The sequence below is a fragment of the Malaclemys terrapin genome, chromosome 2, assembly GCF_027887155.1.
Source record: "Malaclemys terrapin pileata isolate rMalTer1 chromosome 2, rMalTer1.hap1, whole genome shotgun sequence".
Lineage (NCBI taxonomy): Eukaryota > Metazoa > Chordata > Testudines > Emydidae > Malaclemys > Malaclemys terrapin.
In genome coordinates, this window is record NC_071506.1 from 16,330,930 (window position 1) to 16,475,108 (window position 144,179).

The 144,179-nt window shown below is 45.6% G+C and overlaps 2 protein-coding genes across 7 annotated transcripts; both read left to right on the forward strand.

The window, feature by feature from the left end:
- Nucleotides 1-275: 275 nt before the first annotated feature.
- On the forward strand, nucleotides 276-24,128 carry TMEM71 (transmembrane protein 71). 2 transcript variants are annotated; one of them, XM_054018325.1, is made up of 11 exons: nucleotides 276-413; nucleotides 2,752-2,848; nucleotides 4,595-4,655; nucleotides 7,146-7,358; nucleotides 9,294-9,466; nucleotides 10,656-10,841; nucleotides 12,311-12,386; nucleotides 13,252-13,313; nucleotides 13,513-13,570; nucleotides 22,543-22,565; nucleotides 23,960-24,128. In XM_054018325.1, exons 2-10 carry the CDS (start codon nucleotides 2,803-2,805, stop codon nucleotides 22,547-22,549), a joined length of 882 nt encoding a protein of 293 aa, XP_053874300.1. In that variant the 5' UTR covers nucleotides 276-413; nucleotides 2,752-2,802; the 3' UTR covers nucleotides 22,550-22,565; nucleotides 23,960-24,128. The 2 variants fall into 2 exon arrangements, with proteins under 2 accessions (XP_053874300.1, XP_053874301.1); XM_054018326.1 differs by having other exon boundaries at nucleotides 10,740-10,841.
- An 8,021-nt stretch (nucleotides 24,129-32,149) lies between these two features.
- DNAAF11 (dynein axonemal assembly factor 11) lies at nucleotides 32,150-97,151 on the forward strand. Of its 5 annotated transcripts, none has more exons than XM_054017130.1 (13): nucleotides 32,150-32,309; nucleotides 46,041-46,151; nucleotides 48,969-49,136; nucleotides 58,195-58,272; nucleotides 62,319-62,491; nucleotides 63,704-63,936; nucleotides 70,120-70,311; nucleotides 72,865-72,942; nucleotides 75,530-75,595; nucleotides 79,061-79,130; nucleotides 80,328-80,423; nucleotides 89,026-89,111; nucleotides 96,775-97,151. In XM_054017130.1, exons 2-13 carry the CDS (start codon nucleotides 46,106-46,108, stop codon nucleotides 96,956-96,958), a joined length of 1,470 nt encoding a protein of 489 aa, XP_053873105.1. In that variant the 5' UTR covers nucleotides 32,150-32,309; nucleotides 46,041-46,105; the 3' UTR covers nucleotides 96,959-97,151. The 5 variants fall into 5 exon arrangements, with proteins under 5 accessions (XP_053873105.1, XP_053873107.1, XP_053873109.1 ...); XM_054017132.1 differs by having other exon boundaries at nucleotides 32,150-32,302; XM_054017134.1 differs by lacking the exon at nucleotides 58,195-58,272 and having other exon boundaries at nucleotides 32,151-32,309.
- The last annotated feature ends 47,028 nt before the right edge of the window (nucleotides 97,152-144,179 follow it).

A 144,179-nucleotide genomic window follows, 5' to 3' on the forward strand; every position in this document is an offset into this window, starting at 1 on the left:
AAAGTTGTATCACTTGTTTTTACAAGCATCACAGACAAGGTGCTGATTTTGTGCACCATGATATAAATAGAATAGAAAACCGTTATTTAAAGCTGGCATATCTTGCATTTTGCAACACCCTGCAGAGTTGTTCACTTGCCTAATCTTAATCTTCAGTTTACTCTTCAAAATGAATGCTTGTGATGTGAGGCTACTTAACAGGAAGAATGACCTCATTCTGCCTCTTCGCTTCTGATTGCACAGTCTGTTTTCGAAAGGAAACAAGGGGCTTTATAGACCTGCCTTTTCGAAGACTTCAGAGTTATTCTGTTCCAGGAAGCAGCATAAGGAGCACCCTACAGTTGTATTCCAGAGTCTCTTTTTGATGAAAAACTTCTTGCATACGTTTGTTAATAGTGAAATGGCTTTTCCAGGTTTGGAAGATTTTACATATGTTGATGTTTTATTACTTTGATCAACAGAGGAATAACTGAGCCCTGGATTTTTCCATCCACAGTCAGCTCTTCAAGAAGCTTTACATTTCTATGAATGCTTTCATCACTTCCAGTAAAGAGAATAGAGTAAAATACCCTTCAAAAAGTGACATGTATGAACAAATACAATTATTCCTCATAGACATTATTGTATTTCAAAAGATAAGAGGGTAATATTTGTTATCTGAATAGGTTAAATACTTGGACTTAAATAATTTTAATTATGTGTGTTGATACATATTGATGTAAATATTTACAGTGTAGAGTGCAACATGCGCAAGGGATTGGCTAGTTACCAACTGAGGGTATCATTGTTTTAAGGACCAGTTTGATTATCACCAAGGAAAGTGATTAAAGTAAATTGTTTTGTACATTCTGAGTAGAAAGGCAGAAGCTTTCATGTTTACATTTTAGTGATTTGAATTTCAGAATTGGGCAGTGTTGTAGACTCAATAAACTTTGATTTGAATGATTGCCATAAAACGTTGCTGTCTTGCCTTTAGCTTTGTTTCATTTTCAGTGAGGTTGTTCATATTTGGCCTTTTGCCATATGTTAGTTTAAAAGGTATTTGTTGAACTACAGAATTTTAATGTGTTGTGGGTCACAAATATTACTTAATGTTAAGTATTATTTAAAGTAATTGCAAAGTGGCAATTGATATGAATAATTGCTTGGCAGAATTAGATTTTTTTATTTTGATGCATAATATCAGTGTTTATTTTACAGACAAGGTGGGTGAGGTCGTATCTTTTATCGGACCAACTTCTGTCTGGTGAGAGAGACAAGCTTGGTCTGATAAAACAGATCAAACAGAAGTTGGTCCGAGAAAAGATACCACTTCTCCCAATTATACACATCTTCAAGAACAGTTTAAGAGCACTTGTGATTTACAAAGCAATGTTTTTCAAATTTACAGATTGACAAAGTAAGAAAAATGCTGCTTGAGAACTTTTTAGCATTTTTTTCCACACACTTTGTCTGTCTAATATCCTGGGACCAACATGGCTACAACTACACTGCATACAAATATTTATTTTAAGCATTTTTTAAATTTTTGTTTATTTACATTTTCACAGTTGTGTGAAATTATAGTTTAAGCATATTTTTTTTCTATTTTTATTTATTTAAATTTTCAGTTGTGGGAAATTATAGGGGGAATCACACAATGGGGGCAGACAATTATTTAAACGATAGTAGACATTGAGATTCTATAAGATAAAGCTTTATAACCATTACAACACAAAATATCAACATCACATTTCAAAATATACAAAGTAAATATCCTGAAATCAAATGCTAATAAGTTCTCAAGTAGCATTTTTCTCACTTTGCCTATCTATAAATTTGGATTATTATGAGTGAAAATATTTTTTCATTGGTGTGTGTGTGTACAGTGAAGTCAACGTTTACTGACATTTACAGACAAAAATCTAATCCTTTCAAGCCTAACAATAAATAAAAGTGGGACTGTGTAAAGTGCTGTCTGCAAAATGAAGTGCATATACTTTCTCCAGTGTTTTCAAGATTCTGAGAAAGCAATTCTATGTAAAATCATTGCACAGAAAAACATTGCTTTGTAAATCACAAGTGCTCTTAAACTGTTCTTGAAGATGTGTATAATTGGGAGAAATACATCACATTCCCACTAATCTGCATATGGAGATGCATTTCTCCCTCACATCTTATCCTAAACAGATTTGTAGTGTTGCTACATGCTGTTAAACAGCTGTTATGTTTCCCCTGAAGTTGTCCTGCCTCTCAGTGGCGGGTGGTGTGATCTCTACATATAAACCATAGTCACCTGAGTAACTTTAATGAGACTATTCACAGGCCTAAGTATTTGCAGGGTAGAAACCATAAATTGTATACCAGTTTGTAAAGTGCACTGTGATATTCTCTCATGCAAGGCACTAGAAACATGTAAGATATTGTATGTAAACTTTATTTCTCATTCAGTGCTTTTTATTTTACATAATAGTGATTCAAAAGCATATTATTGAGAAAATAAAGTAAAAAACTGTAGTGCACATAGGACAATTGTAAGTCTATCTATACTGTACATCATGGATTTAAATATTAGTTAAGAGATCACAGTTGCCTGAGCCTGCAGGCCCTATTTGAACAAATTTGCTCTTGAAATCAATGAGGAAGGATGGCAGGATCAGACTCACATCGAATGGAATACAGCATAATGAGTAATGTAATGACCATTCCTGATTATACCTTGCAGCTCTCTGTTTTCAATAAATACCAACTTTCCTTTAAAATCTCTTGCAGATAATCTGTGATACATGTAGCTCCAGAGAGTTTGCAACAGACCTTTTCAAGATGTATCGAATATCCCAACTAATGTCAACACCAGCAGCAAGTAAATGTATGAGCATTTCTCTGGGCTTTCTTAACAGGGATTGTCCTTACACATGAGGGATTGCCTTCTAAAGTGAATATGAATTTCTTTTTTTGAATGTAATGTTTTCTCATTGATTGAAAAGTCAAGATTTTACAGAGGTTTTTGTATAAAATTGTAAAGAAGAGAATATTTCAGCAGCCACTAATGTATATAAAATACAAATCTGTAATGTGTAAATATGGAAAACACTCACTCTTTGTGACCGTTGCATACAAACAGCTGTGTGATATTCTGACAATTGCCATTCCATGTGGTTGCACCGCTAACAGGAGCCTTGTCCGGTTGCCTTTTTCCCCAAAATGTCCCCCTCCATTCTTCACTTCACCTCATCAGTGAGCCCAGATCCCATCTCTAGACCCATCTCCTTTTGTGGATGAATGACTCTGTAGCAGGGTTATCTCTTCAGTCTGCAGGCCTATGGCTCTCGTCTCTTCCAGTTCAATGTGTCAGAGATGCCATGAATGGGATTCAGCTGGGTCAGCCTTCTTGTCTGTAACCCCCTATTCCTGCCTATCATAGGGCTAGGCATAGGGGAATCTGGGGTGATTAGGGGGACCCAAGCCCTCCTGCTCCACCAGAGCCCAGAAATGTGATAGCATGGGCTGGCCTACACTGGGCCCATCTCCTGATCACCTTTGCCTGGACCACTTCCTACCCCACCCAATGTCTCAGTTTGGGGCCTGGCTGCTATTCAATTATTGTCCATTGCTCCAAACCTCAGAGTCTCAGGACTGATGCAGGCAACTCTCTGGTGCTTCTGCACACAGTTCTCCCTATTGCTGGAGTGATGCCTCAAATGAGGGGTAGAAAGACTCACAGCCAGACCTCCTCAGTAAGCGCTCCTTCTCCTCCTCTCTCAGGACACAGCACTGCTCCTGGAAATGACTTTTCACTTCCCCACTCCCGAGCTGCTGAAACTTTTTTATACTATGCTTGGCAGTGCATGATGGGCAGAGCTTTCCTGGCTCCATACTGCTCCAGCCTTTCCCCTGCCTCGGCTGTAGAGAGGAGTTTGTAAACCCCATCATAGACTCAGATTATTTAACCATCTAATCCTTGTGACACTGAGCGTAGGACCTTGCAGGTTTGGCCTTCACATAACATCGAAATCCTACTTCCTAGATGTCTCCATAGTCCTGTGATCAATCATTATCCTCAAATCTTTGCCATTGTTGCCATAACGGCTCCTGCTGTGCCGCATCTACAGATGCCCACTTGCATGATACCTTATCATAGTAATGGTGTGACCCATTAATGCCACCACATAATTGTTATAGGAGAACCTGAGCACTGCTGGTAGAATCAATCAGTGAGTGAGTTGTTCATGATGTGAATTAGACAATACCATTAAAAGTGCTGGACCTATTCCCTTGTATGTGCCTGGATTTACTTCCCACAAGACACAAAACTGTACAGTACATTGGCAACTTGGATTTATTGACTGTAATCAGCTTTGATTCATGCTACTCTTTTTGGAATGATGCTATACAAGCCTAAATTATATGAGGTTTCATTTTATCTACCCACCATCACTCTGTTTTCTTTCCTTTAATCTCTTTTCCTTTCCTAATTTTCTTTTCCTTTTTTCTTTTCAATTTCATCAAGACATATTGTTAGTGAAAACCAGTCAGCTGGTTCAACTGTCGCTTGAAATGTCTGTGTGGTGAGCCAATGCTGGGACTTCTCCTTATCTGGTCTTTGTCTCAACAGGTTCTTCAGTGTTTGATAAACAGCCCAGGCAAAGTCTGTCCCCTGAACACATTTTGCCAAGGTATGGAGTAAAACTATCCTTTGTTTCATTTTATTTTTCCTTTGTGTTTGAAAAACATTTCTAAAATTCCTATTTAAACTATTTATGATTAGGGTGCTATTACCACACTAAAGCATGGCCGCATTGCATTTCACAGATATCACTGTGCTGCAGATCTATGGCCACTTGAAACGTCAAAGCTACAGTGGGGATAGAATTCAGATATTCCTGCTTGAAATACACAGGCCCCAACCACTTGAACTAAAGTAGAATCCCCATGAAGTGACTGTAGCATATGGTATATGACACAGTTGTTCATTTCAAATTCTGTCCAGCAGAGGGCGGTGGTGCATGCCCACCCCTAGCCCTTGCATTACAACACTCATCTCTTGTCCCTGGTAGAGATCTTTCTACAATTATCTATTACTCACGTCTTTCCAGTTTTCAAGAACTTGATGAGTTTCCCACTCTCTCTGGGACTGTTTGCTGAAAGATCTATAGCTGCTTGTACTGATACTGACAAATGTATATTGAGATTAGTGCCTGACCCTGCAAAGTGCTGAGCACTCTCAATCCCAATGAAGTCACTCAGAGTTGTGAGTACTCAGCACCTCACAGGATTGGGGCCCAATTCCAAAATCAGGACCATACATTATACCTACCTAACAGCCCCCTGGTGTTCCAGTGGGAAAAGTTACTCACTTCTGTCTTAAATACTTGTCTAGTGTTGTGTGTTATCCAACAGTTGCTACATTTCACTCCAGAGATGGTTGCATGTCAGTGGTGGGAGAAGCGATCTCTGTGCATACTTTGTATATCATTTTGTTACAGCTTGTGAGTGAGTGGCCTCCTCAATCCTTGTGGCCTCAGGGTGGCCCTACAAGCATCCCCTTGCCTCAGTTTCCCCCTTAGGGGCTTCTTAGATAAACTCCACACAGGCTTTCATGAATCCAATAACAACAGCCTACCTTAGGGTCTGATTTTATTCACAAGAAGTTCAGAAATAAACAGACATCTTCCACTCCAGTTTTAAGCTGGGAACAGCCCCTCCTCCTGAGAGCTATGTCTTTTTTCTCTCTGAGCAGCTGGAGAAGACGCAAGGCCTGGCCTGCCTTCTTTGCTTTCTTCTCATGAGAAAACAAATCTTCCAGCCAGGGCTTCCTACCCAGCCACAACTCCCAGTGTCCCCAGCTGGAGAAGGGACCACAGCCAGAGACTCACTTCCTACAGCTTCTTCCCTCTGTTTCTCTCTGAGCATTCCCACCCCCCTTCTCTGAAGCTTCCTGTTGCCCTTTATAGGGCAATCAGGTGAGCCTTGCTCCTGTGTGCCTCCTTAGTAATCAGGGCTGGCTGTCCCCAGACCTCTAGTCCATAAGGGCAAACCACCCTGTTACACAACTCTATAGTGTTCTGGGAGCTATTCAAATGAAAAGTGATGTGTACTGCTAGAAGAGGGCCTCATCCTCCCAACTGAACTAACCTTGTTATCTCTAGACCAGTGGTTCCCAAACTGGGGTTTGTGAACCCCCAGGGGTTCATGAAATGTTACACGGGGTTCTCAGGAAAAAATTCCCTAATGGCAGACAGAGCTGTCCCAGGGACTCCAGACAGCACGGGGCCAGCAGCCTGAAGCCCCTGGACTTCCAAGAGCTAAGCAGATCAAAGCAAGCATATCTATCATACTGAGGAGATTTAAACTTCAAGACTCCTTATAAGAAATGGAAAAGGGAGGTGGATATTTTTTGCTGTTTTTAAAATTAAATAGGCAGCTAGTATTGTTTTTAAAATTATTATGAAGAACAAGTTTAAGCTTTGTTGTAACGTGCGTTTGCCTGGACTACACAAGACCTGAATGCTTATGTAGGAGGAACTCTTTGAGTTGGCTTCTTAAATACCTTCATGCTGTTTCAAATCTGATACTCCTTGATGAAACATAGGAGCTTTGTCTTATAACAGGCTTATTCAAAGTGATACAAGCTACGGAAGTGAGATCTTGGAGGAGTGTTGCCATTTTCATAATGTAATAAAAATAGTGTAATTATAAATAATAATTAATAGTGTGTAATAAGCATGTCATAAAAACAAATTTTATATTTCCAAGATCACTGCTTTTATAATTTATACTCAGATAAAGGAGAAAATCCCTGGAAATATTCATTTTTAGGAGGGGGTTCGCAAGACTTGACATTTTAGTGAAAGGGGTTCACAGGTTGTTAAAGTTTGGGAACCACTGCTCTAGACTGATTCTTGCCTGCATATTTATACCTGCCTCTGGAAATTTCCACTACATGTGTCTGACAAAGTATGTATTCACCCACGAAAGCTTATGCTCCAATACGTCTGTTAGTCTATAAGGTGCCACAGGACTCTGTCGCTTTTTACAGATCCAGACTAACACGGCTACCCCTCTGATATCTAAAAACATTATCAGTCAATCGTTTTTTAACATTTATGCCCCTGTGCTAAACAGACATATACTAACTCAGAGGGTTTTATTTCTTTCCTTTTCAGTTACACTTATGCCTTTCTGGATAGTGACACCTCCTATGAATGTTGTTCCATAAACCCCTTGACAGGCTCTCTTTTCACATGTCGCCGTAGTCCTCGGCTTCTTACTAATGGCTATTACATTTTGACGGAAGACAGTTTTCTGTCTGATGAAGATGGTAACGTAACACTGACCCCGTCACAGACAAGTGTTACCTATAAGGAGAAATTAGTTAGGTAAGTGAGTCACACACATTTTACTTAATATTGGATGTTGGCGTTATAACTCTGGACTTAACTTGATTTCTGGCTGGCTGTCAGGCTATGACTATAATGCTCAGTACATCAGGGGACTGGACTAGATGACCTCTCTAGGTCCTTTCCAGTCCTATGATTCTATGTCTAGCTCCTTCCTTTATTTCTATACCTGGATTCCATTTTCTAATAACGATGGAACACACCAAGTAGTATAATTCAGAGAGACTGCAGTGGTTACAATCACTTGGTCTTCAGAGTCATGCCTTATAACATTATCTCAAAAGTTTTAAGCACACAGATGTTACTGTGATTGGCGCTCTGTGCAGTAAATATAAAGGAGAGGTACAGCTGCCCAGAAATTCATGGCTTTTCACCTGTTGCTGAAATATTTAATGTTCCAAAGAGGTGACTTCAATTCTTCCAAGCATAAAAGAAGGATGAGAGCAAATCCAAAAGTAGGCATAACAGACATTTTAAGAAGAAGAACAGGAGTACTTGTGGCACCTTAGAGACTAAGGAAATTCAAGATTTTCTTGTTTGTCTCACCTTCAAACTATCATAATTTTCAAAATATAGCAAATGTGTAATTTTCAGTGGGTCATTAGGAGGTTTCCCTGAGTGAGGACTGAGCAAAAACTGAATTGTGCTTCATGATTTCATCCAATAAATTTATGCTATATTACATATGGAAGGCTCCAAATGGTATTTGCTGTAAAACATGTTTTATTTTATATGGAAATTCCTCTGGATTCTAAATATCAACTTTTATTTTTGTAATTTCATCACTCGCCCAGAATTTAAAAAATTGAGGGTAGTCATTGATCCATTTTGTTATGGCCATAACCCAATACATTTGTGATGGGTCTCCTTCTGATGCTCATCAGCAGCTCAAAACTAACCAACACTGTTTCTGTGTGGATGCCTTTCTAGAGAGTTAATCGATGATGGGACACAGGCAGAACTGTAAACCTAAAGCTGCAGTTTTTAGAAATACAGCAAAACAAATGGTTTGCCCAAGGAAGAGGGACACTGCAGAAAAAAAAGTGTTACTGTCCTGCTCCCAAGAGGGCATTACCATGACAGAGAATAAAAAGAAAATTAAAAATACAGGTTCTGTCCTGCAATCCTTACTCAGGCAAAACTTCCACATGACTTCAATAGTGGTGTTACCTGAGGAAGGATTGTAAAATATGGCCCTATAATGTTACAGTGGAAACTATTAAACCACAGAATACCCTGGTGAAAGAAGTAAACATCGTTAGACCCATTTTACAGGTGAGGAAACAATGGCATTGAGAAATTGAATAACAAGCCCAAGAGTGAACCTGTGGCAGAGCAAGGAACAGAGTGCAAGATACCTGAGTCGTAGGCCTCTACTCTAACTTCTAGACCGTGTTCCTGTTTGTGGCAGGACGCTGGCTGAGAAGCTCTTAATCAGCTCCGGCCAGTCCAGCCCCAATCAAGGGGAATGGATTGGGAATGGGTGAATAGCCCTGTGCCTGCCTAGTAGCTGGCCACACCTGCCAGTCTTATTAGCCCAGAGCTATAAAGGCTGAGAGGAAGCCAGAGAAGGGGGGAAGGGAAAGGGTCACGGCACGGCACGGCACGGCACGGCACGGCACGGCACGGCACGGCACGGCACGGCACAGCACAGCACAGCACAGCAGGAAATGGGAGCCGCCTAGTCTGTTGTAGGCAAATTAATTGTGAAGTCTGTATATAGTTGGGAACTGGTGGTGGGAAACCTTTGGAGAATAAAGAGTATGGGTGTTGCACCATACTAAAGTGTCCCTGACTCATTGAAGGGGGAGGCCCAGTGGCTAAATACCCAGGGGTGCAGCGTGAACCCTGTTACTGTTTTATAAATAAAAGTGCCTCATCCCTTTAAAACATGGTTATTTCTTTCCCTTCTAGAATATTCAGGAGAAGGAAGAAAATCCGTCGCTCTCTTGCTAGTCTGTTCAGTCTCAGTGCTTCGGATTCATGGCTCAACAGCACTGTCCTTAGCAATATGGATTCTCCTGATGTAGAGGAGATTTGGAATGATGGAGATAATAAACTAGATGCCCATCAGCACTATGGCAATGGTAAGCCCACAGTAACATCACTAGTATGTTCTGTATTTAGTTAGGTTTGTCTGTTAATGACAGGATCACTGTAGGTGGATAACGATTTCCTTGGTTTTGCAAGGGGCCTCTGCTCAAATCAGCATTTAGAGCAGTGGTTTTCAAACTGTTTTTCTGGTGACCCAGTTGAAGAAAATGTTTGATGTCTGTGACCCAACGGAGCTGGGGATGAGGGGGGTTGGGTGTGGGAGGTACCTCAAGGTTGGGGCAGAGGGTTGGGGTGCAGGGGTGAGGGCTGCAGGGTGGAGCCAGGAATGAGGGTCGTGGGAGGGGGCTCTGGGCTGGGGCAGAGGGTTGAAGTGTGGGAGGGGGTCAGGGCTCTGGGTTGGGGCCAGGGACGAGGGGTTTGGGGTGCAGGAGGGGGCTCCGGGTTTGTGGGGGCTCAGGGCTGGGGCAGGGGATTGGGATGTGGGGTTGGGGCACAGGCTTACCTCCGGCGGCTCCCAGTCAGCGGCACAGCGGGGTGCAGAGGCAGGCTTCCCGGTTCCTAGCCAATGGGAGTGTGGAGCCAGTGTTTAGGGCAGGGGCAGCATGCAGAGCCCCGTGGCCCCCTTGCGTACAAGCCAGACCTGCTGCTGGCTGCTACCGGGGCACAGCGCAGTGTCAGAACAGATAGGGACTGCTAATTTTTAGTGGCCGGCCACCAGGGTCCCTGGGTGCTGAGGGGCGACACAGTGCCTTGCATTCTGTGACCCAGTACTGAGTTGCAACCTGAACTTTGAAAACCACTGATTTAAAGGACAGATCAGAGACAGAATTTTGCGGAGCAAATTGAGCCAGTGCATGAGACGGTAACAGTGTTTGAATCCATGGAGATCTTTATAACCTAGGAGGTCCTTTTGAAACTGACTTTGGATAGGAAGCCAGTGACAATGAGAGATACTCCAGTAGTAAGTCTAATCATTTGGCCCATTGCTGTTTTCAGTTTGAGCTTTTTATATCCTCACTGTGTTAAAATTTATGAAGTTTTGATCTGCTTCTTTCCCCCTGCATTTTCCTACATATACTGGGTCTGCTGATTCCATATCACTAACAGTTCAGAGAAATCCTTGTGATTGAGTCATTTCTTATGTTAAAAATCTATCAGCACAGATTCTCCACCCCTTTCCATTACTGTGAGCTAGGAAAGTTACAAATGTGCCTCTTGCAGATGACTTTGAGTTTTCTTCTGAATGCAAAACCTGGATGTCACAAAGGCAAACACCAGCAGCTGATGAATCCTCTTTTTCTAAAGATGTGGTGTTCATTCAGTCAAGAAAACAGTTCAGTGATTCCTCTCTGTGCTCCCAGTTTATGGTAGATGGGTATTTCCATGAAGAGACTTTGGATCATTCAAGTGAGTTATGTTCTTTCCTTCTCAGTTTATTTGTAGAGCTGGTTGACATTTTTCAAGTGGAAAAACATGGTATTGAAAAATGGCCTTTTTTGAAACTGGAGATTTTTGCAAAATTTTAATTTGGAAAAAAAAATCAATTTTTTCAATTAAATATAAAATTAAAACTTTTTAATTTTCTCCCCCCCCCCATACCCCTCTTTTTTTCTTGTTCCTCCATATTCAGTGGCAAAATTGAAAGAGGAAAAAGCTCAGGGAAATGGAGGGGGTGGGTAAGGGAGAAGATTGAGAGAATCAAGTGTGTGGGGGGACAAAAATGAAAAAAATCTGAAACTAAAAATGTTTATGAAAAATTTCAAATACCTTATTCAGTGGGTTCCTTGTGAAACCCACTGAATGAAAATTATTTCAAATTGTTTCACAAAAACTATTTAACATTTGTGACCAAGTCTAAATTTCATTGCAATAAAAATTTAAGGTAGAAACAACTCCCTACGAATTCTTCAGGCACACTCAAAAATATGTCAGTTTCTAACATTAGTTCTCATATTGCATGTAAATACATATTCTATTATATAATATTATATATAGGTGCTTTAACTGCTCATTGGATACAGTTATGTTGAGATTTTCACTTTAGATTTAATGCCTGTTAAGTTTTTACTATATATGAATACTATATCTTTCACAAATCTCTGGTATGTTGGGTAAAATATTGACTCTGCCAGAGTCAATGGCAAAACTCCAATTGATGTCAATGGAGCTAGAATTTCATCCTGGTCTTTGACTGTAAAACTATTTTTTGAGGATTTGAAAATAAAATCTGTGAATAAAAATAAAAATCTGTTAATTTGTTTGAGTTATGGACATTTAAAAAAGACCCCTTGACATTTTTTTGATCAATTTAAACTTTTCTTGGTCCCTTTAGCAAATTCCCAAATTTTGAGATTTGTAAATTTACACTGATCTAATTATTGCAAAATCTAAAAAACAAACTATGTTTTAATTTGTTAAGGTGATTATTTTGCATTTCTGAATACTTCTCATGGCCATTTCTATGTATATCCTTATGTCCATTATCAAAAATATTTGTCCAGTTAAGGAAGATTTTGTGGGAGAATATATTTTTATATGACACTTAGACCTCGATTCGACACACTTTACAGCTTTCAAAAAAGAGAATGCAGATGTACAGTCTGTCTATATGGAGTATAGAATAATTGGGTTTGCCTCTAGTGGGTTTGATTTAACCCCCCATTGAAGACTCCCATTGACTTCTGTGGAGCTGGCCCATGGTGACTATCATAGTAGAGTTTTTGGTAAAGCATCTTTTTTATCACAAATACTCCTTCCTTCACTGAATTTCAGGTTCACAGTTTCAGAGGAGGGCAACTGGAAGGAAGGAGCTACTTGTTTTCTAGTATGTCCAGAAAAAAGAATTATTATTCCTAATTTGTTTCCTTTTCTAATAGAATCCAGTGCAGTGAGAAATGTCGTTTATCAAATGATTATACTGTCCATGTGTTTAATCATTTCAGTGTGTGCAAGGTAATTTTGATTTCATCTTCATTACAATCATGCTTTATTTATTTTTATATATATATATGTCAACCGGTGAATAAAACATGACATTTAGGGCCTGGTTTTCAAAGTTAGACATGCAGTATTGCAAAGATGCATTTGCAAACAAATATTTGATGTGTGTGCGCAAATTAGGTGTTTGGATGCAGATATGATACAGGGGATTTGAAAGTTGGAGAAGGGAACTCTTTCAGGGTAACGAAGTCCAACAAACCAATGTTCACGACCTGATCAGGTCTTCAGCCTAGACTCTGGGCCCCATCATCCTCCCTCGCTTTCCTTTTCCCTTCTCTGGCCTCATTCTACCATACAAGTGGCTGGTTAGGGGAACCTGGGGCATCCCACTACATTGAACTCCAGCCCAGGACCCTATAACCAGCAGCCAGGGTCTGCTCAGTCCAACTTCTTGCTGCTGGTCCCCTTGGTTTCTTCCTACCATGGCCTTTCTCAGGCCCATATTAACCTTTTCCTGGCATGTGTGGGGTAAACATTCCATTACATTTCATGACACTGGTCTCCTCCCAGCTCCCGCCTCCCATCACCCATCTGGGAATATTGGGGTCCTTAGCTGAAGGACCAGAATGGTAGCTGACTGAAGGCTGATCTTGGAATGTGTGGAGTGCATATTTTATTGTGTTGACCCAATATCTGTCCATCGTACAATCTAAAAACTAGAGTATTTGTTATGGCATGCATCTGACGAAGTGGGTATTCACCCACGAAAGCTCATGGTCCAATACATCTATAAGGTGCCACAGGACTCTTTGCTGCTTTTACAGATCCAGACTAACAAGGCTACCCCTCTGATACTTGGTATTTGTTATGATTTCAGATGCTTTCTGGGAGGACGCTTTGCCACTTTGTTGGCTTTTTTGCTGCTGCTAATTTTAGTTTGTAAGTAGAAACTTCCTTTATACTTGACATACAATATTTTATTGGGTTAGATTCCAGGGTCAAATTGTGTCCTGTGTGTGTGTGTGTAAAATTCTCCTTGGTTCGATAAAAGCTACATATGTGCATTTGAGGGCAGAATTTTCCCTTTAATCACATGTAGAATCATATATTTAAAATTGACTGTTCTTTTGCTCCAAAGATGCTGCCAAGTCATCTTTCATCAGTCTTGTCACATCTTCCAAAACCACCAAATTACAGTAAGCGGTGCAAGAGTATTTCAATATACTTAAGAGCTTTAGATGAAGAGGTTCTATCCATACTCCTTCTGGTCAAAAGATGACAATGAGTGATCAGTCGGTATTGCAAGAGGCTTTAGCTATTCTTGCTACTTTGTGGTCATGAAAATATTCTTTGTGTTTGAATGTTGCCTTTTCATGATTAGCAGTAAATGCAGCGAAAAAGAAAAAAATTAACCTATTAAACCATCGTCTAATAGGTCAGCATGAATGGCATAGAAGGGAGTGGTAACTTAGCCTCAGGAGCTGAATAAAGTCTGTTTCTTCATTTCTAAATGTGGCTCTGTTTCAAATTGATTTAATTCAAAGTTTTGTCTATGATTGAAACTTCAGCAGGCCTGCCGACAGCCATGCCGGGCCCCAGGACAGAGCAGTCAATGGGCATGGCCAGGGCTTCCAAATGCCTGCCCGGCTGCTTTTGCTGCTGCTGGTACTACCCCTCGGAGCCCTACAGCCCACCTGGGCGATGTAAAAGCACCCGGGGCTCCCGGCTACCGCTACTGTGGCAGCGGTGGCAGCCAGAGGCCCTTGGGCCATTTTAAATCGACCGGGCCCGATGGCAATTGCCCCCTTTGCCATCCCTGTCGGTGGGCCTACTTCTCAGTACAGTAAGTGGAAAGGTTAATGTGTAATAAAGTCCTAAATGATATGAGACCAACTCAGACATAGGCCCCAATCCTGCAATCACTTCTACACATGGCGGACTTTACAAAAGGTAATTCCACTGACCACACAGCAGAAGTCTGTTCTTAATTTGTTAAGACTATTTATAGGTGCTGCTGAGGCTAAAAGTATCTGGGAGCCTCTGGATTTCAATGTGTGGCAAGAGGGGAGATCAAAAGGGCAATATTTCTTTTTCTCAATCAGGGGCAGGCTTTCAAGAGTGCAGTGTAACCTGAGGGATCAGGAGAAGCCAGGCAGAAGTTTTATCTTTTAGAATCACAGATCAGTATGTTGGAAGCAGAGCAGTGGAAATGATTATATCACTTTTCCTCACTAAATAGAAAATCCCAATAAATCCACTGGCACTATTCACAGAGCAAGTTACTAGTAATCCTGAGTAAGGGTGGCAGTATCTGGCCATTAGAGTTCTCCTGATTCTCCTGTCAGTTTGATGCTGATGTAACTCCACTGAAGTCAGGTTGCTACCTGTATGGGTTTTCCCCAGACTTCAGGCTTTCAGACCTACCCACAAGGCTGTCCCGATTTTATAGGGACAGTCCTGATATTTGGGGCTTTTTCTTACACAGGTGCCTATTACCCCCCTCACCCTCTGTCCCTATTTTTCACACTTTCTATCTGGTCACCCTAGTCTGTTTGATTGGCTGTCCTTCCCTGCTCCCCACCTCCTAAGGAAAAGAAGGTATTTGGGGCTACCCACATGCTAATGGGCTTCCTCCTTCCTCTGCACAAGGAGCAGGCAAAGCTCCTTCCTCTCCCTCTTTTAAAGGGCCGGAAGCACTTTTGAAGCCCTTAGTCTGTCTCCTCCCCAACTAGTTCTGCAGCCAGGCCTCTTTGGCACTCAGCACTGTGCCCCTCCCTAGGATGAGATGGGGATGGAGAAGGGAACTAAAGAGATTCCCTCTGGGCTTCCTCTCATCCAGCACCAGAAGAAGAATGAGGAAGCAGAGCAGCTGAAGGAAGAAGGGAAACCCAACCCTAAGGAGAGGAATGGGATTGGGAGCTGCAGCAGAATCTGAAGGAGGCATGTTTGGAGGGCATGACTGATGGTGGGACTGTGAGAGGACTGATTAATTCTTTGGAGGTCTCTGTGTGAGGGCAGAGCAATGAACTGGGAGGTAGAATTAGAGCAATTGGCAATGGGGCTTGTGGTTCCTCTCCTTTGGTTGCCTGTGGGCCTCAAAAGCATAGGGAATGAATTGCAGCTCCTCTCCCAGTGGACTAATGGCTCCTGCATCATCAGCAATATCCAGACTGGGTATTTGCCCCAACTACAGCCAACAGTGTAGCTGCAGGCAAGCAAAGCCACTGTTTACACAGTGGGTTTTTACCTGTTTGAAACACCAGGGTCATCACCATTGGTACAAATGTCTTTGCTTGTCTACACTAGAGTTTGCATTAGTGTAGCTACACCAATACATGTAATTAGGAATAGTAGTGTAATCAAGGCCTGATTCAATTTATGTCAGTTTATGCACATATATGATCTACTGTTTCTTAGTTGGTAGATATGTTACTCATTATACTATATACATGAGAGGAGAAGCAGAGCTTAAACTAGATTGAAATCTTACTGATTTTTCTTCTGCTGTGACTAGGTCATGAACAACGGTGTACTACAAAGAAAGAAAATAATTCTAAACCACAAATGGCCTCTGATGAGACTTTTCAGTTTGCTACATACAATTAGAAGATTAGATGTCTTCTTCTGCCCTAACTCATGTTGAAGAGTACCTTACTCGCACAAGTAGTTCTGTGGAGTAAAATGATGCTTTTTGTGTGAGAAAGGTACTACTCCACATGAGTAAAGGTGGCAGAATCGGGATCTCTTTGTATATTGGTTTGCACAAAGCACTGTGAATCCCCATGTTAATTCCCTTCCTTCATGGACTATGGGGAGAAGAATGTTAGGTCCAAGGAAAATGGAGTATAGAACAGGTTGTTTGGCCAGCTTAGCCAAAGTTAGGCTAACAGTAGTTGCTGGGCCATTCCTGTCTCTCTGTGAAACATGAGGACATGCTTGCTTGGGCTACAAAGAATTAGATAAAGGGCGGGGGACCGTATTCTTGAACCAAATGTACTAGGAACGGTTTGTTTGGACATATGGAGACTTGCAGTCCCCACTCCCTGTTTCTGTTCTTAACTCCCTCCTTTCTCCTAGTTTCTAGTGCATGACGAAAAGCTGATAAGAAGCTGCTAAGGCATCATGAACTGTTTGTACTGTCAAAGAACATAGATATGCATGAATATTAGAAGCTTTTAACTAGTAAAGGGGGGGATTGGGTTGCTTTAACTATGACGTGACGGAACTGTCTATATAATCTCACTAGTTATTGTAATCGTGGCTGGTTCTCTCAGGAGACGGGCCGCTCTCTATTGTTGTGTGCACTCTTCAATAAAGAGCTTGTATTGGACCTTGCTGGTGTTGCCTGTCTCTCACTCTGCGGTCAGACAACGAACCTTGCCGTCTGGGTTAAAAAGTCCCCGACAAATTTGGCGACTCCGCCGGGACTCGTCTGACTCTCCGGTGCGGGATCAGACTCCGAAGCAACGCAGCGCGCATCCTCTGGCTTCAAGGAGCCTTGCCCGGTAACCTGATCCCTGCATCGGCGATAAGGCGAGTTCTGTGAACCAGCTGAAGCCCGTAGAAACCCAGCAATGTCCACCTACCCGTTGAGTAGGATCCAGGTCTTCAGGGTTCGAGTCCCTGGGGAGGTCAGGTCTTCTGGGTTCGAGTCCCTGAATAAGGTAAGCAATCGCCATAAAGGGGTTAGAGTCCCCGGGAAAGGGGTTAGAGTCCCCAGAGAGGGGTTAGAGTCCCCGGAGTAGGGTTAGAGTCCCTACAGGCTAAATGGGACAAGTCGGCAGTAAATGCCCGGGGGACGCCCGTTGTCTCTGGTACTTAGAAATTGGAAGGAAATCTCTGGAACAACCGGTTTGACTAAATCTAAATGAGAAACTTATGCCAAATTCAATGGCCTTCCTTTACTACTCATTTGTCCCCGACTAAAGACTGGCCAAGGTGCGGAACCTTTTCTGTTGACAGGATGGATTCCCTCAGGAATATCCTGGTTGATCTTAGACCGGGACAAATGGATTATTTATTTGTATGGTATAACTATAAACCAAAAAAAAACTGCTTTCGGCCCCAGCTGGCTGTGAAAAAAATATAGACAGAGGCAAACCAAAGGCAGTACAAGTTACAGTGCTGAGATTACATTTGCAAAGCTTAACTATCCAGTGAGATCCAACAGTCTGCCTTTGAGACCCTGGAGCTGGTGTGGTTTGGGGACGCTGAAGAAGCCCCAGGCAGCCGGCCTGGACTGGAATCTCTGAAAGAGACCCCAGGGTGTAAAAGAACAGCCCTCCCAAGAGTGAGAAGTTAACTCTATAGTTGCTAGAAGGAATTAAGCAGTGAAACTTGGTAAGAATTTCTGTAAGTAATCCAGGCAAGAAGTTATTTAAGTGGAATTATTCAACTATGAATACGTTAGTCTAATTTGCTAAAGAACACTCCTTCTGTGTACAATCTGTATTTTATAAGTTTAAGATGAATTGGTATTGTTTAAAGTTGCAAAAACCGAGAATACTTTTGCCAGGCACAGGAAACTAGTGTTGTTTAAGGTATTTAGCATTTAATCCTTAAGGTGACTTAATGCTACAAAATTTAAAATGTTTTAAATAAAGACCAAAAGTTGTGGCTGCAGCAGGGTAGTCAAAGCCAGAAGAATATAAGATTTAAATTTGTTTTTGGGTAACAAAATAGCAGATAAAAGATCTGGTAAAGAGAGAGAAGGACAGTGCCCCTGGCTCTGTGTGGTCGAGCTGTCACTTTGCTGTGGGTGCATGGAGATTTTGTAAGCATAAAAGAAACAGTTACACCTTGAGTAGAAATTGATGTGGCTAGCATTGTGGAAATTGAATTGTGGAGAGGATGTGCATTTTCCCCAGAACATGTGCAGTGTATATTGTAGCAGAGGTAAAAGAAATGCGAACTTGCCAATATAGGTTGTGTTGTCTTTTTCAGATCACTATGTGTTTGAAAGCAGAAGTTAAAAGTAAAAGGCAATCAAAAGTCTAGGAAAGTTAATTGTGTCCTTTTTTAAAGTAAGAATCTTTAAGCTGTGGATAGCTTTGGATCTGGAAGCAAGCTAAAAAGCATCTGTATTAATGCAATTTTCTAACTAATAAGGTAGAAGCCACTGAAACCTGGGCTGCCTATGAAACAAATACAAGGAAATATGGGGTAATTCCTCTGTTTTGCCTAAAATCAACAAGAGTATGTGTATATAAAGGAAATATTTTAAGTAATTAATGTCTTTCAAATCATCAGAGAAAACGGATGCCAGCTAAACAGCATTCAAGGTACCATGCATTTACTAGTACAACAGAAATTATTTTTGTGTTCTATGTCCTGTCTTGTGAAGTTTGTCTAGTGGCCAGAATTGTTGTGTTTAATATTTTCATAAGACAGTCGAGTTCAAAATTAAATAAAAGAGTTAAATAAAAAAGCAGATACTTGTTTTATTCAACTTAGAATACAAAGTGTTTAAATAAATAAAAAAAAAATGTAATATACTAAAGTCTAATACATTTGCTTAAATAAAAAAAAAGGCTTCATTGGTCAAATCTTTTAATTAAAAAAAATGTTGTTAAAATTTGCATATCAACAGTCTTTGGAAGCAAGGACATGGAAGGTTAACCCACTCCCCATATTGCCCATGGGATCCTTCTGGCTACCTCAGATTTCTAGCTAGAGGGCTGGGGAGGGAGGAAAGCTATTGGACACAAGAGGTTGTACCGAGTGGACTCCTCAAAGGTGGGTGTGCTTGTCCTGGTTTGTTGCTCCAAAGCTCTGTATAGAAGTTATTTTACTGGAAGGGTGTACATGGCATACATTGAATAATAAGACTAATGTACTGTATAATAGCAATGTGTATGTGTTCATTGTTGAAAAAAGGTGTATGAGTGAAAAGTGAAAGTTTCCTTTGTAGGTTAAAAGAAGCCAAGAAGGGGAGAAGGAAAAAGAACAGAACGAGTTAACTGGAAAAAAAAATAGCTAGCAAGCTCAGTCTAAAGATAAGATGCTGGCCCATCCAAGGGCACTGCCCACAGCTAAGACTTGGCTGACAGCCAAGAAAAAGGGGGGCCTGAATGTGCCCAAGCAGCTGGAAAATCTGCAAAACACTGCCAGGCATTAATGAAATGTGTTAGGTTTTTCTCACAGGTAAAGAAGTGCTACCTAAAGACCGTAGCAGCCCTGCCATTCATTGAAACCAGGAGACTGAGTCTACGTAAAGTCCATCAACGAAAGACTGCTTTGACTCCATGCTAGAAAGGCCCTTTCCAAGTGCTGTTAACCACCGACACTGCTGTGAAGTGCCAAGGACTACCTACCTGGACTCATGTTTCTTACTGCAAAAAGACCCCTCCACCTCGGGAGGACTCTCCGACTGATGATCAGCCTATTCCTCCTTCTAACTCTGCTGTGCCTTCTGGACAGCAGGGAAAAGAAAAAAAAGACAAGGTGAAGTGCTAGTAACCTCTCCCTTGTCCACTGACAGACCTACTGTGCCTTTGGATTTTTTCCTAAAAGAAGCAAAACCCATTACAGGGTGATGTGCTAGTAACCTCTCCCCTGTATGATGCTGAACCATGACTGTTTCAGAAAAAGAGAAGAAGGAACACTTGCTCCATTGAAACCACCAAAGTCCAGGAATTCCTGATTACAAAAAAAAAATTAAGAACTGACCCTGGTGAAGAAACAAAGAATTACACACTGGCAGGAAGAAACTTGTGGGACCCATGCTTGGGAATGTGGTTTTGATTGGATTTTGGGGTTTATTCTACAGGCTGCGCCCTGTGTTTTGAATAAGTCCTTCAGCATGTATTGCCCTCCCTAATTGGATTTTAAATGCAAAAAGGGCTGCTATTAGATTAGCACAATAGAGGGTTTGGGTTATTTCCTCTAGAAAGAAGAGAGACTTGACCGGATCCCTGTGGGATAGGGCCAATAGTACAGCAGCAGTTTAAAATATTTTAAGAACCAAAAACATGATAAGAAATTAGGGCAACTAAAGAAGGCCACAAGCCTTATTTGTGGAGCACAGCTAACCCAGGTACAGGCTGGAATTGGTGAGTTACATGTTATCTCCGCCCTTAGTACTATGACCCAGAAGTTGCTGATAGAGATGGTATTGAATATCACTGAGGCTGGGAAGGCATTGCAGTGGGATCTAGCATGTTCAGGCTTGGCCCACTGCCCTTACAGACACATCAGGAGTACCATCTGATCTGTGGCCATGGAGAAATACTTGGAGACTTTCCTGGTGGAAGTGCGGACATTCTCAATGCTCCTTCCAAGCATATGGACCGGTTAAGGAGGTGTGGGCTCCCACATACCGAATCCTGCCGGGTCCATGGGGAGGATGCATGTGGGATTGGGTAATTCACCGAGACATCTGGGAAATTAGACTAACGCTGATGCCCTGGTGGACTTGGCAACTGCACAGAGAAAACTAAGGCAGATGGTTCTCCAGAACCACTTGGCTCTAGATATTTTACTGGCCTCTCAGAGAGGAACATGTGCATTAATTGGACAAGAATGCTGTGTGTATGTCCCAGATGTTTATAATGCCACTTGGGAAAGAGCAAACCACCTTATGGAGGTAGCAAAGGACCACGGAGGGAAGCGAATTGAATCCTGGTGGAGTAACCTGTTCAATTGGATTCCAGATATAGGTGGTTGGCTCCATAATGTACTCCGAAGCGCCGTTGTAATTATATGCGGCTTACTGGCCTTGTATGTTATAATAAAAGTTGAAAGTTGGATGGGCGCCAAGGTGTGTTCTGCCCAAAAGTAACCAACCCCAGTCTTTCTGCTCAGTAGTTGTCCCAGGAGTCCCTTCGAGGTACTCCAGGGACAAAGGGGGGACTGTTAGGTCCAAGGAAAATGGAGTATAGAACAGGTTGTTTGGCCAGCTTAGCCAAAGTTAGGCTAACAGTAGTTGCTGGGCCATTCCTGTCTCTCTGTGAAACATGAGGACATGCTTGCTTGGGCTACAAAGAATTAGATAAAGGGCGGGGGACCGTATTCTTGAACCAAATGTACTAGGAACGGTTTGTTTGGACATATGGAGACTTGCAGTCCCCACTCCCTGTTTCTGTTCTTAACTCCCTCCTTTCTCCTAGTTTCTAGTGCATGACGAAAAGCTGATAAGAAGCTGCTAAGGCATCATGAACTGTTTGTACTGTCAAAGAACATAGATATGCATGAATATTAGAAGCTTTTAACTAGTAAAGGGGGGGATTGGGTTGCTTTAACTATGACGTGACGGAACTGTCTATATAATCTCACTAGTTATTGTAATCGTGGCTGGTTCTCTCAGGAGACGGGCCGCTCTCTATTGTTGTGTGCACTCTTCAATAAAGAGCTTGTATTGGACCTTGCTGGTGTTGCCTGTCTCTCACTCTGCGGTCAGACAACGAACCTTGCCGTCTGGGTTAAAAAGTCCCCGACAAGAAGAAGCTCTGAATTGCCCTCAACATGCCCACAACACTTGTACCTCTGCATTAAAATGATGATTATCATCTAAGCTCATGCTTCAGGGCTTCAGGTACACACTTGTAGGGATCAGGGAGGAATTTTTCCCTCAGTGCACAATTGGCCAGATGTATTTGGGTGTGGGGTCACCTTTCTCTGGAGCATCAGAGATTGGTGACAGCTGGAGAGGGACACTAGACAGGGGTGAGCAGTATTCTGAGGTAGTTCAGAGAAATTTCTTTTTTTAGATGCCTGATTGGTTGGTCTTGCTCATATGCTTAGGGTAAAACTGGCCACTAGATATGGGTTTCAGAAAGAATTTCCCCCCCAGGTCAGATTTTCAGGCATATCAGGGTTTTTTTCATCTTCCTCTTAGATGGGGTATGGATTGTCTGCTAGGATCATCTGGGGATATCTCACCCAATTAATTTTCTGCCATTGCAGAGGCCTCGAGTATTGGTAGCACCTCACTCTGTCCTGCTCTCTGACTGTGGCACAAACAGTTTACTCTCCTGAGAAATGAAATGCTTTGGTCTACCTAAAGTCACTGGGCTCAATATAGGAATATCTGGATGAAATTTAATGGCCCGTGATATGCAGGAGGCCAGACTAGATTGTCTAGTGGTCCCTGTTGGCCTTAAACTCTATAAAAACTGTTGGAATCAGGACATACAAAAATGTACACATTAATTTTGACATTTTCTTGCAGGAAATAATTGAAAGACTGAATCGGTAAGTAGAACGCTATAAAGGATTGTAGGGTAAGGGAAAAAAATACTCCGGAGAAGAGTGAACCATTCATTCAGATAATGAAGTCTGCAGACTCACCAGCTCAGCTGTGACTTTGTCAGAGTTTATGAGCTAATACTGGTTAGACTTGCTCACTACTGGAATGGAAGACCTTCAAAAACAAAACAAAAAAAACAAAAACAGGTGCTTAGGAAGAGGTTTGGATGATTCAATAGGTTGCAATCCTGATTCTAAATTTGCATTGTGTTAATATGCTGCTGAGGGTGCTGTCTGTAGGATGAGCTGTACAACTAAAGTATTGTCCATTTGTGCTGAAAAGATCCCATGGACCTTTTCACCAGAAATGGGTGCTAGCCCTAGTATCCTCATCAGATTTCAGGATAACTAATTCCATCTAAACCTCCTTTCTGGTTTTATTTGGATAAAATGTTCTTCATTTTCTACCCTAACTACTGAATAGTTTGGGCTGTTAAACAATTGCTGTGTCTCAGCCCAGAGGTGGTTGCATTTCAATGTGTTGGATTTAGACACAGAGATGCAGGGCCAGGTCCCTGAGCTGCTGTACATTAGTGTGGCTCCAGTGAATGAATAGAGTTACACTAATTTACACAGGCTGAAGATTTGGGCCCTAATAGCTTACAAAGCCCTTTGAGATTCTTCTCCCCTCTAATTTCTCTCCCTTCCAGTCCCATTCCCAATCCTATGCCTTATTTCCAGCTCCCAGTTCTGCAGCACTCCTAATGCTTAGCTCATTATAGATCCAGGATCCTGAAACCAGTTTCCCCAGGATCCTGAAACCAGTTTCCCCATGCTAAGGGGAGACAAACTGGCCCTTCCAGTGCGGCCCTCTTGCTCCGCGGTGGAAAGAGACACAGAAGGGGTGGCGCTAATATCAAAATACCCTCTAGAACCTCCTCCTCCCATTTGTCTAGTGAGGAGCAGGAGGAAGAGTGGGGCTGTGGTCTGATCTATGTTCCCTCAGCACCTAGAGGTAACAGCCCTGTTTTAGGCTCCCTTGTTGTGCTCAGTTGAGGAACTGAACTGCGGCTGCATACTTGCAGATCCCACTTGGAGAATCCTTGAGATAACATATATATAAAAAGAACATACACCCTGAGATAGAAGCATCTGAGAATTTCACAGACCAGTTTTGACCATTCTTTCAGGTTTCCTCAAGGCTAAGAAGAAAAATGTGCATCCCAGTCATCAAGTGTACCAATTAGTTTACAGCATCCCTTGTTGGAAATTAGATGGCAGACATTGTCCTATAAACGTTGTCCCTTGCTTTTCATAAACACATAAAAGCAGACAAGTTCTTAATGTAATTTTCAGTATTTAATTAACAAATTTCACTCTTCTTTCCTCACCAAATCTAGGTTTGCCAGCATGTACAGACCACTTATCTGGAGCCATTTTTCTTTTGCCCGTGAGAAACTATCAGAATTTTCAGAGCTTTCTCCCAATAACACAAAATCATTTTATTTGGACTGTACTTGGATCCTTTCACAGTTTGCTAGGAAGCCAGGCTTTCCACTAGTCTTTTTTGCACCCAATCCTGCAAGCAGAACCATGCAGGCAGACCCCTATGCCCACATGGAACCCCTTGATGCCAGTGGGGCTCGGCATAGGGGTCACCCAGGCTTTGTAACTTGCAGGATTTGGGGCCTTGGAGACTAAGATAGTGGAAAAAAATGTCTAGCAAGCCCTACAAATCCATCACTTGTTGATGTCTAAACCGTTTTCACTAATGTTGCTGCTCTGGCCATAGAACATGCATTACAGTCTTGAAATAACCTGTTGTCAAACTGTTTAAAAGCTGAGAATGGTTCTGGATAGTGGTAAATTGGACAATATACTTAAAACTCTTCAGGCCTTCATTGTCTCATCCCTGCCACAGCCTTTTGGCCTTTATTTCTATTCTGGGTTCTTTCCCATTGATTTTGAAGACAGAAAAATGAGTGTTAGAAACACAAGAAAAGAGAGAAGGGAAATTAATTGTGCCAGAATAGTGCTTCCTGTTAGAGACCAGAAGTCTCTTCAGAAAAGTCAGGAGTCAGAGGGTTGGAAGAGCAGCTGGATACGCCAGAATCATATGGTTAACGTAACATATAAAGAGTCCATGACCTTTATTTTTAAAGCATTGAACCTTATTTTTCTGATATTGGATTTAAGAGACAATGCTAAACATTAATCCCCTTGAATGACCAGTGATCACTGTTCTATGACTACGCTATTTCATAACTAGTTTGTTATACCTACCAAGTATTTCAGTTTAGCTAACACAGTGTAAAATTTCATCTTCCCGTGGTATAAAATGATGAAAATGTGATCGCATAGTATTGTCTACAGAATCTTTCTGCCTTTGCTGCTTCTGGTCTGCTTATCCCCAATTGTGCTAAAACTGGCACCAATGGTGCCACAGTTGCTAAATCTGAGCAGTAATGCTGCCTGTGGAAAGGCCAACTCCACAGGTGGGATGCGAACAGGCTGGTCAGGATAGTAGAAGTATCTGTAAACTTTTGTAAAAATTAATTTTAAAAAATTGAAGGTTCTAATGAAGGAAAAAATGAAATGATAAATCACAGTTCAGCTGCCTGTATTTTTATAGTTACTCACCTTTATGGCCATCCTCAAACAGGATACACTTGTGTTTGTGAGAATGAATCCTTGGAGATGTGGGGAAATGAAGGAAAGCATAGTGCCAATTATTTAAAATGAACGTGCCAACCTTTCAAGGGGTAAATATCATTCTGGTTGTATTTTAAATGTAAGACTCGGCACCAAAAACTCAAGCAGGGGAAACAGCCCTGTTATCTATTTTGGATATTAAAATACTGTTGCTGAGTATGTTAAAAAATTAAATTAAAAAAAAAATAAATTTAAAATTAATGGAGATATCCCATCTCCTAGAACTGGAAGGGACCTTGAAAGATCATTGAGTCCAGCCCCCTGCCTTCACTAGCAGGACCAAGTACTGATTTTGCCCCAGACCCCTAAGTGGCCCCCTCAAGGATTGAACTTACAACACTGGGTTTAGCAAGCCAATGCTCAAACCACCGAGCTATCCTTCCCCCTCTTAAATAGTTCCCTGATAAAAATAGACCAGGTGAGAAACTAACAGTCCAGTATTTCTAGTTTAAATAAAGACACCAGGATGTACTTCAGGCAGAGAATCCTGAAGTAAAGGAAAATTGCTTCACATAATAATAATAATAATTAATAATAAATACAATTATAGTAAATAATAAAAAATTGAGAGGCACCACACAACTCCATATTTTTCTTGTAGTACAGATGATAAACTTGAATAATTCTGTGAATATTACATAATTCAGCTTCTTTATTCATTTTAACTCTAGAGTGACAGATGACTGTGTGGTATTTATATATATATATATTGTTACTTATGATATGCTAGTTATAATGGGTCCTCTTTTTAAATGTACTTTTAATCTCAATGAGGAGAAAATTCTCTATTATTTTAAAATAATTCCTAGGAATTCATCATGAAACTAGAATCAAACTTTGTATTGCCTTGCTGGAATGAAACACTGAGTCACAGTTAATCAAGGCTGACGAAAGAGTAAAGCCAACATTTTGTAACATGGGTGCCTAAATCCATATTTAGGCTCCTAAGTAAAAGTAGATTGACTTTTGAAGTGCTGAACATCTGCGGCTTCTATTAATAGGAGAATCAGGCTCAGGGTATTTTAAACAGTATTTCTAGTGAAGTACAAACACTTGTTGACTGCTGGTTAGTGTGACATTTGTGTACTATGAGATGGCTACTGTAATCTAAAGTCTCTACCTTCAGTAATTGAGCTCTTGTTCAATTTTAATGTATTCAATTAATTAAAATACAAATCCAATGAGGAATTTTCAAGATGCACATGTAACAATAAACTTATCACCTTTTGCTATTATAATCCATGTTCACCATGCCCTGATCTTTTGTTTGGTCATTCCTTGCTGTGTAAAATCAAATTTCAGGCCCAATCCTGCAAATACTTGACACCAGACATATTGCTTATTCTAGTGAGGAAACTGGGTTCTCAACGGTAGCAAGCATTATGCCCAGCAGTGTTTGTAGGAGCCCTTAGATTGTAAGCTCTTTGGAGCAGGGACACATCCGTTATTATCCATCTGTGGAGCACCCTATATACCTTTGGAACTATACTAACAATAAGTAGCCCTCAGAACTGAAGGGTGTGGTAAAAAAAGAGCACCAGTACATAAAATAGGTACAGACTTTGGGCCCAGTTCTAGGGGATCTGGCCCTTCACTTGTCCTATACCTTTATTTTATAATATGCTTATATATTAGAATGTAAATCAAGAACAATTATTACGTGTGGGCAGGTATTAATAAAGAATCTTGCTAAGAATTGCACACATTTGTTACCTCAGTGTGCTTGTTATATCTTGTTGTTTAGATTGTAAGCTTTCTGGGGCAGGGAATGTTATTCATTCTGTGTTTGGACAGCAGCTAGCACAAGAGAACCTAATTTGGTTGAGGCCTTTAGGAGCTACCACAATAGAAATGTTTAATAGTAATTAAAAGTCTTATAGAGATTTGATGAAAAGAGAGAGGTGCATATCATAAATTGGCATAAACCAGCAGATGGCCACCACCTAAGGTTCTGACCCATAGTGTTTGAATAACTGAGAATTGCAGAGCCACATCAAAGGCTATAGGACTCCATCTTGCAGTTCTTACTCAGATGAACAGTCTCATAATGGAACCCAATATACAGTATATTCAAAATATTTCTAATGAAGAGTAACATTAATGGTATAAAGCTTATTTTGTCATGCTGCAGTAGACACTTTATGTTGCATTGTATCATTTGTTTTAAAAAATAAACTTTTAATATATTAAAATATTGTGAATTTATTCCGTTAATATACAGCTGTCATGAGCAACCGTGACCATATCGCTGTATAACCCCATCTGCTTTCCTCTGTTTGTCATGCTGCTCATTGTGTCATGTCTGCCATCTAGATTTTAGGAGCAAGGATTATGTTGTTCTAAGTCTTGTGTGCAGGTTCTAGCACATTTTAGGGTGTAACAAAATAATAAGCAACAAAAGGGATTCATGTAAATATTGAAAACTGCCTGCGTATGAAAAGACAAATATCTGCACAAACATTGCATGAATTTATACAATATTCGTTTTACAAATTACATTAAGCTATATTATTATATTACACTAATGTCTAAGAGCCGCGACCAAAATCAGGGCCCTATTGTGCTAGGCACTTTACATATACATAGATACAGAAAGTCCCTATGCTGAAGGATTTGCTATCTAAATAAGGTTCTAGCCACTGGCAGCATTTTCCCCACTGTACTGTCTACGCTTGCTCTGAGCAGGGTTTGATGACACAGTGGTAAAAATGCCAGAGTCCTGTCTACACAAGCACTCCCACCAGGAGAGTTGCACCAGTGGGATAACAATAGGAAACTTTGAGGGGGGAAAACGTGTAGTGTAAAGACAGCCTTAACGAAAAGGAGGGAGAACTTCTGTAATTTCACTTACCTAGAAGATGCACCTCTCTCTCAGAAGTTTTCGACCCTGATTCCCTCTGTATTGATCCTGGTGACTGAATTATCCTGTAGACTGAAATAGTGTCAGGGCATCTGTCCCACCATCTCTGCTACTGTCTCTCACTTTCACAGCATGCCCTCTGGAACTCCATTAGCAAGCCTCCTTTTATATCCCCTGCATGCCAAGCAAAATTCTGTCTCTAGTTATGTCTCCCATTTCATAGGCTGATATGCACCCGGTACCTGGGTGAGCCCTAGAGTTCACCAAGGTCATGAGAAACATAGACAGCTGAACTCAGAGCACCTCCTGCAGGAGAAGAATGCCTTGCTGGCTCTAAGACTATCCACAGGAAATAATTGTACTGAGAATTTGTGTGAGGTTTACTATTGTCCATGGGTGGAATCCTGGCCCAAAAAAAAAAAAGGGATTTTTGCCATTGTCTTCAACGGGACCAAAGTTTCACTTCATGGTTGATTTAATTCCTGCACTTCTGTTCATTCATACCAATTAGCCACTTACCACCTAAGAAGCAAAATTTGACATCTCATTTTTGCCTAATCTGGAACATTAACATGGGCTTTGAGCAAGCCTTATGTTTTTAGTCATAAATCTCCTTCAGGGAAATCAGGAAGGAAATGTGTCCTTTCCTGCATTGTAAATTAGCCAGATTTGTTGTGGATTTTCTTTTTTCTTTTTCTTCTGAAGCATCAGGTAGAATGCCTGCAGAAGGTTGGATACTGGTCCAGATGAACCAGTGATCTGGTCTGGTGAGATAATTTAGAAGATTCTGTGTAAAATTTACATTCTCCACAATGTAGTCAAAAACATTTTAAACATGCTGTGCTTAATCTTCTCTTTCTGATTGGTGTGGAATAGCCATCAAAGAGAAGAGAGAGAACCCTATTGCTTGGGAGACTGAAACAAGACTGGACAAAATCCTATTAATTAGTATTATTTATTTTATTATGTGAGCACCAAAAGGCCCTGTTGTGCTAGGTCCCATGCAAACAGACACACATTGAGTCCCTGCCCCAAAGAGCTTACAATCAAACTTGAAACAAAATACAACAAGTGGGTATGACAAACAGTGGGAGACAAAGAAAGAAAGAAAGTATAGGAAACAATCTTGCGCAGGCAGGGCATGGTCTAGGCTCTTGCCATCTCTATGGTTCTGTAAAGTGCACCTTGAACCACCAGATGGTGCCATATAACTATATATTTCTTTGTCCTTTATGTGGCTTTATTAGTTGTGGGCCAGATAGACAAGGAGAACCAAGGAAGTTAAACTATTGACTGCCATCCTCCTTATATCTCATTAGCTGTGCAAAAACATAGAACATTTAAATCAGTGACCCCTTTTTTCTTATCCACCTGTGTGGTTATATAAATAAAATGTAAAATTAGAAAGCTGCATAGCTGCCAATTTTTGTGCGGCTCCATATTTGCCTATAATTTTACTGCAGTTTACAAAAGCTGTGGATTTGTTGCTAGTGGAAGGTGTTGACCTGGCCACCCGGAAATCCTCAGTTTACAAGGCAGCAATAGGGCAGGTTTCCCACATACACTGCTCTGCCAGCATGTCTCAAGAAACAGGGGCAGTTCAGTCTCCACAGTTGATAAAGATCTTGGCTTCTGTGGTGAATTTGCCAATAATACAAAGGTTGGTGATTATTTTGCAATGTTGAGAATCAGATACTATGGTGATGAGTGCAGGATAAGTACAGAATAGGAGCTGAAACTGAGACCCATAAACATATCTCATTTAGGGGCCACCAAACATCCATTAGATGGCAACAATTTTTACTACCTAGTGAGCTGGACTAGATTCAAACTGGTGAAAGGCTCTGTAGCTCTTTAGCAATATCTTGCAGTATCCACCCCAAGTAAATGCTAATGTGTGCTTCAAAAATGTGTGTTTTCTTGAAAGATACATTTATTAAATCAAGTTCTGACATTTTTGGAAATTACACAGGCAGTGTTTTCTACTCTCTGTACACACAAGCAAAATCTCCACCCACTGTTCTCAGTCTTCTATAAACACACACTACAATCAATTGCCCCACCATGTTCTTAAAAAGGACAGTTTTCATGAATCAAAACATAAACAATAAAGATACGACAATAAAATAAATATTAATGCATCATCCAAATTCACTACTGAACACAAGATTTTGCAATTTAAAATCATTTCAACAATTACAATTATTCCAGGGGCCTCAATAAACCTGAGGTGTCCTATATTTATATATAGTTTTTTGTACTTTTAAAATATATCTAAATAAAAAAACATTAAAGTTGCAAAATAAAGAACTCAGAAGACAGTAAATGTCAGAATTATGGTTACCCAGGCAACCTTAATACTACACTCTTGTACAGATAAAAAAGGATGCAATCTTCAATTACATGAACACATACTATTTTTCCCCATATGAGTGGTTAGTAAGGTGTGAACCCAGAACATTCAAATCTACAGCACAGACCTTTACCAGGGTGGTTGCAGAATTAGGATGTTATTTTGTGTGTGGACCAATTTCTGAAAGAGGGACATATGACCCAATTTGTCAGTGGGTCACAGAGCAATGTTGCATATCAGGATTCTTGGCTCTAAGAGTAGCGTGTAGTCTAGTGGGTAGAATAGTGGTTGTCATGATTTCAGGGTAACTACACCTGTATTATCCCCTCCGTGGTCCATTCCAGGAGTGTCCAACCATGTCTCCGCTCTCCGCTGTCACTGGTCTCTGGACAGAGACCCTTGCCCCACCTGCTTCTGAGTTGAGGTTTTAAGGCTACACGGCATCCTTGCCTAACACTGTGATATCCCTAGCAAGCCACTCTTGGATTACATTGTGGGTTACATAGATCCATAGAGTTAGGCACTTCTTAAAGGTAATGTGGCTAAGTGGATAACTTTTGGCATTGTCATTTGAGGCCATGGTCCTAGTCCCAGTACTTCTTGAAGTGACCTTATGCAATCTTTTACTTCCTGTCTTTCCAAAATGGTGAAATGATAGTGGTTTGCCTTCTGGGTAGCAGGGTGAGGCCCTGCTTGATTGTAAGTGTTGTCATCTGCATAGAAAAATAAACACCAATGGGAAGAAACTTGAATTTACAGTCTCCTGGGCCCTATCTCACAGCCCCTTCCTTTAAACCAAAAGATATTGGGTGGGATGGGTTTGTCTCCAATATATGAGATTTTTCCTGAGATGTGACACTGAGATGTGACAGAATTAATGTGGTCCTTTAAAGCTTGACTGTCACTCCAGATTGATGATAGCAAAACTGGGTGAGACAATATCCTTTATTAGACCAACTTCAGTTGGTGGAAGAGGCAGAGAGAAGCTTTGAAACTACACAGAGCTCTTCTTCAGGTCTGGGAAAGGTACTAACAGTGTCACAGGGAAATACAAGGTGGCACAGAGTGTTAAGCATAGGTGGTAACACATATTTGCAAGGGACCATTCAAAATAAAGTGGGCTATTAACATTACTGCAGTCGTAGGTCAAAGGAGGGCTAGTGGGTTACAGATTGTGATAAAGAGACATAAACCCAGTATCCCCGTGGAGTCCATGATTTTTAGCATCTCGGAAAGTTATGAATTTGAGCTCCCAGGCTCATGTTTTGAAGGTGGTGTGTACGTGTCCCTTGGGGAGGAGGACTCAGAGGTCGGATATGGAGTGAGCAGGTGGTGATCATGACCTTTGACAGTCCTGGCTGAGGTGCGGTGTGGTGCAGACCCTGGATTTTAAAATAATTTCCCTTAATGATTGTAGAAAGAAAATAAAAGCATAAAAAAAAACCCAATTGCCGAGGCCTGGAGACTCTCCAGGGAGCACAGGGGCCCAACAGGCAAGGCTGGGGGGATCGGGCAGGGGCGCGGAGGGTTGGAGGAGGGTATTGCAGGCCGGTGCTGTTCCAGCCTTACCGTCCCGAGGGATAGGACCCCCCCCCCCCCACATCCCGAACAGGGCCCCCGGGGCGCGGGGGTGGAGAGGTTCAATCCCCTCCGATCACCCCGCAGCCTGCAGCCAGCGCGCGAGGGGAGGGAGACACAGCGCCCGGCCCCGCTCTCAGGCCCGCCCGGCCCCGTTGCCATGGCTGCGCCGGCTGGCGTCCGGGAATGGCGGCGGGAGCGGAGCGGGGGCCGTGAAGCCGCCTTGCGAGTCTGGCCATGGTGCGGAGTGAGTGTCCCCCTGCGCCGCGCCGCGCCGCTGACTGGGAGCGGGGCCGGCACCTGCCCAGCCCCCGCATCCCCTGTCTCTACCCCCCCCGCGGATCCCACCCCAGCCACCGCCCATCGGCTCCCCCATCTCCCCTCCCCTCCCCTCCCCCCCATCCCCACCCACCGCCCCTCCCCTCCCCCATCTCCCCTCCCCTCCCCTTCCCCCATCCCCAGCCACCGCCCATCGGCTCCCCCATCTCCCCTCCCCTTCCCCCCATCCCCACCCACCGCCCCTCCCCTCCCCCATCTCCCCTCCCCTCCCCTCTCCCCCATCCCCACCCACCGCCCCTCCCCTCCCCCATCTCCCCTCCCCTCCCCTCCCCCCCATCCCCAGCCACCGCCCATCGGCTCCCCCATCTCCCCTCCCCTTCCCCCATCCCCAGCCACCGCCCCTCCCCTCCCCCATCTCCCCTCCCCTCCCCTCTCCCCCATCCCCACCCACCGCCCATCGGCTCCCCCATCTCCCCTCCCCTTCCCCCCATCCCCACCCACCGCCCATCGGCTCCCCCATCTCCCCTCCCCTTCCCCCCATCCCCACCCACCGCCCATCGGCTCCCCCATCTCCCCTCCCCTTCCCCCCATCCCCACCCACCGCCCATCGGCTCCCCCATCTCCCTTCCCCTTCCCCCATCCCCAGCCACCGCCCATCGGCTCCCCCATCTCCCCTCCCCTTCCCCCCATCCCCACCCACCGCCCATCGGCTCCCCCATCTCCCCTCCCCTTCCCCCCATCCCCACCCACCGCCCCTCCCCTCCCCCATCTCCCCTCCCTTCCCCTCTCCCCCATCCCCACCCACCGCCCCTCCCCTCCCCCATCTCCCCTCCCCTCCCCCCCATCCCCAGCCACCGCCCATCGGCTCCCCCATCTCCCCTCCCCTTCCCCCCATCCCCACCCACCGCCCATCGGGTCCCCCACCTCCCCTCCCCTCCCCTCCCCCCCATCCCCAGCCACCGCCCATCGGCTCCCCCATCTCCCCTCCCCTTCCCCCCATCCCCAGCCACCGCCCATCGGCTCCCCCATCTCCCCTCCCCTTCCCCCCATCCCCACCCACCGCCCATCGGGTCCCCCACCTCCCCTCCCCTCCCCTCCCCCCCATCCCCAGCCACCGCCCATCGGCTCCCCCATCTCCCCTCCCCTTCCCCCCATCCCCAGCCACCGCCCATCGGCTCCCCCATCTCCCCTCCCCTTCCCCCCATCCCCACCCACCGCCCATCGGCTCCCCCATCTCCCCTCCCCTTCCCCCCATCCCCACCCACCGCCCATCGGCTCCCCCATCTCCCCTCCCCTCTCCCCCATCCCCACCCACCGCCCATCGGCTCCCCCATCTCCCCTCCCCTTCCCCCCATCCCCACCCACCGCCCATCGGCTCCCACATCTCCCCTCCCCTTCCCCCCATCCCCAGCCACCGCCCATCGGCTCCCCCATCTCCCCTCCCCTTCCCCCCATCCCCAGCCACCGCCCATCGGCTCCTCCATCTCCCCCATCCCCAGCCACCGCCCATCGGCTCCCCCATCTCCCCTCCCCTTCCCCCCATCCCCACCCACCGCCCATCGGCTCCCCCATCTCCCCTCCCCTTCCCCCCATCCCCAGCCACCGCCCATCGGCTCCCCCATCTCCCCTCCCCTCCCCCCCATCCCCAGCCACCGCCCATCGGCTCCCCCATCTCCCCTCCCCTTCCCCCCCATCCCCAGCCACCGCCTATCGGCTCCCCCATCTCCCCTCCCCTTCCCCCCATCCCCACCCACCGCCCATCGGCTCCCCCATCTCCCCTCCCCTTCCCCCCATCCCCACCCACCGCCCATCGGCTCCCCCATCTCCCCTCCCTTCCCCTCTCCCCCATCCCCACCCACCGCCCCTCCCCTCCCCCATCTCCCCTCCCCTCCCCCCCATCCCCAGCCACCGCCCATCGGCTCCCCCATCTCCCCTCCCCTTCCCCCCATCCCCACCCACCGCCCATCGGCTCCCCCATCTCCCCTCCCCTTCCCCCCATCCCCACCCACCGCCCATCGGCTCCCCCATCTCCCCTCCCCTTCCCCCCATCCCCAGCCACCGCCCCTCCCCTCCCCCATCTCCCCTCCCCTCCCCTCCCCCCCATCCCCAGCCACCGCCCATCGGCTCCCCCATCTCCCCTCCCCTCCCCCCCATCCCCAGTCACTGCCCATCGACTCCCCCATCTCCCCTCCCCTCCCCTTCCCCCCATCCCCAGCCACCGCCCATCGGCTCCCCCATCTCCCCTCCCCTTCCCCCCATCCCCACCCACCGCCCATCGGCTCCCCATCTCCCCTCCCCTTCCCCACATCCCCACCCACCGCCCATCGGCTCCCCCATCTCCCCTCCCCTTCCCCCCATCCCCACCCACCGCCCATCGGCTCCCCCATCTCCCCTCCCCTTCCCCCCATCCCCACCCACCGCCCATCGGGTCCCCCATCTCCCCTCCCCTCCCCCCCATCCCCACCCACCGCCCATCGGCTCCCCCATCTCCCCTCCCCTTCCCCCCATCCCCAGCCACCGCCCCTCCCCTCCCCATCTCCCCTCCCCTCCCCTCCCCCCCATCCCCAGCCACCGCCCATCGGCTCCCCCATCTCCCCTCCCCTCCCCCCCATCCCCAGTCACTGCCCATCGACTCCCCCATCTCCCCTCCCCTCCCCTCTCCCCCATCCCCAGCCACCGCCCATCGGCTCCCCCATCTCCCCTCCCCTCCCCTTCCCCCCATCCCCAGCCACCGCCCATCGGCTCCCCCATCTCCCCTCCCCTTCCCCCCATCCCCACCCACCGCCCATCGGCTCCCCATCTCCCCTCCCCTTCCCCACATCCCCACCCACCGCCCATCGGCTCCCCCATCTCCCCTCCCCTTCCCCCCATCCCCACCCACCGCCCATCGGCTCCCCCATCTCCCCTCCCCTTCCCCCCATCCCCACCCACCGCCCATCGGGTCCCCCATCTCCCCTCCCCTCCCCTCCCCCCCCATCCCCAGCCACTGCCCATCGGGTCCCCCATCTCCCCTCCATCTCCCCTCCCCTCCCCTTCCCCCCATCTCCAGCCACCGCCCATCGGCTCCCCCATCTCCCCTCCCCTCCCCTCTCCCCCATCCCCAGTCACTGCCCATCGGCTCCCCCATCTCCCCTCCCCTTCCCCCCATCCCCAGCCACCGCCCCTCCCCTCCCCCATTTCCCCTCCCCTCCCCTCCCCCCCATCCCCAGCCACCGCCCATCGGCTCCCCCATCTCCCCTCCCCTCCCCCCCATCCCCAGTCACTGCCCATCGGCTCCCCCATCTCCCCTCCCCTCCCCTCTCCCCCATCCCCAGCCACCGCCCATCGGCTCCCCCATCTCCCCTCCCCTCCCCTTCCCGCCATCCCCAGCCACCGCCCATCGGCTCCCCCATCTCCCCTCCCCTCCCCTCCCCCCCATCCCCAGCCACCGCCCATCGGCTCCCCCATCTCCCCTCCCCTCCCCTTCCCCCCATCCCCAGCCACCGCCCATCGGCTCCCCTATCTCCCCTCCCCTCCCCCCCATCCACACCCACCGCCCATCGGCTCCCCCATCTCCCCTCCCCTCCCCTCCCCCCATCCCCAGCCACCGCCCATCGGCTCCCCTATCTCCCCTCCCCTCCCCATCCCCCCCATCCCCAGTCACTGCCCATCGGCTCCCCCATCTCCCCTCCCCTCCCCATTCCCCCCATCCCCAGCCACCGCCCATCGGCTCCTCCATCTCCCCTCCCCTCCCCTCCCCCCCATCCCCACCCACCGCCCCTCCCCTCCCCCATCTCCCCTCCCCTCTCCTTCCCCCCCATCCCCAGCCACCACCTATCGGCTCCCCCATCTCCCCTCCCTTTCCCCCCCATCCCCAGCCACCGCCCCTCCCCTCCCCCATCTCCCCTCCCCTCGCCCCCATCCCCACCCACCGCCCCTCCCCTCCCCCATCTCCCCTCCCCGCCCCCCCATCCCCACCCACCGCCCATCGGCTCCTCCATCTCCCCTCCCCGCCCCTTCCCCCCATCCCCAGCCACCGCCCATCGGCTCCCCCATCCCCCCCATCCCCAAACACTGCCCATCGGCTCACCCATCTCCCCTCCCCTCCCCTTCCCCCCCCATCCCCAGCCACCGCCCATTGGCTCCCCCATCTCCCCTCCCCTCCCCATCCCCCCCATCCCCACCCACCGCCCATCGGCTCCTCCATCTCCCCTCCCCATCCCCCCCATCCCCAGCCACCGCCCATCGGCTCCCTCATCTCCCATCCCCATCCCCCCCATCCCCAGCCACCGCCCATCGGCTCCCCCATCTCCCATCCCCCTCCCCCTCATCCCCAGCCACCGCCCATCGGCTCACGCATCTCCCCTCCCCTTCCCCCCCATCCCCAGCCACCGCCCATCGACTCCCCCATCTCCCCTCCCCATCCCCAGCCACCGCCCATTCACTCCCCCATCTCCCCTCCCCTCCCCTTCCCCCCATCCCCAGCCACCGCCCATCGGCTCACGCATCTCCCCTCCCCTTCCCCCCCATCCCCAGCCACCGCCCATCGGCTCCCCCATTCCCCCCATCCCCAAACACTGCCCATCGGCTCCACCATCTCCCCTCCCCTCCCCTTCCCCCCCCATCCCCAGCCACCGCCCATTGGCTCCCCCATCTCCCCTCCCCTCCCCATCCCCCCCATTCCCACCCACCGCCCATCGGCTCCTCCATCTCCCCTCCCCATCCCCCCCATCCCCAGCCACCGCCCATCGGCTCCCTCATCTCCCATCCCCATCCCCCCCATCCCCAGCCACCGCCCATCGGCTCCCCCATCTCCCATCCCCCTCCCCCTCATCCCCAGCCACCGCCCATCGGCTCACGCATCTCCCCTCCCCTTCCCCCCCATCCCCAGCCACCGCCCATCGACTCCCCCATCTCCCCTCCCCATCCCCAGCCACCGCCCATTCACTCCCCCATCTCCCCTCCCCTTCCCCCCATCCCCAGCCACCGCCCATCGGCTCACGCATCTCCCCCCCCCCTTCCCCCCCATCCCCAGCCACCGCCCATCGGCTCCCCCATCCCCCCCATCCCCAAACACTGCCCATCGGCTCCCCCATCTCCCCTCCCCTCCCCTTCCCCCCCCATCCCCAGCCACCGCCCATTGGCTCCCCCATCTCCCCTCCCCTCTCCATCCCCCCCATCCCCACCCACCGCCCATCGGCTCCCCCATCTCCCCTCCCCTCCCCTTCCCCACATCCCCACCCACCGCCCATCGGCTCCCCCATCTCCCCTCCCCTTCCCCCCATCCCCACCCACCGCCCATCGGCTCCCCCATCTCCCCTCCCCTTCCCCCCATCCCCACCCACCGCCCATCGGGTCCCCCATCTCCCCTCCCCTCCCCCCCATCCCCACCCACCGCCCATCGGCTCCCCCATCTCCCCTCCCCTTCCCCCCATCCCCAGCCACCGCCCCTCCCCTCCCCCATCTCCCCTCCCCTCCCCTCCCCCCCATCCCCAGCCACCGCCCATCGGCTCCCCCATCTCCCCTCCCCTCCCCCCCATCCCCAGTCACTGCCCATCGACTCCCCCATCTCCCCTCCCCTCCCCTCTCCCCCATCCCCAGCCACCGCCCATCGGCTCCCCCATCTCCCCTCCCCTCCCCTTCCCCCCATCCCCAGCCACCGCCCATCGGCTCCCCCATCTCCCCTCCCCTTCCCCCCATCCCCACCCACCGCCCATCGGCTCCCCATCTCCCCTCCCCTTCCCCACATCCCCACCCACCGCCCATCGGCTCCCCCATCTCCCCTCCCCTTCCCCCCATCCCCACCCACCGCCCATCGGCTCCCCCATCTCCCCTCCCCTTCCCCCCATCCCCACCCACCGCCCATCGGGTCCCCCATCTCCCCTCCCCTCCCCTCCCCCCCATCCCCAGCCACTGCCCATCGGGTCCCCCATCTCCCCTCCATCTCCCCTCCCCTCCCCTTCCCCCCATCTCCAGCCACCGCCCATCGGCTCCCCCATCTCCCCTCCCCTCCCCTCTCCCCCATCCCCAGTCACTGCCCATCGGCTCCCCCATCTCCCCTCCCCTTCCCCCCATCCCCAGCCACCGCCCCTCCCCTCCCCCATTTCCCCTCCCCTCCCCTCCCCCCCATCCCCAGCCACCGCCCATCGGCTCCCCCATCTCCCCTCCCCTCCCCCCCATCCCCAGTCACTGCCCATCGGCTCCCCCATCTCCCCTCCCCTCCCCTCTCCCCCATCCCCAGCCACCGCCCATCGGCTCCCCCATCTCCCCTCCCCTCCCCTTCCCCCCATCCCCAGCCACCGCCCATCGGCTCCCCCATCTCCCCTCCCCTCCCCTCCCCCCCATCCCCAGCCACCGCCCATCGGCTCCCCCATCTCCCCTCCCCTCCCCTTCCCCCCATCCCCAGCCACCGCCCATCGGCTCCCCTATCTCCCCTCCCCTCCCCCCCATCCACACCCACCGCCCATCGGCTCCCCCATCTCCCCTCCCCTCCCCTCCCGCCATCCCCAGCCACCGCCCATCGGCTCCCCTATCTCCCCTCCCCTCCCCATCCCCCCCATCCCCAGTCACTGCCCATCGGCTCCCCCATCTCCCCTCCCCTCCCCATTCCCCCCATCCCCAGCCACCGCCCATCGGCTCCTCCATCTCCCCTCCCCTCCCCTCCCCCCCATCCCCACCCACCGCCCCTCCCCTCCCCCATCTCCCCTCCCCTCTCCTTCCCCCCCATCCCCAGCCACCACCTATCGGCTCCCCCATCTCCCCTCCCTTTCCCCCCCATCCCCAGCCACCGCCCCTCCCCTCCCCCATCTCCCCTCCCCTCGCCCCCATCCCCACCCACCGCCCCTCCCCTCCCCCATCTCCCCTCCCCTCCCCCCCATCCCCACCCACCGCCCATCGGCTCCTCCATCTCCCCTCCCCGCCCCTTCCCCCCATCCCCAGCCACCGCCCATCGGCTCCCCCATCCCCCCCATCCCCAAACACTGCCCATCGGCTCACCCATCTCCCCTCCCCTCCCCTTCCCCCCCCATCCCCAGCCACCGCCCATTGGCTCCCCCATCTCCCCTCCCCTCCCCATCCCCCCCATCCCCACCCACCGCCCATCGGCTCCTCCATCTCCCCTCCCCATCCCCCCCATCCCCAGCCACCGCCCATCGGCTCCCTCATCTCCCATCCCCATCCCCCCCATCCCCAGCCACCGCCCATCGGCTCCCCCATCTCCCATCCCCCTCCCCCTCATCCCCAGCCACCGCCCATCGGCTCACGCATCTCCCCTCCCCTTCCCCCCCATCCCCAGCCACCGCCCATCGACTCCCCCACCTCCCCTCCCCATCCCCAGCCACCGCCCATTCACTCCCCCATCTCCCCTCCCCTCCCCTTCCCCCCATCCCCAGCCACCGCCCATCGGCTCACGCATCTCCCCTCCCCTTCCCCCCCATCCCCAGCCACCGCCCATCGGCTCCCCCATTCCCCCCATCCCCAAACACTGCCCATCGGCTCCCCCATCTCCCCTCCCCTCCCCTTCCCCCCCCATCCCCAGCCACCGCCCATTGGCTCCCCCATCTCCCCTCCCCTCCCCATCCCCCCCATTCCCACCCACCGCCCATCGGCTCCTCCATCTCCCCTCCCCATCCCCCCCATCCCCAGCCACCGCCCATCGGCTCCCTCATCTCCCATCCCCATCCCCCCCATCCCCAGCCACCGCCCATCGGCTCCCCCATCTCCCATCCCCCTCCCCCTCATCCCCAGCCACCGCCCATCGGCTCACGCATCTCCCCTCCCCTTCCCCCCCATCCCCAGCCACCGCCCATCGACTCCCCCATCTCCCCTCCCCATCCCCAGCCACCGCCCATTCACTCCCCCATCTCCCCTCCCCTTCCCCCCATCCCCAGCCACCGCCCATCGGCTCACGCATCTCCCCTCCCCTTCCCCCCCATCCCCAGCCACCGCCCATCGGCTCCCCCATCCCCCCCATCCCCAAACACTGCCCATCGGCTCCCCCATCTCCCCTCCCCTCCCCTTCCCCCCCCATCCCCAGCCACCGCCCATTGGCTCCCCCATCTCCCCTCCCCTCTCCATCCCCCCCATCCCCACCCACCGCCCATCGGCTCCTCCATCTCCCCTCCCCATCCCCCCCATCCCCAGCCACCGCCCATCGGCTCCCCCATCTCCCATCCCCATCCCCCCCATCCCCAGCCACCGCCCATCGGCTCCCCCATCTCCCATCCCCATCCCCCTCCCCCCCATCCCCAGCCACCGCCCATCGGCTCACGCATCTCCCCTCCCCTTCCCCCCCATCCCCAGCCACCGCCCATCGGCTCCCCCATCCCCCCCATCCCCAAACACTGCCCATCGGCTCCCCCATCTCCCCTCCCTTCCCCTTCCCCCCCCATCCCCAGCCACCGCCCATTGGCTCCCCCATCTCCCCTCCCCTCTCCATCCCCCCCATCCCCACCCACCGCCCATCGGCTCCTCCATCTCCCCTCCCCATCCCCCCCATCCCCAGCCACCGCCCATTGGCTCCCCCATCTCCCATCCCCATCCCCCCCATCCCCAGCCACCGCCCATCGGCTTCCCCATCTCCCATCCCCATCCCCCTCCCCCTCATCCCCAGCCACCGCCCATCGGCTCACGCATCTCCCCTCCCCTTCCCCCCCATCCCCAGCCACTGCCCATCGACTCCCCTATCTCCCCTCCCCATCCCCAGCCACCGCCCATTCGCTCCCCCATCTCCCCTCCCCTCCCCTTCCCCCCATCCCCAGCCACCGCCCATTGGCTCCCCCATCTCCCCTCCCCTCCCCATCCCCCCCATCCCCACCCACCGCCCATCGGCTCCCCCATCTCCCCTCCCTCCCCTTCCCCCCCATCCCCAGCCTCTGCCCATCGGCTCCCCCATCTCCCCTCCCCTCCCCCCCATCCCCAGCCACCACCCATCGGCTCCTCCATCTCCCCTCCCCTCCCCTTCCCCCCCATCCCCAGCCACTGCCCATCGGCTCCCCCATCTCCCCTCCCCTCCCCTTCCCCCCATCCCCAGCCACCGCCCATCGGCTTCCCCATCTCCCCTCCCATCCCCATCCCCCCCATCCCCAGCCACCGCCCATCGGCTCCCTCATCTCCCCTCCCCTCCCCTTCCCCCCCATCCCCAGCCACTACCCATCAGCTCCCCCATCTCTCCTCCCTTCCCCTCTACTTCCCCCCCATCCCCAGCCACTACCCATCAGCTCCCCCATCTCTCCTCCCTTCCCCTCTACTTCCCCCCCATCCCCAGCCACTACCCATCAGCTCCCCCATCTCTCCTCCCCTCCCCTCCCCTTCCTCCCCATCCCCAGCCACCACCCATCGGCTCCCCCATCTCCCTCTCCAGCCACAGCCACTACCCATCGGCTCTCCCCCTCCTCTTCCATTCTCCCCCAGCCACCACCCATCGGCTCCCCCATCTTCCCTGCCCTTGCCTTCCCCCACATCCCCAGCCACCACCCATTGGCTCACCCTTCTCCGTCCCCTTCCCCCCATCCCCAGCCACTGCCCATCGGCTCCCCCATCTCCCCTCTCCTCCCCTTCCTCCCCTTCCTCCCCATCCCCAGCCACTGCCCATCAGCTCCCCCATCTCCCTCCGCTTCCCTTCCCCCCATCCCCAGCCAGCACCCATTGGCTCCCTCATCTCCCCTCCCCTCCCCATCCCCCCATCCCCAGCCACCACCCATCAGCTCCCCCATCTCCCCTCTCCTTCCCCCCCCATACCCAGCCACCACCCATCGGCTCCCCCATGTCCCTCCCCATCCCCAGCCACTGCCCATCGGCTCCCCCATCTCCCTCCCCATGCCCTTCCCCATCTCCCCAGACTCTCCTCGCTGCCCCCCCATCCCCAGCCACTACCCATCCCCAAGCTTTCCTCCCCTTCATCCCTTGCCTCCCATCCCCAGCCACTACCCATCCCCAGGCTCCCCCATCTCCCCAGACTTCCCTCCCCTCATCTCCCCAACCTCCCTTTCCCTCCCCCAGCCTCTCCTTCCCCTTCCCCTCCTCCCCAGCCACTACCCATGCCCAAGCTTTCCTCCCCTTCATTCCCAGCTTCTCCCCTTCCCGCTCCTCCATCCCCAGCCACTACCCATCCCCAGGCTCCCCCAGCCTACCCATCCCCTCCCCCCCTAATCCCGAGTCGCTACCCATCCCCACGCTTCCCCATCTCCTGTCCCGCCCTCCTCATCCCCAGCCACTACCCATCCCCAGGCTCCCCCAGCCTACCCATCCCCTCCCCCCTAATCCCCAGTTGCTACCCATCCCCACGCTTCCCCATCTCCCGTCCCGCTCTCCTCATCCCCAGCCACTACCCATCCCCTCCCCGCCTAATCCCCAGCCACTATCCATCCCCAGGCTCCCCCAGCCCACCCATCCCCTCCCCCCTAATCCCCAGTCACTACCCATCCCCACGCTTCCCCATCTCCCCTCCCGCCCCGCCCTCCTCATCCCCAGCCACTACCCATCCCCTCCCCCCAATCCCCAGTCGCTACCCATCCCCATGCTTCCCCATCTCCCGTCCCGCCCTCCTCATCCCCAGCCACTATCCATCCCCAGACTCCTCCAGCCTACCCATCCCCTCCCCCCAATCCCCAGTCGCTACCCATCCCCACGCTTCCCCATCTCCCATCCCACCCTCCTCATCCCCAGCCACTACCCATCCCCACGCTTCCCCATCTCCCGTCCCGCCCTCCTCATCCCCAGCCACTATCCATCCCCAGACTCCTCCAGCCTACCCATCCCCTCCCCCCAATCCCCAGTCGCTACCCATCCCCACGCTTCCCCATCTCCTGTCCCGCCCTCCTCATTCCCAGCCACTATCCATCCCCAGACTCCCCCAGCCTACCCATCCCCTCCCCCCTAATCCCCAGCCACTACCCATCCTCACGCTTCCCCCTCTCCCCTCCCATCCTCACGCTTCCCCATCTCCCCTCCCACCCTCCTCATCCCCAGCCACTACCCATCCCCTCCCCCCTAATCCCCAGCCACTACCCATCCTCACGCTTCCCCATCTCCCCTCCCACCCTCCTCATCCCCAGCCACTACCCATCCCCAGCCACTACCCATCCCCAGGCTCCCCCAGCCCACCCATCCCCTCCCCCCTAATCCCCAGTCACTACCCATCCCCACGCTTCCCCATCTCCCCTCCCGCCCCGCCCTCCTCATCCCCAGCCACTACCCATCCCCTCCCCCCAATCCCCAGTCGCTACCCATCCCCACGCTTCCCCATCTCCCGTCCCGCCCTCCTCATCCCCAGCCACTATCCATCCCCAGACTCCTCCAGCCTACCCATCCCCTCCCCCCAATCCCCAGTTGCTACCCATCCCCACGCTTCCCCATCTCCTGTCCCGCCCTCCTCATTCCCAGCCACTATCCATCCCCAGACTCCCCCAGCCTACCCATCCCCTCCCCCCTAATCCCCAGTCGCTACCCATCCCCACACTTCCCCATCTCCCGTCCCGCCCTCCTCATCCCCAGCCACTATCCATCCCCAGACTCCCCCAGCCTACCCATCCCCTCCCCCCAATCCCCAGTTGCTACCCATCCCCACGCTTCCCCATCTCCCGTCCCGCCCTCCTCATCCCCAGCCACTACCCATCACCAGGCTCCCCCCGAGCCTGGGGGATCCTACTTGCAAACATAATTGTGCACTGCTCGATGGAGGGAGTAGTTACCTGTCTAGCTGTTCGTCTTTGTTTACCTTTTTAGCCGTTTTCCCCCCTATTGTTCAGTAAAAGTGGTCAGTTTTCGAAAATCAAAGTGTCTCCACAAGGACATTTGCTAATGGAAGAACTTCAGGGTAGGGGAGAATGTACATGTTGCGGCCTAAAGATATCACACTGACTTTATAAACGTCTCTTTTTCTTTTTCCAAACCCAAAATAGACTCCACTACATCATAATTTAAAAACATAAATAAAAGTAGGGAAAGTAAACTGTTATCATTAATTAATTGAACCAACCTGAAATACGTTCCAGTCCATGTATTTAATGTATTTAATGGCATTCAAAGTGACTGACATTAAAAGTAACTCTGTTATGAGATCATAATTTTTGAGAGGTAAAATGGTGCACTCTGAAAGGTGGTACTCTTGATTCCTCCTGAGGGAATTCTGCACCAAAAAAAAAAAAAAAAAAAAATTCTGTGCCAAAAATTATGAACACAATATTTTAAAATTCTGCAAAATTCTGCAAATTTTATTTTTCAATAAATAAATGTGGTTCCAGTATGGCAATGGGGAGCACAGGCCACTGACTGCATTGAGGTGGGAGATCACCCTGAATCCCCTACCTTCCCCAGTACAGGGACTCGGCAGTGAGGCTGCACCTGACCTGACACAGTGCAAGGGCTGGGCCTGCCCCAGAAACACCCCGGTGCCCTGCCCCTCTGTGCCAGGTGCACCTGGTGTGGCTGGGCAGGCTCAGCCCAGCAGGATTCAAGTGTGGAGGGGCTCAGTGGTGGGTGGGATCCAGGTGTGGGGCAATCTGGGTGCAGGTGGCTCACTGGGAGATCTGGATGCACAAGGCTCATTGGGGGGTTCCAGGTACAGGGGCAATGGGACTCTGCAGGGGATCAAGGTGATGGTGGTTGTGCTCAGCGGGGAGGTCTGGGTGTGGGGAGATGGGGCTTGGTAGGGGGGGTCTGGGTGTGGGGGCTCAGTGGGGGGGATGTGTGGCTTGATAGGGTAGGGGTCCAGGTGCACCCGGTTGGGCTCAGTGGGGTGGGGGTCTGGGTGTAGGAGTGTCGGAGGGGCCCAGGTGTAGTGGGGTAGGGCTTGTCAAGGTGAGCGTTCGATGGGCCTGCTTAACGGGGGAGTCCTAACTGCTGCCGAGGGGATGCCGCATGCCAGGCTCCTACTTCTCCCCACGATTCCCCTATCCCCTTTTCTTCTCCATCCCCCTCCCCTCACTCCCACATTCCCCTCCCCCTGCCCTATTCACCCCCTTCCTTCCCCCCACTCCCTTATTCCCCCATCCCCCATTTCCCCCATCCCCATTACCCAGCCCCACCACAGGCACTCACTGTTCCATAGAAAATAGGAAGGCTCCCAGTACACAGAAGGGGAGCACAACTGGCACTATGACCCAAGAGGCTGCGTTCAGCTGCACAGTCAGCGAAGCCCTAGACAAGGCCTCCTTCAGCTGGGCAGCTCTGCGTTTGCAGAAATGGGGGTACTCCCATGTGCCCCTCCCATGCTTCGCCTCTGTTTGAGGGGCAACCCCCCCCCAAACTGCGCACATGTTCACCCTCCCCCCCTCCCATGGCTTCCCTTTGCTTCCCTGCCATTTTCTGCAGGGAATCACAGGAATTCTGCGGAGCGGGGGGCATTTTCTGCAGCCGCACAGTCCGGCAGAATCCCCCGCAGGAGTAACTTGATATAGACCAATTAGGAACAGGAACACTGGGAGATTCTAGACTTCATGGCTTTCCCTTACTCTATGATTTTCCACTTTCTCTTAATCTATTTTAATTGTATATTGCCACTGCTGTTATGCTGCCAGTCCCCTGCTGGGCTAAACTAGTGCTTTGGAAATCAACATCTCTGTGTGAAGTTGGCAGATGCATGCTGAGAGAAGATATTGCTGTGTGAAGTAGTGTGGCTTCATCTTCTGAACCTGTGGTATTTTCAGTCTTAAAATAATGTTAGAAAAGTTTACTGCTGCCTTAAGTCCGGGCTTATCATTGTCTTTTGATTTATCTGCAGCCCAACACCTGCTTCGATTTCTTTCAGTTTCCTCACAGCTCTCCCTGATGTCTTCTCCTGTATGAATGAAAGCATCTCACTACTGGAACCCCTCTCTTAACCACCTTCAGGGTAAATTGTCACGTGTTGTCACCAGTTGACATCATCACTCACTAGCTCCAATGGATCTTTGTCTGGTGTCCCCATTTTCAGAATAAAACCCTCACTTCTTAACTACCATCCAGTTTCCAATCTCTCTGACATTATTAAAGTTCGGAGGAAAATGTTTCTGATCACTGCTTTTACTGGTTTCAGTTGACTTTCAACTTTTTCACAATACCGAGACTGTTTTTTTCTGGGATGTTAGTGAACTAATTGCCTCTGGACATAGGTCTCTCTCTTTTTGATCTCAGGGTGATTTTTGACATTATCAATCTCTCCAAGCAAGATCAGGAAGCCAGTAGGCATAATTCTACATTGCCTTGCACTTTGTATAGTCATGTACACTTGTGCAGTGAGCGTAAAATGCTACCAAGTTAAGAGTAACTATAAAATGTACAAGGCAGTGGAGAATCAGGCTCTATATCTCCAGCATTCACCTCTCTTGGTACCAATCTTTCCTTTTTGCTTTTTATTTCTAGAAGAGGCTTTATATCTTTCCCCTTTCTTAATTTGACCATACCTCTGCCGATATCTTTATCTGTGCCATAATCTTCTGATCTTGGCTATTACAATATTGCCTTTCCTTGTTTTTTCCAAATGCATACCCTTTAATCTTCAGGGTATCCTGTATGCCAGTGGTTCTCAACCTGTGGTCTACAGACCCCTACTGGTCTGCAGACTATGTCTAAGGCAGGGGTTCTCAAACTTAATTACATTGTGATCCCCTTCTGACAACAAAAATTACTACATGATCCCAGGAGGGGGGACCAAAGCCTGAGCCTGCCCGAGTCCCACCACCCTGGGGGGGGGGGGCAAAGCCTCAGGCCCACCACTCTCGGGGGGGAGGGGGTGAAGCCAAAGCCCCCAGGCTTCAGCCGAAGGCAGGGGGCCTATAACCTGAGCCCCGACGCCCATGGCCGAAGTCCTCGGGCTTCACCTTCGGCCCCGGGCGGTGGACTCAGGCTTCAGCTTCAGTCCCAGGCCCCAACAAGTCTAAGCCAGCCCTGGTGACCCCATTAAAATGGGGTTGTGACCCACTTTGGGGTCCCGACCCACAGTTTGAGAACTGCTGGTCTAAGTGGACCGTGAAAGGTTGTCATTACCATAGAACAATGGTTTTCAACATGTGGTCTGCAGACAGTATGTCTAAGATTTCCAAAGGGGTCCTGTAGTAGTTCCGGGGTGGGGCTCGTCCCTTCCTGGGGCACCTGGAAGCCAGGCCGCCCCGCTACAGGTCCCCATCTCCATTTGAAATTTTTAGGGGTTTACAAAAGAAAAAAGGTTGAGAACCACTGCTGTATGCTACAGCCAGTTTTCCACTCTTACTATAGGAACTGGATCCATATTGCCCTCCTCTTCTGTCATCTTCATTGGTTTTCTAGCCATGTCCAAACCCAATTCAAAATTACCCTACAAGTATTCAAATCTCAATTAGTTTGGTCTATCCTATCTTATGTCTACCTGCTGCCCCACTCAGTCTTCTCCAGTTTTGACGTCTTCTATGTTAGACTTAACATTATTAATTATTTTTTATTTATTTGTATTACAGTAGTTTCTAGGAGTCCCAGTCATGAACCAAAAGCCCATTGTGCTAGGTGCTGTACAAACACAGAATAAAAAGATGGTCCCTGCCCCCAAAGAGTTTATAATCTGTTTAAGACAAGAGACCACAGATGGATACAGACAGTTGGGGGAGTACAAGGAAACAGTGAGACACTATTGGTCAGCATGATAGGCAGTGGTCTCAGCACGCCAGCAGACTAATCTTTATCAAGTTCTTTTTAGGAATTATGGGAAAAGAGCGATTTGAAAGAGGATGATGAGTTAGTTTTGCAGATGTTTATGGTGAGCTCCTTCCAAGTGTAAGAGGTAGCATGGTAGAAAGCACAAAGGTGCTTGTTTGAAAATGTAACAAGTGAGTGATGGAGGCTGACATCTCAATAGTGAATGAGAGATGATTGGTAGGGTGGGTGGAGGCCATGGTGGGTCTTGAAAGTGAAATCAAGTAGCCTATGTTTGCTGCAATAGAGCAGTGGTCTCCAAACTTTTTTGATCGTGCACCCCTATCACCCCCAAGGATCCACTTTGGAGACCACTGCAATAGAGAGGGGTGAGCCAGTGGAGGCATGTGTAACCCTCAGTTTCTCACCTTGCAGTGTGAAAGTCTGACATAGAAATAAAAAGAACAGAAGTACTTGTGGCACCTTAGAGACTAGCAAATTTGTTGTTAGTCTCTAAGGTGCCACAAGTACTTCTGTTCTTTTTGCGGATACAGACTAACACGGCTTCTACTCTGAAACCTGACATACAAATGTTCCTTTAACCTGCTGCTCCTCTCTCCCTCCACTGCACCCCACTCACAGTTGCTGTCCTTGATCAGCGAAGACCGAGAGTTCAGAGCAAGCATACAACACGCCCTTCCTCCTTTGCACTGCTGCACAAATCAGCCCACAGTCTGGCCTATATGAAGACAATGGGATTTGTACCAGTTTATGGCAGGATCAAATTTTGTCCCTAGGGAAGACCGCCAACTTCATTATTTCTCTTGGGTCAAAAATAATATCAATTTGATTCACACAGTGAATGCTATCATGGCAGAGTGTGCTGAGACATCATGCCTCTTGCTAATTTTGTAGTGGTAGGTATTATAATTGGTGTTTATGTTGAATGTCTGTTCATTAAGGACAATGAAAAGATTTAATTAACTTCCTTAGTAGATTACAAGTAGATTACCAGAAAATTCCCTCCATAAATTCAGTTTCCATTACATAGTGATGTGTCTTGCAGTCACTGAAGAACTTCTTAGACAACGTGCAGAGCATAACAACCGTGAACTTTTTTCACTGGAAGAAATCTCCTTGCACCAGCAGGAAATAGAAAAACTAGAATACATTGACAAATTGTGTCAAGATTTAAAAATCCTCTATCTTCAAAATAACCTAATTCCAAAAATTGGTAAGTGTTTTATTCATTGTTGTTTTTTAAACTGAGTTACATGCATGTACCTGAGGTCAAGAAAATGGCCATAAGGTTTTACGTTTAAGGGAGCGGAAAGAAATGAACAACAAGGGAATCAGTAAATGTCCCAATCCTGAAAGATTCTGAGCACCCTCAACTCCTATTGACTTCAGTGGGAGTTAAGGTGCTCAGCATCTCAGAGGATTGGGCCCTAATAGCTGAAAGAGAGAACATACAGTTAAGAATTATCAACAGTATATAGGTCTGAAATGATTTTATATTAAAAAAATGTTAATAGCTAAAAAGGCATGGATCAGTTAACTTATTTTGCTACAGATTTATTTTTTACGTCTTTCTTGCGATGAATAAAGCAAACACAGTATGAATTACGGTATCAGGGAACTAGCACACTCTATACTGATGCCAAGAAATCCTCCAGCTCAAGTACAATCCTAAAAATAATTGGTTTGACCCCACTTGTTTCTTCCCTAACTCTTATAACTTAGAGTATGCTGATACGTAAAGGTGTACAAAAAGTTCACTTTTAGCATGTGTGAGTGAAAAATGTTATTTCATGAGTGCTTATAAGAATTCCTTTATATGTTGATAGCAAAACTCACATTCATGAAGAAAAACAACTCTGCAAGTGAGTGGCAAAATATTGCCCATAAGCATCCCACAGACGGATATGAAACTACACTAGGCCTGGGCTTTGTAGACCTGGACCTACAGAGAATCTGTTGTAAATGAAATAGTTTCAAATGATTACCAGGCCCTTTACAGCCAAATATAAGACAAAGTTCTTGGCTAGAAAAGCTTAGAATCCAAATAGAAGGTATATCGGTGAAGGATGAGGGATAGGAAGGAACAAAAGGAAGTCATTAATTAGAGGTGATTAGCATGTGTCTTGTAAGTTTGTTTTTTTAAATGAGGAAACAGCTCAAGATTACTTCAAGACAGACAGCTTTGTGCCCTCCTGATCCTGGGCTGCTCTGAGGACTAGAGAAGCTCCCAGAGTAATTTGGGCTACGTCCACACTACGGGGGGGGATCAATTTCAGATATGCAAATTCAGCTACGGGAATAGCATAGCTGAATTCGACGTATCTGATCCGACTTACCCTGCTGTGAGGACGGCGGCAAATCGACCACTGCGGCTCCCCCGTTGACGGCGCTTACTCCTACATGGTGGAGTACGCGCGTAAATTCGGGGATTGATTATCGCGTCCCAACGAGACATGATAAATCGATCCCCGAGAGATCAATTTCTACCCGCCGATCTGGGCGGGTAGTGAAGACAAGCCCTTAGACAGACTTGGGGGCCTAAATTCCCAGGCTGCCCTCTACGCTGCAGTACTGCATGAGATCTCTGCTGTGCTGTGTATTGTGGCCCTGCACCTGACACTCCCTTCCCACCCTCATTCCCCCACCCCTTAGCACATCCCCATGGGGTCTTCAGAGGGCCCTTCATGTGATTGGGTCTTTAGAGAGCATCCTTACAGCTATCTTCTGCAGCACTTATGCTAGGATAATGATTCCCCAGTCAGAATCAGGGCTTTTAGGGCTCTGTTATATTGCTTTAGTGCAATAAAGGGTGAGAGCTGGGATGGTGCTGTGTCCAACTGGTTGTTGCTGTGTCCAACTCCTACAAGGATTTATCTTGTCCTTCTGATGGGCCTCACATTTCTGGTAGGTTAGTGTGGGGTATCACAGTGCTCTTTCAATTAATTATCTTTCAGAGCATCAGTTACACAACAGCTCCTTGCAGCTGATCTCATTTTTAATAAGATGCTCATTTATTCTTTAATTAGCTTAATGTAGACCACTAGTAGATGGGAGTGCATGTGATTTCCAGATAGAGTTTGCACTACAGTGCAGCTGACTCCCAAGAAAATCACATTGTTGGCAATGGCGGCTATCCCTCGATACGAGGATGATGTCTGCCAGGAGGAAAAAAGTCATTGATGAGACTTAAGATGGCTGAGGAGTCCAATCCGTGCTTTACAGATTTTTCCACATATACGACAGGTGGTTGCTTGGAGAGAGCACAACTGCTGGCCAGGATGCTGTACACTTTCCTTCCTCCTCTGCCATTTCTCAGCTTCTTGAGCAAGGCGATTCTCTTCAAAACGGGCTGAGGCTTGATCTATGATGCAAGAGCATTGCCGTCTGTTGCCAACCAGCTCTTCTCAATTCATGGGGTTAATGCCTCCCTTAAGATATACTTTCAGGGTGTCCTTGTAGTGTTTCCTCTATCCCCTGCGATACCAAACTGGGAGGGATTGCAACTGTTTTGGAGGACAGGGTCATAATTCAAAATGATCTGGACAAATTGGAGAAATGGTCTGAGTTAAACAGGATGAAGTTTAACAAAGACAAATTCAAAGTGCTCCACTTAGGAAGGAAAAATCAGTTTCACACATACAGAATGGGAAGAGACTGTCTAGGAAGGAGTACTGCAGAAAGGGATCTAGGGGTTATAGTGGACCACAAGCTAATATGAGTCAACAGCATGATGCTGTTGCAAAAAAAGCAAACATGATTCTGGGATGTATTAACAGGTGTGTTGTGAGCAAGACACAAGAAGTCATTCTTCTGCTCTACTCTGCGCTGGTTAGGCCTCAACTGGAGTATTGTGTCCAGTTCTGGGGACCACATTTCAAGAAAGATGTGGAGAAATTGGAGAGGGTCCAGAGAAGAGCAACAAGAATGATTAAAGGTCTTGAGAACATGACCTATGAAGGAAGGCTGAAAGAATAGGGTTTGTTTAGTTTGGAAAAGAGAAGACTGAGAGGGGACATGACAGCAGTTTTCAGGTATCTAAAAGGGTGTCATAAGGAGGAGGGAGAAAACTTGTTCACCTTAGCCTCTAAGGATAGAACAAGAAGCAATGGGCTTAAACTGCAGCAAGGGAGGTTTAGGTTGGACATTAGGAAAAAGTTCCTAACTGTCAGGGTGGTTAAACACTGGAATAAATTGAATCCTCTTACCATTACTAAGTTGAGAAAAGAGGAATTGCTTTGGAAGACGAGTATCAGTCATCCGCACACACTGGCCAGCCCAGTGAAGTTGATGTTTCATAATCTTCACCTCAACGCTGGTGATGTTAGCTGCAAAGAAAACACTGGCATTGGTGCAACGAACTTCCCATCTGATAAGGAGAATCTTCCTAAGGCAGTGCTGCTGGTACCATTCCAGATGCTTAAAATGACTTTAGTATGTCATCCATGTCACACACCCATAAAGAAGAGCGGGGATGACAACTGCATTGTAGACCAGGATCTTAGTTTCCATCCACAGATTCACAACAAAGCAACTTTCCGAAGGATGCGCTGGCACAGTGGCTCCTATGTTCAATCTCCACATTAAGATTGGCTTTCTGGGAAAGGTGGCTAAGGGAAATGTTCAACATTTTCCAGGAGTTCACTACTGATGACAATTTGAAGGAGAAGGGGGGCAACTTGTGCTGGAGCAGGCTGGTGGAGCACTTTAGTCTTCCCATTGTTGAGGGAAAGTCCCAGGATATGATAGGCGCCTGAGAAAAGAGCTGGGGTGGATTGCAAGTCAGCCTTGGTGTGTGTGAGGATAGCACAGTTGTTGGCATACTGAAAGTTGGTAATAACTGTCCTGGTGACCTTAGTTTTTGAATGAAGATGCCGAAGAGCTGCCCGTTCATACGATACTCAATCCCAATTCCAGAAGAAAGGCGGTCACAAATAAGAATTAAGATCACAGCAAGATAGATGGGAAAAAAAAGGGTTGGGGCAATAACACAGCCCTGCTTAACAGCAGTACGTCTGGTGAATGGGTCTGTCTCCAACCCATTACAGAGGATGGTGGTGGTCACGCCATCATGAAGTAGCCTGAGAATGTGAACAAACTTCAATGGATAACTTAACCTAGATAGCACCTACCATCACACTTCACAATTGATGGAATCAAAGGCCTTAGGTCAATAAATGTCATAAACAGCTGGTGTTGTTCTCTACACTTCTGTTCGATCTGTCATGCAACAAAAATCATGTCAGTGGTGCCCCAAGACAGTCTGAAACCACACTGAGATTCCAGAAGGATGTCTTTGGCAAGAGGGAGGAGACGGTTCAAAAGGATGTGAACAAGGATCTTCCCAGCAATGGAGAGGAGGGCAATGCCTTGGTAATTCCCGCACATTGACTTGTCCCCTTTCTTAAAAATGGTCACAATATTGACATTCTTTAGGTTGGGTAGAATTTCCTCATTAACCCACATTCTAAAAAGAAGTTGATGAAGTTTTTGCATGAGTGCTATTCCACCAGCTTTGAAGACCTCCATGGGGATGCCATCTGGGCCTGGTGCCTTTATGTTTCTAGTCTGAGTGATAGCATGCCAAACTTCCTCAGAAGATAGGGAGTCGACAAGAGGTTCTTTTACTGGATGCTGATGAATGGACTTGATGGTGGCAGCTGAGACTTCAGATTCATGGTTCAATAGAGTCTCAAAGTGTTCCTTCCAACATTGCTTGAGAGCTACAATTGTCTCTAAGAAGACTGGATCTTTCCTGAGATTGCAGAGTGGTTGTGCCGCTTGAGCTTGGCCCATAGATGGCTTTCTTTGCTAGAAAAAAGCTTCTCATATCATGTTGATCAGCAAAGTTATGGATCTCCATGGATTTTGCTTGCCAACGCTAATTCTTGATGTCACTCAGCCTTCTTTGAACTACAGCTTTAAGTGTTACTTACTAGCACATGAAAGAGGTGAAACGTCCACGTGACTACGGACCAAAATCATCAGAGACACAACCTGTCCAGCACCGCAAAACACATCTAGTTGTTTCTCAAGAAACCAGCGCTCTTGGCCAGTGAACTTGCCAGCTACCATACTGTTTCAAACCTCCCTTTCCTAAGTGAAAATCACCAATGTGGTGATGAGTAAATTCTAACACCTGACCTTGTTTACGTTCTGGACTCATTTCAGGCTTGGTCTACACTACAGAGTTAGTTGCCTTACGTTGACCTAACTCTGTAAGTGTCTACACTACAGTGTTACTCCCACCTGTGTAAGTTGTCCACTACATCGACCTAATAACTTCACCTCCATGAGAGGCATAGCACTTAGGTCGATGTAGGGTGATACAGTGGCTGTGCAGACACTGCATTACTTATGTTGCCTGTTGGCTGTCAGCTCTGCTGGTGTGGATGGAGAGCCAGGGCTGTCAGCCCCGGAGCAGCGAAGGGCTCTCCAGCTGTTAGTACCCCAAAATGCCCCACACAATTAAGTCAGTGAAAGCGCTCCTGGTAAGAGGGGACCACCAACAGAGGGGACGTAGTGTGAACGTGAACCACAGTAATAATTACGGCAGTGGCTGTACATCGACCTAACTTAGGTCGATTTAATATTGTAGTGTAGACAAGGCCTAAGTTAGGCTTTATAACAAGCCATGAGGATGGCTGTGGCGGAGTTCATGGATAATTGTTTGGCTGTGGACATAACCTTATTGCTTATACTGTTAGATCCAACTTCAACCTTAAGTAGAGTAAGGTGATAATGAGCAGCATGAAAGACATATTAGAATTGGTGGTGTAACTGGCCAATCATTCAGTGCTTCAGGGAACAGTCTTGTTTCTCTGGTCTTCAACACACATATATGGAAGAGTTCATGAGATACCATGGGCTCCAACACCATTAATATGTTGATGACACCCAACTTCACATTTTCTCAACAGATGCAGTTAGTGCCATCACACAAATGTTTCGGTGCCAAGACATAAGCAGCAGGCTGAAGCTGGATAGGACAAGGGAATTACTTCAAGAAGTAGTTGAAAAATTGTCCTCATCCACTATGATTGGTAGCCGAAATCACAACAAAGTAGTGTCTTCAGAGGGTCCTATTAGACCTATTACTGCAGGGAAAATATGCATGACAGCTAAATGGTTCAGCTTACATACATTTTTAGACATTACAGGGTGGATTTTATGACTTAATTGGATGCAACTTTCAGCTAGAGGTACTCAAGATGTTGTAGACCTATGATACGTATGACATATATATTAAAAAGCCATGGCTTTTGTCTTTTTCTTTCCCTCTTTCTGGGATTGGTGTGGTAAAGTTTATTTACTGCTCTATTTCTTTTCCTCTTTCCCTCTCTTGTATCTGGCATTATCACTGAGGAGTCTGGTGGCACCTTAAAGACTAACAGATTTATTTGGGCATAAGCTTTCGTGAGTAAAAACCTCACTTCTTCGGATGCATCCGAAGAAGTGAGGTTTTTACTCACGAAAGCTTATGCCCAAATAAATCTGTTAGTCTTTAAGGTGCCACCAGACTCCTTGTTGTTTTTGTAGATACAGACTAACACGGCTACCCCCTGATACTTGGCATTATCACTGTTATTTCCCACAAGTAAGGATTGCCAGACATTCTCATAGGACAAAGATGTATTTGGCTGACCTCCTAATTGCAGTTATTTGTGGAGAAAAGAACCATGTTCTGGGACCCAGGTTGTTAATTTATCTTGATTAGTTATCTTGGAAGCTCATTTGGGGAATGCTCAGCAAGGGGGAAAAGGACTTATGGGATACTCTATTGCTTGACTAGCAGTCTGTACTATCTTTGGATTTGCTCAGCAGGAGGAGCAACACATGATGGCAAAATTGCTGAATCTACGGAGTTAAATTCATCCCTGTTGTAACAGTTTTTTTCAGCAGAATTACATCTGGGATAAATTTGGCTTAGTATTTTGGGCGGGGGGCGGGGAATAAATTAGAAAAAGTTATCTTACTTGCTTTCTTCATTCATCCATTTCTGCCACGTTGTCACAATCTATCAGGGATGATTCTTGGACACCATGTTCATGAAGTTTGTTTTTTGCCTCAAAGGAAACAACAAAACACCTTCTCCTGTGCCCTTTGCACGATATAGGTTTAATAATCTTTCTGTCTAGTTTACTTCTTTGTAGGATTATTTTACAAAAAAACTCTCTGCTCCATTCTCTTCTGTGAACTCAGACAGAGTCTTTTTCCTGCACATAGTGTGCTCAGTGAAATGCAGTACTCTGCTGTTTTAAAAGGACATGCTAGGCAATACAAATGACTTACAGAGATTACAAAGTACTTTGCTGCAAAAAAAAGTCTCTAGAGTCTCGAGGGCTGTTACAACTTCTCTCACCTAAATGGGACTTCATTTAGAGTCAAGGAAAGATTCTCAGATATGGCCTTGAAATCTTGGCATCTGTGCTGTGAATGCGTTTGACACAAAGAATGATCATCTCCAGGTCAGCAGGATGCTATAATTCTATTTCCCCCCTGGTTCTTCAGCTTTTGTTCTTAAACTCATAAAGCTAAACTTCTTTCTGAGCACCATCTGTCTGGACATGTGCTAGGAATCTATTGCCATCAGCATTACATGTCTGAGCTCCGTTCTCCACTTCCTGGGTAGCATCTCAGCTTCCTGAATCACTATCACATTAAACAATTCTAGAAGTACTTATTCAGGCTAGTTCTCCTGTAGATTCTAGTAGAAACATTAAAATGAAATTTCTTCATCTTCTTACTCCATGGCAGGTCCCCATATAATGTGTGAAATAAGCTGTCCTATTTCAAACTAGTTTTGCTAAATTACTTGAGAAGGGTTTGAAGCTAAATCTGCAACCACACAAGCATCCTACATAATAAAAGCCAGCTAATGCACTGTGAGATGTAGAATTTTCCGTGGATAAACAATGAACTTACTTCAGTACATATTTTATCAAATGACCAAGTACAGCAACTACAAAACACATTAGTGAAATGACTAGACCTTTTGCTTTACAAAATGACTGTGCTTTTTGCAAGTTTAGTTTCCAGTGTCATGGAGGACAAGCAACCTACTTTGAATATAATTGCTATTGCGTTCACCATTATTATTTTTAGCAAAATTGTATGTTCTTGTGACTGATTTGTTTCCAGGTCATTGGTACATTCACAAAAGGAAATGGCTAGTAGGTGTCTGTGAGTATCTGTAAATGGTCACTACTGTTTAGTTATGCACACGAACTTAATCCCAAGAGAAAATCTCATTCCATGAGTCCTAACTTCCTCATCCATAGCCCACAGCATCACAGATCTAAATAAAGAGCTTTGGAAGCATCAAGTGTAGCCAGTTCAGAAAGTTGAGATGCCACAAAAGAAATGGCAAAAGGCAGCTTCCCAGACCAGTTTCTTGGCAGTCTGTTGTCATGCCGTTTTATGAACAAGACCTAAATGGGAAGGTAATCATGGTTACATTACTTAAACATTCCAGGCCTAGGAATTATTTACAAACAATCTTAATTCTCCGGGTATGGTATAATATGGACTTCTGCATTCTCAAAGTGGGTTATATTAATCTTTCAAGGCCTATAAACAAGAAACATCCTAAAAGTATACAGGTCTGTCACATCTTACACGCATTTAACATGCGCGATTTCAGCTTTATGCGGTCGGCAAAAACAAAAACAAAAAAGAGAAAAATAACAATTTTAATACTGTACCTGTAGTGCGGGTGATTCCGCCCGCCATTCAACTCAATGTAATTTTGACTATACGCGGTTTTCGCTTTACGTGCTAACCGTGGAACGTAACCCCAGTGTAAGATGAGACTTGCCTGTATACATATAGGTTAAGGGGGCCACTCTTGTGCCCATTGAAGTCAATGACAAAACTCCCACTAATTTCAGAGAGCAGGAGTGGGCAGTACGGACCTGATCCACAGTTTATTGAAGTGAGTGGGAATCTTTCCATTGTTTCAGTGGGCCTTTGGACCAAGCCTTTAATCTTCGAATGATTAAACAGCCGAATAGATGTCTGTGTTCATTGTCTTTGCTATTTGATTTTTATTACACTCTCCAGGATAAATGTTTTGTTTTCTGTCCAAAGCAATTACTTTCTGTGCATTAACATGTTAATATTTGCTATATTTTTATATTTATTCTGTTGTGAATCTCCCACTTTGCACATAATTTAATTTGTTTCAGAAATAAATTAAACAATAAAACAGAGTTAAAAATGTTATGCCTTTCCTTGTGGATAGAATTGAAATAAAATATGTATGTTTATTGCAGAAAATGTAAGCAAACTAAAGAAGCTTGAATATTTAAATTTAGCTTTGAACAACATTGAAAGAATTGAAAATTTGGAAGGTAAGTTTTTTAATACAATCTTTTTGCTTTTCATATTAAAGCATAAGTGTGGAGTATGAAAGTAAAGGAGAATGTAGATTATCAAATATACCCACCAACTAAGGTAATTTGTAGTTACTCAGACATGCATTTTGTGCATTTTTTGTATGTTGTTACAAGTAGCTAGTACATATGGTACTTACCTATAGCAAACAATAGTTTCTGTTCATGTCTTTGCAGAGGTTCACTAAAACATTTCAGCTTTCACTTTTCCTTGCACCCCTTTTCCAAAGTAGGCAATTGTGACAGCTTTAGTCATTAATATCCTGCACAGAGGGAATTCAAAAACCATTCCTGAACTTGGGTCTCCCATATGGTATTGGTATGTGCTTGCCAAAAAGATAAATATGTTACTGAAACAGAATAATTATAGCAATGTAGCTTTTTAAATCCTTTAAAAAAGTCCTACATAGGCTTTAAAAGGCTTTATCGTCTCAGCAGACTTCTTTACTTCAGCAGTCAACTGTGTCTCACAGAGGTAGGACTTCCATGCTTATTGACCATATATGGTGGCCTTTTCCCTGTGGAGTGGTTTATGGAGCATTTCAGGAGATTCTTTTCCATTATTACATAAACATTTGGTCTGTCTTATCCCCACCTGTACTAATTTAAGGATAGTCATTTCCCAGATCACATGTCTCTACTCCATTAACCTCATTGGGCACTGATGATATTCCGCATCTTGCAAGATCAAATTCTAAGTCATAAAATTGCCTATAAATACATCCCTTATCAGTAGAATCACTTCTATCTTGAGTTCTTCCCTGTATTGATTTCCAGTAGTCCAGTCACTATAGTATGGTCATCTTTTATGAAAAGGATAAAGTGACAAAGGGATGTGAAGATTTCAGGTTCTGTCTTCTGAGGAAAAAAATCAACAAACTGGAACAGGAGGATGGCTTAAAAGATTAAACAAATGGAAACAAACAAAGTTTCTCAAATAGGTTAGAGATTTCTGGAAAAATTAAAGAAATAGGTAGTAAATTACATGTTTAGCAGTTTATTCAGAAACTTGTATCTATTTTATTCCTGTAAATTTTAAGCTCCTCTATCAAGTTGTAATATTTATTAATGTGATATGTCATTTACTTACAAACCAGAACCTTTGGAAGTATGCAAAATTTTTGCCTATTTAAATCCCTTAATAAATCATTATTGAGTTGTTTATTCTCTTCCAGCTCCATCACACTCAAAATGCTTGTCAAATAACAGATTCACAAGGAAATATTAGTTGCCCTCTTTAGATTTGGTTATAATGATGAGCATAGTAACTGAGCTTGTATTTTTACTCTTACAGTGAGAGCTGTGATTCTGTCCTGGGGTGATCATGGTGAAAGGGGAGTCTGGGAACTTTTTTTAACATATAATTCAAATAATTTAGCTTCATCCATATTTATTGTAATCAGCAAGAACAGTGGAGGAGGAAACCTCATGGTCCATTGGGGATTTGAAGTCCCCACTGATATTTACTCCTGGGGGAATTCTGCACGCTGCGGGGGGTGCAGAATTCATACCTTCTGCAGATTTTTTGGCTCCCCCGCAGAAAAATGGGGGAGCCAAGAAATCTGTGGGGAACACACACCCCTTCCGCAGCAACCCAGGCACATCTGCTGGGTGCAGCCAGCAGCAGAGAGCCAATTACCGCAGGGGAAAGGTGGAAGGCTGGACGTGCATGTGTTCATCCATGGAGAATCGTTAAGGGGGTGGGACTGGGCGCCTGCCTGCCTGCATGTGAATGAGTGAGAGAGACTCAGGGCAGGTCTACACTACAGCCGGGACCGACGCTCTGAGATCGATCCACCGGTGGTCGATTTAGCAGGTCTAATAAAGGCCCGCCAAATCGACTGCACATCACTCTTCAGTTGACCCCTGTACTCTACCCCCCACAAGAAGAACATAAGAAAATTTTCTCCTGTCGACCCCGCGCAGAGTAGACCCCGCGGTAACTCGACCTAAGGTACGTCGACCAGGGCTGGCTCCAGGTTTTCGGCCGCTCCAAGCGGCGGGAAAAAAAAAAAAAAAGCCAATTGGCAGCACTTCGGCGGCAGCTCAATCGCGCCGCTCCATTCTTCGGCGGCAGTTCGGCGCGGGTCCTTAACGCCCTCTCTTCCTCTTCGATGGCACTTTGGCGGCAGCTCAAAGAGGAAGAGAGGGACTGAGGGACGCACTGCCGAATTCCCGCCGAAGACCTGGAGGTGCCGCCCCAATAGTGGACGGAGTACCGCCCCTTGGTATTGGCCACCCCAAGCACTTGCTTCCTTAGCTGGTGCATGGAGCCAGCCCTGATGTCAACTCTCGCTATGTTATTCACGTGGCTGGAGTTGCGTAGCATAGGTCGACTTACCGCGGTAGTGTAGACATAGCCTCACTCTGTCCCTCTCATCGCTGTTGTTGCATCCTGGGCTTGGAAGTGTAGGGCTGTGTGAAGCAGGCTCTGTCCCTGAGGCAGAGCAGAAAGGTAACAGCTAAACAGGTGGGCTGCTCATGTGCCCATTGTTAGTTAATGTTCCCATTCTTAGTCAATTAAGGCTCCTTTACCTTGCCAGAGTGGTGTAAAGGTGCCTTATTGTAAATGACAGTAACGGAATCCTCAGCTAGGAAAGTCTATGGGCTTTCTCGCTTTTTTTCCTGTGCCAGAGAGGCACAACGGGGTTAGATTACAGCTCAGGATCTATTTTACTTATCCACTTAAAAAAATGCAGGACAATGATTAGCAAAACTGCATGACTTTCTTGTGTGAAAGTCTGAACAATTTAAAGTGACATTCTACTTTACAGAACACCAAACATCAAAATAAAAGTAATGTGATTTAAATAAAAATCCAGGATTATAACTGGAATGCCGGGTCTTAGTTACCAAGTATTTGTAACTTAACTTTCATGTGTTTAGGAAATACTGAACAGTTATTGTGATTTTTTTTCTTTATGATAGTTTAAATAAATTACCAAAATAAGTGAAACTGGTGTCATTATACTGCATTATTTTGACAAATAAAATATGCAGAATTTTGCATTTTTGGTGCAGAATTTTGCATTTTTGGGCATAGAATTCCCCCAGGAGTATGATATTACGCTGTTCTGGTTCACTTTGCCACCGTAGTGTTCCCTGTAAACTTTTTGTTATACAGTCCAGAGTTTCAATTTACAATAAAGATTTTTTTCAGTCTCAATGAAGTTTGCTCAACTGTTCACCAACATTTGCACTTTCACATCAGCTCACTCAAGCAAAATACCAGTGAAAGTCAGTAAGTTAAAATATGCATGACAATTAATGAATTCATAAGTTGTGACAGAAGTCCAACTTTTCTTAGAGTGTATATATATGACTCATTGTTCTTAGACATGAGTAGTATCAGCTAAGAGTAACATTTTACAGTAATATAATTTGTGATTGGCCCTGCCCTCTTAAGAAAGTATGTGAGTGTGTGTTTTGGGACTAAACAGTTCATTCTGAAATTAGAAACTGTACAGAGCTTCAAAGGATACTGATAGGTCTGGTCCTTGCCACAGCCATTAGGAGCTTTTTTCTGACTGCCTCAGTTAGGGCACACAAAATTCAGCCTCTCCCTCTGAAAAAATGAGTCAGAATGGCTTCACTGAGCAGGTTCATCCAATCAAGGAACCAGAGCCAATGTCGTGTGACTTTTGTAACCAGTCTCAACCAACCCATCTCTAAACGTGAGTCTGAATAAATGTACCACAAAAAGATTTAATAGTAATCCAACTAGCAATACTTTCTATAGTTTTTTTCATGAATTGTGACTTTTACTGAAACTTCTGCCATTTCACACACATGTAAAACATTTGTTTTAAAAAGAAACTAAATGAAATATGAAAGAAACAAATGTAGATAGAAATCAAAATTATGAGTTATGAATTATTCTCCCAAATCTGGTTCTGAAACACAACATATGGTGTGTGTATTTGTGTAAATGAGATAGAGGTAACAAGTTTGTGTGTGTATGTGTATGATATGCAAGGTGAATAAGAATATATTTTTCCATACAGGATGTGAAGAACTGCAGAAACTTGACCTGACAGCAAATTTCATTGGAGAACTGTCCAGTATTGAAATCCTAAAACATAACATACATCTTAAAGAACTCTTTCTGGTGGGGAATCCATGCACTGAGTTTGAAGGTTACAGACAGTTTGTGGTGGCAACTCTTCATCAATTAAAAGTACGTTTTTTTTTTTTTTAACGGATTTGGATCCAAATGAGTATCTAAAAGTGATACATTCCTCCTTAATGCTTGGAGTCAGAATTGTTCACTGAACACACTAATACAAAACAAAATTACTGCTTGTGATAGGAATGCCCTACTTGTTATCCATAGGAAATTAAATGCTTCCATAAAGGAGAACTGATATTGATAAAGAACACAGTTATGATAATGGCTTAGCCAAAATATATTTTGGCTATCTTTTATGTTTTTATCAGAGATCTTTGAATGAAGTCTTGCTTTTTCTTTTCAAAGAATTCTAACTCTCAGGAGGGAAAACATACTAAAGGGTTCTAATTTTTGTGTAAAAGAACAGTATATTTTTAGCTGATTCTCATGCATGAGGAAAGTGCTGGATTGATAGTACCAGAAATATAAAACTTCTGTAAAACCCTTTTGAAGTCAGTAGAAAGATTATAACTGACGTAAATTGGATCACACCACATATGAGATGGGTACTCTAAGCAACAGCAGGAATTACGGTATAGACTCCCATACATACGTTAGGATAATGTAAACATAAGCAGACCTCCCTACCCACAACCACAGTTTCAGGCAGAAAAGTCATTACAATCCACATATAAGCTCAGGATTTGATACACAGAAATATACAGTACCAGAAGCCTTGCCGCAGTTAGATGCTGGTCCCTCATAATGTTTCTAACTAACTCCCTAGATGGCTGAAGATGAAACTCATCCAGGCTTAAACTCTATTGACTGTAGAACTTGAGCACTTTTTCCGGCACCCTGGAGACCAGCATCTCTCTGGGGGCAATTCCCTTCTACTACATGAGGTTTGGGCACTCCAGGCCATACTGAATCATATATAAGTGGAGTCTTTAACCTTCCTAAAATGTCAGAAAGTCAGCACATATACAAGTGTTTACAGTATTTTCAATCGTATACTACATGCATTGATCCAGTTAAGATACTCTGACAGCATGAACAATGTATTAATTACAATCTTAAATGTTTCTGCTGTAGCCTAATTTACATAATACTAAGAAGTTATTGCAAGTCTTGTAGATTCTCCATTTGTATATTAAAGCTGATATAATCAAAATTAACCCAATGCTTGATGGATTTATTGATTTGCGTGTGAGGTTTTCAATTTTTGCCAATTTTATATTTTTTATTTGTTTTTTTTTTTTTTTTTTCTCTTTTGAGAAGTGGTTGGATAGTAAAGAAATAGAACGTTCTGAGAGGATTCAGGCATTGCAGAACTATCGACAAGTAGAGAAGCAAATTAGAGACCAGGAACAGGTTTACCTTCTCCAGAGGGCCAGAGAAAAAGAAGAGGCCCTAAAAAAAATACAAGAAAAGCAGGAGAAGAAGAAAGAAAAACAAATAAAACCTAAACCTGGATTTGACGGACGTTGGTACACAGACATCAACAACATCAAGTATGTAAATTGATATCAGTCCTCTTCTTTTTTCTGTTTTTGATAAGGAATTTATTTTCCTGAGGAAATAATTACCTGGTACCAGGGCCGGATTTCCCATTAGGCACAGTAGGCACGTGCCTAGGCATGCTGGCATTCTAGGGGTGCATAAAAATTCAAATTTTGCCACTCCCGGGTCCCGGCAGGGGGCAAGGCCAGCTGAGGGGGAGACCGCCCCATGTGGTCCTGTTGGAGCACTTCTTGCTCAGCCCGGTGAACAGAGTCACCTACCAGCAGGGCCGGTGAGTGCAGCCAGGGGGCAGGGCTTAGGAGAGTGAGTCTCTGGGGGCATTTGTGTGGGGGTTCTGGGCAGTGGGGGGTTCGTAGGGGTGGAGGAGGTCTGTGTGTGTTGGGGCCCTGGGCAGTGGAGGGTCTGTGTGGGGCACTGGAAAGTTGTGGTGGGACTATGTGGGGGGCGCTGGGCAGTGAGGAGGCTGTGGATGGAAGGGTGCTTGGCAGTGGGGCACCAAAAGTTAAAACTGGTAGGGTTCCCCCACCACCCACTGTCATTAGGAGCTCCAAGCCGCTGCAGGAAGCTCCTGGCTGCCTCCAGGTAGCGGGGGTACCCCACAGCTCCCAGCCACATGCAGGTGACCATATAGCAAGTGTAAAAAAATCGGGACAAGGGGTGGGGGGTAATAGGAGCCTATATAAGAAAAAGCCCCCCAAATCGGGACTGTCCCTATAAAATCGGGACATCTGGTCACCCTAGAGCTCCAAGCCGCCGTGGGCAGCAGAGGCACCCCGCAGCTCCCAGCCACTGCGGGGGTAGGGGGGCTCTGAGCCTCTGCACCTAGGGGCGCCCAAAGTGGAAATAATGCCCTGCTGGGTACATTACTTTTTTACATTCTGCTTTTTAAATTGTGTATGTTCGTCTTCATTGCTGATCTCACCTCTAATAGTCTACCCTCTTCATGCATTGATCCTCACATTAGGAGAGCAGAATTGATCAGAGAACACAACAGAGGATTTGGGGATCTTTTGATTGGGAAACCCTGTAGATTTTTGTTTCCTGAACCCAGCCTACTTTGTGGCTCTAAAATTATTTGCACTGGATCCAGATGGTGGAAAGCCTGTTTAGAGTGAGAAACATTATAAAAGAATGATTGCAGTCCAGTTGCCATTCATCCTGTCTATGGATAGTAAAGTAATATCTTGTGTTCCACGGAGACAGTATTATGGAAATTTGGGCTTATAAATGCTAATTCAGTCAAAACTTCAATGTTCACCTCTCATAGATCCAAAAGTCCTGAAAGTTATAGTGGTTTAAGCTCTAGAGAAGATTACCACTGCTGAAGCCATAATAGATTGCTTGGCTACAGTTGCCATTCAGTAATGGCTTCATTTTGCAAGTATTTGCTCTCCAAGAACACTTCCTGTCTCATACAATATTCCTATTTCTTCATATTGTTTTTATTCACAGATTCCCCCCGCCCCTTCATTTTCTTAACATTGTCCTGAGTCTTCTCATGTGTCTCGTCTGTCGTCTCATGTGTCTCATTATCTTTCTGTCACACTTAACAAACACCTTTTCTTCATATATTTACACATACAGGAACTCCTCACTTAAAGTTGTAGTTATGTTCCTGAAAAATGCGACTTTAAGTGAAACGATGTTAAGCGAATCCAATTTCCCCATAAGAATTAACGTAAATGAGGGGGTTAGGTTCCAGGGAAATTTTTTCACCAGAAAAAAGCCTATCTATCTGTCTATCTATCTTCACACATACGCAGTATAAGTTTTAAACAAACAATTTAATACTGGTACACAGTGATGATGATTAGTATCGGAGGGGTAGCCGTGTTAGTCTGAATCTGTGAAAAGCAACAGAGAGTCCTGTGGCACCTTTAAGACTAACAGAAGTATTGGGAGCATAAGCTTTTGTGGGTAAGAACCTCACTTCTTCAGATGCAAGTAATGGAAATCTCCAGAGGCAGGTATAAATCAGTATGGAGATAACGAGGTTAGTTCAATCAGGGAGGGTGAGGTGCTCTGCTAGCAGTTGAGGTGTGAACACTAAGGGAGGAGAAACTGCTTCTGTAGTTGGATAGCCATTCACAGTCTTTGTTTAACCCTGATCTGATGGTGTCAAATTTGCCAATGAACTGGAGCTCAGCAGTTTCTCTTTGGAGTCTGGTCCTGAAGTTTTTTTGCTGTAAGATGGCTACCTTTACATCTGGTATTGTGTGGCCAGGGAGGTTGAAGTGTTCTCCTACAGGTTTTTGTATATTGCCATTCCTGATATCTGACTTGTGTCCATTTATCCTCTTGCGTAGTGACTGTCCAGTTTGGCCAATGTACATAGCAGAGGGGCATTGCTGGCACATGATGGCATATATAACATTGGTGGATGTGCAGGTGAATGAGCCGGTGATGTTGTAGCTGATCTGGTTAGGTCCTGTGATGGTGTTGCTGGTGTAGATATGTGGGCAGAGTTGGCATCGAGGTTTGTTGCATGGGTTGGTTCCTGAGTTAGAGTTGTTATGGTGCGATGCGTGGTTGCTGGTGAGAATATGCTTAAGGTTGGCAGGTTGTCTGTGGGCGAGGACTGGCCTGCCTCCCAAGGTCTGTGAAAGTGGGGGATCATTGTCCAGGATGGGTTGTAGATCACTGATGATGCGTTGGAGAGGTTTAAGCTGAGGACTGTAGGTGATGGCCAGTGGAGTTCTGTTGGTTTCTCTTTTGGGCCTGTCTTGTAGCAGGAGGCTTCTGGGTACACGTCTGGCTCTGTTGATTTGTTTCTTTATTTCCTTGTGTGGGTATCGTAGTTTTGAGAATGCTTGTTGAAGATCTTGTAGGTGTTGGTCTCTGTCTGAGGGGTTGGAGCAGATGCGATTGTACCTCAGTGCTTGGCTGTAGACGATGGATCGTGTGGTGTGACCAGGGTGGAAGCTGGAGGCATGAAGGTAGGCGTAGTGGTCGGTGGGTTTTCGGTATAGGGTGGTGTTAATGTGGCCATCACTTATTTGTATGGTGGTGTCTAGGAAGTGGACCTCCCGTGTAGATTGGTCCAGGCTGAGGTTGATGGTGTGGTGGAAGCTGTTGAAATCATGGTGGAATTCTTCCAGGGTCTCCTTCCCATGGGTCCAGATGATGAAGATGTCATCAATATAGGGTAGATAGAGAAGGGGCATGAGTGGACGAGAGCTGAGGAAGTGTTGTTCCAGGTCAGCCATAAAAATGTTGGCATATTGTGGGGCCATGCGGGTGCCCATAGTGGTGCCACTGGTCTGGTGGTATATATTGTCACCAAATTTGAAATAATTGTGCGTGAGGATAAAGTCACAGAGCTCAGCAATAAGTTGTGCTGTGTCATCATCAGGGATACTGTTCCTGACAGCTTGTATTCCATCTGTGTGTGGGATGTTTGTGTAGAGAGCCTCTACATCCATGGTGGCTAGGATGGTGTTTTCTGGGAGGTCACCAATGCATTGTAGTTTTCTCAGGAAATCTGTGGTATCACGGAGATAGCTGGGAGTGCTGGTGGCATAGGGTCTGAGTAGGGAGTCCACATATCCAGACAGTCCTTCAGTGAGAGTGCCAATGCCCGAGATGATGGAGTGTCCAGGATTTCCAGGTTTGTGGATCTTAGGTAGTAGATAGAATAACCCCGGTCGGGGCTCTAAGGGTGATGATGATTGTGAAGCTTGGTTGAGGTGGAGGAGTCAGAGGGTGGGATATTTCCCAGGGAATGCCTTACTGCTAAATGAACTAGCAATTGACTGAGCCCTCAAGGGTTAACTCTCACAACACTCTACAAGGCAGCAGGAACGGAGGGAGGGCAGACAGAGACATACACCCTGTGTGTGAGAGAAAAAATGCGCATTTCCCCTTTAAGTAGCTGACCCCAGGCTTAAGTACACTGCCTTGTTAATTAAATCAGCTTGCTGAGACCTGAGAGGGCAGCTACTGCCTAGAAGCTCCCTCCCTCCATTGTGTGCCCCCCCTGCTCTATGGAAGATGGGGTAAGCAGGGTGCAGGAGCAGGAGGGAGGGAGAGATACCCTGACATTGCAAGCAGTGGACAAAACAGGCAGCTGCCAAACGACGTTAGAAGGGAGCATTGCACAACTTTAAATGAGCATGTTCCCTAATTGATCGGCAACTTAACATCGAAACAACGTTAATCAGGACGACTTTAAGTGAGGAGCTCCTGTACTTCTCACCCCTCTCCTCAGACAACTGTCATTAGTAGGCTATCTATAAGGTCAATGTGGAATCTGGGTGACCACTTCTTTCTTGATGAACGAGACATATTCTAGCTGAGGATTTGCATTCCCAATGGAAATTTCCTGCTCTTCATTCTTTCTTTTGAGCTATTCTATTGTTTTAACACTTTATTAAAGTTCTCTGCTTTTTTTTTTGTACTGAAGAATTATGCTCCTCCAAGGTTATCTTTGCTGTAATGTCACCTTTGTAGCTATCTGATGTAATTAGGGTTAGAAGATTGATATGGTTCAGCTAGTGAGTCATTGATTCTCATCCAAGAAATCAGTCAGCAAGACCCATCCAATGAATTACTAATGCAATATAGGGTGCTTATAGTTGTCTGATGTTTGTCTTTGACTTAATCGGTATCTGTGCATATGTTGGCATTGTCATGGAGAAGTATTGAAGGAAATCTGAAGATCTAATGGTTTAAGCACAGGACTGTATGTTAGGAAAGCTGTGTTTTATTCCTTGGTCTGCCATAGACTTGCTGTGTAGTCATGGGCAAAAGTCAAGATGACAAGATGGAACCATATATTGCCATTTTTGAGTCCAGCTACTTCAAAGAAAATTAACAAGAAATGTAAATGAAACAGAACAGTTAGGTAAGCTACCCTGAGTCTTATGGAATATTCTGATATTGGTAGAGTAACTGGCTCTGTGGATGACGGGAAAGCAGTGGATGTGTTACTCCTTGACTTTAGCAAAGCTTTTGAGATGGTTTCCCACAGTATTCGTGCCAGCAAGTTAAAGAAGTATGGGCTGGATGAATGGACTATAAGGTGGATAGAAAGCTGGCTAGATCATCGGGCTCAATGAGTAGTGATCAATGGCTCCATGTCTAGTTGGCAGTCGGTATCAAGTGGAGTGCCCCAAGGGTCAGTCCTGGGGCCAGTTTTGTTCAATATCTTAATCTGGAGGATGGTGTGGATTGCACCCTCAGCAAGTTTGTAGATGACACTAAACTGAGAGGAGTGGTAGATATGCTGGAGAGTAGGGATAGGATACAGAGGTACCTAGACAAATTAGAGGATTGGGCCAAAAGAAATCTGATGAGGTTCAACAAGGACAAAGACGGAAGAATCCTATGCACTGCTACAGAATAGGGACCGAGTGGCTAGGCAGCAGTTCTGCAGAAAAGGACCCAGGGGTTACAGCGGACGAGAAGCTGGATATGAGTCAACAGTGTGCCCTTGTTGCCAAGAAGGCTAATGGCATTTTGGGCTGTATGAGTTGGAGCATTGCTAGCATATCGAGGGACGTGATCATTCCCCTCTGTTCGACATTGGTGAGACCTCATCTGGAGTGCCGTGTCCAGTTTTGGGCCCCACACTACAAGAAGGATTTGGAAAAATTGGAAAGAGTCCAGTGGAGGACAACAAAAATGATTAGGGGCTGGAGCACATGACTTATGAAGAGAGGCTGAGGGAACTGAGATTATTTAGTCTGCAGAAGAGACGAATGAGGGGGATTTGATAGCTGCTTTCAACTACCTGAAAGGGGTTTCCAAGGAGGATGGATCTAGACTGTTCTCAGTGGTAGGAGATAACAGAACAAGGAATAATGGTCTCAAGTTGCAGTGGGGGAGGTTTAGGTTGGATATTAGGAAAAACTTTTTCACTAGGAGGATGGTGAAGCACTGAAATGAATTACCTAGGGAGGTGGTGGAATCTCCTTCTCTAGAGATTTTTAAGGTCAGACTTGACAAAGCCCTGGCTGGGATGATTTAGTTGGGGATTGGTCCTGCTTTGAGCAGGGGGTTGGACTAGATGACCTCCTGAGGTCCCTTCCAACCCTGATATTCTATGATTCTATGATAATTAATTATACTACTATATAAATTGGTGTGAGGACAAATGTGCTGCAGGATCCATTGCCAAGCACTGCTACTCTTTCCACATTTCAAGGAATACCATTCTGTGTACTCTTTTCTAGCCCAGATCCTCTAGAAGACAAAGAAAACCACCAGCAGAAAGAAACAGAAAAGGAATACCAAGAATGGAAAATAGATAAAGATGATGAAGAGGACAGAGCTTTTTGGGAGGAGCCCACACCTTATACTCCAGAGTCTAGATTAGAAGCTCACAGACATCTTGAAGAAAAACGGAGAGTTAAAGAGAATATAAGGTATCTTGGTTTTTACATAAGCCCTACATTGGGTAAGGGGTAGATTTTCAAAGGCATAAAGTCCAGGTAGTCACCCAAATCCCATTGAAAGTCCAGTGAGAGATGGGTGCTTAATTCCCACTTGAACCAAAATGAAATGCGGTCTACTCTATGCATTGTTCACTTTTGTTTCTTTGTATTATTCATAATACCTGATACTGTTTTTCCTCCAAATAGTTTTTTTATTTTAATTGGTTGTTTCTATATTCAGCCCCAGTTTATGTTTTTAAAAAGTTCAGTGTTCAGTCATCTTAATACTATCTTCATTGCACTTGAGTGCTTACTTCTGCTATTAAAAGCATTTACTATGAGGGCGTGCAACAGCATTCTACAGAATTTTTGCAGAAGGAGCACTTCATGCATCTTTTCCATATGACTTACAAAATTCCATGCACGTCTCACCATGAAAATTGGTTCTCGAGTAACAAGATCCTGTATGTTTTATGTGCTGTTTGGGTCAGGAGAACAATCTTAATGCATGATCCGTGAAAAGTCATCTAAGTTTTTGTTTGTTTGTTTTTTAGGATGCCACTGGAACTCCACATAACCTGAAACCAATGCATAGATATTTTACTAGATTTATTGTATAGCTATAGGCCGACATTTTCAAAAATGGTGGGTGCCCAAAGTTAGGGTCCTAAATTTATATTGACCTGCTTCTCAAATGAGCTGAGCACCTTTAGCTCCCCATGATTTCCATGGGGCTTGTGGGTGCTCAGCTGTTCTGAAAATTGGGCCACTTATTTAGGTGTCTGTATATAGATTTAGGAATCTAACTTTAGGCATCCAGCTTTGAAAATGTCAGCTACAGTATTTACACTAATATTCATTGAAAGATATCATAATCACTTATTTAAGACTTGAAATTATGCTGCGTTGGGTTATGATGCCGTCACATCTAAAATCTAAAGATGGTTGGGTTTAGTCAGTACTAGGGAGATCTCCAAGGAAAATTTAGCTTCTGTAGAAAGTGGTGTTGATGTTCATTAGGTAATACTTTTCCTACTGCGCTAATATTAAATCAATGTCCCAGGATAGTGTTAGAAGCACTCTTCTGGTGCTTTAAGTCTTTTGGATGAGAAGTAATAAGTTCTGACCACTTCTCATTACAAATCCAGTGGCATTTTTGAGTATTAACTCCAATGTCTAGTCCAAATTCCAGTTTGAATAATTATATTCTTCCTTTCTTAATTTCTCATGGAATTTCAATGAGATGATGAATCCTTCCTGTCCTAAACTAATGTCATGTTTCATTTCACTAGTGGCTAGAGTCACTCATATATACACTGTGAGGGGAGATTCTCGTAGCCAGGGAGTGTTGGGGGATATCGTGACTTCAAGGTATCTCGAAGCAGTTTAAACAACTTCCTATTTTCTTTTGGATTTTTACTAATTCATTACAGTTTATACGTAAACCACATCAACTAGGTGAATATCGACAAGTTGTGGACTAAGAAAGAATGTGATATTTGCAACATGATACTTTTAAAGAAAATCTAGTTAGATTTTTTCCATGAGCGAGAATCAAATTCTTACCTGTTGTATCACTAATATTTCCAGCTGAAAGCAACAAAAATAACCATTAAATATGTAGGCATCTTAAATTATCAAGCAAAATACTAATGATGGAGATCTAGACTCTTTTAGGATGAATTGGTTTGGTCAAAAGTACTGAAGGGGTGGCTTGTTCATTGGACTAATCAAAAGGCTAGGTACAATTTCACTACTGGTAGGTGGGATTGGGAAGGGAGGTTGTAGGTAACCCCGATTTTATCGTAGATATGTTTTATGATAACTTTGAAGGAAGAAGAGAACAGTAAAGATGTGCCAAAAAAAAACCCAAACCCACACACAAACACCACCACCAGATAATTGTTCAAATATTTACATGCATTCACTTTGGTCATACTCATTCCCTTTATATGTTTACTTCCTGCAAACATTTGAGTAATCAAGTATGACTAGCACAAAATGTTCCCAGGAAGCATATTTCAAAGGTTCATGCATAAGTATTTGGGGAAACCAATTTTAAATTCACACGCACTACTATTTGCATCAGAAATGCCTGCAGATAATAGTAATGAGACTGCATGATCTATGTGAAAAATCATAACTAGCAGCGCACCTTACGTTTCAAATATTTGAGATCAATCCATTAACTAAATTTTGGGGAAAAATAAATATACACATCAGACAAATCTGAGGAAATTGTAATCTGCTCACAGATATTCTGTGAAAAGAAAAAGAAGTTAAGCTCGATGAATAAAGAACATGTTTGCTGAAAATCATTTGCTCACCTTTACTGGCAGGTTAAACTAACTTTTCTAGGGCAAAAGACACATTGTATAACCTGTATTGTTACTAGAGGAGCTTGTCATTTTAAAATAAAAAACTAGATCACATTGAACTTGCTGCCATGTTTCTCTTCATTCTTTCTTTGCTGCTTCACAAAAGGATAAAAATGTGATAATAAACCTTTGTTTCCTTTTCTTTCTCTCTTTTTTTTAATTAAAGAGGGCAAAAAGTGAAAGAGAAGCCACCTAGGACTTTGATCACTGCAGAAGGAAAAGTTCTGAATATGAATGAGCCAAAGTATGTGAGGAAAAATAATAACTTTAAATGAGTGAACTAGTACTTTGCTTTTTATAATAGGGTTGACTGTGTAACTGAAGATATGTGATAATGTAACAGGTCTGACAAATCCTAAAATCCAGTGCAATATTTTGGTTCTGTTGAGGATGCAAGGTTAATTATACCAATATCCTGAAGTTAGGGAACTAATGAATTATCAATCAGTTCAAAAATATTTAGCCACTTGCTCTTTAACATTTAAAGAACTACTTATCTATAAAGATATCAGGTATTTTACTATTTTCCCTTCTAAGGTGTAGGGATCTTGCCTTCTGTGGAAACGGGTTAATTATGTTTGACCATTGAAGGTAATTGTATGAACAGGCACTTTAAATGTAGAAAAAATACATCAGAGTAATGTTTCTGGACCAAATCATTGCCTCCACTTGTAGATGGGATGGAAACCTGTCAAATCTGGGTGATGGAAGCCCCTCTATTAGAATCAGGTTCAGTAGCAGGGGAGAGAGTGGAGCTGGGGGAAAACTCACCTACATTTTATTGCTGACATAGTTATTATGTGATATCGAAACTTTTCTGGAAGATGTTTCCAGAAGCATCAGCTAGGTGGGGAGCCAACTGCAGCATGGTTCCATTGGAGCTGTGCTGCCTTTTCATTGGGAGAGGGGTAGGAAATAGAGTGGCGGCACAGAGGTTCCCTACAGATTGCCTTTGTCCCCAGCAGCTCCCATCTCTTTCTCCTCTCCTCTGGAGGGAATGAAGAAGCCCCATGAAGGGAACCTCAGGATATTTCCTGACCCTATAGACAAGTTTTTCCCATGTTGGGGGTGAATGATACTTTGTGTCTTTTCCTAAGACCAGGTCAACTGCAAAAAGCAAAGCTAACATAGCTTTTGATGATTAGTATGGAGAGAATGTTGTTACATCTTTGGAAGGACAATCTAAAGCCATGCACATTTAAGGGATTTGGAAACTGGCATTTTAATTTTGAGTGGTATGAATGGAATGAATAGCAGTGGCAGAAGTATTGGTGTTTATTCCAAGTATATCAGAAGAAGCTCACCCTTGTATTGATGTCTCCACTTTATTATAAAAATGTGTTGACAGAAATACAAAAAAAGAGTAATTTTCTGTGCAAAGATAAGTCTATAATAGCTTAAAATTTTGTGTTGACAGTACTGAATTATGGTTCTGAGAGGTACAGACATTTAGAATAAAGCTCTAGCACTATTCTTTTAGAAATAATGTTGCCCCAGAGTTTTGCGTTGTCAATAGTTACTAGTGGTGTACTATTCATACAGGTCTTCTGCATTGGAATTTATTCAGTGGATTTACGTATATAGGGCCAGATTATGATAGGCAGTTGCACAGATGTGTGGGAAGCACACAAAGAGCTTCCACCCCCATATTGCATGGTCTACACCAGGGCCTGTGACAGTTCCGGTGCTCATTGCCCCCCTGGTAGTGAATGGTACCTCAAAAAGAACATAGGAGATACATTCACAGCAAGGCACTTGCAATGCACATTCCCTCCCCAGCATGGCTTCTGCATTGCATTGCAGAAGCCTAGTAAAGCAAAGTCAGACTTCCCTCAGTGTTGTCTTTGAATATCTACCAGAAAAATAGCTACATCCTGCATAGAAAGGAAGGATGTTTCTTTGCTAGACCGGCTGCTATCAAGAGAATGTTGCACTTCCTTTTTCAGCTCTCCATGTGTTGGGGGAATCTGCCTTATAGGAAAGAGACCTGGAAATATCTCTAGTGCTCATGGGAAAAAAGGCATGGAGATTTGGAATCATTCTTTTGTAGTCGTTTTCTCTGCACCTTCCCTTCAAAAACACTCCTAATCTAGACAGCTCACTGCGGCATAAAGCCTCCTCAGTCTGACCGTATTGAAATAGAGAGGACTAAAAGGTAACAAATATTACGGGCACATACATTTTATAGTTGAGAGACCCATTTATTAAAACTTTTAAGAGCTGAATTTTTCCCATCAATTACCTGAAAGCCAGTGTATCTGAGCTAGCGTGAGTCTAAATAGCAGCATAGCCATCGTAGCATGGCTAGTGGCAACAAAGGCACAGCTTAGTTGTGCCATGTACGTACCCAACAGTTTCATGTGGGTTTGTGCTCAGGACCCTAAGCCGTGCCTCTGCTGCCACTACCCATGCCACTGTGGCTACACTGCCATCGAGTTAGTGCAAGCATGTGTACAGGCGCAGAGGAATTATACTCCTAGCTCATAGTGTAGATGAAGCCACAGATATATCCACATTTTCTACACTAGAAAAGTTTTCACCAGCAAATGTCTCTGTTCCTGGATTTTAATGAAACTGACCTTGTACTCTACTTTTAATTAGGTTTTCAGTTAAGAAGAAAAAAAAAACCCTGAAAAATAAAACAGAACCCGGTTCAAACATTCATGTAGTGAAGCTGTAGATGATTCTAAAAAGACCATATGAAGTATCTTCTAAATTATGTTGGTATTAATCTAAAAAATGCTAGCTGTTGAATGTAAAGTTATGGAACTGTATGCTCACACAAATCAGTTGTATTTATTCTGAAGGTGTTTTTTTATCATTGTTACTAGACTTCATTTCTTTTTGAAAGATGATGAAGAAAACAACCAGTTCATCCTGGATCTTGCTGTTTATAGGTCAGAATTATTTATTATTATGATGTTTGGGAGCAATTGTCATTGCTGTCATACACTGATATGCAGTATTCAAAATCACCCTTCCCCACACACTGAGACTTTGTGAAGGGAACAAATCACGGGGAGAATGGAAGGAATAGAATCCACACCCAAACCTGTGGGCAGGTGGTGGGGTCCTTCATACCTTGAATAGCCATTGTCCTGTATGCTCCTTTTATAGGCGTTCTTTATTGTTGGATCCATGTAAGCACAGTTCCAGTGGTCCTTTCCTGAGTCCACAACAGGGGTTCCTTCAGCACCAACCTATTTAGAGTTATGCAAAATCCCCATTGCCTTCCTCACTCCTCCCCCCTGCCCTGCAAACCCCCCACTCTTTAGCTCTTCTATTCATGATCGCTACCCTCTGCACTGCAGTTGAAGAATTTCGGTCCATGTGAGCCCCTGGTAGAGTAAAGCTTGTGCAGTTATTGGTTATACAACATGGACAAAGATATGCTCTAGGAATTATTTTGAGGAAGTTCTATGGCCTGTGTTATATAGGAGGTCAGATTAAATGATCAGATGATCACAATGGTCCCTCCTGGCCTTGGACTCTATAAAACACTCTTGTTGTGCTGGAGGACTTTTCCCCCCTATTCTCTGGTATTTCTGAGTTATCAGAATACGACTTTGTTTTAAGCTGTGGAAACGCTGTTCAAGTGTTGACGACAATAAGACTTTGAAGCTGGTATGTAATAGTATATGCTCTTCAGTGAGGATTGCAAACATCACAACATTTGAAAAAGTTAGCCAAGTAGTAAAGAAGTTATAATAGAAGGAAGAAGAGAAAGTGATACATTGTACCTTCAGTGATGGGCTGAAGAGTGTATAGATTGCTCAGTCAATAGCAGACATTAATCAAAGTGGATTCTTTACAGCTTACAAACCTTATTCAACAATATTGAAAAACAAAAATGCTGTCTTGAGTGTTGGTGTAGGCGATTGAGTTCCTGAAAACGGAATGTAAAAAGTTATTCTTCATATGGGAGTCAGTGTAGCCTAGTGGATAGAACACTAGACTGGGACTTGAGAGATCTCGGTTGTATTGTGAACTTGGCCACTGGCTTGCTAGGTGACTTTGGGCAAGTCACTTCACTTCCCAGTGCCTCAGTTTCCCAATCTGTAAAATGGGGATAATTATATTAACCTTGCATGGTGACAGGTTTCAGAGTGGTAGCCGTGGTAGTCTGTATCAGCAAAAACAATGAGCAGTACTTGTGGCACCTTAGAGACTAACAAATTTATTTGGGCATAAGCTTTCGTGGGCTAAAACCCACTTCATCAGATGCATGGACTGGAAAATACAATAGGAAGATATATATAACAGTACATGAAAAGATGGGAGTTGCCTTACCAAATGGGGGGGGGGTCAGTTTTTCGTCCTGTTGATAATAGCACACTTTAATTGAATTGTCTCATTAGAACAATTATTGTTTATTATTTGTATTGCTATAACAATCCAATGTCTAAATAATAATCTGGGCCCCATTGTGCTGGCCACTGTAAAAACACAGTCCCAGTCCCAAAGAGCTTAAATTCTACGATTCTCTCTAGGGCTGTTGATTAATTGCAGTTAACTCATGCAATTAACTCAAATAAATTAATTGCAATTAAAAATTAATCATGATTAATCGCAATTTTAATCACACTTTTAAACAATAGAATACCAATTGAAAGTTATTAAATATTTTGGATGTTTTTCTACATTTTCAAATATTTGATTTCAATTTACAACATAGAATACAAAATAAATAGTGCTCACTTTATATTATTATTTTTATTAAAATATTTGCACTGTAAAAATGATAAACAAAAGAAATAGTATTTTTCAATTCACCTCATACAAGTACTGTAGTGCAATCTCTATCATGAAAGTGCAACTTACAAATGTAGATTTTTTTGTTACATAACTGAACTCAAAAACAAAAGAATGTAAAACTTTAGAGCCTACAAATCCACTCAGTCCTACTTCTTGTTCAGCCAATCGCTAAGAGAAACAAGTTTGTTTACATTTACGGGAGATAACGCTGCCCGCTTCTTATTTACAATGTCACCTGAAAATGAGAACGGGTGTTCGCATGGCACTGTTGTAGTTCGCGTCGCAAGATATTTACATGCCAGATGTGCTAAGGATTCATATGCCTCTTCATGCTTTAGCCGTTGTTCCAGAGGACATGCTTCCATGCTGATGATGCTCGTTAAAAAAATAATGCGTTAATTAAATTTGTGACTGACCTCCTTGGGAGAGAATTGTGTGTCTCCTGTTCTGTTTTACCTGCATTCTACCATATATTTTGTGTTATGGCAGTCTCAGATGACGACCCAGCACATGTTGTGCAATTTAAGAACATTTTCACTGCAGATTTGACAAAATGCAAAGAAGGTACCAATGTGAGATTTCTAAAGATAGCTACAGCATTCAACCCAAGGTTTAAGAATCTGAAGTGCCTTCTGAAATCTGAGAGGGATGAGGTGTGGAGCATGCTTACAGAAGTCTTAAAAGAGCAACACTCTGATGCGGAAATTACAGAACCCGAACCACCAAATAAGAAAAAAACCAACTTTCTGCTGATGGCATCTGACTCAGATGATGAAAATGAACATGCGTCGGTCCACACTGCTTTGGATCATTATTGAGCGGAACCCGTCGTCAGCATGGACGCATGTCCTGTGAAATGGTGGTTGAGTTATGAAGGGACATACGAATCTTTAGCACATCTGGCACGTAAATATCTTGCAATCCTGGCTACAACATTGCAATGCGAATGCCTGTTCTCACTTTCAGGTGACACTGTAAATAAGAAGCGGGCAGCGTTATCTCCTGCAAATGTAAACAAACTTGTTTGTCTAAGCGATTGGTTGAACAAGAAGTAGGACTGAGTGGACTTGTAGGCTCTAAAGTTTTACATTGGTTTATTTTTGAATGCAGGTTTTTTTTGTATAGAATTCTACATTTGTAAGTTCAACTTTCATGATAAAGCGATTGCAGTACAGTACTTGTATTATGTAAATTGAAAAATACTATTTTTTTCTTTTTTATAATGCAAATATTTGTAATAAAAAAATAAATATAAAGTGAGCACTGTACACCTTGTATTCTGTGTTGTAATTGAAATCAACACATTTGAAAATATAGAAAACATCCAAAAATATTTAAATAAATGGTATTCTATTATTGTTTAACAGAGTGATTAATCGTGCGATTAATCATGCTTATTTTTTTAATCGTGCAATTAATCACGATTAATTTTTTTAATTGCTTGACAGCCCTAATTCTGTCACATAACTTAATTACATTAGAGTAATCAAATGGAATTTTTTCAAATTGCAAACCCATAATTAATGAGTTGCATAGTCTTAACTGCTTTCCCCTGAACGATGATGTTAACTTACTTAAACTAAATTCACTTTTATTTAATTCTGAAGACATCTGGACAGCTCTCTAATTGATGTTGATGTCCAGCCAACTTACCTCCGCGTAATGGTGAAGGATAAGGTTCGTATTTTCTTATTACTTTCATTTAAAACTGAGAATTTCACTTTTCATGTCTGTTGTTACTCATTTCCTGGGTTTACTTTTGGCTACTGTAGGGCCTAAATCTTTTCCCATTGAAATCATGGCAAAGCTCTTACTTAGATCAATAGAAGCAAGACTAGACTCTTAGGAACTGATCCAGTGCTTGGTAAAGTTAATTGGAATCTTGCCATTGAATTCAATGGACACTCAGATCCTCAAAGGTATTTAGGTGCCTAACTCCCATTGAAACCAATCAGTTAATTTCACTGTAACTTAGGCACCTGAATACCTTTGAGGATTTGGGCCTTACTGCCTTGTAACTTCACACCAAAAAATAAAAATAAAAATAAAGGCATAGGTCTAACTGATTGGTAACCACATAAGTCTGAATAGAAATCAATAGTGTCATTAGGTTAGGAAATCAACATAAAAGTTCAAAAGTACTCACAAACCCTTTTTTAAATGTATTACTCCAAGTGGTGTGTAACCACACAGAAAAAAGCCACTTACCACACTGATTCTATTTGTGACCAAGAAGTGAACTGGGGAGGTATGGACAGTGAAATATACTGGATTCTCCTCACAACTTTTTTACACCACAGTAACTTCATTTCAGTAGAGATACTGCTTGTTTATACCAAGTAAAGTGAGACTAGAATTAGACCTACAATCTGTAATTTACAGAGGACAGAAAGAACTGGATGTATATTCAGCTGAAAGCCCCTTTTAAGAGACCTTCCATTTTCTGTAATTTTTGGTGATTTTTTTGTTTGTTTTTCAATTTAAATTGAAAACCAGAATCCAGATTTATAATTATACCATTTCCATAAGCACAAATTTCAAAATTACGTTCTCTGAAATAGATTGTTAGTCTTTCTCATTTCATTGCTAGTATAACTCAAACATCATTTCATACCTTTCTTTAAAAGTGTCACTTTTCTATTACAGCAATTCAGGCAAGCATATTATATATATTACACACACACATATAATGTAAATGAAGGTTGTTTAACATGCAGATCAGTTATTTGGATTAGTATTAATATATATTACATGAGAGGATTCAGACCTATCCTATCCTTCAGATCAAAGTATATGTTAATGGAATTTCTGTATGTTTTCTATCTGGGTAAAAAAATATTTTAATACGATATATTCTATCCTATTTTCCTTTAGCCATTTCAACTTGTGCTTCCTGCAGAGGTGAAGCCAGATAGCAGCTCTGCTAAAAGATCTCAGACAACTGGACATTTAGTTATCAGCATGCCAAAGGTATGTAAATTCATTTGGACAGGCACCATACAAAGCTACTTGTGTATCAACAGTACTCTGAGAAAGATTTATAGATTGTACCTGAAATACATTACTAGCTAATGAAATCAGGTCAACATTTGCTGTCAGAACTCATATCTATTAGAAAGAGCTTTTCATACAGACAGAATAATCATGTGGTGCAGACCTAAGATTTATGTTCTTTCTTTCTTTCTTTCTTTCTTTCTTTCTTTCTTTCTTTCTTTCTTTCTTTCTTTCTTTCTTTCTTTCTTTCTAAGTTTTACAAAAAATAATCCCTTTAGAACTGTTTAACTGTATTATTCATTTGAAACAAACTGCAGTATTTAGTATTTAAATATTTCATGAAGAATTTGCAGTCCAAACAGAGAAGAATTGTGATAGCTCATGAGAACCAGAAAATTTAAACTGACTATGAATAGACAAGTCTACTTTCTACTCTAAGGGTACGTCTATACTTACCTCCGGGTTTGGCGGTAAGCAATCGATCTTCTGGGATCGATTTATCGCGTCTTGTCTAGACGCGATAAATTGATCCCGGAAGTGCTTGCCGTCGACGCCGGTACTCCTGCTCCACGAGAGGAGTATGCGGCGTCGACGGGGGAGCCTGCCTGCCACGTGTGGACCCGTGGTAAGTACCTGGTAGTTTGAACTAAGGTACTTCGACTTCAGCTACGTTATTCACGTAGCTGAAGTTGCGTATATTAGTTCGAACTGGGGGGTTAGTGTGGACCAGCCCTAAGATGAGTGAAATGAGAAAAATACTTTAAAACTATGCATGCTTCACATATATATGATGCAGACTACATTATGGCCCAGGTATGCTGGTCCAGCCAAGCTTTTTTTGATACAGGACTGTTGGGGAGGGGCAGAGTAACTTTTGTGCTCCCCTATCCTTTTAGCATAAATTAGAGCAGCCCTGAAGCTGCCGTGACTTACCATAGCCAGGATTGAAGGATGAGTGGAGAACCAGGTGTTCTGGCCACACCTCTTGCAACCTATGACATGCTCTTATGCTATGCAACCATGAAAAAAGGTGGTGTTCGAACTGGCTATGCCAGCTATTCATTGTCCTGGGCATTCTCTTATGCAAGAGGAATCCCCAGCTGCCCAACTAGGGCAGTTTTCCCTTTCCCTTTGCACCATGATTCATTGCTAAGGGGATGCAACTGGGGGATGAGGATCTGGCCCCGTATTTAAAATTTTTTGAGTGACCATAAGCTACGGAGGTAGCGGTAAGGTAAGAACAGTATTTTTTTTTTAAATCTCTTTTATTCTAACAAAGTTCTTTTTAAATTTTTATTTCTCTTACTCTAGTTCTGTGTCTTATATCTAGTCTGTTTCCCTCAAGTTGCACACCATCTGTCCACCCCTGCCTGGAAAGCCTCTCATTAACTCATATACTGTAACTCTAACAACAAGCTTGCAACTTCACCAGTAGCTGGAAGTATGCCTATGATTTCACTCCCTTGATCAAGATTCACATCTTGGTAATGTTCAAAATTCACTTAGATGAAAGCCTGATAAATTTGTGCTTTTCTTAAACTGATTTCTTTGAAACATGGGCTCTGACATTAGGCATCTTGATTGATGCACCTTCTGAATGTTTGTTTGAACGGAATGAATCTTGCATAGATATTCATTTATCCTTTCAATTTTTTAAAATACTAATAGATGCCTATCCTATGCCCTTAGTGTCCTTACAATATAGTAAAATGTACAATATCCCAGATAGTCTCTAAATATACTCAAATATACTGTCTAAAATTACCTGCCAAGAAAGCCAGTCCGACAGATGCTAAGTGAATATGCCCTCCTTAATATCACAATTTGGATTGTATTTACCCTATGATTAACTTTGTGTTTTAGGTAAGTTATTTAAATGAGGGTTTGGAATTACTAAGTTCCTTGGTCATTAAGGGTGAAATCCAAGCTGCCAGATCACAGCAGAATCATGAACAATGGGGAAGTCTGCTGAATAGAGGGTTAGGGAACAGGGAAGCTGTACAGCCCCCTCCACATTTCTGTGCCATGCTTATGCATTTGTCCACCCACAGGTGTGTATGTGTGAGACAGGAGCAGGATGCTGCAAGACATGCTGACCCCTGTTGCCAGTGGGTCCAGAAACTGCATGGAACGACTGGCCTGAAAATGCATGTATGATAGGAGCAGCAGCATACATTGGCTTCTCCTGCCCATCTCTTGCCCATCCCCAGTGACAGATTCCATTCCTCATCCCTAGGCACATGTGGCAGAACACATAGCTTGTTTAGTGGAGATGTAGACCATTTTCCAGAATTGCAGGAGTCCTGTTGACACTATGGAGACATACCCCATGAAGGTATCTCTGGACTTCCTTGGGTGTTATAAAAGCATAATTAATAAAGGTTAGCAACATTATGGAGACCACCAGCTAGGCTCATTTAGGCTAGTATAGCTGAGATCATCAGCATTACTTGTGGGTATTCATTTGATAATATCAAGCTTGATATGCATTACCAGAGTAAAGATGACTGAGAGTTCATGCAGAGTTCTCTCAGGATGTGTCAGTGATAAGGCAAGCCTAATAATTATCCTGCTATGTTTAACCTTTGTATTCTAGATTTACACTTATTCCCAAAAGAAAATGATTTGCAACTAGATAAATGAGCTAGCAAATTCTTTATGTTAGTGAAATTTAAAGAATATTATATAATCTAAGTAAATAGGCTTCCTCCCTGTAGGCTTTCTGTAATACTCCGGAAAGGCCAATCACGTCTCAGTAGTGACCTGATCCAAAGCCATTGAAGTCAATGAGAATCTCTTCATTGGCTTCAATACGCTTTGAATCAGGCCCCAACACCTTTCAACACTCATCCTCCTCCATTCTGTTCATAGCTTTCAGTTCTTTTAAAAGCAAAAATAAATGAGCCTTTGTCTTGCTCCTCTGTGACCTTGGTGTAACTCAGATTTTGGAGAGAATAAATTCCACATGAAGTAAAAGAAAGCATTTCATGTTTCCAGTCACATTGCTGTTAATTCTGAGAATTATTATCCTTGCTTCTCTTGCAGCAAGGATAATAATTTTCAGCATATTTTCAGCTTGTACTTAGCAGTTCCTTTTCTGGATCCCTCTGAACAATGATATTAAAATAGCTCTCTTTTCTATTCTCTTGCAAAGTCCTCTGGTGTCTGAATAGTCCAAATAATAGCAATAGCGATGAACAGAAATCTCCTCTTGTAGAATCCATGTTGATAAAGTACAATAGTTGCAAATTAATTTTTAAAATTTGTATATGGTTATTTAAAAACATGATATTTTTCTTCAAGTGATTGTCCACATGTATTCCACAACTGATGCACATGTGCCACATGCATGTAAGATTAGATTCTTTTTGAATAACAGTGTCTGTTGGGGCCATGCATTTGTTCTGAACACCCTCACTCTTCATAGCTGAGGGCATGGAGGGCCGAGTAGCCGGACTTCCCTCCATGTCTTTCTTACCACCCATGTCAGTGAAACAAAACCCCTACAAAGTCCACATCTCTGCCTAATGTGTGATTGTTTGTGTTTTCTCTGGTTGTTGGACGTGTTCCATAGTAAAGTTAGTTTAGCTTAGTTAAGCTAGTTGGCCAAAAAGAATGAAAAGAAGACAAGCTCTTCAACTTCGGGAGTGCCTTCTGTACCCGACCCTGCTGGACATGGCAGAGTTGAAAGCCCCAGCATTCAAATCCTGTCTCTCTTGTGAGGCAGCTATTCCCATTGACGATGACTGCTCAGAGTGCCTCCTCTCTCAGTGAAGCACATATTCCAGATAAGTGCTTGATATGTTGTTTTTTCAAAGAGGGCACAAAAAGTGAGGGAATCCTGCCTAAAATTCTTCCACTTGGAGAGATCCGTGAGGGCATCCTCTGAGCCCAAGGGGAAAAAGACTGACAAATAGGACCTGACTGTCTCTGTGAGTGCTTTGGTAAACCATGGGTCCACTCTGATCTTCAGGGCTCATTTGTCATCAAGAGATTCCCACCTGTCTCAACACTATCTTCTAAGAAGAGAGAAAAGAAAAATCACTTCTCCTAGGGTGACCATCCACTTCAAGCACACCCAAAGATATCAGTCAGAACATGCCCAGACTCATGGGTCATCTGGCCTCCTGCAACTATGTGAAGCAGTTTACCCAATTTTATCTATGCTGCATGCATGGGTGGTTGAGATCAGTGTATCTACCCAGAAGACACCACATAGACATGATGGTTGCGGTTCTATATGAAGTCCTCTCTTAGTTAAACTGCTAAAAGAACACTCTACACCTGTGCAGTGGCGTACCATTCTCCGTACCCCTACCTACCAACCTGTTGGTGACAGACACTTCCTCTCTCAAATGGGAAACTCATCTGGACTACCTTCTGAATCAAGGCCTGTGGTCCTCCCAGGAGGTACATCTCCACGTAAGTTCCTGGAGCTCAGAGCCATTTGATTACGATGCACAGTGTATCATCCCATGCTTCAAGGACCTGCAGCAGGTGTTGAAATACACCCCGCTGGCCCACACCCTGAGAGCCCAGGGCTACGAGGTCCAGATCCATGTCCTGGTTGTGGGAGCACTGGGTGCATGGGACCCCCACAACGAGCTGGTGCAGAGAGCGTGCGGAGTCGGTCGGCGCTATGCCCGGCTCATGAGACAGCTCATGGTGTCCGACACCATCAGGTGGTCCAGAGACATCTCCACCGAGTACATCACATGACACTGTCAGTACTAGAACGAGTAAACGAGACCGCCGGTCAGGGAAATAACCCACTTCCTTCCCTGATGAACCCCAACGGACGCACCCCACCCATGTATCTATTCGTTACACCAGTACTGACTTGGACTCTAAATACATTCTATGGGTGGTGTACCCGAGATCACTTATCCACTGATGCTTTAAAAACTCCCACACCCAATCTGGGTCTATGCTGGTTATACACTAAGTTTGTATCTTGTGAACCTTGTAACCAACTGTGGTGGGGTGATCACCGCGCCATGCCTTGAAGGGCTTAAAACAGCCCTGGCAGAGGGCTGAGAAGGAAAAAGCTGGACTGTTTGGGGAAAATAGCCACAGCTGTAGCCTGTGTAATTAGGACCCAGCTGGCCCTTAGAAGAGGGCAGTGGGCCAGAAGGAACAGAGAGTCTCTCTCTGGCAGTAGAGAGGGAAGGGCCTGCTGCCTGGAAGCTGAGAGGGTACCAAGATTGGCGCAGGGCTGGGGGAAGGCCAGAGAAGCTGGGGGACTCCGGCCTAGAAACCCCCCAAACTGCAGGCCTTGTTAAAGGCCAGAAAAAGGTACTGTGGGTCAGGGCTGGGGGAAGGCCTGAGGAGCTAGGGAGCTCCAGCCTGGAAACCAGGGCCGGCTCCAGGCACCAGCTAAGGAAGCAGGCGCTTGGGGCGGCCAATACAAAGGGGCGGCACTCCGTCCGCTATTGGGGCGGCCCATCCAGGTCTTTGGTGGGAATTCGGCAGCGGGTCACTCAGTCCCTCTCTTCCTCTTTGAGCTTCTGCCAAAGTGCCGCTGAAGAGGAAGAGAGGGAGGGAAGGACCTGCTGCCGAAGTGCCGCCGAAGAATGGAGCGGCATGATTGAGCTGCCGCCAAAGTGCCGCCGATCGGCTTCCTTTTTTTTTTTTTTTTCCCCCCGCTTGTGGCGGCAGAAAATCTGGAGCCGGCCCTGCTAGAAACCTCCCAGGCTGCAGGCCTTGTTAAAGGCCAAAGAAGGTACTGGGGTTGCAGAGGGCAGGCCAAGGGCAGGCAGAGGCAGCAGGTCCAAACCCCCCCTTGCGGGTGATGAGTGGCCATTACAGACTGCAGTCAGTCCCAGTGAACGGGGGCTAGATGGTGACTGGCAGTAGCCACGGAGGCAAGGTGGGGATAGGGGGTTGGGAGTTCCACAGGGAGGGGAGACCCAGATCTGTGGGGGTACTGCCAAGGGGGAACCCCCAATGTAAAGGGGCACCGGGGTCCGGGAGGGACACAGGTGCCAGCGGCAAGGTGAGACACCGACCTACAGAGGGCGCTCCGAGGCTGGCGAGCTAATTCCCTGGATGACCAGCAGGAGGCGCCGCGCCGGTGAGTCATCGCCCTGCTACACCAATACTTGTAATCTCTCATAATTCAAGCCTGACCCCAGGTGTACAGTAACTTCCCTCTTCACTTGTGTAAATTTGATTTTAAACATTAGCTTTAATAAAAAAAATTACATCTACAAGCAGGGAGGGTGTGGACATCACCACTCTGCCAATAAACAGTCTGTCTATGGAAATAGTACATTCATCATTGCATCACGCTATTGGCTCTGCATCTCTCAGGATTACAAAACTCCCTAGCCGACAAACTCAGCAGGCAATACTCAGACAATGACAAGTGTTCTGTAAGTGAGTATCCAAGAATAGACTTATTTGCCATGAACCAGAACAACAAGTGTCAGATGTTCTGCTACTGAGAGGGTCCAACCCAGGCTCACTGTTGGATGCCTTCCTCATTCCTTAGGCATCAGACTTCATGTATGCATACCCACCTATTCCTCTAATACTGAGGGTCCTGAGGAAGGTCAGACATGGTGCAGCATGATGATACTGGTAGCGCCTGCATGACCCACACAGTTTTGATATTCAGACATGATGAATCGATCAACACAGCACCCAGACACACTTCCAGAGCCACCTGTTGTGATAATGCAGAGCAGAGGCCAGATTCTCTACCTGGTTGCTGGCTGGCTGACGTCCATGGGCAGATCCTGCTCCATGGATGTCTATATCCATTCTTGTTTGTACTAGAAAAGATTTCACTAGACTGACTTGTGTAGCAAAATAGGAAAAGTTCTCTATTTGGGAACACAAAAACACTTACTCCCACTAGAAACCTCAATACCAGCTAGTTTGGATTAAAGCCTTAAAGCATTTGAGACTTTCCATCCATTCCAGAAGAGTCCAGTCCACTTGGCAGCTATTTGTGCTCATCCTCTTCCTATTGAAGGTCACACAGTCTTCTCACACCCAACAGTTGGCTTTCTTCCAATTGGAGAGACTCCACCCTCCTGGAACTTCAACATTGTGTTATTGGCATTCATATCAGCCATCTTTTGATCCTATGCCAACCTGTTCTTTATGTCACCTGTCTATGAAACCCATCCTCTTAGTGGAAATCTCTTCAGCCCAAAGAATAGGAGAGACCCAAACCCTCATGGCAGGACCTCCTTGTACAGTATTCCGGAAGGACAAGGTGACACAAAAGCCTCACCTGAAGTTCTTGCCTAAAGTTGTCTCTTGACTTTTTCACCTGAATCAAGACATCCATCTGCCAGTTTTCTTTCCCAAGCCTCATACTCGTCAAGGGGAGGTGAAGCTTCATACATTAGATGTTGTCCAGTCCTCTTACTATCTGGACAGGACAAAACCATTCAGGAGTTCCCTAGACTGTTTCTGGCTTTTGCTGACAGGATGAAAGGTCAGTCAATATCTACCCAAAGACTATCTAAATGGGTTTCTGACTGAATCAGAACTTGTTATGCAATAGTTCACTTGGAACCACCGTAGATTAGAACCCACTTTACTAGAGCTCAAACAGCCTCTGCAGCTTCCTAAGGGGCATTCCACCTTAGAGATTTGTAGAGCACCTACCTGGAGTTCAAGTCATACATTCACCCAGCACTGCTTATTTGGTAGGTGGCTCCAAATCCAATGCTCAGTTTGGCAGAGCTGTCTTTATTCCCAGTAGATCCTGAGCACTCCCCTCCAGACAGAGGTCACTGCTTGTGAGGCACCAGAAATGGAAATACACGTGGACAATCACTCAAAGAAGAAAGAATGGGTTACTTACTCTACAGTAACTGTAGTTCTTATAGAGAGATGTGTTGTCCACATTTATTCCAAGACCTGCCCTCCTCCTATATCATCTGGATTCCATTTTAGTGAAGAAATTGGAGGATAATTGCAGCTACTCCATCCTTTATTCCCTTGGCTACAGGGAATGAGAGGGCAATTCAGGGCACAGGTGTGGCCTCAAAAGAAACTGCTATTCAAAAAGAATCCGATCTTGTGAATGGGGTGCATGTACACCTGAAGTAAAATAAATGTAAAGAACACATCTCACAGAACCACAGTTACTGCAGAGTAAGTAACCATTCTTTGCAACTAATATGGTACTAAAGAAGACTGGTTATATGGATGTTTTATAATAATTTCATTGAGGTAAATTGGTTACAAATTTCTTGTGCATGTATGTTGCACTGCATAATGCTACATGAAGTACATTTTATTAGGAGTAAACTTTAAAATCCAACAGAGGAACCACAGCCTAAAGTAAAAAATCATAAAAGTGAACAAAATTCACATTCTCACATTGGTTATTTTTTAAGGCACTCATACCACAGAAATGAGGTAGTGTAAATACCTAGATGAGATGTTTATAATGGTTCAGATGTGATCCCATTGTTAAAAGCTCAAGACAATCAGAAAAATATTACATAAAATGTTCATGTTTCCACAGTTCTTTATTTAAAAGATTGTTTAAATGCTTTTGCACATAAATCCCAGGATATGTTGTGACAGCGCTGGTTATGTATTTTTATTCCAGATTCAAGAAATAATTATGGCTAACCGAAAAACACCCACTTTGGTCAAACCTTCTGACAGCAATAAACTGCAGACAAATATAAAAAGGTAACTTCGTTTTTTCTTTCTTTACAGCCTATATGTTTTTGCACATTAGTTATTTACTCGTCAGACTATTGCTGCCCAATGAGTATATAATCATTCAAAGTACGAAAATATTGATTTGTACAAAGTAAAACTTTACATAAAAGCTTTAGACTAATGGCCTGTGTGGTACTGTTTATAAAGTGATCTGTTCCAAAAGCAGAGCCAAAAAAGTGCTTATTACTACAGAGCAGTTGTGTTCCATCAACTGTCATTCAGACTATTAAGCTAGAATGCAGTAAAACCAAAATCTTTTATCGAGAACTGCCTCTATAGATCCGCTACTCTGTGCAGCACGAGCCCTAGAACCATCTAGGAAGCAATGACTTTTGGGACTGTATCACGAATCCAAATGATCAGTGGAAAATTATGTAAGTGCTACAGTTGATCTACTGCACCAATCACCGTTTTTTTCCCCCCTCCATCACCATAGGCAGTGCATCATACCAGCCCATTCTATGTTGTAATAAAAGCAGTGTTTGGTAACAGTTTAAAAGTTTGTTTTTAAGATGAAAAACAACTTGTTAGTTTATAGTACATGTTGTTTTGAGTTTAATACCGCTTTTTATTGGTTTCATTCTGTTCTGACACCGTACATCTGGATAAAAAGTTTAGGTGTAAATAGGATGTCTGTCATGGACCTGCACACCCAGGTTTCTGAATAATCTAAGGTAGGGGCATTCCCTATGATAATCTCATTTTGCACTGGATTTACCCCTTGGCCTGTATTACTGCTGGTAATGGGGGAAACATTTAGTACCCAGCTGTCTTTCTTCTGTACAAGTAATCTCAACAGAATTGAGTCCATCCAGTCTGTCCAGTCTGGGACAGCTCTGCTCTAGAATCCAAGAAGCCAGTGCCTTTACCTAGAAACCCAAGGGCTCAAATCTACTAGCAGAACCATTTTACAGAGCTTCTGTTCTAAATGCTTATGAAAAAGAGGCAGCATGGATCCTGGGTACTCTTCTTGACCCCAGCATATAGAACCAGTGGCCAAATAGTACTGTAAGGGCAATGATTTTTTAATCTTCAAGTAGTAGTGGTGAGGTACAGCTGCAAAGGCACATCTTTTTTAGGATCACATGCATAACAAGCAGAAGATAGAATCATTACAAAGAAGCTAAATGTGTTTAGACCTTCCTTGTGAGCTCCAAGCAATGCACTTAGCAATCAGGCAATAGTGTGGCAGTGGCTAGGACAATCTGTTAGTATTGATGACTGAGGACTTCTAATCTCTTTCAGGAGGTCCATACCAAAGTGTATCGGACTTCCCTTTTTAGAAGCAATAGATCTTTTCAGCAGAAAGACAAATGAGACCCTAGAGATACTCAAGGAGACCAGTCAAGTTTCTTCTTCAGGATGAAATATACCATCCTTCTTTAGATACTTGCTAGCACAGTCATCTCAGTTCCAAGTGTATCAAACCAATCTTCCTAAGCACCATGTGAGCTTTCAACAGGTGGGTGATCCTCGTTAACTTCTTTGGTTCCACCTGCATAGTAGAGCATTAGACAACTGTTATAGTGGACATCCCTGAGGGCCTGCACTAAATCTGGGTACAGAATCCTAGCCATTCTTCATTTGGAAACCATCTTTCTTTTTTCCTCACAGCATTAAGTGAAAGAAGGTTCGTAGGTGGTATGGCAAGGAGGCAAATTGTGAGGCCTTTCTATAATTTCTGATACCTGATAATCCAAAGATACTCCATGCCACAAGGATAACAAGTTGTGCCCACAAAAAGGGAATCTGGGGCTCAATCCAATTGAAAATATTCTCCTAAATGCCCACAATACTTTTTGTAAACATTCCTTTTCTGAGTACAGATATTGATTTACTTTGTTGGAGGCAAACTAAACATTTACAATCAAAACAGAAATGGGAAAGAGATACTTTGAATGTACAGAGCTTATCAAGAAAAGAAAAGGTTTTGACCCTGTAGCTGACAAGTAACTAACTAGCCAGACGTTAAAGAAATCCTGAATAGCTGTCTCTTAGATTACAGGAGAGCATTCATTACAACAATTACATTTGAGGGTTACAGAACTCTTAGCTAAATTCTTCCTCACACATACAATCTGCTAGACCACTGTTTGAAAAACTCGTTAACTCTGCTATCTTGATTACATGATAATACGGTCATCACTTCTGCTACCTATACAAGATCTATTCTGAGATTTTATACAAAACTATTATTTTTAAAGGGAAAGTAACATTTTCAGCAATTAGAGAGACAACATTTCCTTTTTGGTGGGAGGAGTTAGAGTATCAGGTTGGAGGTAAGGCAAAAATAAGTTTTAACTCCCCTCTCCCCCCCAAAAACACCTTTGAACATACAAGCATGCACACCCTTGAATCTCCTTCAATAGCCCCTGGGGGGATTTATTTAGCTTGTTTCTGCTGGAATTCAGGAAAATCCTGGGACTGTTTCTATTGGACTTTGGGTCCGTAACATTTTGCTTTTAAACATCCAAAAACCTTAATCTGTGGCCATGTTTGACATGATACCATCTCTTTAATTAGAAGAGCAGATTGGGTAGGGGGAACTGTAAAATGCTGCTTCAGCACAAGAATTCCAGGGGGCAGAAAGCTTTGCAGATGGGGCCTCATAGTAGCAGAGGAGCTGTGCACCACCAGCCACTTACTCAGTATTTGGAGAGGCGTCTTTCATCCCAAGTGTGCTTGTTGCAGCTTCAACTGTGGAATGGTAAAGACTCCTAGAGCTGAGCCAGGGCCTTTAAACAACAGGGTTACTGTTACAAAGTGATTATTACCAGGTACATGAACTTGGACTCCTGGAGCGCCAGGCGGGCAGAGTGGGGCAAGCCCCTGCGCCCTGACTCTGCTGCCCAGCTGGCCCCATTGGCCCAGTGGCTAATCTGCTACTGATCTATGGAGGACTGTATTAGAAGAACATGGTTTATGAATCAGCTGACAAAATATGGAATACATGCCGTGCTTTGTTGAGTGGGACAATGAGAAGCCAGTAAGACTCAATGGTATAGAGTTGGTCTGTGCAACAATTTAAATACCTTGGTTCATTGTTGAACCATGATGGGAATGTGGATGCAGATGTTAGGAGCTGCTTTGAAGAGCGCTTTGTGTAAATGTAGGGAATTGACAGAATAAGAGTATGCCAAGTAAACTAAGGAATGAAGTGTATAAGGTCATGATAAGGGCAATCATGACATGTGGGTTGGAATTCTGGTCAGTGAGGAACAGAGAAAAACAACTATTTCACACAGACGAACTGAGACTGCTCAGGTGGCCGCTGACTAAGATTAGAGTTGAGAGGCTATACAATGAAATGGTATGAGCCGTGATTCAATAGCCCACCCATCACAGAAAAGCTGAGGGAGTAATGACTGAGATGGCTAGGTCATGTGAGACAATGAGGCGTGGGATATGTTGGCCAGAGAGTACAAGAACTAGTAGTCATGGGACAAAAACCACACAGAAGATCTAGAAAAAGGTGGTTCAAAATGCTGAAGGAGGACCTGAAGAAGGTTGGTGTCAGCTTTGAAGGCACACTTGACAAGAACACTTGGAGATGAAGTACACAAGCCTCTGACCCCAGTTAATGGGACTAGGTGAAGAAAAATCAATCACAAATTACTGGGAATGGGTTAGAATTTTTCTGTTTTTTTAGGGTGTCCCCTGCTCCCTCTAGGCCTCCCACACAGAATGTAGACGTAGTGCTTCTTTAAATGTGAAGTTATAATAGGAATTAATTTACATCACATATCTTCTAAACATTCTCAGATGATTAGTCCATAAAACAATCTTCTTCTTAACCAATGTGCTCCAGTCCACTGATGTTTATTCAAAGGAAGAGATTTATTTCTATGCATGTCGACAAATTAGCTGTTTAATTGAATTAATTATTTTTTAAATGCTAGGTCTAAATACGACAGTGCAGAAAGTATAAGAACACTTAATCTCTGCTGATGGAGTGATAATGATATCAATGAGTTCATTAAGAAAACAAAAAATTATGCTAAGCGTTCTTTCAAAAACATCCCTAACATGGATTGAATGAATGTATTATGCATTCTAGTTTTTATTGTGCTTTGAATAATTGTTCACCCCACAAAAATCGTTAAGAGCCATATTGTCAAAAATAATAAGCAACAGACATACACAGAACACTCAGTTTAAATATAATGTATTTGCTTGCTAAAAAAAGGTTCTGTTCTTCTGCTTTCCAGGGACTGTCTAATTAGGGAATTATACTGAGAATATTAAATAGTTAAAGTGAAATGACTGAGCTAAATATGACCAGAAAAGAAACCAATTGTGATCAAAAACTGTGCTACCTCAGCAGCTAGCAAATTGTATTAATTGATAAGTCATTTTTAGATGTAAAATAAATTACAGATACCAAAAGTTCTGCTTTGAGTAGAGTCCCTATTGGTGCTCCACTGTAGGTGTAAGAAGTGTCTCTCTTGCAGCGAGGCTATCCCTGTCACAGACACACACTCATGGTGCACTCGTTGCCTCAGAGAAGGACACATTCCTCAAAAGTGCACTCTCTGCCAGCAGCATAGACCTTGATCTCGCAAGGACAGAGAGCTGAGGCAGAAGATTATATTCATGGAGGCAGCTCTCAGACCTTCTCTGGACCCGTGTCAAGAGTTCTCATGCAGCCATGAGTCTTCCCCACAGCCCTCAACATCCAAGGGCCATGGGGTGAAGAAATCAGCCACTGACCCTTCTCAAGTCAAAAAGTAGTGGGAAGTCCCCGCCGCAAGCTAGCCGCAAACAATCCCCAGCATGTTCTATATTCTCAGTACCATCAGCACCAAGACAGGCCAAGCCTGGTACCCACGGCTCAAGGAAGACTATGGTGGCAGGTACCCAGTGGACTATGGCCCCCACAGACCCAATGGACACAGGCACCAAGTCAATGGGACCTAAGGAAAAGGACAGGAGCAAACACTCCAAGGAACCACCAGTATGCAATGTCCCATCGGTACCGACATCTCTTCCGGTACCTGAACAGCCGGTGTGGACAAGATCTCCGTCCCCCCAGCATTGCCAGTGTCACTGAGTCGGTCAGCACCACCGGATTTCCGGCATTCAAGGGACCTCTGTGTAACCGATATACCAGAATCTCCTTTCCTCGGTACCGGGACCTCCGCACCCGAGTCTCCACCTGGCACAGGAGTCTTTCCTGCTTCCTTGCCATGCTCACCCACTCTCAATTCAGACTCCGATAGTGAACCAGAGAACGGGATATCACAGTACTCTTTCCAAGCAGCTCTATGGTGCCCGATTCCAGCAGGGCCCCCGGGCATATCTTCAGATGGCCCCAATGCTGCTGTCCTGGTATGGCCATCAATGGGCACCACCACCAGGCTCCATGCTATACTAGGACCCCTGGCCTGCATACTGCACCCATGCCTCTCAGGCTCCTAGTCCCACCCATGAGTCCATGAGACACATTTCCTCAGCCCTGGCAACCAGGGCTTTGGAGTCCCTAGAAGGAATCTTGGAGAAGTGTGAGGGCGATGTTCAGGAGGAGGCAAACCCAAAACATATATCCTCCTCTTCCCCAGACGAGGCTGTCATGCCTCTTCCACCATCCCTGGTGGATGATTTTTGCCTGTTGCAGGACCTCGCAAAGAGAGTAGCTGACTGTCTCCAGATACCTCTGGAGGAAGTCAAGGACATGCACCATAAGCTCCTGGACATCCTCCACTCATCTTCCTCTTCAAAAGTAGCCCTCCCTATGAATGAAGACCTTCTTGACCCTGCGAGACAATATGGCAGACCCCAGCATCAGTCACACCAACTTGCAAGCGAGCAGACAAAAAGTACTATGTCCCGGTGAGAGAAACAGGGTTCCTCTTCTCCCACCCTCCACCCAACTCCATCGTGGTGGACGCTGTCAATTCTCGTGGCCATTAACACCACATGAGGTCTACTCCCTATGATAGGTGCTGGAAGCATCTGGACCTATTTGGCAGGAGGGCGTACTCCTTGGCCACGTTTCAGTTTCAAATTGCCAACTACCAAGCACTTATGTGAAATACCATTACATGAATTACTTGAAATAGAACACAACTTTATTGAGCAGCTGCCTGAGACACATTGTGAACAATTTAAGGCCAACATCCAAGAAGGGCAGCTAGTAGCAAAGACAATGCTACAGTCTGCCCTCAACATGGCTGATACTGAAGCCAGAGCCACCTCCATGGCAGTGGTGATGTGACATGCCTCTTGGCTCCACCTGTCAGATTGCCCAAAGGAGGTGCAGGCAACCATCGAAGATCTTCTTCCCTTTGAGGGCACTAAGCTCTTTGCAGAGAAAACTGATGTCTCCCTTCATACTTTGAAGGATTCTCAGGCCACTCGCCATTCGCTGGGGATCTATGGACAAAAGAGAAAATTTAGTCTAAGCCCCACACTTCGCAATATCCGGCTCAACAATACTACAAGCCACAGAGAAAGAAAACTAAATTTTCCAGACGTAAACTGTCCAGTCAGCAATCCTCCTTGTCCCAGCCTTCCACATCTAAACACCAGTTTTGATGTGTTGATCAAGGTTCTGATAGACCACTCCCCACAACTGCTACAACTGACCATCATTACCCACCCATTTGGCCACTGTCTGGCAGTGTTCTGCAGCACCTGGGAGCATATAACATCAGACCGATGGCTCCTAGAGATCATTCACCATGGATACTCTATCCATTTTACCTCCCTGCTTCCTCCACAACACCATTCCCCATCCCTCTTCAGGGAGCCTTCTCACAAGAGTTTACTACGTCAAGAGGTAAACTGTCTCCTCCAGTTAGAACGATAGAACCAGTACCTCAACATCTATGAGGCAAAGAGTTCTACTCTAATACCCAGGAAGGAGGAGGGCTGGAGACCCATATTAGACCTTAGCACTCTCAACAAGTTTGTCAAAGCTTAGGAATTCAAGATGGTCACTTTAGCAACGATCATTCCAGCGTTGGAACAAGGAGACTGGTTTTCGGCCCTCGACCTACAGGGACGCATATTTTCACATCTCAGTCTTATTGACTCACAGATGATTTCTCAGATTCACCCTGGGACAAAATCAACACCAGTACAGGGTACTCCCCTTCAGGTTATCTTCAGCCCCTAGAGTATTTTCCAAAGTTCTCTCAGTAGTGGTCGCCCGCTTATGCTTGCAAGGGATCATGATTTTCCCTTACCTGGATGATTGCCTCAGCCCCCCAGAGGGGATGTCACCTACAATGGAGCACCCGTAGGGACACTATTCGAAGAAGAAGAACACCCAGTGGAGACAGCGCTATGTCAATGGGAAGGCTTCTCCCGTCAACATAGCTACTACCTCTCAGGGAGGTGGAGTATCTATGCCGAGGGGAGAAGCCCTCTCTTCAGCATAGATCGTGTCTTCACTAAGCACTACAGCAGCACAGCTTCACCACTGCAGTGCTGTATGTGTATACAAGCCCTGAGACTCCCTTTTGAATTAACAATCAATTCACAATAGTGAGATTTCTTAATCCTCCACAAAACTCATGGTGACTTCTATGGGAATTGGGGAATTTGGGAAGCAGTCCCAAATTTCTGTTGCTACATGTGATGTTGAAATGAAGTTTTATTTATAACCATCTGTTCTCCTTTGTTACAGGGAGCAAGTTGAGAAACTAGAAGTGGATCCTAGCAAATATTCATTCCCTGATGTGGCAAACATAATCCAAGAAAAGGAGCGAATTGGGCAAGGACCTATTAATCTGCAGCAACCAAAGGTTATAGACACTGAGAATAGTTATGTTGACTTTGAAGATAACCAAGATGTTCCACCCTTAATATGAAATGTTACTGTAGGACCCAGAGTTTGCCTGAGCAGTTTTCTTGACTCAAATTTTGCAGCAGCATCTTCTGAAGTTACAAAATATTATTTCAGCTCTTACTGTAAACTGACTTTTGTTATATTTGTGCTTTATCTTGCTGCTGCCTTTTGTGATATCAGGAACAATATGCCTTTAATAAACTGTTTTCCAATTATTTATTTATATAGTGGAATGGCTCGAAAGCACTGATCAATATTGGGGTCCCATTGCATTTGGCACTGTACAAACCCACAGTCCAACTTCAGATAAGATGTCAAATGAGTGTGACAATCAATGAGAAGAAAGAGGAGGGTAACAGTAATAAGATCATCTGATTACATAGGTCAGTGGTCGGCAACCTCTGGCACGCGGCTCGCCAGGGTAAGCACCCTAGTGGGCTGGGCCAGTTTGTTTACCTGCCACGTCCGCAGGTTCAGCCGATCGCGGCTCCCACTGGCCATGGTTCGCCACTCCAGGCCAATGGAGGCTGCGGGAAGCCGCAGGCAGCACATCCTTCAGCCCACACCGCTTCCTGCAGCTCCCATTGGCCTGGGAAGACAAACCGCGGCCAGTGGGAGCCGCGATCGGCCGAACCTGCAGACGCGGCTGGTAAACAAACTGGCCCGGCCCGCCGGAGTGCTTACCCTGATGAGCCGCATGCCAGAGGTTGCCGACCCCTGACATAGGCTGAGCCACAGGGTGCTTAGAAGTCCCTAAGTGTTCTTCCGCTTTCTTCCCTCTTGTGCAGAGCAGCAGCAAAGAAAGTCCATCAGTTGGTTATGAAGCACATTCCCTGATGTCCCTACATTCTGGGGCTGAGAAAAGGTTGCCAGGGCCTGCCCTTTCTCATTAAAACCCCATTTGCCATACCACATTCACCCATCAGGCAAGATAGTTTCAGTAGAGATAGGAAAGTGTTAGTACCATTAAAGGCACTGGTGAGACCTCATCTAGAATATTGTGTGCAGTTCTGGTCTCCCATGTTTAGGAAAGATGAATTCAATCTGGAACAGGTGCAGAGAAGGGCTACTAGGAGGATCAGAGAAATGGAAAACCTGCCTTATGAAAGGAGACTCAAAGAGCCTGGCTTGTTTAGCCTAACAAAAAGAAGACTGACGGGAGATATGATTGCTCTCTACAAATACATCAGGGGGATAAATGCCAGGGAGGCAGAGGAGTTATTTAAGTTAAGCTCCAACCTTGACACAAGAACAAATAGATATGAACTGGCCAACAAGTTTAGGCTTTAAATCAGACGAAGGTTTCTAACCATCAGAGGAGTGAAGTTCTGGAACAGTCTTCCAAGGAGAGCTGTGTGGGCAAAAGAAACCCTAACTGGCTTCAAGACTGCACTTGATAAGTTTATGGAGGGAATGGTTTTGACATGCCCCAGGGTGCAATCTGGACTATGGAACCATTGTACCTCTTTTAACTTTCCTGTCCTGGCTGTCTCCTACACTGCTATGCAAGTGAACAGCAAACTCCTCCAGGATCTGTTCACTCAGCCATCAGCATGCAGAGGCACACCCAGCAAAGTTATATGAATGCTCTCCCAGGCCACTCATGAACGGCATACAAGGAGACCCCAGCAAATCCCCCCAGCCCCAGTCTTGCACCCCAGTACCTCTTACACTGCTTAAGACCTTCTTGATCAATGCAAGCTCATTAATTAGTTCACCACTCCTTCAAAGGGTAGTGGACGTGTACCAGCCTCTGTAATCTGAGCAGACCCCCGCAAGTACTTTAATCTAAACCAGTGAGTTTGTCTAAACATCAACATAAGTTTCTTAACTAGAGAAAGATAGATTTTACATGAATATAAGTGGTAGGCATAAAGGTCAGGGTTGGTTACATAAGAAATAAAGCAAACATGCATTCTACATCCTAAACTTTATCAGGCTAAGGAAGATTTGAATCAACTAGTTTCTCTCACCCTACTGGACGTTACAGACACTTTTCAGCTCAGTTTATACTAACTAGAAAGCATTCTAGTTAGGATCATCCCTTCGCCCCAGTTCAAGGAAACGTCTCTGTCTTCCAAACAATCTTGCTTCCGGGTGTCAAGATGGGGGAGGAGAGCGAGGCCCTATGGTGATGTCACTGTCCCTCATTTATACCCTTCTACAGGTGCTGGAAAAATCCATGCTGTGTCATGGGCTTAGGCAGTACCCAGGGTATATGTGAGCTGCTGACCATCCTTCATTAGGGATTGTAAATTATTGCTTGCAGCTTTTGTGTATGTGAGGTTTGGCATGTGAGGCCTCTGTGTTTGCAGTTTCTTTGTCCTCTCTGAGGGGCTAGTCTATGGGCGTTTCCCAGACTCACAAGATGTTTCAGTAACTGTGACATTCTATACCTTGGGGGAGCGTCCTGTAACCCCCATATGCCTCATTTTCATATAATCGTGATCTTACATATAAAGCATGCCTTGCAAGGTATTGGGGAAAGGTTATGATCTCTGAAAGTTATTTCTCTATCCATATATGTATATCATTAATGCATATGAAGTTATGAGAATTGTGTTGTTTGGTTGTCACTAAAACATGCTGTAAGTTGGGGAATCCGCCAGATATTAGCTCCCCAGAGGCAACAGCAAGGAAAGTAACCAACACCCGGATGGGATGTCAAACAACCCATCAATAGCTCCAGCAAGGGAGCTACAATTCAATGACTCACCTGCATGAGGCCACACCAGGGGAATTGCTCAACCTGGCCTGGAGACTCAGCAATGCCCCCAGACATGCGTGGACCTGTGTTCCCCAAGCACATGGGACTGAGGTTATAAAACAGAACACAGTGGCCACATGTGGGGCCTTTCTCCTGCCCTCACCTATGCTGCAAGCAACAAAGACACTGAGAAGAAGACAAGACTCCAGCAGAGATTAGCCCAGGTTTAAGGGGCAAACCTGTATATTAAGGATTGCAATATCCAGTGGGGTGAGAAAAACTGATTAATCTAGATGTTGCCCAGTCTAATAGGATTGGGAGTTTAGACTGCGTGCTTATATTTTATTTTATTTTGGTAACTAACTGACTTTTAGCCTATCACTTAATATCACTTAAAATCACTTATCTTTTGCAGTCAATACATTTGTTTAACCGTTTATCTTTACCAGTGAGTTTGCCTGAAGTGTGTGGCAGATGTGCTCAGGTTTGCAACGGCTGGTGTTCATCCAATTTCCATTGATGAAGTGAAAAGAAGAACAGGAGTACTTGTGGCACCTTAGAGACTAACAAATTTATTAGAGCATAAGCTTTCGTGGACTACAGCCCACTTCTTCGGATGCTGTAGTCCATGAAAGCTTATGCTCTAATAAATTTGTTAGTCTCTAAGGTGCCACAAGTACTCCTGTTCTTCTTTTTGCGGATACAGACTAACACGGCTGTTACTCTGAAACTTGTCATTGATGAAGTGGTGAACTAATTAATAAATCTGCACCGCTCCCTTGACCCTTTAGCTAAGGCATTGAGCACATATGCCTGTTGTACCAGGCATTTACCATTTTTAAAATTTTCAGGTGTCAAGGCTGAATCCCCACTCTGGCACCTCAAGTGCAGAAGGTGGGGGCCCACAAGGATTTTAAAAATTAATACTTGCCACTCCAGGCTTGTATTACACTCCCAAGGTTACAGCTTCTCTCTGGCCTTGGATTGGTAAACACTGCCACCACCCAAATGCAAAAAAAACCCTTTGAACCCAGGAAGGAGCACTTGGGAATTCCTCCCTGTGGGGTACCCTCAAGCCCTTTCACCCCTCCCTCCAGGGAAGAGCTGAGAAAGAAAACAAAGGAAATTAGTTGTGGTTACCAGCTAATCAAACAACATGTCCACAAAACTACTTAGGACACCAAAAATCCAATCCTGTTCTTAAAAAAGGTAAATTTTATTAAAAACAAGAAGGAAAAAAAATACACCTGGAACTTAGGCTTTTTGCTAGATCTTAAAAAGAAACAATTACAAAAATTAAGCGTCCAAAATAGCTTTCTTGGGGGTTCAGCTTAAAGGTTACAAGCAAACAAAAGCATCTGAGGTTAGCACAGAGGAGTTCCACAAGCCAAAATAAAGAAATAAACCTGATCGCGTCTAGCTAAACATTCCTAATTTACTTACATATTTGGGAGGTTTCAAATGAGTAATTCTAGTTATTATCTGATGAATTTTCATACCTGGTTCAAGGCTTACACAGCATTGCTGCTCCGTGTCTCCTTCTCCGGAGAACAACAGACAAAGGGAAAGTTTCTGTCCCATTTTTAAAAGTTCTAGCCTTTTGGTCAGTTGCCCACTCCTTTTCTTTTACCTGTGGGCTTGTTAACTCTTTACAGGTAAAGCAAGCAGAGAACAGCTACCAAGAGGGATTTTACAGCTAACTTGTTGGCTGGGTGTCTATCAAAGGGGGCTACCTCACCACTTTATTTATCACAGCAGGTCTCCTCTAGTTTAAAAGCTCCAAAAAGAGTATAAATTGAGGACCTAGAAGGATCTATATAAGCTTGTCACTAATTATCTCATAAAATAAAGAATGTTGCTATGTAAAAGAAACCTAATGATTTGCTCCATATAAACTGGAACTTGCTTCCTCTTGCACTAAAACCTGAAATTGCTTCTTCTCCAAAGCAGTGCAAAAACAAATGAAAATGGCTATTGCTCCTTTCAAAATGAGATACTGCGAGCAAATTAAACAAAATCAGAAGAAATCAAAGAAGGATTGTGTTTAGATGTTGCTTTCATCTTTAAGACTGAAAATTAAAAGATTAGCTGCACTCACAACTGAACCATCAAAGAAATCCTTTAAAGTGATATACATATTTCCTTAAAATAGCAACTAGGTTTGCATAGCTCCCCTAATACCATTAAAAGACAAAATGAATTTCTTGATCCTATAGTTTGTAACAAAAGTTTTGCTTTGAGCTTCTGAATGTACAGCACGTCCTTACCCAGAAGGACAGTAAACGATAAATTCATATTTGGCTTTCCAGTTAGCAGGAAAGCACTGATTTATTTTCATGGTTAATGGTGATAAAAAACTAGATTCTGCTCACAGATTTATGGATGCAGCTTTCATTGAAGTCAAATTCTGTACACGGAATGCAGGTTGGCAGCTTCTACTAAAATCAATGTGAGCCTCTCAGCCAAGGGCAAAATTTGGCTTCGAATTATACAATATATACTTATATGAGCCTCATCTTTTAAGTAATGATTACTCGTCTAATCCACAGGGACAAATGTTAATTAATGACATTCTTATTAGATAATTGTAGTACTTTTTCCTCTCATGTAAACTCAGGAATTATACTATCACAGTCACAATCATGACAAAAGCAGAGGAGTTTTTAGCATATCATCTGGATATGTTTTGTTAAACCTCAAAATCCTAATTTTAGCCACTGGGTCCGGGTACTGCATACATAGTTTGTTATAGCTGTACAACCAGCACAGACATCAAAATACTAGATGGACTCATGGTGGTATTATAACCTGATGACTCGTGAAATTCCACTGCCTGCAGGAAACCCACTGATTTATGGTCAACCTCAACAAAGAGAGCTCCCCTGCTTCTCCATAGAGAAAATTCAGGAGCACACAACCCACTCACATGCCCTCTTTGCACTCGTACACACTTTTCTAGTATCCCAGGATGTCAGTACGTCATAATGTACAAATAATTATCACAATTTTGATAGTAGAAAGACCTTGATCATGCAAAAAGCTCAGAGTTTGGAAAGTAAATGTTGCCTTTGTCTGTGTGATAAATAAGCTCTGATAAAAAAAATTGCATTCTAACCTCCATAAAGTGCTTTCCAGTGTTCCATAGACTTAAGATAATTTATGGCTGGATGGTCTTTCTCAAACTGCTGTTTATCAATGAGAAACTGAGAGACTGTCCAGTCATCTTGGTTTGTTAGATGTAAACTGATATTTTCCCCTCAGTTATAGTTTGAAATGGATATAGGATGTAAGAAAAGGAGTTTCATACTTGTGCTCTGTACACCATTAGTTGAAAGAGAAATATAAGGATCACAATGACATTGAGCCAAATTATTGGTGGTGTCAGTCCCTTGGCTTTAACTAGCGTTGAATTTGCACACCATATAATCTATTGCAATCTCCTCTAGGATTTTTCCATTTCAGCCCTTAATTGACTTGATTTTTTCCACTCTTAGATTTGTGTAATGTAACCCCCTCAACCATTAAATCTCCTTAATCTGCTCTAATCTAAAAAATTAAGGCATAAAAATAGCACTTTCTTGTTCAATAAACCTCCTGTTTCTTCTCTGTGCATTCAGTCATATCTGCTGACTTTACTAACTAAAATAAGATTGTACTATATTTTGCTCCTGTTATCACCATGGAACAGATATGTCTCTAATGAGAGAGTTGGATTTTTCTGGCTCATACATCAAAACAGTTCATGTTGTAGAATCTCTATTGTTGATGTTGTAAGCTAGGTAGAACACAGCTTACTCTCAGATCCTAGGCTGAGTAGCATGCAGATGGCCGGGTCGTTCACCATTCAGTATGCAGAGTGCGGATGGAGATGATGATCTATTTCCATACTGGAAATATAGATGGCGTATGATGGGTAAGGTAAGCCATAGTTTTTGTTCTATAAAGTGGGGTTATTCTGTGGCCCTGGAGTTTGCCACGAAACTATCTCTTGCTCCAGAACTGTGCAATAGAATCGAAGCTTTCATTAAAAAATAATAATAATTCTGTTGAATTGCACAGAAAAATTTCCTGTTTGCTCTCCCAGAGCTATGTTGGTTCTGTTGGGCTGGTAAGAATAGAAAGCAGAAAAAAATATTATTTCCTAAACAAATTCAAAGTAAAGTTGCATATTAAGTGTTTCCTTTATTACAATTATATTGTAAAGTATATACTAAAATGTCAATTGACCTATCAAAATTTTCTATTGTCTGTAGTCTTAGAAATTAGGCCATTGCATCACTGAATCTATTTTAGGACACAAGATGTCTGCTCAACTGTTTGTTTCTGACCTGGATTCCCTCAGGAACAAGCCTGTCAATAGCAAACAACTTTTTGTTGGTTAATGAATTGTAAAAAGAAGCCTCAAGGTAACCTGACCATTCCTCTTTGTCGGAACACCCACCGAACCAGCTGTTTGCTTTCAAAGCTATGCCGGGTTTGAAGCTGTAATCTCACTTCTACATTCCTGTTTACCCAAAACTTTTCTACGGATGTTTTCAAAGGGCAGTGTTAAGCATGAGCTGTGCACTTCTAAGTTTTGGACAGACCCCTCCTGGTTCTTTTTTGTACATGCTGCTTTATCAATATCATGCTCTGCTCAGAGATCTGAAGTCTACAGTGGGTGAAGCAAGACACCAAAATAAACTCACCAAGGTTGCTGTAATCCCAACTGAATCACAAGGAGGGCCCAAGTCTGGCTTCCTAACCAGAGGTGAGCAGAGGGAGGAGGTGGCAGTAGCAATATAATGCTTGTGTGGTGGTGATCAGAAGCGCTTGGCTGGTACAGAGCAAATGCAGCCAGACTATTTTGGGTGATGCATGGAGCATGCTGAGCGGCAGCAGCGTTTCACGGAGCTGTGCAGCATGAGTTTGGCCACCAGCAGGTGCACAGGCGCACTGCCCCCGGGCCACCAATCTAATTAGTTACCCCCCTTTGAAATGAGGAGCACTGTGTATTGACTGGCCATAGAGCCTCAAATTCAAGACCACTGTGTCTGGATTCTGGATTCCTCCTGTGGGAGTGGGCTAGGAGTGGGGACCTGAGGAGAGCATATCAGCAGACTAACAGCTGTCAAGTGTTTTTTGTAGGCATTACAGATAGTTGTGTTCGGTATTTTGACTTGTTTATATTTATTGTGGGGAAAAAGGTGATGCTGCTTCCATGGCTGACTCTGACCAGCCTCCATGGCTGACTAGTGATATCCCTCTCCCCCAGCCAATGGGAACTGTGAGGAGCGGCGCCTGTAGTGGACATTGCCGGCAGCGTGCCTGCGTGTGTCTCTCCTCCGCGGGCCGCAGTGGGGAGGTTCTTGGGCTGCAGATGGCCTGTGGGCCGGGACTTTGAGACTCCTGATGTAGAGGTTACTGTATCTTCTTCCTCTCAATCCTCCGAACACACACACACACACACACACACACACACACACACACACACACACACAAACAGGGCCAGTCATTATTTATCCATAAATAATTTGGAAGTAAATGGATTTCTTCCTGTATTGCATCATCTCATGCACATTGGGCCTGATTATTCCCTCATTCTCACTGGCTGTACAGGGGTGGTTTAGTCGTATTTATCATTGCGTGCTCCCAGGACCAAGATACTCCGTCACTGTTAAACCATGGTGAAGTAAAAACCAGCAAAACACAGTATAAATTATGAAATGTGACCTCATTTTTAAAAATGTAGGCAAGGATCTACACAGAGGCTGACAGACTAGAACTGGAAATCTAGACTATATAAGTTTTAAATGGGGAGAGAGTGAGATAAGCTTTTATTATTATTTGTAATAGAGCACCTAGGAGCCCTAGTCATGGACCAGGACCCCATTATGCTAGGTGCTGTACATACACCAAACAAAATGACAGTCCCTGCCCCAAAGAGCTCACAGTCTAAGTATAAAACCAAGAGACAATAGATAGATGCAAACAGATGGGGAACTACCAGGAAACAATGACAAAGTTGTTGTCTCAGCATATCAGCAGACTAACAGTTGTCAAGTTTTTTGTAGGCATTACGGCAAAGGAGAGTTGTAAGGAGGCTTTTCGAGGAAGATAATGCATTGGTTTTGCAGATGTTTTCAGGGAGCTCCTCCCAAACACGAGGGACAGCATGTGAGAAAGCACAACAGTGCTTGTGTGAAAATTTAACAAGTTGCTGGTAGAGGCTGGCATCGTGGGACTGATCGGAGGTGAGAGTTGACATTTCAGTAGAGACTCATAGTGTATGATTGAATGATTGGTAGGGTGGGGATAGGCCCTGAGTGTGAAGAGAAGCAGCTTATGTTTGTTTTATACAATAGAGAAGAGGGGCCCAGGGAGAGATGCAAAGAAAGGAATGACACATAGGTGCCAACTTCTCCTATCGTCGGTGAGTGCTCGACCCACCCCGTCCCTTGCCCTGCCCCGACTCCATCCCTGCCCCGCCCCCATTCCAACCCCTTCCCCAAAGTCCCCACCCCCACTCCACCCCCTCCCTGCCCCATTGGACTCCTTCCCCAAATCACCGGCCCTGCCTCTTCCCCGCCTACTCTCCTGAGCATGCCCATGTTCCCACTCCTCCCCCTCCCTCCCACAGCTTTTTATGCCATGAAACAGCTGTTTTGCGGTGACAAGCGCTGGGAGGAGAAGCGGGGATGCGGCGCGCTCAGAGGAGGAGGCGGAAGTAAGGTGAGCCGGGGTGGAGAGGCAGGGTGGGGAGCTTGGCTGCTAGTGGGTGCAGAGCACCCACCAATTTTTCCCCGTGGGTGCTCCAGCCCCGGAGCACCCACGGAGTCGGCACCTATGGAATGACATGGTCAAAGTGATGGGCTAGGAGAATGATCTTTGCAGCTGCATTATGAATGGATATCAGCAAGGCAAGAGTGCATTTCTCGAGGGCAGAGAAAAAGATATTGAAGTAACTGAGATGTGAGAGGATGAGAACCTGAATTGGAGTTTTAGGTGTGTAGATGGGCAGGAGAAGTTGCATCTTACAGATATTATGCACAAAGAATCAATATTAGACATAGCCTGGATGTAAAGACCTAGAAAGATGTTTAAATCAAAGATTACTCTCAGATTATGGGTCTGAGTAGCACTGTTCACAGTGATCAAGAAAGGATGTAGCAGGAAGGATTTGGGGGAGAAGATTGCGAGTTCTTTTTTAGCCATGTTGAGTATGAGCTGACGGCTACATATCCACTAGGAGAGGTTAGCAAGACAAGCCAAGATTTTGATTTGGACAGAAGGACAGGTCTGGAGTAGAGAGGTAGATCTGTGAGTCATCAGCGTTAGAACATAAGAACAACCATATAGGGTCAGACCAGTGGTCCATCTAGCCCAGTATCCTGTCTTTGAACAGTGGCCAATGCCAGGTCCTTTGAAGGGAAGAACAGAACAGGCAATCATTTAGTGATCCACCCCCTGTCATCCACTCCTAGCTTCTGGCAATCAGAGGCTAGGGACACCCAGAGAATGTGGTTGCATCCCTGATCATCTTTGCTAATAGCCACTGATGGACCTATCCTCCATGAACATATCTAGTTCTTTTTTTTTAACCCAGTTATGCTTTTGGCCTTCCCAAATCCCCTGGCAATGAGTTCCACAGGTTGACTGTGTGTTGTGTGAAGAAGTACTTCCTTTTGTTTGTTTTAAACATGCTGCCCATTAATTTCATTGGGTGACCCCTGCTTCTTGTGTTATGGGAAGGAGTAAATAACACTTCCTATATCACTTTCTCCACACCATTCATGATTTTGTAGACCTCTATCATATTCCCTCTTAGTCATCCCTTTTCCAAGCTGAAAAGTCCCAGTCTTTTTAATTTCTCCTCATATGGAAGCTGTTCCATACCCTTAATCATTTTGTTGTCCTTTTCTGTATCTTTTCCAATTCTAATATATCATCTTTTTTGAGATGGGGTGACCAGTACTGTATTCAAGGTATGGGTGTACCAGGGATTTATAGAGTGGCATTATGATATTTTCTGTCTTATTATCTATCCCTTTCATAATGGTTCCTAATATTCTGTTGACTTTTTTGACTCCCACTGCACATTGATCAGATGTTTTCAGAGAACTATCCATAACTCCAAGATCTCTTTCTTGAGTGGCAACAGCTAATTTAGATTCTATCATTTTGTCTTATTTGGGATTATGTTTTCCAATGTGTATTACTTTGCATTTATCAACATTGAATTTCATCTGCCATTTTGTTGCCCAATCATTCAGTTTAGTGAGATCACCTTGGTGATCTCAGTCTGCTTCGAACTTAAGTATATTGAGTAACTTTGTATCATCTTCAAATTTTGCAACCTCACTTTTTACCCCTTTTCCCAGATCATTTATGAATATTATGAACAGCATTGGTCCCAGTGCAGATCCCTGGGGGACACCACTAGAGATGACAGCTGAATTTGTGTATGCAAATGAGATTACACAGAGATAGGGTGTAGAGGGAGAAGAGAAGGGGACCAATGACAGAGCCTGTGGAATTCCCACAGAAAGTTGGAGAGAGGATGAGGAGGGTCCTCCAAAGGACATGTTCAGCAAACAACTAGAGACATAGGAGAAGAACCAGGCAAGGCCAGAGTCATCGAAGCCAAGAGAGGACAAGATTTCAAGAAGAGCATGGTTGAGAGTATCGAAGGAGACTGACAGTGTCAAAGGATGATGAGGATGGAGTAATGGTTCTGAGTTTTGGCTAGGAAGCATTCATTAGAGACTTTGGCAAAAGTAATTTCAATGGAGGGCAAGGGGCAGAAGCTGGAATGGAGAAGGGCTAGAATGGAACAGGAGGAGAGGAACTCCAGACAATGATTACAGATAGTGCATTCATTGAGCAGAGATTTGTAAGTGAGATGAGGCAGTAGTTGGAGAGGCAAATGGGGTCAAAGGTGGGTTTATTTAATATTGAATCAATGGAAGTTACAAGCCTAAGTACCTTTGTGGATCTGGACCTCAGATACTACAGCGATGAGGGCTGTATGATACCTAACAGAACAGATGTCTGTCAACTGATTTTCGAAAGTTTCAGCAGAAATCCTCATTGAGTGTTAACCTTGACCTTCATTTTGAGAAAAACTAGGAAAAGCCTCCAGCATCAAGGGTCTTGTGGGATTTTCCCAGAGGGATGATAGAAGTTTATCTCCCATAATTCCTCTGAACTCCCAGAAGACCTTTCAAAATATCCCACAAGCCAGTGCTTCAGGGAACTGTGGTATAAATACCTAGAGTATAACAGTTATAGTGTATACACAAGGTAAAACGTGAACTAACCTATACCTTACACAGCAGGTCTAGTGTATACACTTAGCATAATTGGTGCTTACTGTGGGGTTAATTTGCCAGTTCAAAGCACAATGGTTCAGTTCTTTAGTGAATGAGTCACTCTCACTCTTCTCACATGAGACCTGTCTAGACTGGGGAAATTCCCCCTAGAATTCTAACCAGATTTAAAACCAAGTTGGAGTTATAGCATGTACCAGGCAAAGGTGGCCTGAAAACCTTTTACTGACCTGGTTTGAAAACCACCAGAAATTTAATAAGAATGGTTCCAGCCACCCAAAGTTGGTCTGTGCTACAGCTCCAACTCTAGCTGAACTGGTTTTAAAACCAGTTCAAATTTTGGAGAAAATTTCCCTAGTGCTGACCCAGCCTTTGTAGAGACTTTGTTCTTTCCCTGCCTCCTCTAACCTGAAGTAAAAGTCAACCAGATTAAAATCACATGTTGTTCTTAGATCTCAATCTACACACAAATTTTTGTGCCAATATAACTATTTTGTTGAGGATGTGACTTTTTAAAATCAAAATAGCTGTATCAGTACAGCACCTGGCGTGGACAGGTTATACTGCTATAAAGGTACCTTATAGCACATATAACTTAAGCTACATACTGCCCCAGTACCTTACTGTAAGGTCACCAGTGTGTTGTAAAGGGACCCAGTTGTTAGGTCCCATGTGCTTTCAAGCCAACTGAGTCTGGGTAGAGTCTAATTGTTTCTAGCTCTGCATATATAGGGCATACTCCGAAGCACGGACCTCTTTATCCGTGCCTTTCCTTGGAACATAGGATGATGACACCCAGCTGCCCCTGATCCTGAAACCAGTGTCTGAACTTCACCATGTCTCCTAGTTGCTTACACGTGCTATTTCAGTATCCCCCCCGCCCCAATGCTGTGGGATACTCTGGGCTTCTAGATTAACCCTGCTGGAGACAACATGACAGGCACGGAAGGCACACAGGCTTAGCAAAAGAATTTCTTAACAGTCACTTTACTCCTAACGCACTCAAGAGTGACAGACCTTTGAAAAATAACAAAAGTCCTGAGACACCCCTTCTCCCACTCTGAGCTCATCCCTTTTGTGAGTCTGTGGTCCATCAGCGTTTCACACATTCCCTGGGCACATTCGCTCCTGCCCCCCGCTCTTTCCAGCACCTCGTGCTTACATGGGGCAATGGTTATCCGCTGCACCAAGCAGAGCCCCACTTTGAAATAGAGCCTCCGTCTCTGTGTCATCTGCTCACCCTGAGAAGCTTCATACCCACCAGTCATATTTGTCCTGCCCTTGGGGTCCCTATGTAGAAGGACCGTTGCTCCAAGGGAGTAGGTCAATAGTAGAGAGTCATTCAAAGCCGATAGCCACAGTTTATTCTGAGTAATGGTCCTTCAATGAAATGTCAAACTCCTTTCCCAGGTGGAGCAGCTGTCTGACCTGCAGGACAATCATCTGCCCTTGGGAAAAGCTGGACGTGTGGAATCATGGTGCCATCATTTCCACACGCAGTATCACATAGAGGCCATAATGGTACAGACAGATCCTACTCTGTCACTGATCATTCCCCCTTCTGCGTGGGAATAGCTATACTAGTATAGCACCTTATAACCAATATAACTGACTCCACACTAGGGGGGCGTGTGCTGTTTTATCTATATAGTTTAATTTTCTAATATACAATTTTCTAATATAGACAAGACCTTAGTGTATGGAAAAACATGTTATAATTGTACTGTACATTGTAGGAAGGGAAAGCTCCATGATTTTGAGCTGTCAGTGTCTATCCCCTTGGAAGCTTCCTTTAAAATGTTAAAGTCCTTGTAGAACATTTGGTTAGAAAAACCTCAACTCTGCCTGTGGTTTGACCCTCTGTTTAATTGCTCCTATAACTAACATTGTGTGATGCCACCTACGGTATAATGATTCCCATTGTACAGTGAACATAAATTGGTCGTGGCACCTCCGGTGTTGCAACCATACAAAGTCAGTCATCTGACTCTTTAATTAAGGTTTTCACTAAGATTGGTAATAGCTTTCTAATATCCCTCCTCATTTCGGAGAAAATGTATCAGATCTAAAAACTTTTACAGGGGAAAAGATCTAGGAGTGTTTTTCACAAGCATCCATACTGCACACTCAGAAACAAACCGATAGGTTAACCAGGAAATAATAGCAACCAAGTTTTCCAGATTTGTACACTGAGCTTCATTCTACAATGGGAAATACTTTAAATGAATGTCAATACCAGTTCATTTTATTCAGCTATGCATTTCACTCCAACTCCCATGACTCTGAGGCCATGTTTTTAAAGGTATTTAGGCATCTAAAGCTGCACATAGAGGCGCCGTGGGATTTTCAAAAGAGCTACAGGTGCAAGCCATGAAGCAGCTTAGGTGTTTGAGTCCCTGTGTGCAGCACCATTGCAATCTATGAAACTTCCAGTTGGCTGCTGCCTAACTCTGTAGGCACCTAAACTCATTCAGCATTTAGCTTTCCTCTATAAAGGGTCCCTGGGCTCCTTCGTTTTAGATCCTGGAGCGATTCACAAACTGAGGGAAGATAAGTTTTTAGTTGCTTAAGTCGTATGTGGGGCCCAATCCCCCACCCCCTCTCTGTCAGAGAGGGAGAAAAGATTTGAACAGGGGTCTCCCACCTCTCAGGACTGACAGAATTTATCCATAGTGGAACAGTCATTGCACCAGAGAGAGAGTATGAGAATGACTCCGTAGCCTAGTGGTTGGTGCACCCTCCAGAAAGGTGGGAGACACCTTGTTCAGATCCTTTCTCCTCCTCTGACAGAAAGGGGAGGAATTAGACCTGGGTCTCCCCTATCCCAGGTGAATGCTCTAACCATTGGGCTAAAAGTTATAAGGCCGGTGGCACCACCATCTCCTTTGGCCTTTCTGTTTGGAATGAAGCAGGTGCCGAACTCATTCCCACAACAAGTGGTTTAGGCATCTAAGCCATCTGGTTTCTTTTCATGGATCGCTAGCAGAAAAAGGCCCCTCCTTGCAGCCCAGGCTTTGGCACCTATCTCCTAGAGAGGGGTGGAACTTTGCACATGGCCCTCTGATCAGCATCTCCCATTGACTAGCTGAGGCAGGTCCCCACCTAGGGAGTGTACGTGCCTGACTCAGGCTTTGTGGATCAGACTGTTGTTTCTGTGACTGTCCAGATGCCTAAGAGTTTGGGGCTGTGACATGCAGCTTTGCAATGTCCAAGTCCCTTCATGGATCCCATCCAAGGTGCTTAACTCCCAGTGGACACCTATCTACATCTTTAGATGCCTAAATACCTTTATATCTGCCCCCTTTAAAATCTGCCCCCTTGTCTATAGTAAAAAGTTGTACTGGTTTAACTAAAATTTATTTTAACTCAGTCTCATTAACCGCTTAATGTGCACACACATCAGTTTAAACTTTATGTATAAAATGTAAGAACATAAGAACAGCCTATTGGGTCAGACCAAAGGTCCATCTAGCCCAGTATCTTGTCTTCCAACAGTGGCCAATGCCAGGTGTCCCAGAGGGAATGATCAGAACAGATAATCATCAAGCGATTCATCCCCTGTCGCCCATTCTCAGCTTAATCTGCTACTTTACAAATGAAGCTAAATTGGTATAGGAAAGTTTTTAGCTGTTTTAAGTCTGTCTATATTAGGAGGTCATAAGAATGGCCATACTAGTTCAGATCAATGGTCCATCTAGGCCAGTACACTGTTTTGTGACAGTGGACTGTGCCAGATGCTTCAGAGGGAATGAACTGAACAGGGCAATTTTGAGTGATCCATCCTCTTCTTCCAGTCTCAGCTTCTGGAAGTTGGAGGTTTAGGGACACCCGGAGCATAGAGTTGCATCACCGACCATCTTGGCTAATAATCACTGATGGACCTATCCTGCATGAACTTGTGTAATTCTTTTTTGATCCCACTTATTTTTTGGCCTATACAATATCCCATGGCAACAAATTCCACAGTTTGACCATGCGTTGTGTGAAGAAATACATCCTTATGTTTGTTTTAAACCTCCTGCCTATTAATTTAATCAGGTGTCCTCTAGTTCTTGTGTTATATGAAGGGCGTATATTATACTTCTCTATTCACTTTCTCCACACCATTCATGATTTTATAGACCTCTATCATACCACCCCCCTGTCATCTCTTGTCTAAGATGCACAGTCCCAATTTTTTTAATTTCTCCTCACATGAAAGCTGTTCCATACACCTAATCACTTTTGTTGCCCTTCTCTGTACCTTTTTCAATTCTAATATGTCTTGCATGCAGTACTCAAGGTGTGGGCGTACCATGGATTTATATAATGGCATTGTGATATTTTCTGTCTCATTATCTCTTTTCTAATGGTTTCTAATATTCTATTCACTTTTTTGACTGCCATTTCACATTGAGCAGATGGTTTCAGAGAACTATCCACAATGACTCTAAGATCTTTATTGAGTGGTAACAGCTAATGTAGACACCACCATTTTGTATGTACACTTGGGATTATTTTTTCCAATGTGCATTACTTTGCACTTAACATTGAATTTCATCTGCCATTTTGTTGCGGTCACTCAATTTAGCGAGATCCCTTTGTAACACTTCACAATCAGCTTTGGACTTAACTGCCTTGAGTAATTTTTTATCATTTGAAAACTTTGCCACCTCACAGTTTACCCCTTTTTCCAGATCATTTATGAATATGTTGAACAGCACTGGGCCCAGTATAGGTCTGTGGGGAACGCTGCTGTTTACCGCTCTCCATTGTGAAAATTGACCGTTTATTCCTACCCTTTGTTTCCTGTCTTTTAACCATTTGCTGATCCATAAGAGGACCTTCTCTCTTATATTATGATTGCTTATTTTGCTTAAGAATCTTTAGCCTTGTCAAAGGGAAAGTCCAAGTACACTATATCATTCATGTCCACATGCTTGTTGACCCTCTCAAAGAATTCTAATAGATTGGTGAGGCATGATTTCCCTTTAAAAAATCCGTGTTGACTTTTCCCCAACAAACCGTGTTCATCTATGTATCTGACAATTTTGTTCTTTACTATAGTTTCAACCAGCTGGCCCAGTATTGTTTTAGTTAGATTAAACCGGTGCAATTTTCCAGTGTAGCCAGTCCAAGAGACAGGATTTGAATGCTCCTGAAGTACTAGAGAGATGTGAAAGACTCCTGAATATAGTTAATTTCTATCTTGTAGATGTGATCCTAATACTGGATTACTAAGTGCTAACTGCATTCAAGTGACTGCTGTGCTGCTGAGGGTAATTTTTCACACTTTATCAGCTCTGACGAGGTGCTATTACCACCTCTATGGTATGAAAGGCAAATTCTCCCTCTTTATCAGTGCTTGATAGTGGACGCTTACCAAAACCAGATTATGCTATCAGAATTAATGAGAATTAATTAAAAAAATGTAATGACTAATGGAAGCTTATTATGTAGGAGTTATTTAATTGAATAGTTGCTGGTGGTAGTAGAGAAAAATGTAGTACTATTGTTGTAGTGATTCATTTGGTTGGTTTTCTCTGGGTTGAGCCAACTGTGGTGCTTTGTGCAATGGGGTTTACAAACCGCACACTGGCCAACGAAGGATTAACAAACTGCTATAGGCTCAATCTGCCCCTCCCTGCTACATCTGCAGTAGGTGTCAGGCTTGGAGGGAGGAGTTAAAAGAGGGAGAGCACAAGTCAGTTGAGGGTTGACTGGGAAGGAGATTCCATTTCTAGTGCTCACTCTGTGAGACAGGTCTGACTGGGCTAGCTCGAGGCCTGCTGACTGCTAAAGCCTCCCAGAGAGAAGGTAGGCCTGATATGGGACTATTGTCTGATTTGTCACCAGTGACCTACCTGCTGGAGCTAAGTAAGTCTGTTCGATATGTAGAGTCCTTCCTGAAGGGGGTGACAGCTGAATAAAAGATCTGTTTCCTTATAGCTGACTGGGGACTTGGCAGCAGTTTGTCCTGAGCTCAGAAGTCACCTGGCCACACCTGGCTGTTGAATCATAGAATCATAAAATATCAGGGTTGGAAGGGACCTCAAGAGGTCATCTAGTCCAACCCCCTGCTCAAAGCAGGACCAATTCCCAACTAAATCATCCCAGCCAGGGCTTTGTCAAGCCGGGCCTTAAAAACCTCCAAGGAAGGAGATTCCACCACCTCCCTAGGTAACGCATTCCAGTGCTTCACCACCCTCCTAGTGAAATAGTGTTTCCTAATATCCAACCTGGACCTCCCCCACTGCAACTTGAGACCATTGCTCCTTGTTCTGTCATCTGCCACCACTGAGAACAGCCGAGCTCCATCCTCTTTGGAACCCCCTTCAGGTAGTTGAAGACCTCTATCAAATCCCCCCTCATTCTTCTCTTCTGGAGACTAAACAATCCCAGTTCCCTCAGCCTCTCCTCATAAATTATGTGCTCCAGACCCCTAATCATTTTTGTTGCCCTCCGCTGGACTCTTTCCAATTTTTCCACATCCTGCTTGTAGTGTGGGGCCCAAAACTGGACACAATATTCCAGATGAGGCCTCACCAATGTCGAATAAAGGGGAACGATCACGTTCCTCGATCTGCTGGCAATGCCCCTACTTATACAGCCCCAAATGCCGTTAGCCTTCTTGGCAACAAGAGCACACTGTTGACTCATATCCAGCTTCTCGTCCACTGTGACCCCTAGGTCCTTTTCTGCAGAACTGCTACCTAGCCATTCGGTCCCTAGTCTGTAGCAGTGCATGGGATTCTTCCGTCCTAAGTGCAGGACTCTGCACTTGTCCTTGTTGAACCTCATCAGGTTTTTTTTGGCCCAATCCTATAATTTGTTTAGGTCCCTCTGTATCTGATCCCTCCCCTCTAGTGTATCTACCACGCCTCCTAGTTTAGTGTCATCTGCAAACTTGCTGAGAGTGCAGTCCACACCATCCTCCAGATCATTAATAAAGATATTGAACAAAACCGGCCCCAGGACCGACCCTTGGGGCACTCCACTTGAAACCGGCTGCCAACTAGACATGTAGCCATTGATCACTACCCGTTGAGCCCGACGATCTAGCCAGCTTTCTATCCACCTTACAGTCCATTCATCCAGCCCATAGTTCCTTAACTTGGCGGCAAGAATACTGTGGGAGACCGTATCAAAAGCTTTGCTAAAGTCAAGGAATAACACATCCACTGCTTTCCCCTCATCCACAGAGCCAGTTATCTCATCATAGAAGGCAATTAGGTTAGTCAGGCACGACTTCCCCTTGGTGAATCCATGCTGACTGTTCCTGATCACTTTCCTCTCCTCTAAGTGTTTCATAATTGATTCCTTGAGGACCTGCTCCATGATTTTTCCAGGGACTGAGGTGAGGCTGACTGGCCTGTAGTTCCCCGGATCCTCCTTCTTCCCTTTTTTAAAGATGGGCACTACATTAGCCTTTTTCCCGTCATCTAGGACCTCCCCCGATCGCCATGAGTTTTCAAAAATAATGGCTAATGGCTCTGCAATCTCATCCGCCAACTCCTTTAGCACCCTCGGATGCAGCGCATCCGGCCCCATGGACTTGTGCACGTCCAGTTTTTCGAAATAGTCCCGAACCACTTCTTTCTACACAGACGGCTGGTCACCTTCTCCCCATATTGTGCTGCCCAGTGCAGCAGTCTGGGAGCTGACCTTGTTTGTGAAGACAGAGGCAAAAAAAGCATTGAGTACATTAGCTTTTTCCACATCCTCGGTCACTAGGTTGCCTCTCTCATTCAGTAAGGGGCCCACACTTTCCTTGACTTTCTTCTTGTTGCTAACATACCTGAAGAAACCCTTCTTGTTACTCTTAACATCTCTTGCTAGCTGCAACTCCAAGTGTGATTTGGCCTTCCTGATTTCCTTCCTGATAACTTAGATTGCCTGTTCTTTTAGTTAAACACAAGCTTCTCCTCCTCCCCAGAGCATGTGCATCTATTCCAGGCTGTTGGGTGATACTGGAACTCTAGAATGGCTTGAGATACCAGCCGCATTAATCAGATTGGAATTCAAGTGGGAGGACTTTGGAAAGAGAAAACAGTATTTAGTGTGGTGTGATTATAATATCTGATGTCTCATGAATTGCCAGGGCTAGAACTGTTATACACCATTGGAAAATGGGGATTTCTGCCTTCGTGTGGCATATAGCATTTGTTTTAGTCACTAGTGGTTCTTGAGATATCAGACCTAAAATTTGCCATTGGTTACTTGGATCATGGGGGGGGAAGGGGAGAAACAAAACAAGATTGTTATTGGATGGGTCAGGAGTTCAGTCTCTCCACTTTCTAAGTAAACATTTTATGCAGCATCAGTTGTCTGTGGTCTTTTGCCAGGAGAACTTGTTCAGGTTTAGGGGGAGTAGGCCATCTCCTCCCACCCCCTATTCTCCAGGCCCAGAAGCAGCAGCTGCAAATCAGCCAGACTCTGTCTAACAGAGCCCACACCATGCCTTGCAGGCCTTAGGCAAAGCTCTCAGTGACAAAGGCCAACAGCTGAGGAATTGACTTCAACCAAAGATTGGACTGAGCCTGAATGTAATGACCTTCCAAACACTGTGTCTTTGGGTAGGTGTTTTCGTAACAGTTAGGCCTCACTCCTTTGAGAGTAGGACCTTTCACAACTGTTGGCCTGGCTTCTCTCAGAGCAGGCTTTTTCCAGTGAAAGGTCCTGTGGAAGGGTGGAAGGAGAGAGGAACTGCATGCATGTCATGGATTTTGTTGTAAGTAGTAATATCTGTAGAGAGGCTATGAGATTTAGTGCATAGGGCACAAAAGTGGGAGCCAGAAGATCTGAGTTCTATTCTTGTCCCTGCCATTAATTATGGACATTTATTACCAGAGAGCCGCAGATACTGTAGTAATAACTGCTTTAGAAATGCATACATTATCATTGATACTGATACACTCAGAGGAGAAAGGATTTAAATATCTAGGGTAGGATTTACCTAGTATCAGTGATAGTAAAGGCTTGTTTATTTACTTCCCAACATGTGCCATTTGTGCCATATGTGCCATTTGTTCTGCATGTCCAGCCATATTTCTAGCTGTCAGTTTTTCCCCGATGTTGGTGTTCCTATGTTGTGGTTGCACCTTTCCACTTCCTCAGTGCTGATTTTAGACCCATTGTAACTGCAGGAAATTAATTCCATTAACTTCCATCAAAGGAGGGAAATAGATGTGTAAACAGCTCCCATACAAAATAGCTCCTGAACTCCATGTGTGTGGCTTTACTGGGAGAAACCAGGTGCAAATGAGTTGCTCAGAGGAAACCTGCTGCCTTCCAGTAAGAAATCTGCAGTTGGTCTCAGATCTGTTTGTGTGTCCTTTCAAACCCACATATGTCAGAACCATTCAGGCCTATTTCTATGGCTATTCAAGAAGTTCTTGGTCAGGACTGACCTTCTGCACACAGGTGAATTCCACCTCTAGTGAGGAAAAATCACTCACCCACATGAGTTCAAACCCTTCTTGGCTTCTCATGGGCTGGGACTATATTATCCTTATCTTACAGATGTGTAAACTGAGGCCCAGAGAGTTTAAGTGACCTGGCCCAGATCACATAGTAAGGCAATGGCAGAGAAAGGAATAGAATCCAGAGGTCTCTTTATCTAATAACTAGGCTACAAAAATGCTAAAACGTTGTTGCTGGAAATCTTGGGCTGAATATGTGAATCTATATTATAAGATTTCAAGAACGTCACTCTGAAGCCTAAAATGTTTGTCAGTGTGAAGCGATAGAAGCAGCTACACACATGGCTGACAGCTCAGAACATCAGGTTGAATGATTACTGGATTACATGATCTGTTACCATCCATTTTTAAGTTCTTAGCCATTTTTCTTTGCCATGTGACAGCAAGGCATGTATCTATGCCATGCCAAGAGTCCTAGACCATTGTGTTATCTGAGGTAACTCAACCACTCAGTTGCTCTACAGCGAATCTGCATGCAACAAATTCATTGGTTGTGTGAGGGAGTCTACACAAATACTTGGCCCAACTGCCACAGTTCTTCAAAACCATTCACACCACAAACACAACAAGCACACATAATAACCCCAAACATATACAGCCCCTCATTTGCCACCTGTACAAGGCAACACAAAATCTTCCAGGACTGTCACTTTGAAGTCTAGAATGCCTGTGTCCGTGTGAAGCAATGGAAATGGCTACAAGCATGGCTGGCAGCTCTTTGTTTAGGATATCACCAGTTTTGATCATCACTGGGCCCTGTGAGACTGATATGCATGCTGGAGTTTAAAGGTTTGGTGGCGGTTGGTCCGTGACAGTTGATTCGAGAAGGTGGGAGTAACAGCTGTATGGAGTAGCAAAGCGATGGTTGCTCTGTGCACAGATTTTGGGGAACATGTACCAACAACATTGTTCATTACAGCACAGTGCATGGAAACATGTCTCCCCACCCCCACCCCATTTGGCTTCTTTACACACATGGCTTTATGAATGACACACATGAGACAGCTGGGCTTTCATCTACTAATGGATACATAAAGCTGTGTAATGTAGCAGGAAGTCTGACTATGCTTAGGACAGTAGGAACTTTCACATCAATCTTTAAGGAACAGATTTCCAAGTTTTTCATTTTTTTAAAAGGTAATTGTAACAGGGTGCTCATCTCGAGTGCCTCCTAGTGGCTGGGTGTGATACTGAAATCTATTTCCTTCTGTAGGTTGCTGACCTTACTAGGTAGGTCTTCAGTAGTTCAGCCCTCCAGCCAAGTCACACAGTCAAAAATGTACCCTTCCAGGGTAGCAGAGAGTACACCAAACTGTCTGCCCTCACCGAAGTTTTCAGTGCTGTCTCTGGGCCCTTTAAATTCAGCCCTTCACTCAGCTTCTAAAGGAACCTTGTTCCCTTCACAGGGCTTAGACCACTTTGCCAGTGGGGGAACCCAGAATCGCCCACTACACCATGTTCCAGCCAAGGGACCCTATAACAGCAACCACGTACGGCCTCCTTTAGTTGCTGCTGCATTCCCTGGGCTTCTGCCCACATGATTTCTTTACCTTTGCCTGTTAGGGTTACTATTCTCAGGGTCTTGTTCTCCCAGGCAGCCAGTCAAGCACATTTTGATCAGATCAGAGCACCCTTCCTCACCCTTCTACTCCCAGCCAGGAAATGACCTGCTCTGGCCCTGCAAGTTATTTTATCTGAGTCAGCTGGCCTCTGACTGGCTGCTTCCAAACAGCCTTTCTAGGCAGGCCAGGAGAACCACCTTTGCAGCTCCTTTCCTGGGGGCAAGGTGAGTAGTACCACAGGGGCCCATGAAGGCCCAGTATACCCCTTCACAGTAAAGCACAGATCATCCACATGAGAGGTTAGGAAGAACCTAGCATTCTCTTGAATTCTGTGCCTTTTGGACTATTAAGAACATGACATCTAGATTCTTTCCCTGCAGAAGTCTTCTGAGTGACAATTTTCGGGTTGAGCTAGCATGTAGGTCATTTGTATGTATCTGATTCTGTGACAAGTGAGTGTCTGTCTGAAGTCTTTTAGAGGAAGTTGTAACAGGTCAATGAGACTTTACCACATTAATGAAAACATTAATTGACACTTGTGGGAGAAGCAAATTACAGTCTTCCCATTAGATTTATTACTGTAGTTGTCAGATGACTCAGACCATGACAGTTTGCCCTTGACAACACTGAAAGGCTAACCTAGAAATACTATGTCAAAAAAACAAGAGCTTTTGAGTGTGTGTTCAAGAAAGTCAGTGTGGTTTTCATTTTAAAGATTTTTTAAAAAATTAAGTACGACTGCAAATACTGAAAATAGCCTTTTAATGTCTCTGGAGAGTTTGTGAATGTTCCTAGTGAGGACTGTAAATAAGAGGAAGAGAAGTGGACTGAATAGGAGATCTGGGAGCAAATGCTAATCCCAACTCTGTTGGTTTCTCTGACCTTAGAACATTTTTCCATCAGAAAATGCTGATTTGTCAAAAGCTAAATGTTTTGTGGAAACATCCTGATTTTTACTGAAATTTGAGTTAGAATATAAATTGGAATAGGTAACATTCCAATATGATCAAAAGGCTCCATTTTGACCTTTTCTGAATGAAACATTTTGACTTCCTGTTTCAAAACAACTTTTTGTTTCAATTTTTTATTTTATACCATATAATTGAAGTAGAGAACAAAACACAGCTTGTTGATTGACCTGTAATTTTGGGGGAGGATATCATTTCCAGGAAATCTTGAATGTTTTTCTTCTTGTTCCATTTTGGAATGAAAAAATATTCAAAATCATGGAATTTTCCACAAAATAGAAAATCCCATTCCTGCCTGGTTTTAGTCACAAAAGATAATCAAAGGCTAAGAGCAGGGCCTGCTCCAGGCACCAGCTTGTCCGGAGAGGGGCGGCACGTCCAGCTATTTGGCTCGGAGCGAAGGACCTCCCGCCGAATTGCCACCGCAGATCGCCATCGCGGCTTTTTTTTTTTTTTTTTTTTTGGCTGCTTGGGGCGGCCAAAACCCTGGAGCCGGCCTTGGCTAAGAGGCACTGAACATTTTATTAAAATCTAAAGAAAAGAAAATCTCACTTCCCCCACTCACCGAACACCAACACTTTAAGGTTAAATATCCTGTCAACCTCTTGAAACGTACACAGATAACATACATCCCTAGATAACATACATACCTAGGCTAAGGAGACAAGACTGTTCCAGGACAGCATTTTCTCCTTGGCAAAGGCACAAGCTGTAAATAGTGGAGGCTGACTTACATACCTAGATTTTACTAAACTAAGGGGAGATAAAAGCCTCTGTCACACTCTGTACGTGGAGGAGAAAAGATTCCCCCCCATACTGCTGGCAAATTAGGACTTCATTGTTGGACATGCCGTCTCTCTGAACTGCTGTTATTTAATTCCCAGCTCCGTGATGTGACTCCTGCCACATGATATCATGTCTGCTCCTTTACAGCTTCCTATCCCAGATACATGTAATTATCACCTCTAGATTACTCTCCTCAATTGCCTGTGTTTTCATTTCACACCCCTATGGAGCGGGCTCCAAGCCCCTGGAGCGGTGGTGAGGACCCCTGGGAAGGGCTTTGTGGGGGCTGGTAAGCAAGAGTTACAGAGCGCAAATCCCTACAAGGCCACCAATCCCGCTCCAGGAGGAACCGCACTGTGCCATGGTCACTGGGTTCTATCGCCAGGGGTGGGTGAACTATGAGAAAGTTCCCTAGGGAGATTCACTAGCTCAGGGGACTCTTACGTATGAGATGGAAACCTTGATCTCCAGGCTCCTCATTCTCCCTCCCCAGGGTAGAAGCAGCTCTCTCACCTGACAATCCAGCCAGAGGAAGAGGCAGAACATACCAGTGCTGCCCCAGGAGTAGGGCAGGCACTATATGCTGACCCCAGGGGACACTATCTGGTGCTGCACCCTTGCTCCAGGGGGGAAGTAAGCCATGCCAGCCTTTTGCAGGTGCTCTCCCTGGGCTGGCTCTGGGTTGCAAGCTGGCATGTTGACGGGGGGGCAGAGGAGGTGGGCAGGGTGGAACTGAAGCATTGCCATTTCCTTGCCTGTGCCTGCCCACTCCCTATCCACCTGGTTGGATGGGGAAAAGAAACTCAGCAGCAGCTACACTCTCTGCTGCTTAGGCTCCAGCAATGTGGGCAAACCCTGCAGGGGACAGGGCCGGCTCTTAACTTTTTTGCTGCCCCAGGCAAAAAAGAAGAGCACCGCCCCGCCGTAACACCCCCCCAGAGCGCCGCGCTGCGCCAGGCCGCCCAACCCCCCGCCCCCCAGAGCGCCGCGCCAGGCCGCCCAACCCCCCGCCCCCCAGAGCGCCGCGCCGCGCCGGGCCGCCCAAACCCCTGCCCCCCCAGAGCGCCGGGCCGCCCAAACCCCCGCCCCCCAGAGTGCCGCGCCGGGCCGCCCAAACCCCCGCCCCCCAGAGCGCCGCGCCGGGCCGCCCAACCCCCCGCCCCCCAGAGCGCCGCGCCGCCCAACCCCCCGCCCCCCAGAGCGCCGGGCCGGGCCGCCCAAACCCCTGCCCCCTAGAGCGCCGGGCCGGGCCGCCCAAACCCCCGCCCCCCAGAGCGCCGGGCCGGGCTGCCCAAACCCCCGCCTCCCGAGCGCCTCGCCGGGCCGCCCAAACACCCGCCCCGAGCACCTCGCCGGGCTGCCCAAACCCCCAGAGTGCCGGGCCGCCCCCCCGAGCGCCACACCGGGCCGCTCAAACTCCCGGAGCACCAGGCCGCTTAACCCTTCGCCCCACCGAGTGCCATGCCGGGCTGCCCAAACCCCCGAATGCTGTGCTGGGCTGCACAAACCCCCAGCCCCTCACCCCCCCCAAGCGCTGAGCCGCCGAAGCCGCCAAAGCCCCCGCCTCCCCCCCAGCGCCGCCGAAACACCCCCCACGCTGCCTGGCCAAAACACAACAAAAAACAAAAAAAAACCTTGAGCGCCGCCCCGCCGAACAAAAAAACAAAAACAAAACCACCGCGAGCAGCCCCCGCCACCCCAACATTGGCCGCCCCTTCTAAGGTGCCGCCCCAAGCATGTGCTTGATCGGCTGGTGCCTGGAGCCGGCCCTGCCAGGGGAGCAAGGGGGATTGCCTGACTGGCAACATAAGAACCTACCCCCGAGTCCACGGACTTCAACAGGAATCACTTGTGCCCTCTGGCGGGAGAATCAGGTTGCAGGGAATAAAGTCCAGTCCAGATCATAAACGGATGACAATCACCTCTATTTAAAAGCCACGGAAGTACGGAGATTGATAGAAACCAAAGAACAATAGCTAGCGACCTAGTCATCTCATGAAACTCAGCACGTATGGTGTCAGCTGCAGAAGTAGTAAACTAGTTTCATCCATATCAAGAAGAGCATGAACCTGGCAAGTCCAGCCCGTCATTATGCAAAGAGAAAGGCCTCAGCTTCCTACTCCCTCAGAGTCAGGCATCCCCTAAGATAAGTCTAATTTCTGCATTAATATTATGTAAGTAGATGTTACAACTACAGAATGTCGTATGTGAGTACTAGTCACTTTGATGGATATCAGGAGTGAAGACGTGTCAGGTCACTGTCTGTGAGACAGCTCCTGTTTTTACCTGAGGAATACATTGGCTGGAAGATGTCAAATGGTTTCAAAGGCATTGCAGTGAAATGCTAATTTTATTTTTACATCGAGCTGAGCAAATAGTTCGTAGGAAATAATTTATACAGTGAATGCAGACTCTTTCCCTGTTCACGTATTGGCTATGAGCTGCTTATGATTAGTTTAAATGTATCCATTGTTCAGAATTATTCACCAAAGAATTTCTTCAAATAATTCTGTGTCTGAAAATTGTTCACAAGCAGTTCAATTTTATATCTGAATTTTATTTTAAGGCCAGAATGGACCTTTTTGCTCTCAGTTACACTGGTATGTCCCAATGGGATTGCACGGTTGGCTGTGATGCACTGAACTTGGGACACAGATTTTGCATTTGTCTGGGTAATATGATAACTTACGGTAATTGGAATTCTATCAAATTTCAGTCCTAGCTCTGTGGCTGTGTTGCTGGCGTTTCACCACCACCTTGTGTTTTAAAGCAAGGAGATGGTATTTTCTGATCCCTGGGTTAGTCCTGAGATTTCATCTGTTATAAAGTCTGAAGGGAGCACTATGGCCATCTAGTCTGACCTCCTGTATAACACAGGCCATAGGACTTAGGGTTACCATACGTCCAGATTTTCCCAGACATGTCCGGCTTTTGGGGGCTCAAATCCCCGTCCGGGGGGAAATCCCCAAAAGCCGGGCATGTCCGGGAAAATCGGGAGGGCTCGGTGGTGCTCAGCCTGGCCGGCGGTGCGGGGCCGGGGGCATGGTGCCGGGCCGGGAACCAGGGTCACAGTGCCGGGCCGGGCGCGGGGCTGGAGGGAGAGCCGGGGGCGCGGTGCCGGGCCGGGAGCCGGTCAGCCGGGCCGGCGAGGAGCCGGTCAGCCGGGCCGGCGGGGAGCCGGGCCCGCGGGGAGCCGGTCAGCCGGGCCGGTGGGGAGCCGGGCCGGCGGGGAGCCGGTCAGCCGGGCCCGCGAGGAGCCGGTCAGCCGGGCCCGCGGGGCCGGGGAGCCGGTCAGCCGGGCCCGCGGGGAGCCGGGCCCGCGAGGAGCCGCGCCGGCGGGGAGCCGATCAGCCGGGCCCGCGGGGCCGGGGAGCCGGTCAGCCGGGCCCGCGGGGAGCCGGGCCCGCGAGGAGCCGCGCCGGCGGGGAGCCGATCAGCCGGGCCCGCGGGGAGCCGGGCCCGCGGGGAGCTGGTCAGCCGGGCCCGCGGGGAGCCGAGCCCGCGAGGAGCCGGGCCTGCGGGGAGCCGATCAGCCGGGCCGGCGGGGAGCCGGGCCGGCGGGGAGCCCGGTCAGCCGGGGAGCCGAGCCCACGGGGAGCCGGGCCCGCGGGGAGCCGGGGAGCTGGGGGGTGCGCCGGGCCGCCGGGGGCCGGCAATGCTGGGCGGGCCGGGGGTGGTCGGCCGGGGGCCGGGGCCGGCACCCCAGGGCCCGAGCCGACCCAGGCTGGAGCCGCCGGGGGGCCAGCCTGGGCCGCGCCTCCTCCCCCCCACATCCCCCTTACCTGCTTCAGGCTTCCCGCGAATTAAATGTTCGCGGGAAGCAGGGGAGGGGGCGGAGACTTTGGGGAGGGGGAGGGGTTGGGGAGGGGGTGTGGGCGGGGCTGGGGGTGGGGCCGGGGGCCGTGGAGTGTCCTCCATTTGGAGGCACAGAATATGGTAACCCTAATAGGACTACCCTGGATTCATTCCTGTTTGAACTACAGCAGAGCTTTTAGAAAAAACTTCCAATCTTGATTTAAAGAATTCACAGTAGAGAGCCCCCCTGGCCCACAATTCTTGTTCCTAGACGCATGCATTTATATTTGGCTGTATGAAAATGCACATTTGTCTGCTTGCATCCCGGTTGCTCTGTATCAGTGATGTGTCCTCTTCATTATTTATCAACTCTGCCCAATTTTGAGTGTGATCTGCAAACTTTGTCAGTGATGATTTTATGTTTTCTTCAAGGTCACTAATGAAAACTTTAAATAGCTTAGGGCCAAGATCTGATTCTTGCAGGACTCCACTAGAAACACACCCGCTTGATGATGATTCCCCATTTAGTTACATTTTAAGACCTATCAGTTAGCTGGATTATAAAACCATTTATAATGTGGGCCATGTTAATTTTGTACCATTCTAGTTCGTTAATCAAAATGACATGTGTTACCAAGTCAAATGCCTTACGGAAGTCCAAGTATGTTACGGCAACTCTATTACTAAGGCCCTGGGAAAATCACAGATTTGTTTTAGAAAATTCACTCCGGTGTCACGGATAAAGTATCGAATTTAACAGCATAGGCATGGAATGTAGTCAGTGAAAGGTCACTGCTGAATTCCTTTGCATCAAACTAGCTACTGAGTCCTCCCTTCCTCACCCCACCCCATCCTCCTCAGTGCTGCAATTTTTCCAGCGCTGGGGAGGCAGAAGCAGGAACCATCGCAGTGTCATGTCAGAGCAGCAGGGGGCGGGGGGTTTGGGGGGGGGAGGGGAAGATGTACTCCGCAGCTGGTTTTATGTGAGGGGCAGTAGCCAGTGCTGCCCCCGCTGCTTGGCATGTGAGCAGCTGTGGCCTCAGTGGGGAGGCAGAAATAGGCATCCATGCATACCAGGCTCGTGCTCAGTGTGGCTCGTAACCTGTGTTCCAAGCTGAGAAGCTCCCCTGAAATGATGCTCCAGCATGATGACACGGCGCATGAGACTAGCACCTGTGAATGCCTGCTTTTGACTGACTGCTGTTGGAAAAATCGTGGTATTGGGCTAATTTCACAATTTCTATGCAGGCCATGAAACTGTGATTTTCACAGAGCCCTAACTATTACCTTTATTGAACAAACTTGTAATCTCAAAGATATCAAGTTAGTTTGACAAGATCTATTTTATATAAACCCATTTTGACTGGAATGAATTTCATTACCCTCTTCTAATTCTTTATTAATCTAGTCCTGTGTCAGCTTCCATTATTATGCCTGGTATCAATGCCAGGCTGACAGGCCTGTAGTTACATTGGTCATCTCATTTACCCTTTAAAAATATTGGCACTACATTAGCTTTCTTCCAGTCCTCTGGAATGTTCCCACTGTTCCAAGACTAACTGAAAATCAACATTAATGGTCCAGAGAGCTCCTTTGCCAGCTCTTTTTAAACTCTTGGATGCAAGTTATCTGGATCTGCTGGTTTTAAAAGGTCTGGCTTTTAGTAGCTGCGTTTAACATCCACCTTATTTACTGTTGGAATGGAAAGTGTATTATCATCATCAATCATTATCATATGATGTAACTAAGTCATCTGGCTTTTTTCCTGAATATAGAACAGAAATATTTATTGAATACTTCTGCCTTTTTTGATTATTGCCAATTCCATTTGTTCCAAATATACTTGAAAAAAACTCCGTATTGTCTAACTCTGCTGGCCATACAGTTCTCCTTGTGTCCTTTAGCTTCCCTGATCAATTTGCTAAACTACCTAACTTCTAATTTATTTTAATTACTGTCAACTTCCCCTGTCTTCCATTTGTTGTATATGATTCATAGATATGGATAATCTCAGAACTTTAACTATTTTTATAGAAAAAAAATTACATATATAACAAACAGTCTTATGTACTGTTAATTAAAAGTGTCAGAAGGTAATATTTCCAGTATTCAGGCCCTGATTTGAAGTGAATGGGAGTTAAGCACATGCTTAAAGTTAAGAAGGTACTTGAGCACCCTTCCTGAATGGGGATGACTTCTGAATTAGGGCCTAGGGTTGAGATCTTGGCTCAAGTGAAATCAGTGGCAAAGCTCCCATTGACATCAATGAAGCCAGGATGTCACCATAGGTGTTAAGATTCTGAAAAAGGAATATTTGCTTTACTTTTAATTTTTGCGAGTAGTTTCCTGGTACTCAGTGGAGGCTGACAAAAGCAATTCCTATTCCGTTGTTCTAGACAGTAGCATTTCCTTTTGCTTTGTATAGCTTCTAAAATCATTGATAGTCCTTAGAAGATAGTCCGTGCTAAATTAGGAAACTCCCTTCTATGCTTTATATTAATAGCTTGCAAACAGCATGAGACCAAGGAGTTTTACTCTATAAATTATTTTTTTAAATACAGCAAATTATTTTTTTCTTGTCCTTTATTTTTATTGGAACAATTGTGCCAGGGGCGCCATATGCCACGACTGAATTCGTTTTTAGAGATGGCATTTGGAGCCTTGGCACAGTCCATAGTTAGTTTCAATGGCTTCTTTTCTGTTTCTTCGGGATGTCAAACACTAGGCAGATAACCGGCTGTTACTTATTCCATGGTATCGTTTGAGTTTAAGCCATCTTTCAAATTCTTTTTTTTTTTAAAAAGCTAGTATTAATTCAAGGATGATATGACAAGTGCATAAAATCAGGAAGTTCCTAGAGTGAAGAGGGCTGCTTCCACATAAATTCAGCCATGTTGCACATCTTATCCCTTTAATGGTGTATATTAATAGTTTAAATTATATTAATAATAGAAAATATTAGACATGTGCAATGGGAATGAGTTAACCTTATTGGCAGAAGCCTAATTTTCAGCATTCCCTTACATTTGACTGTTTGATGTTTCAAGCTTAATGTTGCATTCATTTTTTCAATTTTGTTGCTTTTAATTTTCTTGGTCCTTGGTCTGGTTTTAATATATTAATTAGATTTTCCAGCTGTTGATAATGAGAAGAGAGGCACTCGGTACACTGGATGAATGTACAGCTGAAAAGATCATGCAAGATGTCCTAAGGGACATGGGATAAACCACGTGTAACCGAGAGCTGTACATGTTTAATGCACAGTGCCGGTGGTAAGACAGACTTGTCGGTATGTGAAGAGTTGGTTGTTGAGACTGCACTTCATGTAAGTACAATTAGGCAAAACTGGAAAGCTGTACTTAAAAGTATGGGGCTTCCATTAAAATAAAGTGATTGCACGCTTTCATCTCACAGATTTGGACTCTGAATTAGCAATGGGGATCTGTGCTGAACATAGCTGGTGTTAGCCAGACTTGGATGCAGTCATAAAATAGTGCGATGTTAATACTGAAATCTATTGCTATCAGACCATGGACCATTGCACCCTGGGGGGCAGTAAAAAAATAAAGACTTCTGTTTATTCAGCAACTAAATATGCTGAGCTATTAAAAAAGTCACTGTTCACTGAACTAATTGCATAGCTTAATCCATTACAAGGCTGGAGGAAATGTATCTTGAGTTTTATATATTCCAGAAAGCTCAGTTTCAGGGAGATGATATTTTGTATGACAGCCAGGCTCCTGTTAATAATAAGAGTGTGATACTGCACCCCATATTATTTACAGTGATATTATTATGATATGATCATGGCATAATTATGATGCATTTTGTACAAGACGGGTCATGTGAGGTGTCATTGGAAAAGTTATGATTTGCTGAACATGATTATTCTATTTGTATGTATCATTTTTGTATTTGAAGTTATGAATATTGACTATGTATCTGCATTTCACATGTAGTCACACCTGAGTAACACCCACTAGTTTAAATAGCTGGTTGTAAAAGGCCTATTTGGGGCAATGGGCCATTAGAAAGAACAATAGGCCTTAGGAGAAGCTTATCCCCCAGTGTGTGAGCCTTCCTGAGAACACTCCAGGCAGCCTGTAAGTAATAGCTGCTATGACTCTACAAGGACATGTGACTAGGCCACATGATGCGGGACTCCATCTTGGGATGTCAGTATTTTTCCACAAACTGGTCTGGGAACCAAGCTTTGAAACAAAGGTTTCCCGTCCTATGCTAAAGCTACGTAAGGCAAGGAGTGACATGATCTGAGGTTCTTCACGCCCCACACAAGAAGACTCCTGGAAACATCTGAGGAACAAAGACTGAACTGGGGAAAGTGTTGGACCAGGCTAAAGAGATTTCTAGCCTGTGTATGAAGACTTGAGGAACCCAAGCTGTAAAGCTAATGCAACTTGTGCCTTAAGAATCTACAAGTCTGCCTGTACCATCAGTTAGGGTGAGAATCTGCTATTCATATCCAATCTATCTAGTATATTAAGCTTAGTTTGTGCTTTGTTTATTTGCTAGGTAATCTGCTTTGATCTGTTTGCTCTCCCTTATAATCACTTAAAATCTATCTTTTGTAGTTAATACATTTATTTTATGTTTTAATCCAAACCAGTGAGCTTTGACTGGAGTGCCTGGGGAAAATCTCTGCTTGCTTATCACAAGTGTGCATTGTTCTTTTCACATTGAGGGGGAGGTGGACCAGGTATTAAACTCATATGCTGGCCAGATTTGACCAGGGCAGGACGGCACCGCTCTGGGATCCTAGGCTGGGAAGCTGGTGGTTAGAGAGCCTGCATTTAACTGCAGCTGGGTATGTTCCTACTTGTGTGAATGCTGGTGAAAGTGCAGGCTTGAGGGCTTTGCAGCTTGTCATAACAACACTGTGAGAGGGAGCCCAGGCTGGTGGTCAGAGGTCTCAATGGTACCCCAGTTCCAGGTGGCACCATGGGGGGAAACCAGTCACAAAGAGGTTTAACATAAATGACATGATTTTGTTTAAAAAAAGGTCACAAAAATGGAATTATAGCACTTCCCCCCCCAAAAGATATTTTTTAAAATTCCATGTAAACTGAGCATTAGTTACCATACGTCCGGATTTTCCCGGACATGTCCGGCTTTTTGGGCCTCAAATCCCCAAAAGCTGGACATGTCCGGGAAAATAGGGAGGGAGGGTCCGGCGGTGTGGGGCTGGGGGCCGGCGTGGTGCTCGGCAGGGGCTGGGGCCGGGGGCGCGGGGCCGGCGCGGTGCTGGGCCGGGGGCTGGGCCGGGGGCACAGGCACTTGGCCGGGGGCTGACGCGGTGCTCGGCCGGAGCCGGGGCTGGGGGCCGGCGCGGTGCTCGGCCGGGGGCCAGAGCCGGCGCAGTGCTCGGCTGGGGGCCAGGGGCTGGCGCGGTGCTCGGCTGGAGCAGGGGCTGGGGGCACGGGCAGTTGGCCGGAGGTCGGAGCGATGCTCGGCTGGGGGCCAGGGGCTGGCGCAGTGCTCGGCTGGAGCAGGGGCTGGGGGCACGGGCAGTTGGCCGGAGGTCGGCGCGGTGCTCGGCCGGGGGCCGGGGCCGGCGCAGTGCTTGGCCAGAGCCGGGGCCAGGGGCGGGGCACTTGGCCGGGGGCCAGCGCCCCAGAGCCCGAGCCAGGCAGGAGACGCCGGGGCCAGAGCCTCTTGGCCTGGGCCGCCCAGCCGGCGAAGGGAGCTGCTCAGCCAGAGGGGCCAGACTGAGCCGCGCCGCACCCCGCCCCAGCCTACCTGCTGCCTCCCTGTTTCAGGCTTCCCACAAACATTTGATTCACTGGAAGCAGGGGAGGGGGAGGAGTAGGGGGCGGAGCGTTCAGGGGAGGGGGCAGAGTTGGGGCGGGGCTGGGGCGGGGAAGGGGCGGAGTTGGGGCGGGGCCGGGGGCCCATGGAGTGTCCTCCTTTTTAAAAATTAAAATATGGTAACCCTGTTGAGCATGCACACTCACCATTCTGCGTGGCAATCAACATATTTCGTATTTGCAATGGTTCGTTCTGTATGCACAGTTACCATTTTGTATGAGCAACTTGCCTAGGCTCTAATAGTCCCTACTGTCAAAAAGCAAAGAACCGAAATGCCAGCTGGTCTGTGTGCATTGGTGATATAACGGCCATCTTAATTGCAGAACTGAGGCCTTTGGCAGCAGCAGTTACAGAGACTAAGGAGGTGAGAGGCAGAGTGCCCCTCCCCCCGCCCAGTCAAGGACAGAAGAGGCTGTGCACAGATAAAGGTTTCAGCAGTGGAGACCATTTGGAAGTGGGAGGAATCAGCAGGACTTAGCAAGTGTCTGGATACATTAATTAGTGACAAGGAGGGTGTGGAGCTGGGGGGCGAGGATGGAGAGTGGAGTTCCCAATGGAGGGAGAAGTGGGCTTAGAGGAAAGATGGAAAGGTGAGTTTTGGGAAGATGGGGTTTGAGATGGTGCAATGGAAGCTATTGCAGTGCTATTGTCCATGACTTATCTGGCCTAAGATCTCCAGTCCCCACCTCAGCACTAAATGTATTTAAAACTCTACAGAAGACTAAAGCAACATGTTAGTATCTGACACGTCCTGTATGTGGGGGACTATATTGTGCTCTTGCTAGGGGACTGATCCAGGGACCCAATAGATCTTGCCTATTTCTAAGCTTGATCCCCACAGATTTGTGGTGTTTTCCCTCCTAATTTGCATAGCACAGACCACAGAGCTTCACCTGTTTTATGTATGCTGTACATGCTCTGAGATTTTCAGGGAGACAGATGCCGTGCCTGACAGAAAGAGCAAAGAAAAAAGTCAGATCCCTCCCAGTCCCTCTTAAGGATTGATTGGTAATGCGTGAACCCATTCAAGTATAATTAACAGATTAATTATTCCCAGCAAAGGCATTGTTTGTCAGAAACACTGGATGGATCCCTGGAGCGTGGAAGGAAAGGACAGCCATTTTCGGAACATAAGACCCACACTTGCTGAGAATTTTTCCTTTGGCTTGCACCAGCATTTGGGATGCAGTGGTGACTCAAACCTTTGCAGCAAGGCTTGTCTGCTTGCCTGCATAAAGAACAAATTAACTTATCAAGTCTGGGCTCTGTTCCTGTACATTTTTACAGAGCAAATCTTCGGTACTCGTTCAAGATCTAATATGTTAAATCTGTAAATCAAATGAGAGTCCTACACATTTCAAACGGGAGGTTCGTTCACCCTCAGCGGGGATTTTTACCTCCCAAGACCCAGTCTGGATACCTATTGACTTCTCTAGTGCCCTAGTTTCAACTTTTTCAGATTGGTGACTCCTTATTCACAGGGACATTTTTGTGACCCTCTTAACTTATTAAAAGAGCAAGAGTCAAAAATGTATAAAAGAGAAATTACATAAGCTTATCTCGGTTATCTGTATATCTTGGTATGAACAAGACTGGAAGTGCTGCGCTGTGGCGAGGAAAAACAAAAACACAGTCTGAAATAATGTCTGGTTTAGATGAGGGACTGCAGCCTTGTGCTGTGATCTCCTCGAATCGTGACTTCTCAGCTCCCACCAAGGAAAGCCGGCTGTGGAGCTGGGATTTAGTAGGTGGTGCTTTTCACTCTGAGTCAATAGTGAAGCAACGACCCAGCACGGTGCCAGAGGGTGCTGGCAGTGCTGTCTTTCTGAGACCTAGCTATGGATGAAAAGTGCTATGTAGGAGTTTAAATAAAAGATGATTATTTAGACAAAATGGCTGGAATATCTAACCCAGGGAACAGCCCCTTGGGTACCTTGTTAAAGAAGCCATAATGAATGTGGCCATCTCTGGCCAGGGTGAATAACTTGAAATGATTAGAGTCAGAGACAGTTGTGCACCTGCTGGATGATTATTTTCTCTGATAATGTCCTTTGAATCGTGTCAGTCATAAAAGCCTTTTAATAAATCTTTTCACTCTAATCCATTACAGACATAGCTGCATCTTGTGGTCTTCACGAGGCGTTCAGGCACGGCTCTCTAGTGTCTATGCCTTAATGTAGCCCTGGCCCTGCTCCCTATAAAGGAGAAAGAAACAAGGACCCCTCTTAAAGGGGACTTCAGATGATCTGAGCAGGATCTTACTATGACTGTCTGACTGAAAATATGAGAACGAAATCTGTTTGGGGATTAATTTCATGAATTAGAATCATAGAACCATAGGGTTATAAGGGACCACAAGGGTCATCTAGTCTAACCCCCTGCCAAGATGCAGGAATGAAACAATACATACTCTGTGTGTATATGTGGAATGTACCTGGGGGACATGAAGAATAAGAAACAAATGGCAGGAATGGATGCTTACACTTTATGATACCTGAACAGCTTCAATCAGAGGGAAATCAAGCTGTTTCCAAACTCTAGATGAGGAGCAATGCATTGAAACGTGAACTACGAATCTGCCAGTGTAGGGCAAAGAGAGCACACTGAGAAGGTGTCAGTGTTGTTATAATGGTCCACTATAGACTATAAGCATATAGACATGAATTAAACAGGAGTGTCATGCTCAGTAGGTACCTGTGAAAAGCATTTTGATCAGGCAATTCTACATTCATTGCACACAGCTTAGCAAATATTACAAGAGCAAGTGCAAATACCAGGGAGGTTAGAGAGAGAGCAAAACAAGATTTAGGGCCTTATTGACCTTAATAGAGAGAGCCGAGGTGCTATAAACCTAGCACAGGGCACTCAGCACCTAGCTGGCTCAGGCCCTTAGAGGTTGGAAAGATGAACAGTAAATAACAAAATGGGATTCAAGCTGGGAAATGCAAGTGAATATGCAGCCCACATGCATTCTGCTGCAGCATTGTCTGTGTTTCTCCTAGGGAGGGAGAGAGAAGCAGTGGGAGGAGACAGGGATCTTAGTTGGATTCTCTGTGTCGCTGCTCAGGTGCAGAGAGCAGGGCAGAGCAACTCAGTTAGAAAGACCCAGAAAGTTCCAGAACAGGGTGTGGTAATTACCAGACATGCCCTGTTGTTGGTCTGAGCTTGTATAGATGTTTTCATTGTGTGTAACCCTAGAGATGCCAACTTTCTATTTGCAGAAAACTGAACACCCTTGCCCCATCCCTGCCCCTTTTCTGAGGCCATGCCCCTGCTCACTCCATCCCCCTCCTTCCAACACTCGCTCTCCCCCACCCTTGCTCACTTGCTCATTTAGGGTTACCATACGTCCGGATTTTCCCGGGCATGTCCGGCTTTTTGGTCCTCAAATCCCCATCCGGAGAGAAATTCCAAAAAGCCAGACATGTCCGGGAAAATAGGGAGGGGTTGTGGGGCTTGGATCCGGGCTGGAGCCACTGGAGCCGGCGGTGCTCGGCCGCCGGCTGGTGCCACTCGGCCAGGGCCGGGGCCGGGGGAGACACTCGACCGGAACCGGGGCCTGAGCCGAGCTGGGCCGGAGCCGCTGGGACCGGGGCTGGGGGTGCTCTGCTGCTGGCCGGTGCCGCTTGGCCGGGACCGGGGCCAGGCCGGAGCCGCTCAGCCAGAACTGGGGCCCGAGCCGAGCTGGAGCCGCCGGGGCCGGAGCCGCCGGGGCTGGGGCCAGGGCAGGCCGGAGCTGCTCAGCCGGGGCCGGCGCGCTCGGCCGGAACCGGGGCCGGCGCCCCAGGGCCCGAGCCGAGCCAGGCCAGAGACGCCGGGGCCAGAGCTGCTCGGCCGGGGGGGGCGGACTGGGCCGCTCCTCCTCGCGCCCCACCGCTACTGCCCCAGCCCCAGCCTCAGCCCCAGCCCCAGCTTACCTGCTGCCTGCCTGTTTCAGGCTTCCCGCAAACATTTGATTCGCGGGAAGCAGGGGAGGGGGAGGAGCAGGGGGCGGAGTGTTCAGAGGAGGGGGTGGAATTGGGGCGGGGACTTTGGGAAGGGGCAGAGTTGGGGCAGGGACGGGGCCCTGTGGAGTTCCCTCTTTTTGTTTTTTTTAAAATATGGTAACCCTAGCTTATTTTCAGCGGGCTGGAACAAGGAGTTGGGGTGTGGGAGGGGGGTTCCAGGCTGAGGCAGGGGGTTGGGGTATGGGAGGGGGTGGGTGTTCTGGGCTAGGGGTGCGGGCTTCACGGTGGGGCCAGAAATGAGGGGTTCAGGGTGCAGGTAGGGTGACCAGATGTCACCCTTTATATAAACCATGTTGATTATTCCCCAACAAACTATGTTCGTCTATGTGTCTGACAATTTTGTTCTTTACTATACACCTCTACGCTGATATAATGCAACCCAATATAACACGAATTTGGATATAACATGGTAAAACAACACTCCAGGGAGGCGGGGCTGCACGCTCCGGCAGATCAATATAGTCCAAGTTCAATATAACGTGGTTTCACCTATAACGCGGTAAGATTTTTTTTGGCTCCCGAGGACAGAGTTATATCGGGGTAAAGGTGTAGTTTCAACCAGTTTGCCCGGTACTGAAGTCAGGATTACCGGCCTGTAATTGCTGAGGTCACCTCTGGAGCCTTTTTTAAAAATTGGCATCACATTAGCTATCCTCCAGTCATTTGGTACAGAAGCGGATTTAAATGATAAGTTACAGATGACAGTAATCCTGCAATTTTACATTTGAGTTCTTTCAGAACTCTTGGGTGAATACCATCTGGTCCTGGTGACTTATTACTGTTTAGTTTATCAGTTTGTTACAAAACCTCCTCTAATGACACCTCAATCTGGGACAGTTCCTCAGATTTGTCTCCTAAAAAGAATGGCTCAGGTTTGGGAATCTCACTCACATCCTCAGCTGTGAAGACCGATGCAAAGAATTCATTTAGTTTCTCTGCAATGGCCTTATCGTCCTTGAGTGCGCCTTTAGCATCTCGATTGTCTAGTGGCCCCACTGGTTGTTTAGCAGGCTTCCTACTTCTGATGTTCTTAAAAAAAAATATGCTATCACTTTTTGAGTCCTTGGCTAGCTGTTCTTCAAATTCTTTTTTGGCCTTCCTAATTATATTTTTACACTTCATTTGCCAGAGTTTATGCTCCTTTCTATTTTCCTCATTAGGATTTAACTTCTACTTTTTAAAGGCTGCCTTTTTGCCTCTCACTGCTTCTTTTACTTTGTTGTTTAGCCACGGTGACTCTTTTTTGGTTCTCTTACTATGTTTTTTAATTTGGGGTATACATTTAAGTTGAGCCTCTCTTATGGTGTCTTTAAAAAGTTTCCATGCATCTTGCAGGGATTTTACTTTTGGCACTGTACCTTTTAATTTCTGTTTAACTAACCTCCTCATTTTTGTGTAGTTCCCCTTCCTGAAAACAAATGTTACAGTGTTGGGCCACTGTGGTGTTTTCCCCACCACAGGGATGTTAAATTCAATTATATTATGGTCACTATTACCAAGAGGTCCAGTTATAGTCACCTCTTGAATCTGATCCTGTGCTCAAGGACTAAATCAAGAATTGCCTCTCCTCTTGTGGGTTCCAGGACTAGCTGCTCCAAGAAGCAGTCATTTAAGGTGTCAAGAAACTTTATCTCTGCATCCCTTCCCTACTAGGGCCACGCTATACACACTGAGCAATTATCTTTGAGAGAAGAGCAGAGGGACGTGTTTTGATGTGTATTGTAAAGTATAGAAGATGTTATGCTGGAAACTTATATTTGCTTATACATAACAGAAACACAAGGGGGAAGTCTGTGTAAAGAACACCAGTAGATTTACTGCCTAATAGCTTGTGTTTAAAAGTTATTCATACTATTCCAAACACTATTTACAATAAAAAGAACAGGAGTACTTGTGGCACCTTAGAAACTAACAACTTTATTAGAGCATAAGCTTTCATGGACCACAGCTGTAGTCCACGAAAGCTTATGCTCTAATAAAGTTGTTAGTCTCTAAGGTGCCACAAGTACTCCTGTTCTTTTTGCGGATACAGACTAACACGGCTGCTACTCTGAAAACTATTTACAATGTTTTATGCTACCTGCAATATGATTGTGTACATTATGTGCCTGTTTTACTAAAAAAAGGTGTATGGTACTCTCTCTGAAATCAATAATATGTGTTGGCCAGGAGTTGATGTACAATAGCCCTGAGATTTAATTCTGTGTTAAGTTGTGATGGAGTGGGAATTTTTCATAATATTTTGTATGAATGTTGTGCATGCCTCAGTTTCCCCTATGTGGTGCATGATTAACTAGGTGGTGGGAAAAGGTTGTTGCTCTTTTCAGAGACCCAGAGATCTGGGTGGGACTGGTGCCTAGTTGCCTGGGGTCTGGGCCCCATGCCCATGGAGTGTCCAAGAAGACAATGGCCACTCCAATTGCCTGGACATTTGGCACCTAGCAACTAACAACCATAGATGGCCCATCTTCCTTAGGAAATCAGCCAGTGTGACCATCTGAAGAACAAAGGACTGAGGAGGAGGCAGGTGAGGTTGTTAAGTGTGGGCTGCTGGAAGTAGGAGAGGCTCCTGGACTGGGACTAAGGAGGAATCAGAGGGCTCTGTGCTTGGGGACTGATCCAGAGGGACTATGCTGTAACCTTCTATTCTCTGTGTTAACTAAGGACTTTCTATGCTGTGTTCCAGACATCTAATTAACCCTTCTGTTTTACAACGCTGGCTGAGAGTCATTCCAATTTAAGGAATTTGAGGGTGCATTGCTACCTTTGGATGTACAAGTCTCTCTCAGGTGTCCAACTCAGGAGGATTCACTGAAGGGAGCTTCTGGTATGAACCAGGGGTCCTGAAGTCTCCAAGGTTCAGTCCCAGGAGGTGGTGAAGCCAAGTGGCTGTTCCTAGTGAAAGAGTATGATCCAAAGGGGACTGGCATAGTGAAGGGATCCTCCCTGGGACTGTTCCAGAGTTGTTCAAGAGCACCGGACCAGTGGATCCATGACATGCTTTCTGAAAAATCCTGAGAGAATAACTCTGGCTTGTGCTCTAGCAAAGAGTTAATCTGAGCTGCATGAAGAAGGGGAATGTGATAGTTACACAGAATATTGGGAGTTCAGTCTCCATGCCATTCGATCACTGGCCCAATGCAGGCCCTGTCAACAAAGAGGCCACTTGTGCTGGTGGTCTTGTAACATTGACACCTGCTCACGAGAAACTGGACAAAGGCACCAACTCATTTCATCTGGACCATCGAACAGCTCACTAGGAACAAGCACTGTCTGACCCATGTGCATAATCTGTCTTGTTCAAGTCCCCATCTCTGCCACACACTGGTAAAGCCAAGGCCTCATATGAGTTTGCAAAGTGCTCTTGGGTTTTTCAGGTGAAAGGCCCCTTATAAATTATTTTCCCAATAATGGCAGAACAGCACATGGAGGGGTTATGGCGCTGACACAAATGATTGTGGCCAATTTTCAACAGGGATTATAAAGAATCAAAATTTTACAAGAGTGTTCCTAAAATGGTGACTTATTTCATAGAGACAAAGTGGGTGAGGTAATATCTTTTATTGTCCCAACTTCTTATTTTATAGATACAATATTTTAAAAATCTCTTTGGCAGAGTCTCTTCTTCTTGTTAAAAATGAGTATTTCATGTAATTTAGATGAGAACGCCCTACCTACCAAACAACTGATGGAGTCTGGTGTTTATATTTGTACTAGAAATGCTTCAAAAATGGTACTGTGTTTAACATGGCAAGGTATGTTCCTACGTATAGCTTGGTTCTGATGGAGTCAGTAGGTCTAGGATATGTCCTTTGGGACACAGGAGGAAATACATACCTGTGATTACTCAACCAGCCACTGAGTGTCATTTTTGTTCCACTGTTCTGGCTGAAAGGGCACCTGTACAACAGAAAAAAGGTTTTGACCCTTAAAGAAAGCTTGGATATAACAACTGCCAGGCGTTAGGAATGTAGTTGTAGCTGTGTCAGTCCCGGGATATTAGAGACACCAACAGGGGTCCAATAAAAGTCATGAGTTAGGCACATTCCTAGCTGCAAGTCCGATGGCTCTAACTCCACCACCTTGACCATCTATGGCACAGCCTCTCTGACCTGCAGATTACCCCCGAAACACAATAGGTATCCAAACCTGAACAGTTGAGAACATGATATTCCTGGCTATTTAAAGGGTGAAATTAATCTCTGATGTGACTCTATTTACATCAATGGTGTTACATTAGGGCTGGATTTGACACAAGAGCTGACAGAGCTGGTATGAATCCAGATGGTCTTATTTCCCCTTCCCCACACCTGCTTATTTAACTGCTGCCTCAAACACAGTAGTTGGTCCATTTCTTCCCCCAGTAATTGATTCAATATGTTAATTACCACATAAAGGGATTCCAGCTATGCTAATGTAGAGTGCTTTGGTTCATGGCCCTTTGTGCTTGCAGCTGACAGTCTCAAATAGCATTACTGTCTTATTTTCCAATGAATGCTGACCTAGATTCTCTAGCTTTTCCCTGCCAAGGCCAGATCATAGGCCATACTGGGCTAGTGATTTTTTAGGCAGAACTCCCATTAAACTCAGTGGCCCAACAGGGCCTTGGAGAGCTGTGCAGCACCCCATGAATATCGCATTGACTTGAGTGGGAATTTGGATGCTCAGCACCTCTCAGATTTTGGCCGTATGGCCTTCCATACAGGAAGATACATGAGCACATGCCTACATTCAATCCTACAAGTAGTCCCATTGGCTTTAATGCCTTCCCTGGGACTACTCAAATGCTTACGTACCTTCCTGAATTGGGGCTTCAATAAATAGGGGTTCCCCCAGGATTTTAGGTCAAGCGAGAGTGCTGGGATGTGGACTCACTGTGAATGGCTGATGTGGATTAGATTCTTACATTGTTTAATTTGACAATGCCTTAAGCTGAAGTGCTCCCAGGAAGGAAACAAGTTGAAAAGATCTTCAAAGGCTTTGTATGGACAATCCCACCTTGTAGGGTGCTAGAGCTCAGGTTGCAGCCTGAACCCAAACGTCTAGTTAAACAGCCCCTTAGCCCAAGCCCCACAAGCCCGAGTCAGCGGGCACAGGCCAGCCGTGGGTGTTTTAAGTGCAGTGTAGACATACCTTGAGTACCTCGAGTGTCTCTTTAAAGCATCCCAGTTATCTCCCACTCTCTCTCTAGAACAGGCATGTGTCTTTTACCCTTTACCCAACAGTACTAGTATGAAGAAACCACACTGTATGGAAGGGCCCAAATAACCACGTTTACTAAATATACACAACATGCCAACCTGGTGAGAAACTGGGCAGTGCTTTTACAGTGTTATTTAGGAGTCTGTAACTCATTTAAACACAACCAAGAACCAATATATATGTTTTACAGTGATTGGCCTTCATCACCAAAATATCTGAGAACCTCATCAGCCCCTGGATGTATTGGGTTATTTTTGTGTTTACCAGACTTTCCACTGGATTTTCCTTGCTTTAAAGTACCACAATGGACCTAGGCAGCTCTCTGCCATACACTAATATCTTCCTTTCATCACTTGATGATATTTGCCAAGTTACAGATACTCTCCAAGGTGTTGCTGGGTTAAGAAATGTTGAGGAGATATGGAGGAATTGAAAACATGGAGTGCTGAAGGACCAGGAAATACAAAAAGGATTAATGTTGTTATACTGAAAGGTGCTACTGGCTGCCATCCGGTGAATCCAAACACAGAGTGTTCATCTGAGCCACTGGGTGTGTGGAGCATTCTCTCAGGCACAACGGAAGGAGCAATCAAACCCCTTTATATAGTAAAAACAGCTGCAGATAATGGTAGCAGCTACCCATAGCAATAGGCTTCATGGCACGCCTGAGCTAACTCAGATTAAAATGGATTTTCCTTGTTGCAAAGGCAAGTGCTAAGATAGTGGTGGGAGCTGCTTGGATGTCTGCACTGCAGTTAGAAGATATGATTGCAGCACATGTAGGTGGACATAGCTGAGCTACTTAGATCTAGTTACATCAAACTTGAATAACAATAGCAGTGAAACCTTGGCACACAGGCTAGCTAGCCCCACCCAACACCCTTGGTACATACTCAAGCAGCTAGCCAGAGCTGCCACAACTTCACTGCTTCATTGTTCCTCAAGTTATCTTCAATCTAGCTAGATCGAAGCTAGCTCAGGTATGTCTACATATGTTGCAAACACACCTCCCGACAGCAGTGAAGCTATACCCTGTGTGGGCTGGAGGCAGAAAGCCAAGAGAAGCAGCTGTGAGTGTGACCCTGAGAGGGAGCAGAGGGACAGAGCTTCTGGGGGCACTGAGGATGCTGGAAAGGCAGACTTAGGGATTTCTGAGCAGGGAAACTGCCTGTTATTGTTTATTGCTACTATATTCAGGAAACAGGATTTCCAGGGTTTCCGGGGAGGGGTGTTGTAAATAAGATTACATTGAGAATACATTTGACTTGTACCATCAATTTCTTCTCCTAATGGGAACAACCCTAGAAGGCCCCAAAGGCTGCACAGGGAAGAGTTTCTGAGCTCAGGGGCTCCCCTGGCCATACACCTCCTGACCACCTATCAGCAAGTGCATGGCCACCGCCTGTGCCCACAGGAAAGGGCGACCTAGGGGCTGGCCTCTGGATCTGCAGGGGCAAGCCCTGATGCTTGCGCCTTCCCACCAAGCTGGCAGCTCCGGGCAACATTGCCCGTCTCCCGCCTGGCTGGTCAGGGACTCCAGCCCCCAGCTCACCCACACTCACCCCCGTATTGGCAGCCCAGGCCCATCAGCTTGCAGCACTCAGACAGTGAACCCCTGACCACGGCACCCTGGTCGGTCACCCACATCGCCCACCAGTAAGGCCAGTCCTAGCTCAGGTCAAGGGGGCAACAATATGCATCCAAAACATGCGAATTTGGAATATTCTAGAGAAAAAGTGCACATGTGACTGTCCGTGGGCAGTCTTGTCACCAGTTGACCATCTTCCATATATTGCCATCACGGGAAGTTTTACTTTGTATATATGTGTGTCTGGAGCGAGAACCCATACATGGCATTCTGCAGCCATGGAGATAAGACATTTTTGTCTCTCTTATTTTAGAATCAGAGTCAGAAATACAGAAACCTCCAAAATTTTTGTAACCCAGCATCCATAGATCTGGGTTTTCTATGTAATGTCAATGGATAGATGGCATTGTGTCACTGTGAGAACTATACCAGGATTACTAAATACAATCCCACTTCTTAATTATAATACTGAACAAAACTAAATACTGGTTCATCTCACATCATAAATACTATACAGACATGTTGGATTTTCTTATTGTTTGGACTCAAGCTAACTTACATTGTATGTATTTTTTCCTTATTCTTAACCTCACTTGAGTTGGCAGGAATTTCTTTGCTCATGTATTTGCTGTATTTGTTCTCATTCAGCAGAGATAGAAATCATTAGGTTTATGCTTGTAAAAATACTGACGTGAAGCAGTTTTATCCCCTTGGATTTTATGACAGTGCCCTAATGAAAAGTGCATTAGCATGTCCAGCAAGAGCTTTGAATGTATAGGCACGAAGGCCCAGATCCTCAATGGTATTTAACGAGGAGTCTGGTGGCACCTTAAAGACTAACAAATATATTTGGGCATAAGCTTTCATGGGAAAAAACCCCACTTCTTCAGATGCATGGAGTGAAAATTACAGATACAGGCATAAATATACTGACACATGAAGAGAAGGGAGTTACCTTACAAGTGGAGAACCAGTGTTGACAAGGCCAATGGTATTTAGGCATCTAACTCCCATTGAAATCAGTGGGAGTTTGACACTTAAGTACCATTGAGGATCTGGGCCCAAAGGACTACAAGAAAAAGTACAAATCCTTCTTGTTGTCTTATCAAGAGGAATAGTGAGAGGGTATTTTTCAAAAGTTCAGTGGTTTATATTATATAGAGCCCAATCCTGCTCCCACTGAAATCAGAGTTTTTCCAGAGACTTAATTGAGACCAGTATCAGGCTACTAATGGGCCTGATCCATCAAAGTCAGTGAGAGTCTTTCCATTGACTTCCATGGGCTTTGGAGCAGGTTCAAAGCATGCATCTCTCTGGTGAAAATAGAACTGGCCATAATTTGGCTCTCAACGTTTGAGAGGAACTTTTGAATGCATGGAGGGAACTGCTGGAGGCAGGAGATTAGGAGTAAATCAGATTTGGATGCCTACCTCACTTTTTCATTCAGAAATTTCCTAAAGGGCTTTTCCCCTTCACTTGGAGACCGAGGAACTGGTCTCATAAGCAATAGTCTGTCCTTGCTCAGCGCGCAAATTTGCCTTGGATACCAATGGGAGTTTTGAGCAAACTGTGCAGTGTAGCCAGTATTTTCTGACCAGGAGTCTGATCCAAAGGCCATTGAAGTCAATGGAAAGACTCCCGCTGACTTCAATGGGTTTTGGATTAGGCCCTAGGCCTGTTAATGTTTATATATGTTATGTATTACCATAGCTGTATCATAGAAACTCAAGTTAATACACTGTGGCCTATTATTCAGGTTTGCCCTGGAGAAACGTCAAATGCAGGATAATTTACAAACATTGGCTCATCCATCAAGTGTCACTTACACTTCAGTAAATAGTCTCAGACATTTGTTTGAGTCACAAACACTTTGGGACAGCATGGTTCCAGTCCATTTTTGCTAATCGCACTGTAGATGCACTTTGTATCCATTCTATATACAAAATATTGTAGTTGTCCTAGTCAATTCATTTGTCAGTTTCTGCTTTGCCTTTCAAGTGTTTCAAAAGCACAAGATGTAAGATCAGCAGAAG

Coding starts and splice junctions, on each gene's coding strand:
- DNAAF11 (XM_054017130.1), top strand. CDS start 46,106: ATGAAAGCATCTCACTACTGGAACCCCTCTCTTAACCACCTTCAGG. Junction 63,937..70,119: donor ACAGACATCAACAACATCAA/GTATGTAAATTG, acceptor ACTCTTTTCTAG/CCCAGATCCTCTAGAAGACA. Junction 75,596..79,060: donor CTGGATCTTGCTGTTTATAG/GTCAGAATTATT, acceptor TTAATTCTGAAG/ACATCTGGACAGCTCTCTAA.
- TMEM71 (XM_054018325.1), top strand. CDS start 2,803: ATGTATCGAATATCCCAACTAATGTCAACACCAGCAGCAAGTAAAT. Junction 2,849..4,594: donor AACACCAGCAGCAAGTAAAT/GTATGAGCATTT, acceptor TTGTCTCAACAG/GTTCTTCAGTGTTTGATAAA. Junction 4,656..7,145: donor CCTGAACACATTTTGCCAAG/GTATGGAGTAAA, acceptor TTTCCTTTTCAG/TTACACTTATGCCTTTCTGG.